We start from the raw sequence: 121,896 nt of genomic DNA on the forward strand, positions 1-121,896 counted from the left end.
GGGACACAGAGGAAAGTAAACAAACATATCTTGCTGAGTTCCTCTTAGTTTGGCACACCTAGCTTGTACTCTGTAGATATTTCTGGTGGTACCTCTCTTCCAGGACCAAACATCCTCTGAATTCTCAGAGACAAATAAGGGGGAGAGGAAAGTTTTTTGAATCAGTTGGATCTTGATTCCCTTCAGCTCAAAACAGTCCACAGTACAAAGTGACACACTTTGTGGCAGCCTATTCTGATTCCCTTTAATTTCAAAGGTATTTAATATGCATAAGTGAATAAACCATTACATTCAGTCTGTATAAAGGGTGTTATCACTCATCCGCTTTGCATTGGGGAGTTTTCCTCTGAGGGTAAATTCCTCTGAATTATGCTGCCCTATGAAAGGCAACCATGCTTATCACAACATCACTAGTGCTGCTGTATGCTGCCCTATAATATGGCAGAAACACATCCTTTAGAGCAGTGCCAAGGAATCAGATCTCCCCACCAAAATGAGCTTTCCAGATAGTTCTGTGTGCCTTAGACATTGAAGAACAGCATTCAAAAATATAGCCTGCAGAGGATGCCATGACATAATCTATGTGCTTAGAGAATACTTCAACATACTCTGTGTGTGCTTGACTATCAGTTATTGTCTGGGGCTTTAAGAAATTTCTTTGTTACCTCAATCTACTGTTTTAATAAGGATTTCAGTAATTTTTCTGATGTCAGAGCACTTTCTTTTTGGGGATATGTGTTACCCCCACAGAATAGATATTATAAATACATAACACAAGCCCCTTTCTGCAGGCTAAAATTCAGTAGTTTTAGGACTCATTTACTAAAAGTTTTATGATCAGAAACTACGTTTAAAGATTTTATTTACTTATTTGAGAGAGAGAGAGAGTGTGTATGTGCATGAGTGGGGGAGGGGTAGAGAGGTAAAGAGGGAATCTTAAGCAGACTCAGAGCTAAGTGCAGAGCCTGATTTGGGGCTAATCTCAAGACTGAGATTATAATCTAGGCTGAAACCAAGAGTTGGATGCTAAACCTACTGAGCCACCCTGATCAGAAACTCTTTAGCTTAACATATTAAGTTCATAGCTTTTTTTCTAAAATTGCGGATATTATCAGGAGCATAGCCTCCCAAATAGTGGAGGAACTTCATCCTAGCCACATGATGTACCAATTTAGTAATAGAGAATATAGAAGCAGGCAGGGATAGAGGGAGGAAATAATTGAAAGCTATTTGTAGTTTAAAAAAATTCCCAGATTTCATTCTATCATACAATAAGCTTTAAAGAAATTGCTGTTGTATTGAGACCAAACTAATTATAATGAAACAGGACCAGATAATGATAATGTGCTTTGATTTTAGAATGAAATTCAGGACATAGCTCCAGGGTCTGTTTTTAATGACACCTCCATTGATAAAGGATGTAAAATTTTCCAAGTCTATTAGCTAGTCATTTAATAGTAAATTTGACCAAGTGTAATGACACCTACATTTTCTTATTAGAGTGCTTATGGTTATCTACATAGCAAATGGCAAATTGGAGATTTATATGCCATTTAAATTAGGTTACATCTAGGAAAATTCATTCTGGATCATCATGGGAAGACGGCTCTTAAAAGTCTAGTGGAACAGTTTTCAATGGTTTTCTGTAGTACCAAGAGTCATTAATATAACAAGAGATTCCTTTTTAGCAGAAGAGCTATTTAAATAGACAGCTGGGCATTGTAGTGCAAAACAGGCATCAGCTTAGTTTTGCACTTTGGCCTTTACTTATAACATAAAGGAGTCTCATTATGACAAGCCCCATTATGGCAGGAAATCTGTCTAATGTAGCTCATTCTTGCTCTTAGTCCAGGGAGGGTTAATTACCAGAAGAATTAATCTCACCAATAATAATATTTGTAAGGACTTTGAAGTTTACAAAGGATTTTCACATATAGTTCCTGCCCTTATATCATTGCCTATACTTCCTAACTGTTCTTCCTGACACCAGTTTCAACTCCTTCCAGTACATTCTCTGTATTTATGATCAAAACACAAATTTCATCACATTATTTTCCTAATTATACATTTGCAGTGTTTCCTTATTGCCTCTAGGTCATTAGCAAATCATATGGTGTAGTAAATATTGCTTGTGTGGAATCAGATTTACCATAACACACACACACACACACACAAATATACCAAAATGTATTAAAAAGGTAGTGACAATATAGGGAGGAGTAGATGCTGCAGATCTTTGCTAGCCTTGTTTCCTAACATTTTCCATAGTAAAGAGTTCACAGCTTCCAGTGGCATAGATAATACAGGTCAGGGACCAGATAGATCTCAGACAAATTTTTAAATATCTCATATATATTAAACATTTTATACAATCATGGCATAGTACTTAATACATAATAACCACTCAACAATATTTTTCTAAACTTTATTTCAATGTGGCAAGTACTGTAGTATAGCACATCCTCTACTGTGGAATTTCCACAGACTGAGGATGTTGTTATGGTAAGGTTCCAGTGTACAAATTATGTGAAAATACTGGGCAAAAGGAAAGGAAATATTTTGCCAAATGATAATATAATGTTGCAAAAGTTCTATTCAGAGAGACTTTTAAAAATCTGAGTTTACAAGTGTATATTTCACAGTTGAAAATAAACTCTGGCCCATTAGATTTTTACCTACACATCGGGGACAACATCTTGTTAAAACAAGATTGTGAAGTTTATAAGAAAGTAATAAAATCTGCCTTTTGATATAGACTTATATTTTCGTTCTTCCTGTTTCTTCTGGAATCTGCATTTTTCTGTGAATGATGAGTATTTCTCTGTCACCAAATCCTCTCTTAGCCTACGTTCATTTGGTAGTACACTGGAGAGCTGAATAAAAGTAATTAAAGACCAGGAATGTCAATGTTTTTGGCATGGAAATGGATATTTGACTTTTTCAAACATATGCTCTTGAAAATTTGCCATTCATATGTACAGACATGATTTAAATTTCTAAATATAATAAACCATGTAAAAGGAGATATGATTTGAGGAAATGAGTATAGTAATGGTAATTATGGGAAGGACCAGTGCAAAATTACCAGTTCAAGAACACTTTATGGAACATAATGAATTGTCATAGTTTTTTTAGAGTTAGAAAGATTTCTTTGACTAAATGTTAGAACATCTTGGTTTAACAGCATTCATTCTAAGAAAGACATACAAATACATTGATATAGTTTCACTGATCTCTCTTATATACGAATCATTTAAATTACAAAGAACAAACATTCCCTTCACAAAATCTGAATATACCCTTCCTTAGCTTGAACCTTAATTGAACTTGATAAATGTAATTTGATTTTCAAGGTTGTTCTTATCATATCTTAATGAATTAAAGAAACATAACAGATTCCTTGTGTGTATGTTTTTTTGTAATAATGAAAAAAATCATAGTTACACATTACCTATAAAGAAAAAGAAGGAATATTATGTAGGTTGAATTTATTTATATATTACATCATTTAATTCCTACAAGTCTTTTGTTTTGTTTTGTTTAATTTTTTTAATTCCTATAACAGTCTTTTGAAAGAGGAATTATAATCTTCACTTTAGATGTAAAGTACCAGTGCAAACTATCTTTTATAGAATAAAATTACAATTGTTTAGAATGAATTGAAGATTATTGTTTCACAGTGTATTTAACATTTTCTAGATGATGCTGTTTTTAAAGAAAAGTAGTGTAAATGTAAAAATTCAATATATTGGGATCAATAATTATGATCACATTCAATATTTATAAATTCATTTTCTCTCTAAATTGAAAAGGACTGCAATTAAAGAAGAAACCAGAATTATTTGTATCATTAACTTTATTATTTTCAGTTTTCAGAATAAAAGTTAATATCAACTTGTGTAATAACAACAGTCTTTTGCAAAAAGTCTATCTGCCACAACTATTTTTAATAAAAGCAAAGATAATAGGAAAAAAGTGTTCCAGTTATCTAGATATCTAATTATTTATAGATATCTATGTTATCTAGTTTTGTGAAAACACATAATACTGAGAATGTCAGAATTTTTTGTTTAGGAACATGATCTCTAAGTGTGATGAAAATGATAGATCATCTTCTCAGAAGAAGATCTACATATGCATACACACTAATCCTCCAAACCTCAATCAATTAAAATCACTTTTATATATGCAGTAGTATGAAATATAGAACCCACAGATTTATGACCCAAGATCCTATAATTATTTACTCCCTGAAATCTTCATGCTTACCCCCAAGGACTTCAAACCCCTATTACCCTCCACTGTTTGTTTTCCCTAGCATTTTCACCATCCAACATATTATATAATTTACTCGTGCATTGAGTGTTCATTGCCTGTTCCACTTTCCATAATGCAGCTTCCACTAGGGCAATGATTTTTGTCTGTTATAGTCACAGTGCACCTAGAACAGTTTCTGACACAAACCAGTCCCTCATTATTTCCTGAACTAATAAATAGATTTATAGTGACTGGATATATTGCATTAAGAATACAAGCCTCAAATTTAAATTCAAGAACCTTTCATTGAATTGTTGATCTGCATATTCCTAACTTCATCCTTTTAAAAGTAATAGATCATGGATGTTTTTGTAGTGTTTTTAAGATGAAATAACAAATATATAATCTTATAATAAACATATATTACTTATAGGACTTCACAGATTGTTCCCTGAATTAGCCATAGAGTGTGGAGGCCAAAGCCACCACTTCTTATAGGATTATCAAATGTCCATATTAAGTGTCAGTTTTGATTGAAAGTTTCTTTAAGGGTAAATTGATTGTTTACAATGTCATAATGACCAGAAAAATTTTATCAAAAATAGTGTAATTCAAACATTATTATAGCAAGTAAATTATTAAATTTGGAATTACACCCATACCAACACCCCTCCCCCCCAATTAGATATTTTTCCCCAGTGTATTTACCTTAGATAATACCTATGCTTTTTCTTTGTTTTGTTGATTGGTTTTCATTATTTTATTTTATTTTCCAGCATTGTGTCCTTACTCTCATATTTTTGGGCCATTCTTCAAATAGAATATCCAGGTTTCATTACCAATGGTAAGATGAAACCATGAACTTCAAAAGTCACCTTAATAACCAAATGTATCATGAAATGTACAAGTAGAAAAAAAGTCTATGGCATCGCTAGCCAATATATCTTTATCACAGCTACTATTGAGAAGACAGACTGATAAAATGTGGGAAGATAATTCAGATTTTGTGAGGAAGGAAGAAGTGTTCTTACACTTAGGGACTATTCATTAAATTTTAGTACAAAGGAAATTTTTTATATAGCTGAGTTATCAGCCAGTGAATGAAAACAGAAGGATGAACAGTTCTCTATAATTGTTGTAGAATACTAGCCAAGTCTTGTGAGATTCAGCCTGAGGATAAGTGGGGAAGAAATAATAGTTAAAGGGAGCTCATCGAACAGTTGATATTCTTTGTAGAGAGAGCCTCTTGGTTGTTGGATAGGAGGAATCAGGCAGATGTCAAAAATATGTTCATAGCTCCTTCCTCTACAATGACACAGGTCCTGTTAGACACTTCTCACACTGAAATAAATGACTCTATGCACACACCAGTGTGCTAGATTGTAATATTTATTCTCCATGATATGACTACTCCTTAAAACCCAGGCTGTCTGGCAAACTATGAGTGAATGAATGAATGAATGAATGAGATCTATGAGTCACATGCCACAGAGAATGAGAGTTTATTGTTTTTGTCTAGATAAGGAACATACTGGGGTGTGAGTTTTGTTGTTATTGTTGTTTTACCTAAACTTGTCAATTATACTCCTTCTTACCATTATTAAGCTAAATTTCATTATTATTTTCTTAAATAATTTGTGTTATAAACAGCCAGCAAGTCCCCTTGTTCCTGTGTTTTCTCATTCTTCTGTGATATCATTTTTTTTGTTTGTTCAATTATTCTGTGTATGCCACACACATAAGAACACAGCAATTGAGATATTAACAATGTTAAATAATTTCATTAATAGAATATATCTCTCTATTTCTTCCGGTCTTCTTTAGTATCCCTTCATTGAGTTTCACAATTTGCTACATAAAATCTGTAAATATTCTGCACTCAACAACTATATATTTTGTAGCATTTTCTTTATTGTGAATGGTAGCATATATTCTGCTATATTTTCTAATTTGTTATTGCTATGTAGAGAAATGTGCTGATGATTTTTAGTTTACAGAAGGTCTAGAAATGCTGATAATAACAATTGGAACTTTAGAAATATGGATTAAAACATAGAGAAAAATAGTAAATTAGATAATTAATTTGATGAAATTACTCAGATGAAGTGCAGAGAAAGAAATAAAGATAAGAATATAAGAAGAAGAGAGGTGCCTGGGTGGCTCAGTCAAATAAGAGTAAGTGTCTGCCTTCAGCTCAGATCATGACCCCAGGGTCCTGGGATGGAGCCCTTCATTGAGCTCCATGCTCAGAGGAGAGCCTGCTTCTCCCTCTCCTCCCCATTTGTGCTCTCTGTTGCTATCTCTCTCTCAAATGAATAAATAAAATCTTAAAAAGAAGAGAGAGAGAGAATATAAGAAGAAGAGATTGAGATAACTGAAGGAGAAAGTGAGGAGACCCAGTCTATAGTAACAAGTTCTAGAAGGGGATACTGTAGATATTGGAGAGAACTATATCAAAACCTAACTCGGGGAAAGGAACTAGGGGTGGTGGAAGGGGAGGGGGCGGGAGGTGGAGGTGAAAGGGTGATGGGCCCTGAGGGGGGCACTTGACAGGATGAGCACTGGGTGTTATTCTGTATGTTGGTAAATTGAACACCAATAAAAAATTAATTTATTAAAAAAAAACAACAACAACAAACAACCTGGCCCAGGAAAGCCCAGGACTGGTCTGGTGGCCTTAGAGAAGCCTACTAGGGCATGACGCATTATGGTTAATGACATGGACTTTAGGTTTAAATTAGTATCAGTTAAAGTCACAATTCCAACATTTACTAAAAGTGTGAGGGGCCTTGTATAAAACATCTGTTTTTTTTTTTTTCTAAAGCTCAATTTCCTCATTATCCTAATGGGCATCATGTGAGCTCCTGATTTATCATATTGTCAGTGAGATAATACAAGGGCACTGTTCAGTATTGTACCTGGCACATAACACTCAGAGAATGTTACCTATTAAAGGATTCTAAAAGTGTAATGCTACTTATATTAATAGAATAAACTAATGTATAATAAATTAATGTGTTAATATATTGTATAGAATTATTTGATTATTAATATATCAATAATAATGTAATGATTGATATGTTATATATTGCTATATTATATTAATATTAATTATATGGAAGTGTAGAGGTGCTAAGTAATATCTTTAAGACCTAACTATCATGGGATTAAATACATTGTTCCTTGGAGATGAAAACACTTGTCATGCATATCTAGCACTGCTATTATCCCAATAGTAGTATAATCTTATTCTCATTTGTCAGCTCAAAAGATTCCAGTTTGGGGGGCTTAGGAATTAAGAATTGTGGGGAACTAAATTTCGGGCAAGGGGGCACTTTAGATAAAAAAAATACTAAAGCTTGGATCATTTGTCAAAATGACACACCTGAGTAGTGATAAAGCCAGGATTCAAACTCATGTGCACCCCTGTGCAAATTTCTTTCTAATAAGCCACTATGAGAGGAACTGAGTCATTGAAATGCAGAATAAGTGATAGGAGAAGCATTAAAATTATGTTTACCAATAATGTAGGAAGGAAGGAAGGAAGGAAGGAAGGAAGGAAGGAAGGAAGGAAGGAAGGATATACTATGAATACATTTTAAATAGGATATGAATTTGTACAGAGCTTGTAACAAAAAAAATAAGGCCCTTTTTTAATAGAAGTCTAAAAAGTTCTAGGAAGGAGTTAATCAAAAGATTTGTATTAGTTACCTCTAAAAAAACTCCTATTGCTTTCCATACTTTTCTACCAAGAAAATTTTATTTCCTTTTAATAATTTTATTTGAAAATATAGTCTCAAGAAAGGTAAGAAACCACACTTGGAGTTAGGATTTCGAAGGGAAGCAATAGTTTCTAATTATAACGAATTCAGAATACAAAAAAGTAGTGAAGGACAGGCTTCCACCTCCTTTCCTTCTTCTCCTCCCTCTCATACTCCCCTCACTAATTTTCCCTTTGATTTTTCCTACAGATATGGTAGTTCAGGGTGCATATGCACAAGGGATCCAGTCTAACAGGATGAAGGAGGGCTTTAGTCCAGTGCTAAGATACCACTACATCCACAAGAAGAGATTTTCTTAGATCACTAAAATCCTGAAGTTCTGAGTATATAATCGTTTTCAGGAAAAACATCTTTAATCTTGATATATGGTTTTTGTGCACAAACTTTATACGAATAGGAGGGATGATGAAAAATATAAGATGATGGGATCCCTGCGGGGCTCAGCGGTTTAGCTCCTGCCTTTGGCCCAGGGCGTGATCCTGGAGTCCCAGAATCGAGTCCCACATCGGGCTCTCTGTGTGGAGCCTGCTTCTCCCTCTGCCTGTGTCTCTGCCTCTCTCTCTCTCTCTCTGTGTGTGTCTCTCATGAATGGAAAAATAAAATCTTTAATTAAAAAATATATATATTATCATCATATATATCATATATATATATATATGATATATATGATATATATGATGCTGACAGGGGTTCCTGAGTGGCTCAATAGGTTAAGCGACCAGCTCTTGATTTCAGCTTGGGTCAGGGTCTCTGTCTCAGAGATCTTGACCAAGCCCTGCCTCTCTCCTCAGAGAATCTGCTGGAAATTCTCTCTCTCTCTTTCTCCCTTTCCCTCTGCCTCTCCTCCTGCTCATATGCACTCTCTCTGTCAAATAAATCTTTTTTTAAAGAAAAATATAGAAGATATTTAAAAAATATTAGTTATGGTAACAAGGAAAATTAGAACAAGGTTGTTCTTTTATCAACACTGCAAATTTAGTATTTGGCATATTATATTCTATTTAACATTCTGATAGTTCCCTATTTTACTGCCAATTCTTTCCACATATCTTTATATCTTCCCATCTATTTCTTGTCCACTTGCCTCTTCCTGTCCGCTTATACTACTGAACTGAAACTACTTTCTCCACTTTCATCTATGACACATCATTCTGTTTTCTATTTTTCACAAATCATTGCGCTTTTTATTTTTCCTATTTCTTGACTTTCTGTACTGTTGAATTTCTCTGGTTTTATAAGATTCTTTCACACGCTAATTTTTGCACCTCTACAGTATTTTTGTTTTTCAATAATTCTTTAAGGATGCATATTTCTGTAATTATCAGGGCGAACAATATAAAATGTTGTTAAAACAGTACAATTAATATGCCATTATCAACTAGTGATAAGCATTTTTAGTTTTGTTTAAGGTTATGTTTTTTTTTTTCCTTTCTTACTATAAAGGCTGGAAGCCTGCAATGGGGGTGGTTACATGTGTTTGCCTTTGTCCACTTCTTTGCTTTTTACTATGATTTTGATTCTCCTCCTTGTGCTCCTCCCCTCTCCATGTTAGAGTTCCAGAGATGTTTAAGGGCCTAATCCCTCTCTCTCATTATTTCTCTTAGTTTCTCAGACACTGGGAGTTTCCCACCTAGTTTCTTTGACACAAGTCAATGTATCTTCATTTCTGCTCATTACTTCTTTCTCAGTCTCAAAGCCTTCTTTCTCTGACCCATCTGGTTTCTTCATAATGGAATAGTCTTGCCAAAACAATAGATCTCAATTTTATTAATGATAAAGTTTATATACTTACTTCTGTGATTTGTAAATTAAATCATATGTATAATTTGTACTTCTGAAAGACATTTTAAATTAAGGCCAGGTTGTCTTTTAGATTTCTTTGTACTCAAATATTTAGAATGAATTTGAGCTAATAATAATTCAATGTATTATCTAATTCATATATGTAATCCTATTAGGCTATTTAGATACTGGTTTAAAGAATATGAACTGGTACATACAGTATAGTCTTTAGTATTTAACCACATTCTAGACCACATTATTTCAGCTTTTTATTGATGTATCATATGAAAGAAAACTTGCAATCAATCATTTCTTCAACATTTTGCTAGTCTTAGAAAAATGAGGCTACTATCACAAATGATATATGAGGTGATGTTTTAAAAATATTTCTGTGTATTAACAATAACAGCTAACCCTTCTAAAATAAAAAATGAGGTTCTTTATAAAGTGAACAATGGAAAAATATAGTATCATCCTTCCAAGGGCCACTAAGGAAATACAAAAGGTACCTCTGAATACTGTATTGAATATATAAAGGTATTTACATATAATACATTTGTACCATGTAGAACACTCAGATAAGAATTATTCTATTGGCATACTGCTTATTTTATGTAGCCTCTCTCTCAAAAAATATTCACAAAAGAAGTATTTAATATTTCCTATTTTTAACTCATCATTTGGACTCAAACATTGGAATAAACACCATCTAACTTAATACCTATTTAACTTAAGTGTAATGATAAACAGTGTTCACATACATCTTCCTTTGCCCATGAATAAATACATGGGCAAATACAATAAATAAATAAATAAATAAATAACCATAAGTACTATGGTTATTCTTAACTAATTATATATATAATAATTTTATACATATATATATTTTTTTTTCCTAAAACACAAACTTTTCCAAAGGAAAAAAAAAGTTCATGGGATAATGAAACTCCAAAGAGAAAAATTATTTGCCCTGAATGGTAATAGGAATAGTGTTTTGCATTAATTCCATTATATAGCCCATCTGAGAACTGACAAAACACTTTAACACTGGTATCTAGGGAAATTTCATTTATCTTTGAATGCTTGTCTTTTATCATTTTGCTCTATTTTATTAAATTCCTCCTTTGTGTTCTAAAATAATCTGTACTAAACTGACAGTTCTAATGCAACAGGGATACTATAGAATTGTAATAACTGCATCAGTAACTACTATCCATTGCTCATATACAGATACTACAGTGCTATCCTGCACTACTATGCCAATAGATAGCCAAGACTTCAAACACCTTTGCTAAGGCTGCAGGAGTCTTAAGCAGTAGATATTTTCCTTGGGTAATAAAAAGGGTACTGTAGTCATGACGGATGTCACTTCTCCTGCACAGTCAGGTGGGGTGGGGAGGTTGCTGTGCTGTGTTGAGGAAGAGATAAATTGTTTTGGTGATAACTGCATGCCTTCAATAAAGGCTAATGATCAGGTGGAAAAATGACTAAACTTCCTCAAAAAAAAATTAAAAAATAAAAAATAAATTTAAAAAACTTCCTCAATGACCTTAACTTTGGCTCTCCCCTAGTTTTAGTTTCAAGACAGAGGGTCCTCTAACTTCTTAGGACAATTATCTCAGCTTTTGGGAATGCTCTCTGGGAATGTCCTATGCTCAGTCTCTTGGTATTTGTCCTCTACTTTCTTGTGATCTGTAATGACTCCCTCCCACATTCTCAACATTTCCCTCAGAGGTACTCCCTCTTGCCTCAAAACCCACTCATCATATTCTCTCACAGGAGTCTTTAATAGACTATTAAAATCCAAGCAAGAACAACAAAATCATGTTTCTCTTTCCTTACAAAGAAGATTATTCAATATTCAAACCTTTGCAGAAGTGAATACATATATAACACTAGACACACATGCATGTGTATATATGCATATTTGTATTCCTTGCCCCTTCTGCAGTGGAGAAAAGGAAGCTAATATTTCTCCGTAGTCATATAAACATCATTGTCACAGCTGATATTTGGTGAATACTTACTATGAGCCAGAACTTTTCTGCACACTTTGCATACATTTTATCAGTTAATCCTTGTAATCAAGTATAAACTCTTTGTATCTCTATTTAGAGAAACTGAGTCTTAAAATAATTTTATTATTTTGCAAGATACATATATTCATTTTTGAGGCAAAAATTTATTCAATTTTAATTTTTAGACATTATTAGTAAAGTTGACTATCTTATGATGCTAATTGGTCATTGGAAGCAATCCATACTATTTCATCTTTCTTACTTCTAGGTCATTGGAGTTATATTTACTCCTAATGATTTAAAGTATTGAAAATCATGTAATAGTGAGAAAAAATACAATAGTTTTATCTGTTATGTGATTTGTTTTTAATATTTGAGAGTAAAAACAGCACACAATGAAAGCATATGGCAGATAAACTTTGACATGTTATTCCATAGAAAAATGAGGAGTTTTTGATTATAGATATATTCATTTTTTCACTTATTTCCTAATATATGTTTTCTTTCATATTTTTTTTTGTTAATTTAAACTTGGTGACATATTCTCCATTTCTATTATCTCTTTCAAATATAGGACAAGCAACACTGATTTATAGTAATTAAGACAGGTCATCTGTTTCTGATTCATCAGGAAGCCCACGGAAAAATAGAATATTTCTTAGGTAGTTAATCAGAGCTCTATGACAACATCCAGCACACAGTGTTTTCAGTGATATTTCAAAATGTTTAACAGTGTTAGATAGCTTTTGAAGTAATTATGACTAGTATTCACAAATACAGTACTAAGATTTATGTGTCACTGGAGTTTTCTTTTTTGAATCTAGAATGCCATGAGCTGTAAGAGAAATTATTATTTTTATAGAGCTCTACAAAGGGGAAAAAAGCTAAATTATCCCATTGGGCATGCATCTTGATTTTAGAGATGTTAAAATTTGAAAAACAACATATGGTAAACACATGTAGCAGTAATTGTTACTATTGGCAGATATATGAAGTAGTATTTATAAGCAATGGAAATAGGCAGAAGCACACAGAGCTGGTGGGAGTAGAAGGTGGTACATTATTTCTGGAGGTCATTTTGGTAATACCAATCCAGAGCTGTAAAACCATTCATATCTTTTGATTCTATAATTCTTCTTAACCAAAAGAATTAGTGATTGATGTGCAGATATTTAGCAGCAGCTTTGACACGTTAGGTTCTGCTCTGAGAATTTGGGATATGTTAAATGAGGGAAGAAAGATCCTTGCCCTTCCTTATGCAAATCACATTCTAATAGAATATATTCAAATGATCATGATATACTGTACCTTGAATAACCTATACATATATAATATAATGCATATTATGTGTATAATACTTATATATACATAATATAGATGCTTAATAGAACAGTATTTGCTGTATGATTTTAATTTGTAAATGCATTTTAGCAAATAAAAACATTGCAAATACCCCACAGTAGGTGATTGGCATAATGTATTTAGCCAACTGAGCTTTATTTCCATTTGGGTTTTATTTTATAAATCTTAACCAGATTTTATTATTAAAAATGTAAATAACTAACATGGTTATGCTTTTGCTTTACTAATCAATCTATGTGTATTCTATTTTTATTCTGTGTTAATCTTAAAGTCTCAAAACAAGGTCTTAATGAGATTGTGAGCCTTGAGAGGCCAAGACTACATTAGTGCAATTCCCTTTATTTAATAAGCACTGATTCAGTGATTCTTAAAGTAGGGTGCATCATCAACAGCCATTAAGAACTTGTTAGAAATACAAATCTGGGGACTCCACTCCTCACCTAATGAATCAGAAGTTCTGGGGGCATGGCCCAGATAACTGGATAATCAAACCATTCTGATGAGCTCTCAAGTTTGAGAGGTACTATAGTAACTCCTACTAAATTGGAAGAAGTAAACTGATGTTTATTGGGCAGCTACCAAGAATCAGTCACCACAGTGACACTTCAACTAAATTACCTCATATGCATTCTGATAGCATACAAGAATGTATCATTAGCAGAGTCCACACCTAACTAGATCTATGCCCTTGGGCAAGTTATTTAGCTGCTGTGTTCCTCAGTTAATTTATATATAGAATAGATATAATAGAAGTGCCCTACTACTTAGGGTTTCTAAGAGGATTATTTAAATTGACCAGTGTATGAAAAATTCTAAGACATCTATAATTCTTATGTATTTGTGATCATTATTATTGTCAATTATAATCATTATTATTATTACAGCCTCGGTAAGTTAAATAACTTGCCAGATGCCATACAACTAAAATTTAATATTTTAAGTAAATATTTTCCTTCCATTTTTGTTGCACATATATCAGGACAGCCTATATGTGTAAACAAGGTCATAAACTTACATGGTATCTCACTAATCCCTTTCATTTATCAATGTTCAACCTATCTAGTAGAAGTGATAGCTAAATATGCAAAGGTCCGTGTGTTTTTCTATTTAAAAAAAGAATAAAGAAAGAAACCATGTATTAAGTAGTTGAAAGACGGGTGTTTTGCTTCATAGAATTGAAGGAAATAATGTTGGACTATCTTTAATATAGTTTGTATATGTTTCACACAGGCTATTGACAACTAGAAGAATAAGAATGTTTAATGAAATATTTTCAACATTAAAATAACATGCTATGGTACACAAAACTCAACCCATAAAATTGTAATTTTACTGCATATTCATAACCACAGAATAATTCCCACTATGCCATTATATTATATTTTTATTGTATAAAATATTAATTGAACCTATATACTTCTCAAATATTATATTCTTCTTTGATAATGAGAGGGTTAGACAATTTGCCCTCAACGCCATAAAATGCAGCATAAAATGTAACTAGTGGCTGAGTTGAGAGATGCTTCTGTAATTAAAGGGGGAAAATGAAGAATAAGATATGTGAAACTAATAAACAAATGGACAACAGCCAGACCACATATAATAATAGAATCCTGACCAACAAGCCTAAGAAGACAAATCATAACTTCTACAGCAATCGTGTCAGCATGGTCGGGAAAGTCCAGGAAATTTGGGACATTTTCAGGAGAATGACAGCCAATTTCCTTTAATTTTGAATCCCCACCCTTCACTTCACACTTCCAAGTCCTAACAAACTGAAGAAAGCCAAAATGCTTCCCAAACCAATCACATAGGATATTCTTCTTGTAATTAGCCCACTCCAGTTTTTCTACGCTAATAACCTCCATTCAGAGCATACCTGAAGCTTTCCCTTTTACTCACTACAAAGCTCTTTGACCTTGGTCTTGGCAAGTGTTTTTTGGTTAATGACACTGAAAGCAAAAGCCGCAAAGGCAAAAAATAAACAAATGGGACTATATCAAACTAAAAAGCTTCTGCATAGCAAAGGAAGTCATTAGCAAAATGAAAAGGCAACCTACATAATGGGAAAACTATTTGCAAACCATTTATTTGATCTCCATATATATAAAGAATTCACATAACTCAATAACCATAACTTTAAAATATATTTTAAAAATAAGCAGAGGAACTGAATAGACATTTTTTTCCAAAGAAGATCTATAAATGGCCAATAGGTACATGAAAAGATGCTCAACATCACTAATGAAAACCAAGCTATGCCGAAATATCACCTCATATCTGTTAGAATGGCTATATTAGTAAGACTAGAGATAATATGAGTTGGCAAAGATGTGGAGGAAAGGGAATACTTGTGTACTGTAGGTGGGAATGAAAATTGATACAGTCACTATGAAAAATAATATGAAACTTTCTAAAAAATGAAAATGGAATAACCATATGATTCATCATTCCAACTTGAGTATATATCCAATGAATATAAAACTGAATGAAGCTCCAAAGCTTATTTGAGCTTCTGCAATAGTTGAAGTGAGATGAAAATTAATGTTGCTATAGTAACCAATTAATTCACATAAAGGTTAAGTCAGTCCTGTGAACTTTTACACATTCTTACAGATTTTCCAGTATAATCATCTCCAGTAACTTAAGAATCATTATATTTTGCTCAGCGTTACAATTAATTTACATTTCTCCTCAAATGTAAAGGTATCTATAGCATGGCAATAGTTTTTCCTTTTTTTGAATTTAATTTTATTTTGAATTCCAGTATAATTAATATACACTGTTATATTAGTTTCAGGTGTGCAATACAGTGAATGCATGACAACTTTTATGGTGACATTGTTATTTTTTGAAGCTTCGTAAATTAGTGTGGGTGAATGTTAACTTAGGAAAATTATAATGGTGCCATTTGTGAAAAGTTTGAAGATCTGTTATGTTCTCATTTATAGTTTGAGGTTATTGTTGCCAATCATCTCCACAAAATAGGAAACTGTTTTTTTTTTAGAGTTTTATTTAAATAAGTAATCTCTATGCCCCACATGGGGCCCTAACTCCCATTCCTGAGATCAAGAGTCACATGCTCTTCAGACTGAGTCAGCCAAGTGCCCCAAAAGGAAACATGTTTAATAAAGTTTCAGTCTTTTGAATTCTATAGAGAGGCATTTTTCAGAATAGTGTTTTCTGAGTCAGACTATCACACATAAGCATATACACATTTTAGATTAAAAGATTTAAATCCACACCACCAAAATGGATTGTATAATGTTGCTTCTTTATTTGACACCAAAAATATTTGTAATAATTACTTTTTTTCACTAGGGTAAAACTTTATTTAGTGGTTTTTAACATTTTGATTTTTTGTAAGCACAATTTCGAAACAGATATTCATTTAGTTACCAAGTTATTAAAGGTATCACTACCAACAGGCTAATACACAAATTACAGCCTATAATGTTTATTAGCAACTTTTTGGTTTTCTATTCATGAATTTTTTTATTTAGTAGTTTTCAAATGGCTTCCCATATATAATAAAATCCTCTCAAAAGCCCTGGATGATTAATATTTGGTATTGATGTTAGTTAATTCACAAATAGCCTCTTTCTTCAGTAGACTGTAGATTATGGAAGACAGACTGTTTTTTGTTGTTGTTATTTTTATTTCCCTTAATTGCTACAGACATGTTAATACATAGTAGGAAGTTAATAAATTCAAACAAATTTGAGTTCTGAAAGAATATGCTACCCAATTTTCTAACACATTAAAATGTATCCAAGTTATTTAAGATCAAATTAAACTAATAGAGTGATATGAGGCACATGTGTTTTTAATAGAAGCCTTATTAAGATATAATTCACATGCCATAAAATTCATTTTTGTATTATTTTTAAAGTGTATACTTTAGTGGATTTATTATATTTTGTATTGTACAAACACTAACTGATTTTAGAATGTTTTTATTATCCAAAAAGAAGTTCTGTACCCAATTAGCAGTCATTCCTATCCTCCTCACTCCTCAGTCCCTAAAAGCCTCTAACCTATTTTCTGTCTCTATAGAATTTCTTTCTTGCCCATACTCAAAAGCTAACCCTTCCAAGCCTGAGATAACACTCACTGTTGATCAAGATCTAGTCTCCTCCTATTTTAGTACTCTGCTTGGGGGTTTAACAGAGCGAGGCAGTGAGGGCAGTCTGTCCTGATACAAAGTGACTGCTGGAGCCCTAGGCGTTTATTCTGCATTTCTGTGAGAAATGAATGGGAGAAAGGGACGAGGATACTCTCCACATACTTTCTACATTCAGTGACACTTTCTAGAAGTCACTCACTCCACTTCCACATACATGTTTGCCAGAACCCATCTTAGGACACCAAGTCTAAGGATCATAGTCTTGTTCCAAATGCCCACAAGCCTAGCTAAAATCAGAGGTTCTCTTATTAAAAACATATGGATGGGGAATAACTAGAATGGTCTGCCATAATGTTAAACCCTCTTGAACCTAATAAAGCTTATTATGCTGGAACATGAAGCATCTAGAGAGCAATCCTTACAAAAACATTTAGACTTATGGCAGAATATCTAGTGGGTTTTGATAGTGGCAACAAAATATGACATCGTTAAATACAGTATCAGTAACCAGGCTGTAACATCTATGAGAATAGGCCTTATTTGTATTGTTCTTTACTGTAACCTCACGTTCTGCTATAGTAGTGGCTGACACATTGTTCTCAGTAAATATCTGTTGGAAAAATGCATGCACTGCTAAACCAATATTGCAGTTATATATGTTATACATAGTTATAGTTACACAACAGATTTGCATAGATCTTAATCATGAGATGTATTGATTGTCCTAAAATCCATCACTACGGGTCACTCCAACTTTCCTAGGGTTTAAAATCTGCTTTGGGAAAAAAAAAATGACCCAGGTATTGAAAAAGACATTGAGAAAGTATGGGTACTGAGCTAAAGTAAAATGTAGCACCTAACTGCAAGACAGCTTTCTTCCTTTGGTCCTATCCATCAATCATTTATTTATTGGTGTATTTGGGTTTTCATTATTTATTTATTTATTGAGAGTTTAATATAGGACAGGTTTCACTGAAACAATCTATTTTTTCCCCAAACATTTTGCCTATAATTATAAGAATGTGCTTCTGGGATGATAAGCTTGGTAGTCTTGAAAATAGATAGTTCAAAGTTGTTTTTTTTTAAACATTATTTGCATTTTTCTAAATGAATAGAAGGCTAGCTGATTTTCTAAGTGTTTCTGATAACTATACTAAATTGTGCATATATTACATGAAATCTACATATTTTGAAAAATCTTATGTATTCTCAAATTTATTGGCAGAAAATTCTAGAAATTGGCATGTCTGATAAATAATGTATAATTTCAGTTTAACATTTAATGAGCTAGACACTGAGGGGCTGTCACTATCTAAAATTAATCCTAATATATTGACATTGTAGGACTGGAAGGATTTTTAACTTATTTGCTGTTCTTCTATATTTGTTTTTTTAGAAATTAGGGTGTAGTCAAAGCCCTGCTTTAAGAAGTTGAAGTTATAAGTTTCTTTTTAAATAAACTACAATGGGAGCCTCTAACTTCTTTCAGACTTCCTTCCCATTAGAAAAATCAGCATCTTTATGCTGTGTCAAACTAATAGGGTGAGAGAGTTTGTGTCTGAAACTCAGCTGTGCCTTTTACTTTGTGATCTTGGGCACATTTATTAACTTTCTAGTTAGTTTTCTTATGTACGCGATAAGGGTGACCAGAATACCTGTTAGGACTGCTCTAGGGATTAAATGAGATGAATTTACAGCATTTAGCATACTTCCTGGGATGCCTGGGTAGCTCAGCTGTTGAGCGTCTGCCTTGGGCTCAGGGAGTGATCCTGGGGTCCTGGGATCCAGTCCCACATCAGGATCTCCCAGAGGAGCCTGTTTTTCACTCTGCCTATGTCTCTGCCTCTCTCCCTCATGAATAAATAAATAAAATCTTGAAAAAAAAACAACATACTTCCTGACACAGTATATATTCAATAAATGCTATCATTATTTTTACCTAGGACCAACCAACCAAGATGATAGTAGACACATAATGAATGTGTAATTACATGTACATGATGCCCCCCAAAATGTAAATATGTGCATTGTAATGCCAATTGCAAGAATACTCATAATGATTAAATATCATGTAGAAACTGTAATGTAATGTTTCATATGGCACAGCCTCTGAAGCCAGGACCTGTGTTTAAAAAATAAATAAAGTATTGTAAAGAACCGCTCAGTTCATCTCTAAAGATACAGTTGTAAGAACCAAATGAGTTAATAATACAAAATACCTGGCCCAGTACCTGACATATGGTATGTATTCAATAAATGTTATCTCTTAATATTATCCTACCCTGGTACTATAAATTAATTGGATTCTGAATGTAATTAAGCTTGGGTTGAATTCTGACTCTACAAGTCACTAGCAGTAAGACATTTTGGGGTTTATTCAATCAACTGTTAGCTTCCAGTGCCTTTTCTGAAAATGTGGAAAATAATCACTAATACAAGAACTTTTGTGAGTATCAATGTAGAACACACAATGTAGAGTTTAGAAATCTTAGCACTGTGCTATTTATTATCCATTGCTGACTAACTATGATTTTCCTAAAGCCACCAAACTGTGTTTAAATTTATCTATTATTATTTAACATTTTCTATAATTATTTAAAATGATTTCACAACCTTTAGGTTACCAAATCATTTCAAAATTCTGATTCCTTCCACTTCCTCCAAAATATTGAACTCCCTTGCAAAAGTGAGCCGCGAAGAGATAACACAGTCAAATTCCTTTTAGCATCACAGAAAAATCAACATCTGAAATGCTGATTCCATGAATTTCTCCAAATGCCGAGTCACATATCTGATAAATGCATTCATTAATAGCATTAGTTAATTTATAGAAATACTAATTCAAGTACAACTTCTCAAGACTTCTGCAGTACTTTGGCAGCCTTGTAGACTTATAAAAGGTGTAGGATATTAGAATTTCAGAATTACCAAAATTGCAATTTTGCTGAGGTATGCTTACTTTGCTCAGCATAAATTCTTTCTGAATTGCTATCCCCGCATAGACAAGTAGTACAAATGAAAGGAGTATATCTGATCAAATCTATTTACTAGAATCTTATCTATGAAATAAAATTTCTTGAAATGCATCAATGAAAAAATTCTAACATAGTACCAGTGTCAAGGACAGTTTAATGACTGATGCTTCACTACAAATCTCTTCCCTAAAAATAGTTATCTTATCTACATCATGTTAAAATTTATTTTCTCTCCTTTGTGTCCCAATACTCAGTATTCTTGCCTGAGTCAGGCCATGTAAATGATTTGTTAAAAGTAGGTTAAAGTTAGGGAAGCCATTTTTCTGCTTTGGCTTTCTAATAGGCCTACAATCCCCTCTCTGGCTTGGCTTTCCCTTTGAAGACCAACTAGCCAAGTGTGTCGAATATCACTTCTGGAATTCCTGAATTTATTCACAGGTCATGACTTACTGTCTGAGGGTCTAACTTATCTACTCACTATAACAATGCCCAAAATACAAATAAGAATGGTCTTTGGATTTACTGTTATTATTTAAATATTCACATTCAGATATAGATAAGCATTTTAGATATAACTAGAAATTTCTTTGTGCACTTTTTATGTTAAAATTCTGTTATTTAGGTAAAATTGTCAGTTTAATATTGCAAATATGCAACATAGTGTCTGTTGGAGCAATCTAGCATCTGATAGTGCTACAAGAAACTATTGTTCCTGCTTTATAATGTCAAACCTTAAAGCTTGACTTTAAATCTTTAATAATAAAATGATAATAACAATGAAAAAATTTAATATATGTATCTAAGGAGTTCATTCTACAATGATGATACTTTGCTTCAGCCAAATGTAGATTCTAACACTTAACCCTTTAACATCTACCCCAAATTTATTTTGATGCATCTCTTGATAAGAAAGGAGGGACCAGATCATATATAATTTCTTTTTTTTTTCATATATAATTTCTTGATTGACTTGTTGAAGTAGAAGTATTTAGATCACAGTAGATTATTGAGGAGGGCTTCTTCTTTAGCGAGCATTAGCATAAAGTAGATCTTTTGAAGTCAATTTCTCAATCCTGGTTCCTGCAGGGAAAATAAAAGCAGAACACAATAGAGAATAAATAGCAGGTCCACAAGGTTAATCCATGTGCACTGGAATTTGTAAAAACAATGCACAGGAGAGAAATCTGTGAAAGTCTAAGGAACAGTATCTACCAACTCAGGAACAAGGAGACCTGGACTAGTGGTCAATAACTGGAGTGAAATACAATGGATTGAGAATCAAAGACTCAGAAAGCAGTCAGATTAGCTCAGGGACTTTGATCAAGAAGATCTGAGCATTAATTGTTGAAGATTTTACTCCACACACGGATTTCAATGGGCAGAATAAGAATAATAAATTTTAATGTGAACATTCAGCCCTCAGAGATTGTGATATTTTGCCCTCCGCTAACATTTCACCAGAAGGATATTAGAAACATTTTATTTCACTCCTCAAGTGGTTCTTTTAGTATCAGAATCACTTTTACATGTGATAATTCCTCCTAAGAGTTAAATATCATTTCTTTGGCAGATAGGCTACGTTAACATAACTTTTCTTTCAATTATATTAGAAAACAGAATAATTTAATACATAGACCTTTGAGAAAAACATATCCTTAAAAACAACACCACTCATTAAGGCATTGACATAATAGTTTCAATCTATTATGGTTTGTCTTTTCTATTAACTTAAATTGTAATACATTACACGTGGAACACCTGCCTATATACCAGTGATTCATAGTTTTCAAAAGGGTTTATAAAGGTTACTAATGTCTTCACTGATGTGAAAGATTAAATCTTCAGTTTATTCTTTTGTTCATATAGAGAAGAATCTACCTAGAAGTAAACAAATTCAAGGGCTTAAAAAATATGTGTTAATTAGTTACCACTGCATCAAAATATTAAAACTTGCAAAGCTATTAAATATGATCACATGATGCTAACTAAATGGCACAATTTAAAGATGATAATATTAACCAATATCATATATTATTACTATTAGATCAAATATCTTAATTTAAGGTGTATAACAAACTATGGAGTATTATACAGCCTTTAAAATCATGATAGATAATATTTATATCGATGGAAAGTTATATATGCTCCATTGATTTAAACAGATAAGACAAAGATAAATATAGGATTGTAGTATGATAACCACGTTTGCATATGCGTGCGTGCACACCCACTTGTGTAGCATGTGCGTGTGCATATGGGTGTGCATATATTTGAAACTGTTAAATGTTTCTCCACAAGAAACAAAGGAGACAATAAAAATTCTCTACTTGTCATCGCTGCTTTAAAGAGTTCAACTTGGAGTAATTAATCTTAAATCACAATAGTTTGATGTGAGCTGAGTAATGATAACGTTATTTCAGAGGGATGTTGTAGTCAAAATTGTTTGTCAAATTATGTGTATGAGGGATCCCTGGGTGGCGCAGCGGTTTGGCGCCTACCTTTGGCCCAGGGCCCGATCCTGGAGACCCGGGATCGAGTCCCACATCGGGCTCCCGGTGCATGGAGCCTGCTTCTCCCTCTGCCTGTGTCTCTGCCTCTCTCTCTCTCTCTCTGTGACTATCATAAAAAAAAAATTATGTGTATGATAATTACTCGTACAATGAAGATTTTTCATAATATTGAATCACTATTTGACATTTTGTGATTCTTGAATTAAAATGCGATGCCAGTAGTGACAAAATATTTTTGTTTATGCTTTTCTAGGTGTCAGCGTGGTGAACTTTTTCTCTGAATTCCTAACCTGTGAGCTTATGGTAAGATTATAATTAATACGGTCAATTTTAGAGTTTTTTCCCCTTTACTATCCTTGCTTGATTATATCCAATAAATATAAAGGTAATTTGCACAGTTCCCTTGATACTTTACCATACTTTTACATAAATGTTGAAGAAACTGTGTGATGTTTTCTATCAAATGTTCATGTTCTTGGGTGGATTATAATAATAGAGTTATTTGAAAGTCTTTGATAGTTTCTAAGTGAATTTGGAGGCGTCGTTCAGAACGGTAAGATTTATACCACTGAAAAAAGTTCTTTGGACATGAATGACAATTTTATATATTAAAAATTTTTGTAGTGAGGTCCATTTGATGGCAATGAATAGAGCCGATGAGTTATTGAAAGGAAAACTTACTTTATCACCTGTCAAGATTTATCAAAATTGGATTCCTCTAAGAAAGCTCGATATTGGATCTTTTAGAAAGGTGAAGGTAAAATATGTAACTATGGAAATAGAAATGATAAGAAGTAATCAGTGACTTCTAAGGTGATCTTATGGGCCCTATTAATTTGTCAATTTCTTTGGTTCATGTATGCAATAACATTTGTTAAAAATGTGAATCTGGATTCCACTTATAATTGATTAGTACAGAATGTAAATAAACAATTTCATTTGTGTTATTTTAGTAAGATAATTTTTAGTTTATCTCTTCTTTAATAGTAGGCATAATAAAGATTTAGCTTGTAACTGGTATATAAAATGCAGATAACATGGATATTTGTGTTATACAATTTCTATTTTTGGGTAAATGATTTCTTAAGAAACACAAAGATGATCAAGTAAACTTGTTGGTTTGGTGATATAGCATTATTGAAAGGTATCTTGAAAAAAAAATTTTAAGTGACTATAGGAAGGAACCACCTCTGGGCATTATAAGATGTATGCCTTGATTACATATTTTGAGACACTCAATATGTTGGACCCTGGCTCACGGGTGCCAACGTGGCCCGGTGGACGCCCCAGAGACCCAGACCCCAGACAGGCAGATGCAATTAGCAAGAGGGTTTATTGAACGTTTGCGGAAACGGGCTCTCCGCCTCCGAGGAGGAAAAGAGCCCCGATTAGCAATTACAGGGATCTTTTAAAAGGCAAAAGGAAAGAAACTGCCTAAAGACAAAAGAACCGCGGGAGTCACATGGCATCCAGGTTGATTTTGGGGAGGGTCAACATGAACCTATTCAGGGACATTCCAATCAGGGTGTGGGGGGGGAAACGGTTTTCTTATTGTAAACAGAATGCTTTTAGTTGCTACAATTTCAGGAAGACGCCTGGATGGGCTGCCTCTGGATTAGGGCTGGCCCTACTTACAAGGGGGGAGGTTTCTTCAAATATATGGTCGTTAAAGACAAGTGTCACATAGAAACAAGGGGAAATTCCACTGCTCTACCAACCAGACTCTGTTGATAATGGAAGAAATTTTTTATGAAACACATTATTTGAATATGCATAGAGCAACAATTTTATTCCCAATAAGCATTGTTAAGTTGTAACTTATATTTTACAAATATATGTAAATGAAGTTTTCTCACAAGTTGATTCAACTTCTAAAGTATGCCAAAATATTTTTTTAATTACATTTATCATTATTTATCAACTCATATCCTGCCATACCTTTTAGGTATATAGGCTCAATGATTTGTAACAAAATGAACACACCCATATAACCAGCTCTCACACTAAAAAAATAATAATAATTTATATATATATATATATATATATATATATATATATATATGACATTACAGTACCAATAACCCATTGCGTAGTGCTCTTCTGGTAATATAAGCACTATGGAACATAAGCACTATATTGACTTCCAGAAGGATAAATTACTTTCCGTTTTACATTCTATAAATGAAATTATATAGAATTACTACTTTGCCTCTTTTGCTCAGCATTACATTTGTAAGATTATATGCAATGAAAAATCACTCATTTTCATTGTTGTGTAGTATTTAACTGTGTGGATGTACCAAATTATGATCCTTTATCCCATTTATATGCATTTAAGTAGTTCTAGACTTTGATTTGTATGAATGGTAGTTATATGGACATCTGGAACATGTCTTTTAGGAAACCCATGCATGTATTCTGTTAGATATTTGGGCTATGCATATGTTCTCCTTTAGTAGATACTGATAGTTTGCCAAAGTGGTTCTATCGATTCTTGAAAGCAGGATGTGAGAGTTCAGTTGGTCCATATTCTCACTAACATTTAAAATTTTTTATCCTTCTATTTTAGCCATTCTGGTGTGTTTATAAAAATATTTTAATTTGAATATCTTGAAGTTTGATGGCATTAAACACTTTTTGATGATTATTTGTCATATTTGTGATGATTATTTGTCATATGAATATTCTCCTTTTTGAAGTGTTAAGACTTGCCCTTTTTCTACTGTACTATGTGTCCTTTTTCATTTTATATATACAATGAGTATCAAATCCTCTGTGATGGAGCTGGCTGATTCACAAGAGCCAACTGTTAAAGTGTCAGGAATTTTGAGAGCTGCTTGGTAGTTTGAAAATCTGCCTTGGTAGAAGGTTTTACACCACATACACACTGGGAAACACTAAAACAAACAAAGAGAAAAATAAAAAAACAGGAAAGTTAGTTGCTAAACATTTTCTGGCATACCACTGGATATTTATGCTAGATACTAAAACATTTGTTGGATTTTTCTTTAGTACTCTCCTAGAGGTGTCTTTGGATGGATATTCAGATTCTCAATTAGGTTTATTTCTTGTCTGATTAGGGCTTCTTGTGTCCTATTCCTATTTAAGAAATATTTTAAAAAGACAGAAATCTTTGCCTTTGCCATGGTTGCTAAGATCTTTTCCTATGGTTTCTCTAAAAGCTTTGTTGCTTAACCTTTTATACTTATTCTTCTTCAGGTTTTAAGGATATCGTTCTATTGTTAAATTGTAAGGATATTGTTATTACCTTGTATTTAAGATAGTTTGCTGGATAGCTTTTCATTAGAATAGTAATTTAATTACTCTGTGTATGTTTTAACTGTTATCGTAAAATTCATAAATAAATATGAAGAGACTGATGTTTGTTTAATAGTTTAACGTGGTTACTTATAAGCAATTTGTAGGATTTTATAAAATTTAGATACATATTTATGTATTGTCTACTCTGTGTCACACAGCACAATCAGTTATGTGGCCATCAGTTACAATTTTGTTTTGTTTTGTTTTTATCAGTTACAATTTTGAAATGAACATTCAGCAGCATAACAAGATCAAAATTTGACTTTAACTCTTAATGTATTATGATAATTTATTTCCAGCATATATTAAGTGAAGCCTGTAAAATAAATAATCTACAGAATCATTTTAAAAAACTCAGAATTTAGTCTTAGTATTCAAATAAAATTAATAAAATGTACTTAGTTGTCTCCAAAATATCACGTTTAATAAATTGCATAAACACATAACAGCCATGATAAATATAGTCTAAAGGATTAACTACAGAATATTATGTACTACATTGAGATTTTATTTGCCTTGAGATTTATGTATAGACATGTATATGTATAAAGTTTTCCATGACACAGAAGTTCATCGCATACCTGTTTTGTGCTTGATAGGAATAATAATGTAAAAATCAGTATTAAGTCTTCCTTAAGATTCGGAGTCAATTATGCAAATATGTATATGCTTGCCACGGACTGTTTTGTTCTATTGTGCATGGTTTGAATTGCATGTGAAGAAGTATTCATCTTGATTTAAATACCTTCAACTGTCTCCAGAATAGTTGAAATACTTAAGAAACGTAATGAAACATAATTGGATAATCACTTAAAATGCAGAGTTCGATAATTTCATATTCACGTACCCAATTTTGACCATTTAAAAAAAAAAATCTCTGGTTCCGTAATACAAGCCATCATTAACTTCGGAGTAACTCCTAAGCAATGAAAGTATGAAAGAAACCATATATATAATAGGTTGTTTTTAATAATTAGCAATCATTTAAAAATCTTTATAATAGTGAAAAATCTGGGAACCCTGGGTGGCACAGTGGTTTAGCACCTGCCTTTGGCCCAGGGCGCGATCCTGGAGACCCAGGATCGAATCCCACGTCGGGCTCCCAGTGCATGGGGCCTGCTTCTCCCTCTGCCTATGTCTCTGCCTCTCTCTCTCTCTGTGTGACTATTATAAATAAATAAAAATTTTTAAAAAAAGAAAAAAACTTTAAAAAAATAGTGAAAAATCTGATGAGAAAAATATAGGGCTTATTGATTAAAATCCTTAAGGCTAAAAATGGTATTTTATTTACTTTCATATATTTGGAGAGTGTGGTGTTTGTATCTGTTTTTTTAAAAAAGAGCTTTTTTTTTCTTCTTTTAGATCTGCTTGTCTATTTTAGATAGCCAAAGATGATGAAATATGGAGTGTGTGCTAATTAAAAGCTAATTAGGTGATTTTCACTTTTACTAAGTTACTGATCTATGTGGGGTAATTAGAGCAGAGGGAGCAGTGGTGAAACCAGAAAGGTATCTTGATGATTGGTACAAAGACTGTATGTAGCATTGATAGGTTTGATCCTCCACTAGCCATTTCAAATAGTTAAATAACAAGTTTATTAATGTTTACCTGTGAAATACAGCATGGTTTACACAAATACTTCAGGATTTGATTTATGAAGGTATCCCTGAAGGTAAATGATAGTTAAAGGGAACAATGTGGTTGAGACATATCACAGATACAAGTAATTGATGCCAGTTAAATACTGGCACTTGACTTGATTTTCACAGAGATTTCAGCGCTTAGGGGCAAAAGAGTTCAAAGATGTGTAATTAACATGCTACATGAAGGAAAGTGGTATAAACTAAAGAATTATACACATGTACATTGTTTTATTATGCATAGTCTGAACTCAAAATTAAAAGATTGAATAATACAATAAAATTATAATATGAGAGCACGAACACCCTTTAAAAAGACCAAAAAGAGATAAAGTCTGAAAAAATATATAACAAAAAAGCTTTGGTACATAAATGAAGAATGAACGTCAGGATAAAATGATTGGACACACGAAATAGTCTATTTTTTCTTTTATTTCTGCTTACCTATTCAGTGGTATATTTATTTCACTGAACTCTTAAAGTAACGTTAGAGTTCCCCTATGAAAAACAGAAATATTTTCTAGTTCCTGGCACAACATCTGGCAGTAGCAGATACCCTGTAAATTTTTGCTATCTAGAAAAACAGTTGTATATGAGCTAGACAGATTACTGGGTTTCTTTTGCTAAATCAAACATTTGTTTCTCAAACACATTCCTTTTCCAACCATCTCTCTCTCCACTCTTTCTTTTCTCTCTCTTTCCTTCTTTCCATTAACAAATTTAGGAAGAATTCACTCTGTGCTAAGAAAATGTCGAACTTATCTCACAATGGCAGAGCTGACAAAGTTTTTATCTTATTTCACAGTTTAATGGGGAAAAAAGAATTAAACGTGCAAAATAAATCTCACCTTTGATAAATGTCATGAAGGAAAATATTCTCAAATGTAGAATAATGAACACAGAAATTGATAATCTAATAACTTTACATGAGAGATGAGTTCACTACATGAAGAAATGGAGATAGAAAGACAGTATAATGGGACTTCTAGATTCTGAATTAAGGAGGAGCTTGGAATGTCCAAAGAAATAAAAGAATGTTAGTGTAGCAGGAGCATAGTACGTAAAAAGGAGAGGGGCTTGAAATGAAGTAAGCTTTGTAGTCCATAACAAGTGTATTGGATTTCATTGTAAATGCCATTGGAAGCCACTGGATGCTTTTAAGCAAAAGTGTGTGGTAATTGCATTTATGTTTTAATATAAGTACTTTATGGAGAATGAATTAATGGGAAGTAAGACTAGAAGTGGAAAGAGCATTTAGGAGGAGACACTTGAAGATTTCCAAGAGAGAAAGATATGATGTCCTAGACCAGGATGGGACCACTGACATGGATTTGCAATCTATTGGAGGCAGAATCAAAAGGACTTAATAATTGATTGAATGTAGAGGGTGAGAGAAAAAGAGACAACAAGCATGAGTCCTAGATTAGAGCAATTGATTATAGAGCAAAAACATTCACAACTGAGTTGGTCAAGATGAAATTGGGAGACAGGTGCTAGTAAAAGAATCAATAACTCAGGACGCTTGGCTGGCTCAGCTCAAGGCATAATCCCAGGACTAGGCCTGGGATTACGTAGTTGGCATAAACCCAAACTGCTGGTGGATCAGCAGTTTGGCACCTGCCTTTGGCCCAGGGCGCGATCCTGGAGTCCCGGGATCGAGTCCCACGTCGGGCTCTCTGCATGGAGCCTGCTTCTCCCTCTGCCTGTGTCCCTGCCTCTCTCTCTCTCTGTCTCTCATGAATAAATGAATGAATGAATTAAAATTTTTTAGATTTTTTAGATTTATTTATTTATTCATTCATTCATTCATTTATGAGAGACAGAGAGAGAGAGAGGCAGGGACACAGGCCGAGGGAGAAGCAGGCTCCATGCAGAGAGCCCGACGTGGGACTCGATCCCGGGACTCCAGGATCGCGCCCTGGGCCAAAGGCAGGTGCCAAACTGCTGATCCACCCAGGGATCCCCTAAATAAAATATTTTTTAAAAAAGAATCAATAATTGCATTTGGGATTGAGAATGTATTGTTTTACTTTCTTCTACTCAGGGTATGGATTTGGAGTTATTACTTTAGATAGAAACCAAATTAGAAGTGGGGAAGAAAGATTAAATACTAGACATTCCAGGGATTCATTCAAGCCAATGATCTAGCAACCCAATTGTAGCTAATTGTTCTAGGTTGATATGTGTAAATATATGTATGAATTGACACTGCAAAGACATATGGTAACCATCGAGACCTCTGCATTCTACGGGTTGAAACTAAATCTATTTTTAATACAACAGACTTCAACAGTATTTGGGATTATAAAATGAGTCTACAGTGTGATCAGGGCAGTGATAAATGGAAAGGAGTAGCAATGGCTGGTATTCTTAAAGAAACAATTGGGGGAAAAAAAAAGAAACAATTGGGGAAAAATAGGAAAAGTTTATTTTATTGAGCAAAGAATTTCTAACCTTGACATGACCTTTCACAGTTGAACATAAGCACAAGTAAGAACAATATAGAAGGAGGAATTTACTAGAATAAGTGAAAATTGAAAGAGCACTATAAACTTCTGTCATTACCATCATCGTCTCTAGAAAACCACATCTCAAAACGAGAGAATCTGATAGAAGAGAAATGAAAATGGACCATTTTTCCTCATTAACTTGCAAGGAAGTTTCTATACATTTGTATCTTCCTTTTTTGGCAAGGTTGAAAACATCGGCAATCAAAAATTTCCTGTCATTCCTCAAATCTGTTTGTGAAGGTGGGACAGCTGATTGCCTTGCAGTTGTGTTTGTAGCATGTCGTCCCTGATGCCTCATTTATTTAATAGCATAATTATATCATCATTTATATCTATCTGCACTATCATAAACTGACGTGTATTCTCACACATTCTATCTGAAATTTTGCCCATAAGAATTGTTTGCATTTACTTCAGACCATCCCACTCCATTTTTGTCCAGTATATCCCTAATTATAATCTTGAGAATAGCATATGAGATTAGCCATGATTAATAAATACAGAAGAACTTGGAATTTAATCAAATGGCTTCTCATTCAAAGATCTCCTTTTTTTTTTACCCATAATAACCATAATTTATGTCTGCAACAGAAGAATATGGTAATATTAAAACCCTAATTATCTCAGAATTCATTATATGCATATGATACCCTACTTGCAATCGTGTGAACGCTATACACATTGAATAAAAACCGTACTTCAAATTTTGAATTTGAATCTTTCCCCAGGCTGATAATATGTAGCACAGTCCTCTCCCCCAATGCCAGGGAGTAGCAGTGAGCCACAGCTCCTGGTCCGTAATGCCATCACAAGAGTAAACAAGTGATACACTGACAACCATTCTTAAGTCGCATGGCCAATCTATTTCACTTTCAGTACAGTATTCAATAAATTACATGAGACAATCAACATTATTAAAGGATTTTATCCGACTATAGACTAACGTAAGTGGTCTGGGCACATTTAAGTTGGGCTAAAACTAAGCTATAGTGGTCAGTAGGTTAGGTGTACAAGTGCGTTTCAACTTATGACATTTTTAATTTATGATGGGTTAATCAGGATATAACCCCATCATAAATCAAGGAAGTCTGTCTCGAAATTTTGATTCCAGAGTCAAATAAATAAGCTAAGCATGCTTATTTGAAATGTATTGTTACTTGTTATAATCATTCACTGATTAGTGAGTTTATTTCAATGTATAATTATTACAAAATTCAAATATACTATATTTAATAGAATGCATTCCAGAATATGAATTCATTTCAACTACGTCATCTTATTCCAATCTGGTGGGCTACAAAGAAAGATAATGTCATTATGAATACCTTGTTATCTCAAAATAAACTTAAGAGTAAGAGGTGCTTTATTTCTTTTGCTGTATCAAAGAGGTCAATCTATTTTTAAGTTAAATCAAGAAGTCTCCATTGTGTGCTTAGAGTAAGACCACGAGCATTTAGCTCATAAGTAAAGTGTCAAAAGAAACCACAATATTATCATTAAGAATTTGACTTAGAAATTCTTCTGGTTTCCTAACATTCTTGCTAAGTACTCTGGAACGGACAATAATCTGCACTATTGTAAAATGAATGGAACAGGATGGAGGATGGTGAAAGTCTGAGAAGACTGAGGAAAACCTATTATTATTCCAAAATATATAGCAACTTTAAAAGATACGGTAATTATTATTCTGTTGATACTTCTATTGTGCTGGATATTTATACTTATAGGAGATAATTGTGTGTGTGTGTGTGTGTGTGTGTGTGTCTGTGAGAGAGAGAGAAAGGGGGGGAGAGAAATTACAAATGCTCTAAATATTTTGAAGCAGCATAAATGAGATCCACCTTCCCGTTACCCTTTCTGCCAACTTGAAAACGCCATTTCATAATAGCTGAATCAATGAAGAAATCACAAGCTATGAACATCTATAATTTAGGGGTAATGCTAATTTTCTTTTTTGAGTGTAGATCTTTAAAATGAGCTTTTTTGCCCCTGCTGTAAAATCTGTAAAATGCATTTACCTAAGGTAGACTATCCCTGAAAGTATTCTATGAAAAATTTTAGCTAAGAGGGGCTTTTTATTTTGATAAGTCTCTGAAGCCAAGAAGTTGAATTTCCTCTATTATAAGTGATAACATTTATAATCAATTAATATCTAATTCAAACAAAAATCTTTGTGAGGTTTGTTTCTAACCTGAAGAGGTTCTAACGTCTCTTTTTTTTATTTTTTTAAATTTTTATTTATTTATGATAGTCACACAGAGGGGGGGGGGCAGAGACACAGGCAGAGACACAAGCAGGCTCCATGCACCGGGAGCCCGACGTGGGACTCGATCCCGGGTCTCCAGGATCGCGCCCTGGGCCAAAGGCAGGCGCTAAACCGCTGTGCCACCCAGGGATCCCCCTAATGTGTCTCTTATTGATACTATTGGGTTCCTGCGTTCATAGGATCTGTATGACTACCCAGATAGAAGTCTGTGATAGAGATGGGTTTCCTATGGCATCATAATTTTACAGTAAGTCTTTTCCAATAACAGAGTAAACATGTTTATCCTTGTGAATATGGATTTTTTTCACATCATAGATTATTTTCAAAATTGATAATTATAACAGCATGTTTTATTATATTTAAGCATGCGTTTATCTATTAACTGAATCATTAAAGTAAGATTCTTTACTTCAAATTATTCTAAAATAGAATTTTATTCATGAATTTTCATAGTTCCTTAAAGATATCATTAAGTAAGGAAGTCAATTATTCTTCTAATGTAAATTTCAAGCATGACAGGTAAAATGTTCTAGAAAAAGCTTGCCATGCAAAATTGTTTTGAATACTATGGCTAGAGCATTTGCCCACGCATGAAATAGAGATATAACTTCAATACTTTCAGGTCAAACCACAGCATCAGGAAAAGGTTGAATATAAATTAAGGATACAATCCAATATATTTGGGTGGGACTACATTTTCTTCTTGAGAAATCATAGACGGACACATTAATTATACTTGGTATGAAATTTCTCAAGTAAAACAGAAAATCCTGACTTTGCTAAGGACACACATAACCAAAGCACTGGCTTGTTCTATGTTTTATTTTAAACTTTTGGAAATAATTTTGATTAAGGGATTAAATGGCATTGTGCCTATTCTGAAGGGTATATGACGGAGAAAGGATTTTACGAGGGACCAGGCATGTAAGAATATTCATTCTTAAAAAAAAACAAACAAACAAACAAAAAAGCAAAACAAAACAAAAAAAAATTCATTCTTTAACATGTTCAATGCAGACTTCTTGAAGGTAAAGTGTGCACCACCCAGTGCCAATCACTGGGCTACTGACCAAATAAGAGCTCATTTTGGAACTCCCCAATTAGTGAAAGGGAAGGACATGTGGATACGTAAATTAGCCCGACAACACTAAGATTTGTTGAGCATGCATGATGTACCAGGAAATGTGCTAAATCCTTTACAATGATTATTTCTTTTAATCCTTACAGTATCCCCGAGAGAGGGACTGTTGCTTATTGCAGTAAAATTGAGATTAAGATATGAAACTTGCTCAAGGTTTCACAGCCAGAGAGGTGTACCAGAGATGATAGATCGTATTAGAAGGATATGAAACAAATGTTATAGGAGAGGCCAGGGTAATAATAAGTGCCTATAAGTCAATGAAAGTGTCCTACCTCACAGATATAAAATTTGAGCTAGATCTTAAAGAGAGAATACAAGGTTTGCTAGTAATGAAGGCAGATAAGGGGAATGTTTCCATCTAACAAGATTTTCTAGAAGTATAGCCTTCTGGTCTTCATTTTATCATTTATAATATGTGATAGTGGAATAATCTGATTTCTAAGTTTTTTTGAGTTCTGGAATTTTAGGATGATGTTTTGTTTACATAAAAATAAAAGAGCCTTCTGAGTAAATGTAAAAAGTAAAAATGTAAAAAGTAAAAAAATGGAAAAAGTAACTCTGAGACTTTTGACAATATATCACTGACTCTCCAGAAAGAAGAAAGATTTCTTTTATCCTGCACATGGATAAAACATCATCTGTTTTCTTCAAAGATAGCTAGTTACATGTGGAACTTCTCCTACCTTAAAAGAGATGGGAGAAAGTATGATATGACATATGGGGGGACAGCCTAGCCAGTCTGTAGTAGCTGATAATTAGGGTTCTGTATTCCATAAACCCAATTGCTTCTGGTTAGGGCTCTCTTATCTTTTTTTTCTAGTTACTTTGGGAAAACTTAATGTTTTAGACCTCAAAGGATTTCCTTTTGTTGTATGAGAAAAGCCAGGATATTCATAGCCTCTAGAGAGGTGTTGCACAGTGCTGGGGGATGACAGCCACTTAAACTCCCAGGAAAAGCCAGTGGAAATGGGAAGATAGCAAAGGAAACACATACAAAATGGCCTTGATTGTACATAGTTTCTGAGAAGGGGAAACTGGACAGTCAAAAGGTAATACTTCTTTTTTTCATAGTCAGCATCAGTGACTTTAACTGAAACAAAAATGATTTTAAAATATTGCTAGCCAAGTGTGTTTCACTCATTCATTTGAAGCCCTGTGATCTTCCTACAGAAGATAATCATGTAACTGAAGACACACACAATATTCTGATATAATTTTTAAAAGTTATCCTATGGAACTATACTCAACATACCCATGTGTTTTCATACACCAATAATTGAATTTGTGGTTTGAAATGACAAACCACATGTCATGCTGTCTTACTTCTACTATATTAAGCAGTTTTATTTCATCTATAAAAAACAAGCAGTGAGAGATATTCAGGAAGCTCTTTTACAAATTTAAAGAAATAAAAATATTTATTATATTGTCGCGTTGTCATTTAAATGCTCAAATTTTCAGAGAAGAGTGACAAAATTGTCTTCTTACCCATAAATGCTGTCCTTTATGATTTCTGTACTATATTATGATATTTTTCTTCTAAAATTAGGATATAGGAGGGAAAGAAAAGATGAATAAGCAATACATTTATTAGTATTTAGTAACATGTAATACAAGGAATCCAGAATGACGATCAAAAATCACAAAAGGAAGAGTCAGCCACAGGTTTCTGGTGAGTTATTCAAGTGAGTGCAGTACTCCCACAATCATCTCCGTCCAGGTTGAACTGTTGTGAAGGGCAATTAATTCCATTTCCCACTTTTAGTTTTTCTTATGTTAAATTTAGAAGGCAGCCTGCCAGCTATGATTAAGATTTTCTCAGAAAATAGTTTCTAGAACCTAATACAAGACTGTTAAAACCACTGTGTAAGCATAATGGTCTAGATCAGTTGTATGCAACTTCCGTGTGCACATTTCCCAAAGCAAGCTTATGAAAGCACACATTTCCAGGTACCCATACCATCCAAGGTGTCTGATTTGGTAAGATCTAGAGTAAAGCCTCGGAAGTGAAATTTTCATCAAGCGTCCCAAGAGGATTCTGACACAGATTTGTTTTTAGAACACCGTTTGGGAAATTGTTTTGGAGCGGAATGAAGAACAAAGTATATTTTTATATGTAAGCACAATGGGAAGGAAACAAGGAATTTAAAACGTGGAGGAGGAAAAGGGGACTCTCGTATTGTACATAGTTAAAAGTCTGTGATTCTCAGATAATCATAACTTTTCCATATGTTACCAGCATGATAGCCTCCAAAGCTTATGCTGCCTTCACTATACCAAATGAAGCTTAAGGAGTGAGTGAGACAGGGAAAAAAGAAATTATTTAAGCAATAGCTCAGGGAGAAGCTAACGAGTTTTTGTTAGCTTCCAAAAAGGCAAGTGCCATAGTATGGTCAGGAATAAGAAACGGGGAGTGGGGGGGGGGGAGAATAGACAAGAAAAAAGAAAAAGAATGTAATTGTTCGTGTAACCCATTGTGTGCATGTGTACACACACGTACCACAACATGCCACTACCACAACATACCACTTACCACAGCACACTACAACCCTTCACCACCTGGAAGCTGATGGCAACAGTACAGTCTTCATTATGTCACGCTCCCGGAGGTTTTCCTAAATCCAATGTTATGTACTTTCTCTTTAACACTCTGCACACATAATGCCAACAAATCCAGCTCCTTAGGAAGTGCTCACCTTGATCTTCTGAATATTTTATACAAAAAACACTTTTATTTATTTTTTTAAGACACTTTTATTTTGACCAAAGTTTCCATTTATATTCACATGGTGAGTTACATGTTGAGCTACTTAGCCAATGATCATGAGTCAATTATGGTTTATGGAAATTCACTTGGAATTGTCTATCTGAGAATTATGAAGCTTTAAAAATTGTCACTTCCAATTGCCTGAATTTAGAATGGGGAAAACTGAGGCTTCTACTATTCTACTTCTCTTCCACTCTTCTTTTGAACTTGTAAACCTCTTCTTTGTAGAAATGTATTAACAAGTACCGTTATATAATGTTTTCTCCAATAAATGAGAAATACACACACAAACACTCACACACACCTTTTCATTTCTATTATCCATGGCAAAATTTTATCTTGGGTAGTATACTTACTTCCTGGCATCCTCTTTCCCCACATCCTCCTCTCTGCACTCTTATCTAGTAGTAGGTGTTAGAATATTGCTACTTGATGATTAATATTTTCAATGAAAGAGATTAAAGTTGGCAATCTCGCAGAGCATTTGTATTTATATTTCTATTCTGAGATTTTGGAAATAGACACAAATTCTCAAGTTTCATTTGAAAACCATTTTAATCATGGAATAAAGACAAGTGTATCTGAGATTATGGTCTTACTATTCAGTAATAAGAATACTCTTAACTATCTGATGGATGAAAACTAGTATTCTAACTCAACATATTTATAGTACAGAGTTTTACTTATTTCTTTACTGATCGCTATGCCAAATCCTGAACTCTGTTCCAGTTGTTTTACTCTGTAATGACTCTTAATCTTTCTACTAATTGGATTGGCTCAGATGCCTTTTAGCCTGTCTTCCCTCAGATCCTCATAGCACACTTTTGGAAGCCTGACACTAACAGAGGTCATGTAAAATATGTTAGGTAACTGGTGGTGATATAATCCTGCATAGCCAAATTGAACAATATGTAGAAAAAATGGAATTTAACTTCAATTACCATTTATGAAAATCTGGTTCATTGATGTTTACTTATAAAATACCTCCTCCAAATCCTTTAGTCTGAATATGGACAATCACCTTTTTACACCCTTAAATAGATTCTTCCTATCTGGATAGCTCACACCTAATTCTGATTAAATAAATTATCCATCTGTGAATTCTACGGGCTCAACTTTTAATACTTACCCTATATTATTTCCAGCAGTCTCCTCCCTACTCCCAACATGTCAGAAACAAGTAATTTAGTTGCTATGACTTTTCCATTTGTCTAAAGGCAAACCTATCAACTTCTATAAACATGTGTGTTTTATCTTGCTCCCTGTTTGGTATACCATGGATATGTGGGAGAATCTAGATTAGACTTTTGTTGATCTGGCTTCTTGATAATAAGGTGTTAGGAAAGCAATAAATGTATTGGAAAAAAGAGCTTTAAATCATATTTAAGCTTACTAAAGCCTTTCAACAGAACATATTTAATTCTGGTAGTAATAAAATGGATGGGATTTCATTGTAAAGCAGAGCAGAATTCAGCATATACTATGTCAGCTTTACATGATAGATTATTAATAAACTGCCACTGTTACCACTTGATGCCAGTCTTTGGTGTTGGCATTTTTTTAAAACTTGAAACTCAAATGTATTTTTTTAAAGTAATCTTATTTTGTGAACCAGTTTCTTCTTTTCAATACATTTTTTTCTCTTCTCTGTAGAATTATTGTGTGATTCAATTAATGGTTCCAATTTCATTATACTTATATGTTCTAAAAAACCCTAAGGCATTGTATGACTTCACATAGATCAACTTTGGTTATTTGTTTGTTTGTTTGTTTGTTTTCATTTGATGAAGGTGAAGACAAGCCAGAGTAAGAATTAAGAAAGAGGATGTACTTTCAACTTGGTACCTAACAAAAATGAGCCATTTGGTAGAATTCATTTTCTCAACTAACTTTCCCCAGTATGTTTGCCTTTTTCTCTCTTTTCTTCTCCTATCCCTGTTCTAGATACGCTTTTTTTAAAAGATTTTATTCATTTATTCATGAGAGACACACAGAGAGAGAGGCAGAGACACAGGCAGAGGGAGAAGCAGGCTCCATGCAGAGAGCCCGACGCGGGACTCTATCCCGGGTCTCCAGGATCACGCCCAGGGCTGAAGGCGGAGCTAAACCGCTGAACCACCCAGGGATCCCCGATACACATTTTATATTGTCCATTAATTCAACAAAACACTTAAATATCTGTATGAAATAGTCATTTTGCTAGTGTTGGAAAAATAATAAGTAGTGGGCAAAGCCTACAGGAAATAGACAGTTCAAGAGAGCTTATAGGGTCTAAGGTTATCCTTTAGATACAAAAGGGCCATTACCTGGAAAATTTTTTATGCTTTACAACTCCTTGTCACGCCATCAAAACTTAAGCTATCTATCAGAGAGAAGTTAAGAGTTACTTTAAAATAAGTTGCAATCAGTGGGTTAAAGGACATAGCATCTGATGATGGGGTAAAAAGTGTGTATAATGTCATAGAGAAGGCAAAATGAATAGCAAAACATGCAGGTGATGCACTGAGTTTTATCTAAGTAGTATATATTATCCTCATTGTCTTAACTGGACGGTTAATGTCAAACCTTTGGACAAAGCTGAAAATAAAGATTCATACCTAGTAAGGTACACACTGGTATTTACTAGAAATAAAAGAAATAGAGACCAGAAGAACAATAAAAAATGATCAATCAATGAAACTAAGAGCTGGTTTTTCAAAAAGATAAAACCGGCGTGTCTGGCTGGCTCCATCAGTAAAGCATATGACTATTAATCTTGGGGTCATGAGTTTGAGTCCCACATTGGTCATACAGATTACATAAATAAATAAATAAATAAATAAATAAATAAATAAATATAATATATATATATATATATATATATATATATATATATATATATATATATATATATCAGGGCACCTGGGTAGTATAGTCAGTTAAGCCTTTGACTCTTGGTTTCAGCTCAGGTCATGATCTCAAGGTCATGAGTGCAGAGCTTGCTTGAGATTCTCTCTCCTCCCACCTGTGTGCTCTCTCTCTCTCTCTTTCTCTCTCAAAACAAATCTTTAAAATGTACGTGTATTGTTGAAAGATAAAACTCTCAAACCTTTAGCTACACTAAACAAGACAAAAAGATTTCAATAAATAAAATTAGAAACTAAAGGAGCCATTACAACTGACACTACAGGAACGCATGTGATCAGAAAATAACTGCCATATACAATTATATGCCACTAAATTGGATAACCTAGAAGAAATGAATACATTTCTAGAAGCATAAAACCTACCAAGAATGAATCAAAAAGAATAAATAATATGAATAGGCACCAGTGTGTTACACATTAATACTCCATAATGAACAGTGGGCACTGGCTCAAACTTCCCATACTGGTTTTTGCCTTTGAGTCATTCTACATGGTGTTCCTTCTGCCTTATAGGGTTTACCACTTCCCAGCAGTAGGTCCTGGGCAAGTTTCTCAGGCTCATTGACCTCAACTATCTCCCAGAGAGAATGGGAAACACATTGGTTGTGATGCTTACCTCATAAGGACATCACAAGGATCAGATGATGTGTGAAAGCATTTTACAAACTGCCAAGTCCTCTGCCCATATGAGCTAATAGAATATAAAACAATGGATGCCAAGGAGTTAAGACAGGGAGGGAACTTATAAGATAGAAATAACTGCTGTGTGGAAATGGTAGACGTGATTTTTGCTCAACATTCTGGCAAGAGAAGCTTTATAAAAGTACAAATTAATTAATAGAGCAAATTGGGGTAAGGGATAGGGAAGAAGATAATTGAGAAGGGGAGGCCTGGATGTGTTTGGATCCTCTGAAGTCTAGAGAGAGGAAAGTGTTTGTTTGTTATCCAGCAGACAATTCCTGCAAGCAAGCTGGAGCAATTTTTGCCTGACCCAGACAGATTCAAATCTGGCCTGTGCCATTTTGACATTAAGATTCAGTTTCCTCACCTGTAAAGTGGACATAATAATGGTACCAACCTCAGAGCATTGTGGAGATACTTTAATTCATTTATTTTTTTTTTGTCACTCAAAAAGATTTCTTAATAATACGGCATTGGACTATAACCAAAATATGAAATAAATATACACAAGTTTATATTGATATAAACAAATGAACAAATAGGGGAGAAAAGGCTAATTTTGCTTTAATAGAATTCCAGATAGGGGCACCTGGGTGGCTCAGTGGTTGAGTAACTGCCTTTGGCTCAGGTCGTGATCCTGGGGTCCTGGGATTGAGTTCTGCATCAGGCTCCCCACGGGGAACTTGCTTCTCCCTCTGCATATGTTTCTGTCTCTCTCATGAATGAATAAATAAAATCTTAAAAAAGAAAAAACAAAAGAATTCCTAAGAATAGACTCCTCACTTCAGGAGGTGAAGGAAAATCCTCCCCACCCCCTACCCCAAAGGTGGGGTAGATTTAGAGCACACTTCCAAACAACAGAGTGTAGAGAGGGAAACAGTGACTTGGGGCAGCAGACTGGCACACACAACTTTAACTGAGTGACAAAAGTCACTCAGTGATCAAAGTCAGCAGTAATGCTGTGTGAATCTCATGCACCCCCAACTGAGATGGGATGGGAAGGCACAGAAGCACTTCGCCGCTGTGGTATTCTTTCCAAAATTCCATATTCCCAGCCTACTCATGACAAGAATATCAGACAAACCCAAATTGAGGCTCCTGCAACAAAATAGCTGACCAGCACATTCCTTCAAAACTGTCTATCGAGGTCACGGAAAACAAGAATGAGAAGCTGTCCCAGACGAGAGGACATTGGGTAAGCAGGACAACTAAATGCAACATGGTGTCCTAGGTTGGATCCTGCACAGGGAAAGGACATTAAAGGGGAAACTGGCAAAATCAAGTCTGGGGTTTAGCTAACGGAACTAAAACGACATTGTCTTCTTCATAACCAGTCACGTGAGGTGATCACAATAGAACCTAGGTAGGGGGTATTACTGGAGCTGCCTGTGCCACCCCTGCAACTCTTCTGCAATTTTAAATTTATTTCAAAACAGTTTATTTGAAAGAAAATAAAAATAATCTTTCTTGGGAGCATCTGTTTATGGCTGTGATGGTACCGGGACTGGGGATCCAACAATGAGACAGATATGGTCCCTCATCTTGAATCTACAATGAGTAACGATCCAGAAACAGAAAAGAAAGTGATATATTAAAAGGAATATTGGGGAGTCTAGGTGACTCATTCAGTTAAGCACCTGACTTTGGCTCAGGTCATGATCTCAGGGTCCTGGGATTAAGCCCCATATTGGGCTCCCTGCTCAGTGGGGAATCTGGTGCTCCCTCTCCTTCTGCTCCTCCCCCCTACTCATTCTCTCTCTCTCTCTCTCTCTCTCTCTCTCAAATAAATAAATCTTTTTAAAAAATAAAATAGACTATTACTCAGCCATATGAGAAAAGGAAATCCTACCATTTGCAACAACATGCATCAAGCTCAAAGACATTATGCTAAGTGACAAAAGTCAGAGAAAGACAAATACCGTGTGATCTCATTTACATGTGGAATCATAAACAAAACAACAACAAAAAAGAACTCCTTGAAACAGAGTGCATTGGTGTACTAGGAGTGGGGGGTGTACCAGGAGTACTAAGGGTGGGGGGAAGGGGGATGGGTGAAGGTAGTCAAAGAGTACAAACTTCTAGTTATAAGATGAATGGACTCTGGAAATCTCAAGTACAGCATGATGACTGTTGTTAACAATACAGCTGACCCTTGAACAACATGGGTTTTGGACTGCAAGCATCCACCTATATGCAGGGTTTTTTTCTTAATAAATACAGTACAAGACTGTAAGTGTATTTTCTCTTCCTTATGATTTTCTTAGTAACATTTCTTTTCTCTAGCTTACTTTATTGTAAGGATACAGTATGTAATATACAAAATGTGTGTTTGGTTGACAGTTTATGTCATCAGTAAGGCTTCAGATCAATAGTAGATTGTTAGTGGTTTCCAAAGAGTCAAAAGTTTTAACTAACCTTACTAGAATAATCATTCTACAATAAGTAGGTAGATCAAATCGTTGCTTTGTACATCTTAAACTTATGCACTGTTATATGTCAATTATATTTTAATAAAGCTAGGAGAAGATAGACTGGAAGACAACCTCCAAAGAAAAGAAAATATACAGATGGTGAGTAAGCATCTGTAAAGAGGCTCACCATCACATCCTGGTGGGAATACAAAATGGTGCACTTTAAAGACATTGTGGCAGTTTGTTACAAGACTAAACATTCTCTTACTGTATGATTCAGCAGTCATGCTCCTTTGTATCTATCCAAGTGAGCTGAAAACTTATGTCCACACCAAACCTGTACAGGAATGTTTACCGCAGCTTTATATTCACGATTGCCAAAACATGGAAGCAACCAAGATGTCCTTTAATAGGTGAATGGATAAACAAACCCTGGGATACCCATACAATGGAATATTATTCAGCAAGATATGAAGCCATGAAAAGACATGGGGGGAAACTCAAATACATACTGCTAAGTGAAAGAAGCCAGTCTGAATAGACTTCTTCAACTGTATGATTCCAATTATGGGACATTCTGGAAAAGGAAACCTATGGAGACAGTAGAAGGATTAGTGGTTGCCAGGGGTTTAGGGAGAGGGAGGAAGGGATGAGCAACTGGAGCACAGGGAATTTTTAAGGCAGAGAGACTATCCCGTCTGATATTGTAATGGTGGATACCTGTCACCATGCCTTCCGCAAAACCCACAGACCGTACAGTGCATTGAGTGAATCCTAATGTAAATTATGAACTTTAGTTAATAATAGTGCTTCAATATCAATTCACCAATTATAACAAGTGCAAGTGTGCCACACAAATGAAAATATTAATTATAGGTCTGTCTGTGTGTGGGAAGTGAGGAAGATGAGGTACATGGGAACTCCATTTATTTAACAATTTTTCTATAAGCCTAAACTGCTCTTAAAGAGTCTATTAATTTAAAAAATTCAAAGATGAGAAAAAGATATACCATGAAAACAGAAAAAAAAATGAACATAAGAAAAAAAAATAACTAGGGAATACTCTGATGCTCTGAGAGAAGCAAGACAGGCAAACACTATCCCTGTCTTCATGTATCATTCATTCATCACCACTGTCTGCTCCAGGAACTGGACCTGAACTTGAGCTTACTGCCTGCAGGGATGAGGAAGGTTTCATGGAGGATCCCAAAGGACAAGTGGGATTCAGCAGATTAGGGGGTAGGTGCGTAGTAGTAAATTCATCACAAGAAGGTCTGAAGGCTGGGAAGTTTCAGGAAGTGAGAACAGGAGGGAGTGTAGTGAGAGATGAGGCCGCTGAAATCAGAGACACCTTGATCTACAACCACATGAAGAAGCCTGAAATTTAACCACAGACAGGAGGAAGGAAGCCACCACAGGATTTCAAAAGAAGAATGATGTGTCCGTGATGAACTTTTTTTTTTTTTTAAGATTTTATTTCCAAGTAATCTCTATACCCAGTTTGGGGCTCAAACTCACAATCCCAAAATCAAGAGTCTCATGCTCTAAAAGTTGAGCCAGCCAAGTGCCCCCTAAGGTGCTTTTTTTGATCTAGAACTAATTTATATCTTTCCCTAACCCTTTCACAGTTGACTTTTAATTTATAGGACTGAAATATTGATGAGGATGTGACTTAAGGTCTAAATAACTTTCAACTCGTAAGACTCCATCATGCATAAATTGGACATAGCAAAATTAAAAGTTTTTGTGATTCAAAGGGCATGATTTAAAAAGTAAAAAAGATAACCCACAATGTAGAGAAAAAATTAGAAAATCATGTATCTGATAAGAAACATGTATCTAGAATATATAAAGAACTACTACAACTCAATTATAGAAAAGACTTCAATTAAAAAAAAAATCACAATCCAAGCTAGCAAAGATGATGACAACAAAGTGATCTGTAAATAAGAAAAGACATTTCAAGTTCAGACCCAGCATGATGACACAAGGAATGTAGGAAAGTGAGTAAACGGATTGAGGAGGATAAATAAGGGAAATGGGAGGAGTTCTATGTAAAAGGCATCTTTGGAAAACAAATAAAACCCAGTGTTTCTGAAGGGGCAAATGAACTGTTCTATTTTCTCAAAGATGCAATAATAGACCTCAAGGGACACCTGGGTTTCTTAGTGGTTAAGCGTCTGCCTTTGGGTCAGGGTGTGATCCCCGGGTTCCAGAATCGAATTCCACATGGCGCTCCCAATGCGAGGAGCCTACTTCTTTTTTTTTTTTTTTTAAGATTTTATTTATTTATTCATAGACACAGAGAGAGAGGCAGAGACACAGAGACACAGGCAGAGGGAGAAGCAGAGTCCATGCAGGGAGCCCGACGTGGGACTCGATCCCGGGGTCTCCAGGATCACACCCCAGGCTGCAGGCGGCGCCAGACCGCTGCGCCACCGGGGCTGCCCCGCGAAGAGCCTACTTCTCCCTCTGCCTACGTCTCTGCCTCTCTCTGTGGAGTCTCATGAATAAATAAATTTAAAAAAAGAAAAGAAAGAGCTCAGTTCATCCTGGGCCTGGCCCCAGGACCTCTCAGGCTCAGCCCAAGCCCCGCCCCCCCCCACCCAGGCGTCAGCACCTCCTGACCCCCCGGGTAGACACAATCCTGCTCCCGCGGCGGGGGCGGGGGTGGAGGTGGGGGTGAGGGTGGGGGTGGGGGCGGGGGCGAGGTCTCCTCTCCAGGCTGCAGGAGGTGGGCGTGGAGGCGGGGAGGCCGGCTCCGGGACGCCGGGAAACGATCGCCCTGAGATTCCGTGGGTGACCTCCAGAGGGCGCTTGGCTCCACGCTGAGCTGCTCCCCCCCAAGCCCCCACAGTCTAAACCCGGAACCGAGATTACAGTTTCGGTTTCCAAATGACGGCAGCCGCAACGACTCCCTGAAAAAAGCAGATTTGAGGACCAAAGGCAGCATGCGGAGACCTAGAAAGTGCGCCCCGGCCCCTGGAGCAAGGCTAGTCTAGCCGCCTTAAAAGGCAGGGACAGACGCCGAGAGAGTTCTTGCTGAGGGCGGCGGGCAGGGGGAGATGGCCCTCCTGCAGGGGTTGTATGAAACCCCCGCAGACCAGCTGCTTGCCTTCGTGGAGCAGAGCCTCCAGCCCGAGGGGGACTGGAAGGAGGAAGTGAAGGATGCCTGGCAGAGAATCGAGCGTTTCTTCCGGGAACAGTGCTTCCGTGATGAGCTGGTTCTAGACCAGGAAGTGAGGGTGCTGAAGGTGGTGAAGGTGAGCAGGGACGGGGTGGGGGTGGGGGTGGGGGTGCACCCCAGCCCTGTGGCCTAGAGAGCATGTGACCCCGGAGGACAGGTCATTTCATCTCTGGATCCCCCTCTATCACCCAGACTCGGGGTTTTTTGGTTTATTTTTATTTTTTTGTATTGAAGTTCAATTTGCCACCAGCATATAGCGTAACACCCAGTGCTCATCCCGCCAAGTGCCCCCATCAGTGCCCATCACCCGGTCGCCCCAGCCGCCCGCCCACCTCCCCTTGCGCTACCTCTTGTTCAGTTCCCAGAGTTCGGTGTGTGTCCTGTTTTGTCGCCCTCACTGATATTTCCCCTCATTTTCTCCATCCCCTTTGTTCCCTTTCAGTAGTTTTTATATTCCCCAAAGGAATGAGACCATATCAAGTGTGTCCTTTTCCGGTGGACTTATTTCACTCAGCATAGTCCCTCCAGGTCCGTCCACGTCGGAGCAAATGGTGGGTATTTGTCGTTTCTCGTGGCTGAGTGATATTCCATTGTAGCCGTGGACCACATCGTCTTTATCCATTCATCTCTCGATGGACCCCGAGGCTCCCGCCACAGTTTGGCTATTGTGGACATTGCTGCCATAAAGATCGGGGTGCAGGTGTCCCCGCATTTCACTGCATCTGTATCTTACCCAGACTCGTTTTAAGGAATAAATGAGATAAACTGTGGGAAGGTGCTTTTATTTTTTTCTCAAAGATTTTTTTATTTATTTATGCAAGTTAATCTTTTTTTTTATCTATGATTATTTTTTTTTAAGATTTTACTTATTTATTCATGAGAGACAGAGAGAGAGAGAGAGAGAGGCAGAGACACAGGCAGAGGGAGAAGCAGCCTCCACGCAGGGAGCTGCGCCCCAGGCCTCTGGCGGTGCTAAACCGCTGCGCCACCCAGGCTGCCCGGGAAGGTGCTTTTAAACTGTAACTTATCCTACCAATCCGAAGGAGGAGGATGATCAGGATGATGATAATTTGGGATCCAGCTGATCGCCAGGGTGGCAGATGGAATATTTATAACAGGCTTCTCCAAAATGTATGCTTTTGTTCCTTTTTTTAAGAAAACCGGTAAGGGCACCTGGGTATCTTATTTGGTTAAGCATGGGACGCTTTGTTTCCACTCAGGTCATGATCTCAGGGTCGGGAGGTGAAGAGATAGAGCCCTACTGGGGCTCTAGGCTCGGCTCCAAGTCCTCCATCTCCCTACCTCTCTGCCCCTCACTCCACTTGTGCTCTTTCTCATGCCTCTTGCTCTCGCTCTAAAAAAATCTTTAAAAAAAGAAAACCTGGGCATCTGAGTGGCTCAGTCAGTTAGGCGTCCACCTTGGGCTCAGGTCATGATCCCAGGGTCCTGGGATCAAGTCTGGCATCGGACTCCATGCTCAGTGGGAAGCCTGTTTCTCCCTCTCCTGCTCCCCCTGCTTGTGCTCCCTCTCTGTCAGGTAATTAAAATATTTTTTAAAAGAAAAAAGAAAACTGGGACACCTGGGTGGCCCAGCGATTGGGCATTTGCCTTCATCTCAGGGTGTGATCCTTGGGTCCCAGGTTCGAGTTCTGCACCAGGCTCCCTGCATGGAGCCTGCTTCTCCCTCTGCCTGTGTCTCTGCCTTTCTCTCTCTGAGTCTCTTATGAATAAGTAAGTAAAATCTTAAAAAAAGAAAAAAAAAGAAAGAAAGAAAAAGAAAAGAAAAAAGAAAACCTACTGCACCCTCATAGTCATAATCTATATTTTTCTTTCTAAAATGGCACTATATTTAGTTGTATTAGAATGTACCTAGCAATTATGAGTATTTCATGGGTTAATGGATTTTTAGGGGCTGACCATGTAATTCAACACTCACTTATAGCCTTAGAACTAGGACAGCTAAGGCAAAACCACGATCTGTTTTACACCTTAGCACCACAATAGCATCCTGTCTAGCAGTCTCTGCGGGGATTTTTCCTGGAAAGTACTACATTGTAACTCAACTTTTAACATATCACCCTAAATCAGGTGTCTTGATCATCATCGGTCTAGGTGTTGCCAATTTTTGCTAGATGAAAGATATCTGTTAACCAAAAAAAAAAAAAAAAAAAAAAAAACCCCAGCCAGTTATTTTACCGGCAAAATGAGTTTAATAGGAATAACAAAGAATGGTAACTCAGCACAGGCCAGCTATGGCCAGACCATAGGGAAGTCCAACACACAAAAGAGGAATTTAGGAAGAAGGAAGAGGAAGTTGGAGAGATTATTTTGAAGGGAAGCCTATTCAGAGTGATGAGACTTTCTCATTGGCTGAATTGCTGGGGTAGTCAATTTCTTATAGAAAATGCAATGTACATCTTTTCATGTTAGGGCCTGCATTTTTTTTTAAGATTTTATTTATTCATGAGAGACACAGAGAAAGAAGCAGAGACATAGGCAGAGGGAGAAACGAGCTCCACATGGGGAGCCCAATGTGGGACTCCATCCTGGGACCCCTGGATCATGACCTGAGCCAAAGGCAGATGCTCAACCACTGAGCCACCCAGGCACCCTGGAGCCTATAATTGAGGTTTCTTTCCTATTTACAGTTCTGTTGGGGAGTCTGTAATTGATGGTTCCTTTATTTGGCATTCAGTTCCACTACTCTTCCTGAGGGCCTCGCCCTCTGGCCTCAGACTTTGTTTTGTGAGGCTTCCCTTAATTTTCATACATCTAATTATTAAATAAATCAAGCCTAATGGAGGGGGGTGGTATTGTTAGGAACTAATTGGACATTTAGGTAGTCAGCGCCAGGGTACCCCACAAGAAAACAGGGAACCAGGACAGCTAACACAAAACCACACTAGCATCCTGTTTTACATCTTAGCACCACAGTAGCATCCCGTCTAGCAGTCTCTGCAGGAGTGACTTTTACAAAACATCCTGAAACAAAACAACCATAAACCATTGGTCGTTATCACAAGTTGAGACAGTTGGTGTCCAAATGTCCAAAAGACAATCAGCACGTGAACAGTAACCCAATAGGTATACAGGTGCATGATCAAAGCCCTGAGTGGCACACGTGAGTGGCCAATCCACAAAGGGCCCACACTCAGGATGCTCAAGATTGTTCTGCAAAAGAGCTTATAAAAATCTGTGGATTTGAATGCCAAAATGGCAACCTCTTGGGTCCCCTCCCTCTCCATGAGCTTTGCACTATTGCTCAATAAACTTTGCTTTGCTGCCCACCATTCTTTGTCTGGTCTACCTCTTCATTCTTCAAAATGGTGTGACCAAGAACCCCAGGCCTGAGGGGACACAAATTCTGTAACATTGTGGCTGCCAAAGAAAGGATATGCAGCTTTAAAGAATTGCAAGAGAAAAAAAAAGAATTGCAAGAGAATACCAAGCAAATACCTTTTTGAGCGCAGAGCCCAACACAGGGCTCGATCCCATGACCCCGAGATCATGCTCTGAACCAAAATCAACAGTTGGTCACCCAACTGACTGAGCCACCCAGGCACCCCAAAGAATCTTTAAATAAAAGATTCAGGTGTCATCAGCAAAGCATGAGCTTCCAAATGGAATTTCAAGAAATACAAACTATTGTAGTTGCTTAAAAAGATACAAACTCTGTGCTTCTGGGCTCTGGCTTTTCCACATATCTGAACTTCCTGGAGTAATTGAAATGTATGCTACTATAGAGCTCCATGAGTATCTTTGCTTTCAGGACCTAAAACCAAATAAGGAAGTCCCCATCAGACTCGGAAATGGGATGCATAGTCTCTAAAGGATGAGTTTGAAAGTGTTCAAGTATTTTAACATATGTTCCAAATAAAGCTCTTCTATGGATTTGAAGATGCTGTGTTTCCATTGGAGACCTGCCATTTATGTTACTTCAAATACTCATGTCTTGAAGTTCCCATTCTCACCTTTATGGGTATATGTCAAGTGGTGACTATTTGGAGAAGGGAAAAAAATCACTTTCCTTTTCCTCTTGTTCTTTCAATGATCTTTATTTCTAGAAGTTTAAATACTCCTACAATAACTATGTCCAACTATTATCAAAAATGCCTAGAGCCAGCACTGGATGTTATACTATGTGCTGGCAGATTGAATTTAAATTTTTAAAAAATGCCTAGAGCCAAATATTTATGGAGTTAAACACCCTATAAACATTGGTAAACCAGCAATAGCCAAAAGGACACATGTTTGTAACAAATGTTTCTGTTTCTATATGAAGAGGAAGGAAGAGGTTACATAATTCAACAGTTCTTTGTCTTTCTGGAAATGGTTGAGCACTAGACTTTCTTAATTGCATCTACTATTTCAGGTTTCATCTCTATTGTGGTGAGGGTGCTGTAATTTTCTTGAGTTTGATGTACTGATTTCATTGGATTTCCTACTATGAGTGGCCTGGAGAGTCTTCTAGGACCAGAAGTAACTTTTTCAAAGATGTCTCTTGCTGGGCCTGATCACTGCCACCCACTAACATCCATATTCTTCCTTATTTTTCCTGCTATTCTGTTTCATCGGGTGAAGGAAGCTGGTGCCAAAATTAAGGTTGCATAGGAATCTGAAGTCAAAAATCCCTCATGATTTTCAAAAATTAATGCTAGTAATTTCTGGTGCCAGCCAAGATGAAGTAAGGAGTACAAACTCTCTCACACACAAATTGCAGCTAAAACTCTGGACAGACACCAAAAAGCAAGAATCTGAGAACTCTGAAAAGTAAACAGTAAGCAGACAAATTGGGGACTGAAGTCAAAACTCGAGAGACAACCTATAAGAAAGGTGATTACAGCAGAGCAAACTAGTAATTTGTGGAACTGCATGGATGTCGAAAGCACTGTACTAGGGGCGCCTGGGTGGCCCATCAGTTTAGTTAACTGCCTTTTGATCTCAGCTCAGGTCCTGATCTCAGGGTTGTGAGTTCAAGCCCTTTGTTGGGCTCCACTTAAAAAAAGGGGGGGTGGGGTGGGGTGGGCGCTGTGCTAAATGAAAATAGACAAGCCAGCTTCAAAACGTCACATACATGGGGATCCCTTGGTGGCTCAGCAGTTTAGTGCCAGCCTTCGACCCAGGACGTGATCCTAGAGTCCCAGGATCGAGTCCCCCATCGGGCTCCCAGCATGAAGCCTGCTTCTCCCTCTGCCTGTGTCTCTGCCTCTGTGTGTGTGTGTTTCTCATGAATAAATAAATAAAATCTTTTTTTTTATTTATTTATGATAGTCACACAGAGAGAGAGAGAGAGAGAGGCAGAGACATAGGCAGAGGGAGAAGCAGGCTCCATGCACCGGGAGCCCAACGTGGGATTCAATCCCGGGCCTCCAGGATTGCGCCCCGGGCCAAAGGCAGGCGCTAAACCGCTGCGCCACCCAGGGATCCCGAATTGTTCTGTATCTTGATTTCAGTGGCGATTACAGGAATCTACACATGTGATAAAATGTCTTAGCACTACGTGCAGTGTATTGGTGTTGATTTGCTGGCTATATTTACATAAGACATGACCATTGGGAGGAAACTGGGTGAAGAGCACAGCCGACCTCTCTAAACTATCTTTCTGCAAATCTATAATTATTTCCAAATAAAATCAACTTATTGTATGTGGGACAGAGAAGGGCCACCCCCCTTCTTTGCCTACTGAAGGAGCCCTCCAGGTCTCCTTCCTCAGAGGACATGTTCATTTCAGGTTGTTTAGACAAGGAGCAGAGACCACCCCTCAGAACTGCCAGGATTTAGAGGTTGAAGGTGCTATGGCAGGCAGAGCAACAACCACTGAAATGTGGGTGAGAGTCTTTAAAAAAGCACTCCCCAGGACATTGGTTACCTTTCTTTTTTTCTTTTAAAGATTTTATGTATTTATTTGAGAGAAAGAGATTGAGAGCGCCAGCAGGGGGAGGAAAAGGGGGAGAAGCAGGGTCCCCAGTGAGCAGAGAGCCCGATGTGGAACTCGATCCCAGGACCCCGGGGTCATGTCCTGAGCTGAAGGCAGATGCCCAACCGACTGAGCCACCCAGACACCCCCAGTGGTTGCCTTTCTACACTTCAATCTCTGCTTTTCTTGTTGAGATTTCTTTTGACCAAATACTAGGCACATGTGGTTTTCTGGTTCATCCTCTGCCAAGTGCATCAGCACTAAGTGGCAGAAAGGACCTGGCAAGAGGACAATGGCTTGCAAATGAATTAAGGGCAGGTAGGACTTTCCATCCTCTGTCCTCCTCTGGTGGGGGATCCCCATCATCGCCTTGTGCCTGGATTTGTATGCTTGTCCATAACATTCAGATTCCTTTTCCTGCTTGTTTCTTTTTTCTTTTTTTTTTTTAATTTTTATTTATTTATGATAGTCAGAGAGAGAGAGAGAGAGAGAGAGAGGCAGAGACATAGGCAGAGGGAGAAGCAGGCTCCATGCACCGGGAGCCCGACGTGGGATTCGATCCCGGGTCTCCAGGAACGCGCCCTGGGCCAAAGGCAGGCGCTAAACCACTGTGCCACCCAGGGATCCCTCCTGCTTGTTTCTTATTCAAGAGGAAAGATTTATGATGCACCTTTCAAGGCTACACCTGGGACTCATTCTCTGAACATGCCTGCTGCCGATGCACTAGGGTTTCCAGCATCCCTGCATAAACACACATGCGCACACATGAAGTCTGAAAAATATATTTGTGCATACACACTAAATGTATGTACAAAATTTGTATGTAAAAATATGCTTGCCAGAGCTGCCCAGTAGAACTTTCCTAGTGATGGAAATGTTCTATACATGCTCTTCCCATCACTCTCTGTGGGTGGCTGTTGAGCAGTTGAAGTGAGTCTAGTATGGCTGAAAAACTGAATTTTTATTTTTTTATTGTTTTATATAAAGGTTTTTTTTTAAGATTTCATTTATTTATTCATGAGAGACACAGAGAGAGAGAGAAAGAGAGGCAGAGACACAGGCAGAGCGAGAAGCAGGCTCCATGCAGGGAGCCTGATGTGGGACTCGATCCCGGGTCTCCAGGATCAGGCCCTGGGTTCAAGGCGGCGCTAAACTGCTGAGCCACCTGGGCTGCCCAAAACTGAATTTTTAAATTTCATTCCACTTAAATGGAAATAGCCACATGTAGCTCTTGGCTACCATATTGGATACCATGTGTTTAGGCATCAAGCATCTCTGGGATGATCTATAAGAAGCTGGTAACTATGGGTGCCTGAGGTGCCCATGGCACTTTACATTTCATTTATATCCTTTGAATAGTTTATTATGTACTTAATTTTTCTAACTCAACTAAAAGATGTGGTCAGCAAAGTCCCCACCAGTAGGGAGGAGGAGACCAAAGGCTCCTTTTGGCATCCGTGTAAACAGCCTAACATGGGTGCTGCTGGCTTCACCCCGACCTCAAAGCTCCAGGCCCTGAGGGAGGTGGAGCTTCAACATCAATGTCCTCCACAGGGTGGCTCTTCTGGGAAGGGGACAACGTTGAACTACAGCTCTGATGTGGACTTGGTTTTATTCCTGAGCTGCTTCTCTAGCTTCCAAGACCAAGCAGCACACCGCAGATCAATCATCAGCTTCATCAAGAAAAGACTGATTCAGCATAGCAAGAACCTGGCCTACAGCATCACCATCGTCCCTCAGAAAGAGACAACCAGGGTCCCCCGCTCCCTGTCCTTCCAGGTCCAGGCCAGAAAGACCAGTGAAGTCATTGGAGTGGATGTGCTCCCAGCTTATGATGCTCTGGGTAAAGACAATGATGGTTTGAGGCCAGGGAAGCTAGTCAGGGACCCTTCACTGATCTGGACTTGGGGAGGTTTAGAAAAGTAGAAACCAGGGGGGAGAAAGTAGAGTTTGCTTTTTTTCTAGGGGGCTGCAACTAGAGCTGTACCTGGGAGTTCAGTCCTTCCATAAATGCATGCGCTACCATGTCCCATGTTGGGGAGAGAGGGGACATCTGGATTCCCACCCAACCCAAGGAGGAGTCTCTTCTCTGACCCTCTGGGAAACACCAGGACAAGTGAGCACGTCAAGGTCTTTGGAGTTAGATGGCAATCATTTTAAAAAACAGGACCCTTAATATTTTTAAATTTTGGCTTGATTCACTAACTGTGATCTTGGACAAGATCTAACACCTCCAAGATTCAATGTACCAACCTGTTAAGTGGGATAATATTAGGCTGAACCATAGGAAATTGACAATATTTGACCGTGTTTGATCCACAAACACTGGCACTCCCTGTAGTTCCTCTTAATTTTACCTACTTCATGGAGCTGTTCTAAGGATTCCATGAGTTTAGCCCAGTGTCTGACACATGGTAAGTCTTTGGCCACTGTGAATTATTTAAAATCTCTGTGACTTCTGAGGGCGTTCCCAAACCCTGTAAGCTTCCACTTGTTTTATGGTAAAGTGGGGAAAAGAATGCGGTAGTAAGGACTGTGTGAGATAATTTATGAACACTCTATACCTAGCAGGTTTTTTTCCCCATATTCCTCTCCTCAAAGGATGGATTTTCTTGAACCAGGTCCTTTTCTCTCCCAGGACATTTTTCCTCCGACTTTAAACCATCACCAGAAATCTATGAAGATTTAATAACCAGTGGAGGCCCCCCAGGGGAGTTCTCGCCAAGCTTCACAGAGTTGCAGAGGCACTTTGTGAAAAGTTGCCCTGTTAAGCTGAAGAACCTCCTACGGATGGTGAAGCACTGGTATCTGCAGGTACAGGGCTGGGTGCAGGGGCAAGAGGGAGGGCGTGCACATACTAACATTTTTTTTAAGAGAAAAAGATGGGGGCCTCCAGGTGGCTCAAACGATTAAATGTCTGCCTTTGGCTCGGGTCATGATCCTGGGACCCGGTCCCTTGTGGGGCTCCCTGCTAGGTGGGGGGTCTGCTTCTCCCACTGCCCCTCCCCCTCTCCCTGCTTGTGTGCTCTCTCCCTTGCTCTCTCAAGTAAATAAATCTTTGAAAATAAAAAAAAACCCACATAGGTTGATGAGGCCCAGAAGGTCCATGAGAGGCTCCAATTTTCTCTTTCATTGAAATTTTGATGGCTGCAGGATGTAATCCATCTAGAAACCAGGACATAATCTATCTAGAGACCAGGCTGCTGGGCCCATTTCAAATTTCATGGATGTGGTATATAATCCAAATGTAAAATAGAGTTGACAAAGTAGTTCTTTTCTTTACTATTTTTGTTTGTTTTTATGCAAGCTCTACACCTAACGTGGGGCTTGAACTCACAACCCTGAGATCAAGAGTCCCATGTTCTATCACCTGAGCCAGCCAGATGTTCCTGAAATTGACAAAGTATTACTGGGACCTGGAAATAGAGAGACATGTAAATTCTCAATTCCCAGGGTAGCATCTCATATTCATTCTCTCTCCCTCCCTCCTTCTTTCCTTCTCTCCCTCTCTCCCCAACCTTGAAGTGCTTGAAACCTAAATATCGAAACGCAGCATTGCCCCCAAAATATGCATTTGAGCTATTGACTATCTACGCCTGGGAAATAGGTACAGACAAAAGCGACAACTTCAACCTGGACGAAGGGTTTAGAGCTGTGATGGAACTCCTCCTAGATTATGAAGACATCTGCATATATTGGACCAAGTACTATGATTTCCAAAATGAGACTGTCAGAATCCATATCAAACAACAGTTGAAAGAATGCAGGTGAGTGTGTTGGTTGCATTAATTTCAGCTGCCAGGAATGGAAAAACCCAACTCATATAGTTTTTAAATTAAGGAGAATTTATTGGCTTTTGTAACTGAGAAGTCCAAGGATAAATGAAGCTTCAGGTATAGTGTGATACAAATGGTCACTATTTCATCAGGGTCCCATTCTGTGAAATCACTCAGCCTGTCCCTCCCCTGGGTTTTGCCTTTGAATTCAGGCTAACATAACGACATCAGTTCCAGTCTTGTCATCTGGACTCCTCCTTTGCACTCCAAAGGAGGGAAAGCACCTTTCCCCTAGAATTCTTTTTTCTTCTTTTTAAGATTTTATTTATTCATGAGAGACTGTGAGAGAGGCAGAGATACAGGTAGAGGGAGAAGCAGGCTCCCTATAGGGAGCCCACAATGTGGGACTGGGGATCAGGACCTGAGCCAAAGATGAGTCACTCAGGCGCCCCTGCCCTAGCATTCTAAGCAGAATCCATGAGATTCACTCTGATTGGGCCAACTTAGCTTACACTTCTAATCATGAACCAAGAGCTTTAGCTGCAGGAAGTCCCAGATACTTGAGTTACAGAGGCCAGAGTCCTAAGTGTGATGGAGATCCACTCCTTTTCTTTCTCCCAGACCAGTTATCTTGGACCCAGCCGATCCTACCAACAACCTGGGAAGTAAAAAGAGATGGGATCTGGTGGCCAAAGAGGCTGCTCGCTGCCTGAGACAGGCCTGCTGCAGGACTGAAGACCCCAGCCAGGGCTGGCACGTACAGGTACCATCACCCCCACCCCTCAGTCATGACTCAGTGATGACCTCCCTTCAGCCCCTCCCCCCATGAATCCCCTCAACTTCTGCCATAGTGCCTCTAAGACCTCAGGACAGGTCACCGCCCCCCCTCCGCCCATGGAGATGTCCCAGCCAACCAGCTGTGCAAGTTTTCCCCTTCTGTTCCAAGTCCCTGGGCCTCAGTTCTTTCATCTGTGAAATGGGCAGCCAGTTTCTGCCCTGCTCTATAGCCATTTGAGAGATAACCAAAAGAATTTATCACATACATACATACCCCTGTGGGGTAACATATTCCCTATTATGGGTTGTTGAAAGCTCAACTTCTTGCTGTCAAAAAAAGAGATTTAAGAGGTGCCAAGCTGGCTCAGTCAAAGAGCATGTGACTCTTGATCTCAGAGTTGTGTTCAAGCTCAATGTTGGGTGTAGAGATTACTAAAAAATAAATAAACTTATTTAAAAAGAGAGAGAGAGGGATCCCTGGGTGGTGTAGCAGTTTAGCGCCTGCCTTTGGCCCAGGGCGCGATCCTGGAGACCCAGGATCGAATCCCACGTCGGGCTCCCGGTGCATGGAACCTGCTTCTCCCTCTGCCTGTGTCTCTGCCTCTCTCTTTCTCTCTGTGTGACTACCATAAATAAATAAAAATTAAAAAATAAAAATAAAAATATTAAAAAAAAAAGAGAGAGAGATTTGGGGCACGTGGTTTGGGCATCTTCTGCCTTTGGCTCTGGTCATGATCTCAGGATCCTGCTCAGTGGGGATCTGCTTCTCCCTCTGCCCTTCTCCCCTGGTTGTGTGCATTTTCTATCTCTCTCTCCCTCCCCCCCCTTTGTCTCTCTCTCTCTCTCTCTCTGTCTCTCTCTCAAATGAATAAATAAAATCTTTATTTAAAAAAGAGAGAGGGAAAAAATAATAAAAAAAAAAGAGAGGAATGCCTGGGTGGCTCAGTGGTTGAGCGCTCATCTGCCTTCGGCCTAGACCATCATCATCCCAAGGTCCTGGGATTGAGTTAAGCAATGGCTCCCTGCAGGGAGCCTGCTTCTCCCTCTGCCTGTGTCTCTGCCTCTCTTTGTGTATCTCTCATGAATAAACAAATAAAACCTTAAAAGAGAGAGAGAGAGAGATTTAATGATGTATCCAGAAGCAATCAGGAAGGAGCATAGGATTCCACTGCAGACAGCAATGCCAGTCCCGCAGCTACCTTGTGCATGGCTTTTCCCACACTGTCACAGCAGTCCTGGGTCTGAACACCACATAGGAATCCAGGGTTCAGAGACCAGGACATTGCTATCAGCTCAAATCGTTACCAGTCCCACATTTCATAGCCTGCAGGGAAATTCTGAAGCTGGCCTCAAGGCAAATCAAAGGCAAATCTGTAGCAGCTCCCTCATGGTGGATGAGAAGGACCCACCACCCAGCCCAGGCCCATTGGCTGTCATGTCCAACAGACTGGGAGCTCCACTCCCCCCAATCCCACCTCTTTCCCCACTCTGCCCCACTGTGAGGCAAGATTCATGAACAGTCTTCCAACTCTTTTTTTTTTTCCCCATGAATCTAGAGAAGCATTTATTCACTAGTAAATTTTATTATTTTGATTGATTTAAAAACTTTTCATCTTGATTTTTTTTCTGAAACTAAACAAGAAATGTATAGTTTTTCTACAAAAAAAAAAAGCAATGATGTTTTATAAATTGCCCTTTTGGATTTTCTTGTCAGCCTGTTTCAAGGAAATCCATGTGTTCAATATACTTGCTCAAAGTTTAGCCCATACCAAATGGTTGTTTAATCCAAATATCTGAGCAGCAAACTGAGCTGATCCTTCTGGGGAAAGTATGGTCGAACAGCCAAGACCGCTGGGTAGTCGAAGAGAAGACCACACATCCTGAGCTCCCCAGTCTGGAGTGAGTGGAGGGCAGCTGATAACTGAGTATGCAGTGTTGCCAGACATCACTGGTCCCAAACCATTGCTTCTGCCTGCCACTGCCACAAATACAGTAGGAATGCCATCCCCTTCATACTCTGCTTTAATCCTCAGAGTTTCATCTGGTCCTTTATGGGCAGATGTTACCCGAAGTTCACATGGAATGCCAAAATCTTTTAAATATTGTTTTGTGAAAAAGTAGCACACATTTTTAGGAAAGGAAATATCAAACCCTCAAAAAGAACACACAAAGTCAGTTTCTGGGATGCCTGGGTGGCTCAGTCAGTTAAATGTCTGCCTTCGGCTCTGGTCATGGTCCCAGGGTCCTGGAATGGAGCCCCACATCAGGCTCCCTGCTCAGCAGCAAGGCTGCTTCTCCCTCTTCCTCTACCTCTGTGATATCTCACACTCTCTCTCAAATAAATAAATCAAATCTTTTAAAATAAATCAATGAAGTAAGCAAGTGAGTAAATAAGTTTCCCTCCCATCTCAAGCCTCTCCCCAACATCCACTGATCAATGTCTTGCGTCTCTTCCCATGGATAGATACGCCACCTGCACACTAGCACATTCTAACTGTAATCTTACCTTTTTTTTTTTTTTGCCTTTTTACTTTTATTTACTTAAACTATTAGGTGATTTGGTTCCTCAATTATCAGAAAGACAATTCTGTATCCACACCTATAGAACTAAAAGGGTATGACCATATAACAGAAAGTCCAAACCAGGATATTTTTGAGCATGAAATGTTGTGATGCTACTTATGCCAGAACAAGGGACACACACCTGGACTGCCCTAGACCAGTGGGAACATCGGGTCACCCTGGATTAATAGCTATATTGTGATCCAATAGAGGAAAGTAGGAAAATACCTTCTCTTTTATGACCATTGCCCCACTGAAAGAATTTTAGACTGCTCCAGACTTTGGACCTTACAATGAATATCCTTGACCATATATCCCAGTGCCTGACATCCTTATCTGCTTCTCCTTCCCTACTAGCCAGCAAGAAATGTCCAGGTGCTAGTGAAAAAGGCAGGAGAGGAGCCCCAGACATTCTCAGTGGACCCTCACAGTCCCATCTGGAAGATGAAAGCAGAGATCAAGAGGACGTTTGGCTTCTACGGGCAGCAGCGTCTCTCTTTCCAGGAGCCAGGAGGGGAACGGCAGCTGCTCAGCAGCCAGCAGACACTTGCACATTATGGGATCTTCTCTAAAGTGAACATCCGGGTATTAGAGACCTTCCCTTCTGAGATCCAGGTCTTCGTGAAGGACTCTAGTGGCCAGAGCAAACCTTATGCCATCTACCCTGAGGACTCTATCCGTGACTTGAAAGAGAAGATTGAGGAAGCCGGAGGACCTCACGTGGAGGATCAGATACTAAAGTTCCAGAATCGGAGACTGTGGAATCACCGCAGCCTCTCAGACCTACAGATCAAAGACTGTGACACAATCACACTCATTAGGAGAAGCCACAGGTCCCCAGGACTACCCATGATCAGACTTTTACATGATGTAGACTTCTATGGCGCTGTTCTCTCACCTACCCCTTTCTACCCAGACAACTGTGATTTTTAGAAGCATAAATAGGAATCTATCCTTCCCTGCATGATGTCCTCCAATGGCTCCTATTACCTATAGAATAAAGTTCCAGTTCTTTTGCTGGGCATTCAAGGTCCTTGACAATTTTGCCCTTGCTTGCTTCTCAGTCTCTCCTCTTCACAAAACACACCAGAGGTGCCCATACTCATGCAGCTCCAGAGTACTAAATGCCTGATCATGACACGGTGACCGACTCAACCATCCCTTTCTCTTGTGCTTCTATCTTTCAAAACTCAAAGCTCTAAGTCATCATTCTCCAAGCATGAACCCCAGACCAGCAGAATCAGCATATCACCTGGGGACATCTTAGAAATGAAAATTCTCAGCAACTATCCCAGATTCACCTGAGTGAATCAGCAATCTGATTCACTGATCAGCAATCTTAACAAGCCTTCCAAGTAATTCTAGTGCATGCTCAAGTTTGAGAACCATTGCTAGAAGCCCCATATAGCCAACTGCATCACTTCCTGCTTCTACACCCGATTCGGACTTCTGTGAAAGCACTTGGGACCCTCATTGTGTTCCTTTGTTGGGTCATCAGTCTACCTGGTCTAATGAGGCTTGACAAGTACCTTATTCCTATGTCCCCATAGTCTAGAATGCTGCTTGCCTGGTGCACATGTTCAGCACATGCTAACTGAATAAATGAACGAACCAAAGAATGACTTTGAATTCTTCCCTATTGTCTTTGTGAGGGTCTCAGTCCAATGCCATTTTGGAGACCACATGGTCTGGGATACTCCCTCCTATGTCTCATTCTTTGAAATTGCCCACGTTCGCCGGGGTCCTCCTACCCAATAGCTTCATTCATGTGTCCAAACCTAAATGGACCGAGAGTGATCAGCTGACCTAGCATAGAATCCATCTCCTGGTTTTACTTGGCCTCTCAGATTGTGAGCCCTGGGTGGTGGGATCAAGTACAGCAGTTCCTGGTATAGTTATGAGAGTGAATGTCTGAGAAGAAATGCAGTCAGAGCAGAGCAGCCAAAGCTTAAGTCTGCATATGAGTGAAAAGCCCCCCACACAGAGAATGAAGCCATGCATAGCAAGAGAGAATCAAAAGTGCTCACACAGCCCCAGGGCAAAATACTGCCTGGGTGCTGTTAGACCTAACCCCCTTTTTTAAAAAGATTTATTTGAAAAAAAAATAAAAAAGACTTATTTGAGAGATAGCGTGAGCAAGAGAAAAGAGAGAGAAAGAGAGAGAGGAGGAGGAGGAGGAATAGGGAGAGGAATAAAAGGAGAGGGAGAAGCAGCTTCCCCCTGCCTTGGACATGGGGCTTGATCCCAGGACCCTGGGATCACAACCTGAGCTGAAGACAGACACCTAATGGACTGAGCCACCCAGGCACCCCAACCTGCCTGTTTTTTTTTTTTTTTAAGATTTTATTTATTCATGAGAGACAGAGAGAGGGAGGCAGAGACACAGGCAGAGGGAGAAGCAGGCTCCATGCAGGGAGCCCGACCCGGGACTCGGTCCCGGATCTCCAGGATCACACCCTGGGCCGAAGGCAGTGCTAAACCACTGAGCCACCCGGGCTGCCCTGGTTGTTGTTGTTTTCTTTTTAATCAAATTCTTCCATAACTTTTCATCAGCCTAAATGGAATGAACAGCTACTCACTGAGTGAGGTTGGGTATCCAAAAGCGTTGACTAAGATCTGTTTTCGCAGCTCAATAAAATTCTTTTTTTCTATGCCTCAGTAAATTAAGAATTCCGTGCATCAACAAGGTGTTGACACCAAGCGTGTCTATTGACATAATGTCATTTGATTCCTATCCTCACAGCCGCCCCAGAAGTTAGGTGGAGTAGGATTAATGCTGCCTCCCCTTTTACGGATGAGAATACGAGGCTTAGAGGTTTCTACACTGCGCCCTTCCCAGTCTTTCCTGTCTCAGGTAAGGACAATTCCATCTTTCCAGCTGTCAAGGTCAAAGCCTCTGTGTTGTCCTTGAATCCAGTCTTTGTCTCACATCACCTTCTATCCATTAGCAGGACCTGTTTATATTCAAGGTAGACACAGGGAAATGGTGTGAAATCTAGGATTCACGTTTAAATTACACCGGAGAGGAGATGTGGATGCGAATTGAAAGATTGTCTGCAGTTCTGTTGCAGGATTGCAGGGATCTTGTCTCACAGAGTCGAAGAATGGACCTCGCGGGCACAGAAGGGGGAGGTGCAGTGAAAGTTTATTAGGGTGAGAACAGCAAGAAAAGAAAAAGCTCTCTAGATTGAGAGGGGTCCCGAATGGGTTGCCACTGAAGGTTTTTAAGGCCAGTCTTTTATTGCAAACTTGGCTAGGAAGCTTATGCCCTCTTGAGATTCTTGTTACCCTCTTGGTCTGAGCAAGGACCATGACAAAACCCTTGATGACTTCCTTCTTTAAGGTCTGGTCATTTTCTGTGATTACAATGTAGCCTCCAAAGAAAAACAGTCCCTAACATCCGGGGCCAGGTGGTCTGATCTATTCCCTTATCTCTTGTTCACTCTGTCTTAGAGATTTTGCCTGCCAGGAATAGTTTCAGAGCCTAGTCAGGGGCCCCCTATCTCTCCCTGCCTATACCTTAACCCTTTCCTTACTCTCCTTACTCGGTTGGATAGTTGTTGAAGCTGTGTGATGGTACACAGAGGTTCCTTTTGTTACTCCACTTTTGTTTATGTTTGAAATTTTCCGTAATAAAAAAGTTAAATCATACTACTTCTCCCTACCCTCACCACCACCGTCCTGATCCAAGCTGCCAGATCTCCTGGTAGGACTTTTTTTTTTTTTTTTAAGATTTTATTTAATTATTTGAGAGAGAGCATGAGCAGGAAGGGGTGGGGGCAGAGGGAGATGCAGACTCCCCGCTGAGCCGGGAGTCCAATGTGGGGCTCCTTCCCAAGACTCCGAGAACATGACCTGAGCCGAAGGCAGATGCCTAACGGACTGAGCACCCAGATGCCCTCCTGTTGGGACTATTGCAGTAGCTTCCTAACTGAGCTCCTGCTTCCCCTCTCACCTCCACCACCACTCTCTGCTTTTAATCTAACCTCTCCCCACCGCCATCCTCCCAACCGGCCCACAGCCAGTATGATCTCATTAAAATGAAAGTCAGACCATGTCACTCCTCTGCTTGAAACTCTCCAAGGATCCCCATTTCATTCAGAGTGAAAGTCAGTCTTAATCATCTTCAAGATCCTACACTATTTGCTCCCCAGCCCTTTATCACTTAAACCTTATCTCCTTGCAGTCTCTCCCTTTGATCATTCCATTCCAGTCATGCTGTTTTTCCTCAAACCTATGAGGCACACTGACACCACAGGACCTTTGCACTTACTGCTCCTTCTGCAGTGAATTATCCTCTTCCCTTGGGCATACACATGACTCACTTCGCCTCCTTCATGTCTTTGCTCAAATATCTCTTTTTCAGGCCTTTCCAATCACCTTATTTGAGACTGAACATCTAATCAACCATACACACACACACACACACACACACACATACACACACGCACAGGCACACATATATACATCTTAACCTCTTGCCTTGCTTTATTTCTTCTGCTTAGCACCTTATTTACTATAGTTTGACTTATTTATCCTGTTTATGGTTTGTCTCCACCATCAGAATGTAAGTCCTCTGCAGGCAGGGATTTTTGTCTATTCACTGCTCTACCCCCAGCACATAGTAGCTACCCAATAAATACTCATTGAATGAATGGATGAATGATGGCACTCCGATATACAACCCCTGCCCACCTGTCCAGGCACATCTCCCACCTCCTGCCTCCTCTCCTTCCGTGCCAATGAATATTTGACAACTGAATCCCTGACACTCATCAGGGTCATTTAGACTGCTACTTTGCCTGCAGGATGCCCTCCTCTTCCTTCCTGGCCAGATCCCCAGTCTTTTAAGGCTCACACTGGACCCTCTCTCCTACCACTCTTGGAGCCCCTTGGGACAGGAATGACATCTTTTTCTTAAGATTTATTTATTTATTCATGAGAGACGCACAGAGAGGCTGAGACATAGGCAGAGGGAGGAGCAGGCTCCTTGTGGGGAGCCCAATGTGGGACCTGATCCCGGATCCCGGGATCACGCCCTGAGCCGAAGGCAGACGCTCAACTGCTGAGCCACACAGATGTCCCAGGAACGACGTATTGTCTATTTAACACATTGGGACCTAGCAGGTGCTCAAAAGGTATCTAGTGAACAAATAATAATATTTGCATTTACTGAATGCTTTCCATGCTCAGCGCTCTCATTCATGATCTGGACAACAACCTATGGGGTAGGGTGTCATTAGTAAACCCATTTTCATGGATAAATTACGGGAGGGTCAGAGAAGTTAAGAGTGTGGCAAAGGGCAGACTGGAGGGGATCCCTGAATGGCTCGGCGGTTTTGCACCTACCTTTGGCCCAGGGTGTGATCCTGGGGTCCCGGGACCGAGTCCCATGTCGGGCTCCCTGCATGGAGCCTGCTTCTCCCTCTGCCTCTCTCTCTTTCTCTTTCTCTCTCTCTCTCTCTCATGAATAAATAAATAAAATCTTTTAAAAAGTGGGGGCAGACTGGAATTGAAAGTCTGTTCTGCTGGACTCTCGGGGGTTCCTGCTGCTCAACCCAAAACTGTGAGCAAGTCCCTTTCCTTTCTGAGCCTGCTCAGGTTCCTATAACACAGTGGAGATGACTGGATTGTTGGATACCAACCCACCCTGGCCTCCTGGGAGAGTTGCCTCCTCGAGGGCCAAACCCAAGCCAATTTCAGTTTCTAAACATCATAAATGGAAACTGAAAGCTGAGAATAGAAACTAATAGCAAAAGAGATGAAGCTGGAAGCCAAGCTTGTTAAGGTGGCCCCAGAACTCCCAGCTGGACAGTCCCTCAGTGCCCCTGCTGCAGCAGAGGGATTCCAAGGAGAAGACCCCAGGTCAGCCCAGTCACCCCTGGTTGCCTCTCCACTCTGGTCCCTTTTCCCCACGGGGTGCTGGGAGTAGGCTGAGAGGGAGCTCCCTTGAAGAAGTGGGCGTATACAGGGAACTGGGTAGGTGTGTGGCTATATATCTGTGCAGACGGGGTACTCTGGCTCAGAGATGGCACAGGCCATGGAGCTGTATGACACCCCTGCCTCCAAGCTGGACTCCTTTGTGGCTCAGTGGCTGCAGCCCCACCGGGGCTGGAAAGAAGAGATCCTGGAGGCTGTGAAGACTGTGCAACAATTCCTGAGGGAAGAGCACTTTGAGGGGGATTATGGGCCGGACCAGGAGGTGCGGGTGCTAAAAGTGGTCAAGGTGAGACCGGTCCCCTCCACCGACAAACCAGGGTGGAGCAAAATGCAGCATGAATGTCCTCATCCCAGAGGGTGCCGGGGGCCTCCTGTCTGATTATCCTTAGCTCAAGCTTCTCCCATGTCAGGGCAACCCATGGAGCAGCCTGCCCCCTACCCTACCGTACTGCCTTGAGCAGAACAAGTCTGGTAAGGAAACTAATGGGAATAGTTCAGTTCTCTAGGATGCACTAGCCTAACCCCTTACCATATGCTAACTCTAATTAATGCATACCTTACAGGGTATGCACTATTCTTTTCCCATTTTCCAGATGAGCAAAATGGAAGTTCAGAGCCTTAAGATTCATAATGACCAATAGCAATATAAGGTCTCTGACTGGGTGAAAAGATCATCCATAAAATACGCTTTGGGGATAAGTAGGGAAATTTTAATATGGCCTGGATATTAGATAATATAAGGCAGTCATTGTTGATTTTGTTAGGTGTAATCCTTTTGTGGTTATAGGGGGTGGGGAATGCTCTCTTTGATTGGATACAAATGCTGAAGGATTCAGAGACAAAGTTCCTCGGTATCTGTAATTGCTCTAAAGTGGTTTTGATGAAGCAAATGTGGCAAGGAGTTTAAACTTGTTGAATTTAGCTGGCTGGGTATTGAGTGCTCATTGGATTCCCTTCCTATTTTTTCCTATGTTTGAAGTTTTTGATTAGAAAAAGTTTTCTTGGGTGCATGAGTGGCTCAGCGGTTGAGTGTCTGTCTTTGGCTCAGGGTGTGATTTCAGTCAGGGGATTGAGTGCTGCATCGGGCTCCCTGCATGGAGCCTGCTTCTCCCTCTGCCTGTGTCTCTGCCTCTCTCTCTGTGTCTCTCGTGAACAAAAAATAAAATCTTAAAAAGAAAAAAAAGAAAGGAGGGAAGGAAGAAGAAGTTTTCTTTATTTTTTATTTTTTTAAGAAGTTTTCTTTAAAAGAAGTTCAGAGAGGTAAGGTGACTTGCCGAAGTTCACACAGCTAGCTGCAATTTGAACCAGGATCTGATTCCACAGCCAGGGCTCTAGGTTGCTAACAGTGATTTTTTCCCCCCATGCCCTTCCTTCAGCTGCTTCCTGTCCTACCTGCAGTCAATTTTCTGTAGTCAAAGTTAGAAAGTCCCTGGAGAATCAGACAGTCTCAGCCAAGCCTTTGTTTAAACATTAAAGAAACTCTAGCACAGAGAAGGTGAGAGATGTCTCAAGTTCACACAGTGAACTAGTAGCAAAAGCAAGACTAGAATTAGGGTGTCTGACTCCCAGCCCAGTGCTCAGTTCTCAGCCACCTCAGGAAGAGCTTTAGAAATCTCAGGCCTCCAGCCCTTCCTTCCACCCACCCCAGCACCTAGAACCTGAGGCCATATGATTTAGACGGAGCAGGGTTTGACTCTTGGCTTCTTTCCTTTCCAGCTATATGATCTTAGACTCCTCTTGTCTCTCAATCCCTCTGTCTCCTCCTCCTCATCATCATCTCCTCCTTGCCCAGCAAAAGCCTCATCAATGTAGGCTAAAAGATGGACCAGAGATATGTATATATGGCTGACTTCGTGTATGCCAGGCACGGGTCAAGTCCCCGACACACTTTATCTTACTGAATCCTCCCAAGAACCAAATGACTTGTATTCCATGGTTACTCTCATTTCGCGGACAAGGAATTAGGCTTTGTAGATCACACAACTGAGAAACAAGGGCAGGAGTCAGGCAGGGCCAAAGCCAGGCTGCTCCATGGCTCTTATCTACCAGGCAATCCTGCTCCCCACTTTTCAATGTCATGAAATTACTCAGATGCCCAGAATGCTCAGAATACTCTGTGGAGTGGGCATCAGCTTTAGCGGTCCCGGAGAAGGCATCACTCTGCAGGTGAGACCACCCCATCTCAGAAGCACTACAATGTCATAAATAAGAAGCTGGGCCTCTGGAGTCAGGCTGCCTGGGTTCAAACCCAGGCTCTGCTGTGTACTATGTGACCCTGGGTGAGAGATTTATTCCCTTGAAAACTCAGTTTTCTCACCTGTAAAGAGAGGATGTTAGTACCACCCACCCATCCTTCTGGGTTGTGGGGAACATCAAATGGATATTTCAGGTGAAGAACCTCAGGGATGGCCTGGCAGAGGCAGTGGCAGGTGACAGGGCTCTGTGTTCTGCAGGTAGGCTCCTTTGGGAATGGCACAGTTCTCAGGAACACTTTGGAGGTGGAACTGGTGGTGTTCCTGAGCTGTTTCCACAGCTTCCAGCAAGAGGCCAAGCACCACCAAGCCATCCTGAGTCTGATAGAAGAAAAGCTATGGTGTTGCCGTGATCTGCTGGCGCTTGGGCTTGAGGACGTGGAGATCATCCAGGGAGTCCCCGACGCTCTTGTCTTCACCATCCAGACCAGGGGGACCGCAGAGATCATCACTGTCACCATCGTGCCTGCCTACAGGGCCTTGGGTAAGAGGAGGGGAAGCCCATCGGACTCACATGCTCACCATCCCACAGAGACCTGAACTCCCTCGCTTCTTGTTCATGCCCACATGCAGACCTTGCATTCATCTGCTCAACCCACATCCTGAGCTGGGGGCTTAGCAACTACAGGACATGAGACTGGCCCAACTTGGGCCATTGTGTCACTCAACTTGGGAAATATTTATCAAAGAATCACGTGGATAAATATATGATTACAAGAGGAGATGAGACCAGCAGAGGGGAATGTTTTAGAAGCAGAACCTGGTGTGCTTCTGTGGCATTTATCACAGATGCCAGGGCCTGTCATTGTTTGGGCTTTTCCAGAAGCAAACCCCAAGACAAGGGTGTAAGGATAAGCAGTCCCAGGAAATGCTGATAGGGAAGTAGGGGAGAGGGACAAGGAGGGGAGGAGGCATCACAAGGTTACCACCATGAGCCCCTGAGCTTTGTGCCCCTGGAGAACTCTAGGTAGCAGCACAGAGGACCCCTCAACTGAATCCCAAGTGGGATCTTAGATTGGGTTGTTTATTCCTATCACCCTTGGCTGAGGGCTGCTTCCTGGGATCATTAGCTCCCCAGCACTTCTGGTTTGTCCTCAGGCAAAGAGTCCTCAATGTTTGAAGTAAACAGTATCAACTAAGACTCCGGACCACCAGGTTTCATCTTGCAGTGGCTGCCACCATTTGCTTTGTAGAGAAGATGTCAGCAATGGGATCCCACCTAGGCAAGACAGAGAGTGCCAGGATGCATTAGTGATGCGTACCGCCAAAGCACACCCTCCAGCCAACGTGCTTGAGCAGTCCAGCTTTCTTATCTGGGATGGTTCTCTGCTTCTGGTATCAGGAGGTTAGAATAAATCACTGAGAAAGAAATCCCAAACAGCCATTAAGGGAAACTGGGGTGTTGGGGACCTCGAGGGAATACAACAGTCCTTGAGTGCCCCGAGGAATTGAAAATCGACTTCTGGTTCTCCAGAAGGACAATCAAGGGACACCTAGGTGGCTCAGTCAGTTAAGCATCTGCCTTCAGCTCAGGTTGTGATCCCGGGGTCCTGGGATAAAGCCCCATACCAGGCTCCCTGCTTGGGATGGGGGGGGAGCCTACTTCTTCCTCTCCCTCTGCTGCTCCCCCAGTTTAATTCTCTTAGGCTGAGGTATCAGATTTCCCCGGAGAGACACCCCCAGTGATTTAGTAGACTCCCCACCACAGACCACTTATCAATCTGGGGCTTCCTAAATCCCTGCTCTGCCTCCCACCCCAGGGCCTTCTGCTTCCAACTCTCAGCCACATCCTGAGGTCTATGAGAGTCTGATTGAGGCCCACGGTTTCCCTGGAAATTTCTCCCCATCCTTCAGCGAGCTGCAGAGAAACTTCGTGAAACATCGGCCAACCAAGCTGAAGAGCCTCCTACGGCTAGTAAAACACTGGTATCTGCAGGTGAGGGGGCTGCCAGGATGGAGCCCCTCACGGGTGCTGGAAGAAGGCCTGATTTGCCATTCCAGGGAACTGCATCAAAGGGGGGCATGGGAGTGGGGGGATGGGAGTGGGGGGTGGGGGGAAATGCTAACCTTTTATACTGTAGAGTGAAATAGTGGAGAAGGTAGAGGAGGAAGAGGAAGGGGAACAGAGGCAAAAGGAGAAAAGTAAGGAACATACAATATTTCCCAGGACACAAGTGTTTCTAACACCCCAGTTGCGGTCTACACTGGCTAGTGTCGACTTCACTGAGTTCTCCAGACGTTAGTTAATCTCAGCTGGTTAAGGACTAACAAGAGGGAAGTTTCAGTTATTGCACCTCTACCAGTTTCCCCTACAGATCACCGTGTTCCTATCATGATCATTACCAAGTGAACATATCCCTAACAGCTACTTTTTAGATTTCATGTGGGATGGCTCGCATGGTACCAAGTATATGTCAAAATAGCTAAATGAGAGGTGCCTGGGTGGCTCAGTGGGTTAAGCCTCTGCTTTCAGCTCAGGCTGGGGTCCTGCGTCAAGCTCCCTGCTCAGTGGGGAGCCTGCTTCTCCCTCTGCCTCTGCTGTGCCCCTAACTTGTGCTCTCTGGTTTTCACTCTCTCTCTCTCTGTCAAGTAAATAAATAAAATCTTTAAAAAAATCCAAATGAACAAAGTCATCTAAGCTTATGAAAAGCAGACACAGAAACAAACCAAAAAATTAGAAAGTGGGGGAGAAAAGATACTTTCTTATTAAAAAAAAAAAAATCAGGGAGACCTGAGTGGCTCAGTCAGTGAAGTGTCCAACTCTTGGTATCAGCTCAGGTCATGATCTTGGGGTCCTGGGGTTGAGCTGTGGGATGGAGCCCAGCAGTCAGTCAGCAGGGAGTCTGCTTAAGGATTTTCTCACACACTCTCCCTCTGCTCCTCCACCCACCCTTACTGTCTCATTCTCTCTCTCTCTCAAATAAATAAATATTTAAAAAACAAAATCAGAAAATTTTCAAGGTTAGTAGGTTTACAGTCACTCTGTTTACAGTCGGAAAACAGCCATTTTCTTATATGACTATTACATCAACCAACATTGTGATATATCCTCAGACATCAGTATTGCCAAAGCCAAGAGTAAAACGGGTTTTGTTGCTAAATGAATTACTTACAGGAAATGATGCAAGGTTTTTTGGCTTCAGAGAACTAGAACTCCATAGAATGATTCATTTGCTTGCTTTGTCTGTTTGAGAGGGCAAAGTGTTTTCTCTTCCTACATATGATATACACAGTTGTGGTTTTGGTTTTTTTTTTTTTTTTTTTTGTAATTTCCACGGGACATCATACATCAGCTTTGCTTTTAGAATCTTCCCTTCTGTTTTTGTTCAAGCCTCCTCCTTAAAAAAAGACTTTGATCACATATGGTTTCTCTCTCTTTTTTTTAAAGATTTATCTGAAAGAGGGTGTGCATGCGAGCAAGGGGTGGAGGGGCAGAGGAGAGGGAGAAGCAGACTCTCCACTGAGCATGGAGCCTGCTGTGGGGCTCAATCTCATGACCCTAAGATCACTACCTGAGCTAAAATCGAGAGAGTCGACCACTTAACCAACTAAGCTACACAGGCTCCTCTATAAAGACTCTTTAGACAAGAAGTTACTGGTATCAATTAAGATGCTTTCTTTTGTAAGAGAAAAACCAATTCAAACTGATCTAAATAATAAGGACAATTTTCAGCTCCTTTGTGAAAACCCATACCAGTGGGAAGGGGGCTTCAGGCACTGTTTGTTGGGGTCTTCAGACCTGTCTCTCTATACTACCTCTCAGGCTGTCTTTCTGTGTCACCTTGGACTTCAGGCTGGTTTAACCTCATGATGGCAAAATGACCACAGCTATTCCTGCCCTCATGTCCACACACAGTAGATTTTTCTTCAAACAAAAGAACTGGGCTTCAATCAAATTGAGGCCAGCTTACATCACAAGCTTCTCCTGAACCAATCACTTAGCAAGGAGAATAGGTTTATGCTGAGGACCCCGTTGGGTCAGGATTCACCCTGGATTTGAGTGTGGTGGTAATTGCAACCAAACAGTGCAGCTACCATACAATGGAGAAGAAAGAAATGCTTTCTAGAGCATTCTTTGCTCCCCACAGAATCTCAGCATTGCCAACTTCTATGGAAACCTCCAACCTCCCTTTTTTTCTATCAGCAAAGAAGACTTTTCTTTAAAGGAAAACTTTCAGAAGCCCAGTATAGTAAAATAGAAATGGAGCTGCTTAAGCTGGGATCTAGTGGCAGAGGCCCAACCCACTCACTCTTTGGGACACCTCCTAAGTCCATTCCAGGAGTTATGTCAAGCATACTTTGTGGGGCACCTGGCTGGCTCAGTCAGTGTAGCATGAAACTCTTTATCTCATGGTTGTGGGTTCAAGCCCCATGTTGGACATAGACATTGCTTAAATATAAAATCTTAAAAAAAAAAGGAGAAAAGAAAGAAAGAAAGAAAAAGAAAGAAGAAAGAAAGAAAGAAAGAAAGAAAGAAAGAAAGAAAGAAAGAAAGAAAGAAAGAAAGAAGAGGAGTGCCTGGATGACTCAGTAGGTTAAGCATCTGCCTTAGGCTCAGGTCATGATCCCAGAGTCCCAGGATCAGGCCCCACATCTGGCTCCCTGCTCAGTGGGGAGCCTGCTTCTCCCTCTCCCTGCCCTCCACATCTGCTCTCTCTATCTCTCTCTCTCAAATAAATAAATAAAATCTTTTTTAAAAATGTAGTCTGAAACCCACTGGACCAACTGTGCCCCTTAATTTTAAAATGGGGAAACCATTTAGAACCAGAGGGGGAAGTGACTGGCTGATATTACACAGCTGGTAGGTGGCAGAGCTGAGACAAAAAGTTGGATTTTACAGTTTCTGGTCCATCCAGAGCCAACCTGACACAGTATCTTGGGGCCCCTCCTGTCTCTTTCAACAGTATGTGAAAGCCAAGTGCCCCAGGGCTGCGCTGCCCCCTGACTATGCCCTGGAGCTGCTGACTATCTACGCCTGGGAGATGGGCACTCAAGAGGATGAGAGTTTCAGGCTGGATGAAGGCTTTACCACTGTGATGGAACTGTTCCAAGAGTATGAGTTCCTCTGCATCTACTGGACCAAGTATTACACATTCCAGAACCCAGTCATTGAGGGTTTTGTCAGGAAACAGCTCAAAAGAGACAGGTACTGAGCTCCCGCTTGTCTGCCACATCTCTCAGGGAACAGAATGAACTGAGGCAAAGGCGGTATCACATCTCAAAATGGGTGGGCTTTATCAAGCAGTAAGACTGCACTGGGATCCCAAGACCATCTTTGAAAATCACCAGGGGTTGGGGAGCCGTAAGCCATCTCCTTGTTCCTCAAGGAACCCCACCCTACTTAGTTCCCTTGCTTCCAAAAGGCCATTTCAGTGCATTCTAGCAACAACATGGAAAAGTGGAAAGAATCACATAGAGCCCTGTTTCATCCCAGCTCTGCCTTTTTCGCACCTCTGTGAGTCTCAGCTCCTCATCTGTGAAATAGGAGTAAGTGGCACCTACACTGCAGGCTGCTGTAAGGGTCAGAGAAAATAAATATAGTCTACAGGGTCTAGTTTATGGTAGATGCCAGAGACATGTTCACTATTGTAGCGCATGTAGCTCTATGTAGAACTAGCACCCATCCCCAATCTCCAGATCGCCACCATTTCAGTGAAGGCTGGCTCAACCTCCAGCACTCAGCACTTGTGTCCTTTGGCCCGAGGGCTTTCAGCCTTCCCCAGTGACCGGTGGAAGCTGGTGGATAAATACCCCAGCTCCCTCCCATCTCAGATGGAAAGACTCTCTGGATCACATGTGCTACGTTGTTGCCCAGAGTTCCTGCAGTGGGACTAACCTTCAGTTGCCCACAGTGGTAATCACCTCAATACAAACCCTTCCTGTCTCACTCTCCCACTCCCTTACTGGTGCTTCCTGGCATGTCCTTCCCAATACACCACTGCACTCAAATCCATCCCTCGGGATCTGCTCTAGGTCAGCGCAAGCAATATCCCAATAATGTTTACGGTTCCCTTATATGAGTCTTGGACCTCTTTTATATATAGAGAGAGAAGAAAAGAATTCATCTCCTGATGCAAAGAAGGTTTATTATGAGACATCCAAAAATTTAAGGTTAGAAAGCCATCAGGACCTGAAGCAAACCTGTAGACACCGCCTTTCTCTGCCACTCTCTTTCATGCGTCCACATGCCTTCTTTCCTCTCACGGCCTCTGCTTCACTCCCCACACCTGCCCTGCTCTCCTCCTACTTCCATGTGATGAGGGACCTCCACCATCCCTGGTCTGAAACCCAAAGGGAACTAGTCTACTCACTGGGCCCAGGCCCTACATGTTGGGTCTCCTGGTGGGTCACTTTGGGTCAGGGGATCTCACAATATAGGACACCCTGGCACTGCTCCCTATTTTAAGCAGACTGTTTCAAGGATGCAGGGATGTTGGGAATAGCAAGCACAGAGCCTACGTGTCCAGCACACTCCCATAGCGTACTGTCACATTCTGTCATAGATAAAGTCATAGCTCCTTCCCAAGCCAAAAGCTTCTAGAAGGCAAGAACCAGGTCTTATTCATAGGCTTGGCATCCAACACATGTGATCACCCCAAGCAACCTAGGGAGGCTGTTAGACCCACTTCAAGCCAATATGCTTTAAGTACTCTTTCATCATTTATAGAGAAGAGAGATACTTGGTGGCAGCTGAACCTCTTCTCCATGAAAGCAGAGCAGATGGGTAAGAACACCCATTTGCTGGCTGTACGAACTTAGAGAAGTCTATGCCTCGGTTTCCTTATCTGTGAAATGCGGTTGACAGCAGCAGCAATAATAATAGTTTCTCCTGGGGCACTTGAGTGGCTCAGTTGGTTAAGCATTCAACTCTTGATTTCAGCTCAGGTCATGATCTGAGAGCTGGGATCCAGCCCCACCTTAGGCTCCCACTAAGCAAGAGTCTGCTTGTCTCCCTCTCTCTCTGCCCCTTCCCCCACTTGCACTCCTTCTCTCTCTCTCTCTCAAATAAATTAATCTTTAAAAAAAGAAAGAAACTAATAGTCTCTCCCTCTTAGAATTGTTACAAGGATTAAAATAAGTAAATTCACATAGGGCTTGACCCAGTGCCTCAATAAATATCAGGAGTTGGTAGTGGTGGTGTTTCTATTATCCAAAGCAATGCAGCAGCCCTAGCCTCAAACTTATGTATGTAGCCTGCTCAGCAGACCAAAAGCCCTGACCTTATGATGCTCACCTGCCTGAGCTGGCATCTGTTATAGCTACCTTTGGGAATCATAACCATTCCACACCCCCAAAAGGAATTCTTGGAAACATCATCATCCCCATCCTATTCCTCTCCAGCAATGTTCTCAGGCCCTCCTGGACTGATGGGCCTGGGGCTCTGGACACAGCATGTGTTCAGTGATTTGATTCGCTGATTGCTTGAGCAGGCTTCTTTTTGGCTTGCTGGCCCCCAGAAAGAGCCTGGGCACCCTCTCCTTGTGTTGCAGGCCCATCATCCTGGATCCAGCTGACCCCACCCACAATGTGGCAGAAGGGTACAGATGGGACATAGTTGCTCAGAGGGCCCGCCAGTGCCTGAAACAGAACTGTTGCTATGACAACAAGGAGAAACCAGTCCCCAGCTGGAATGTGAAGGTAATGACTCATCTTGGGGCTTTCAGGGGCTCAAAGCTCAGAAGGAGGTAACTGCATAGAATTTACTTATTTACCTTCTGTGTCAATGGAGCTTACAGGGCTTTAGAGCCAGGACAGGTGGCTCTCTGAACTTGGGGACAGTTTTCAACCCTCTGGTTCAAGCCTCAGGTGGCTGCCTTTCAAATTCATGTTCTCCTTCTCTTTCTCTTTCCCATAACCTCCTGGAGAATCAGTCATACTCTCAATCATTGGTACGTGAGCTGAGGCCAGGAAAGTGGATTCATCAGCTGTTTTGTGCCAGTACTTAGGGCTGGTGGGGGGCAACAGCAATGCAGAAATAAAACATGGCCCCTACCCCCAGAGGGCTCACTGGATTTTGGTAGGAAGCAAGCCCATGAAACAAGTTTGCACAAAACTGCTAGAAAGAAAAGAATTGCCGGAAAAGCTACTCAGGGAATAAAAAATGCTAAATAATATTATCGTGTAATGGCAAACCTACCGTACAGGCAAAGATCATAATAATCAATTTTATTCTATTCCTACTGTACTTAATAATTTGCCAAGCGCTTGTCTGGGGACAAGTCTGTAAAATAGAGGGGTTAAGTATTATTATCATCATCATCATCATCATCATCACTATCTTGAACATTATCATCTACATTTTACAGATGAATAAACCGAAGTTCAGAGAGGTTAAGTGAATTAACCAAGATCACACTTATAAGAGCAAGGTCAGGATTTGTACACCCAGGTCTTCGTGGGGCCCACCAGCCAAATGAGGCCCACAAACAGACTGAAAAGTATATGCCTCTGGATTTTTCCTGAATGTAAAAATCATTGTGCAAAGAGTTTTATCTTGAAAAAATCAGAAGAGTTGGGAATTCTGGGCCTATATTCCTTCTTGTAAAGATCAGCTAGGGATCCAGCCCTGCCCAGCACCTTACAGGTACTGTTTTCAGCCATCAGAGACTCCCAGGCTCTGGAGCATGACCTCTGGTGGTGGCGAAGAACAGACTTTAGAGTCTTTTTTTTTTTTTTTTTTTTTTTTTTTATTTATTTATTTATGATAGTCACACAGTGAGAGAGAGAGGCAGAGACACAGGCAGAGGGAGAAGCAGGCTCCATGCACCGGGAGCCTGACGTGGGATTCGATCCCGGGTCTCCAGGATCGCGCCCTGGGCCAAAGGCAAGCGCCAAACCGCTGCGCCACCCAGGGATCCCCAGACTTTAGAGTCTTGACTGACCTTGGTCAAATACCTGCTGCTGTGCTCCTCACTATCTTTGTGATGGTCAGTACATCACTTACCTCTGCTCGACCACAATGTCCTCATCTGTACATTAGGCTAACAGGAACCAACCTCATAGGGCTACTGTGAGAATAAAATACATTCAGAGGAGTGTGACAGGTGCCCAGCACGCGGCCTGAAAGGTAGTTGGCACAACTGAAATGTTTGCTGCTGCTGTTAGAGATACGAGGACAGGTAAGGAGAGCTTTTGCACGTCAGGCAGAGGAGTGTGGAATTAACCCCCTCTCCCTCTTCTCTTCCTTTCCAGAAGGCACGAGACATCCAAGTGACAGTGGAACAATGGGGTTATTCAGATTTGATCCTTAGGGTGAACCCTTATGAGCCCATAAAGAAGATTCAAGAGAAGATGTGGCGAAGCCGGTGCTGCTCAGGCTTGCAGCATCTGTACCTCCAGGAGCTGGGTGCCAAGCAACAGCTCCTCAGCAGCCAGTGCTCCTTGGCCGATTACGGTGTCTTCTCCAATTCTCGCATCTGTCTGGTGGAGACCAACTCCCACGAGATCCAGGTCTTTGTAAAGAATCCTGATGGTGGGAGCGACGCCTACACCACTGACCCCAAAGGCTTCGTCCTGGGCCTGAAACAGCAGATTGAATACAAGCAAGGGCTACCCAGAAAGCAGCAGCAGTTGGAGTTCCAAGGTCAAGTCCTGAAAGATTGGTTGCCTTTGAGGAACTATGGGATCCAGCACCACGACACCCTTATCCTCTCCAAGAAGAAAGCTGAAAGGTTTCCATTTCTGCCCAGATAATACAGGACTCAGCCTGTCAACCACTTCTACCAGCCCTCGCCTGGGGAGGTCTGGTGTCTTCACCAGCTTTGGAAACAGCCTAGCCCTGCCAGTGGGGGAACAAGGAGGGATGTGAGACACTTGGTATATAATAGACAATGGCCAGACCACATATGAGAATAGGATTCTTTTTTTTTTTTTTTTTTTTTTTTTTTTGAGAATAGGATTCTGACCCACACAACCTCCACAGTCCCCAGCCCGGCAAGCCAAACCACCATCTCTGCCGCAATCAACCCCAAATTGTCAGGACTTGGTCAATAATCACCAGCTTCCCTAATTCCACCTCATTTCCAGCTTAGAGCCAACCAGAAAAAGCCAAATAAGCTCCCTAGCCAATCACACAGGGAGGCCCTGCTTCTAGTTAGCCAGGATCCTGGGATGGAGTCCCCAGTCAGGCTCCGTGCTCTGGTGGTGGTGGGGGGGGGGGGGTTTGCTTCTCCCTCTGCCCCTCTGCACTGCTCATGCTCTCTCTGAAATGAATAAAATCTTTTAAAAAAAATAAAATAAAATGCTTTTTATAACTGGTTTTCAACAGCCTCTGGGCAATTTATCAATACTATTCCCTATCAAATCTATTTTCCACCTCTCTTTGCTTCAGGGGCAGAAAAGTGCCTCTTTTCCATAGGGTGGACAAGCTGGTCCACCCCCTATCTTTTATCCTTTATAATGTCCCAGTGCCCACATTTATAGGTAGTGGGAAAATTCTTCTTTAAAAAAAAGGGAGGGGTGGGCAGCCCCGGTGGTGCAGCTGATTGGTGCTGCCTGAAGCCGGGGCATGATCCTACAGACCCTGGATCAAGTCCCACATGGGGCTCCCTGCATGGAGCCCGCTTCTCCCTCTGCCTGTGTCTCTGCCTCTCTCTCTCTCTGTCTGTCTCTCTGTGTTGCTCATGAATAAATAAGTAAAATCTTAAAAAAATAATAAAAATAAAAAAAGGGAGGGGCGCCTGGATGGCTCAGTGGTTAAGTGTCTGTCTTCAGCTCAGGTTATGATCTCAGGGTCCTAGGATCCACCCTGAGTCCTGAGTCTTGCTCCCTGCTCAGGGGAAAGCCTGCTTCTCCCTCTCCCTCTGCTTGCTGGTGCTCTCTCTCTCAAATAAATCTTCTCAAAAAATATTTTTTAATTAAAAAAAAAAAAGGTATAAGTCACCTTCCTCTCTTTCATAATGGAAAAGCCCAAGGCCAAAGAGGGTTTTTTAAGATTTTTTTTTTTTTAAGTAATCTCTACACCCAGCATGGGGCTCAAACTTACAACCCCAAGATCAAGAGTTGCATGCTCTCATTTGGTTAATTTTTGTTAGACACAATAACTTCTACCAAGTTCCCTACGGTGTTTCTCTTGCCTAGATGAATCTGGGGATTAGTGGAACAAACATAACACTGAACTGAAACTACATTGGATCAAAGCCTGGGAACCAATGTTCGTTTTGTCATTAACTCCCTGAATGACAGTAGGCAATTCCTTCTCCTCTGTAGGTTTCATTTTCCTCATCAAGAAAAGCATGGAGGGATCCCTGGGTGGCGCAGCGGTTTGGCGCCTGCCTTTGGCCCAGGGCGCGATCCTGGAGACCCCAGATCGAATCCCACGTCAGGCTCCCAGGGCATGGAGCCTGCTTCTCTCTCTGCCTGTGTCTGCCTCTCTCTCTCTGTGTGTGTGACTATCATAAATTAAAAAAAAAAATTTTTTTTAAAGAAAAGCATGGAAAAAAAAGAGAGAAAAGCATGGAAAAGTTCACTTCTGGACCCTTCTAGATCTCAAGTTGGAGGAAACCCTCAGGGGGTAGTTCGTGGCCGAGGAAGGCCGGAGTCTGAGAACTACAATCCCCACAATACCCTGCGCTTCTCCGCCCTCAGTGCGGCTGTGAAGAAAGTTCGCTAGCAGAAGCGCTCCCCACAATCCTCTGCGGTGGTTCAAGATGGCGGCGCCCAATGGCGCCCTGAGCGATTTGGAAAGCAGCAGCAGCAGCAGCAGCGGCAGCGATGCGGAGGAGTTGGCACGGTGCCGCGAGGCAGCGATGCCGGCCTGGGGCTTGGAGCAGTGCCCGAGAGGGCCAGAGAAGCCAAGAGCCGGTAGGAGGCTGTGTTCAGGGCGTCTGGCCGAAAGGCGTAGGATCTTCCCCTGGGGTCTGAGAGGATGGAGGGTGAGGAGGGCGTGACGCGGGCTCGACTTCTCTCGCTGAGAAAGCTCCAGGGACGGGGTGGGACTCAGGATCAAAGAGCGGGCAGGGGGAACAGGGAGGGTTGTCTCATTGTCCCAGTCAGGGAAACTGAGGCCCCGCATGTCGCTGGACCCTGTTTCCTTCGGCCCACCGTCACCGTCACACTCCGGCAGCCTGCCGCCTCCCTGAGATGACTGCGACACCCCCCTTCCTGGATCCCGGCCTCCAGCACGTTTTCACACCTTGGGGCTGCGAACGAGCGGAGCCCTCCTGCGTCCGACCGGGACGCTCTCGCACCCTAGGAATCCGTCCAAAACCCTTCAGCACGGGGTAGAGTCCACAGGATCTGTGAATTTGGAATCGGAAAAGTATTTCACCTTGACCTTCGCTAACCTGCATTTGAAATTTAGCAGCGCTTCCTGTCCTACACGTGAGCAAAAAACCACAGTACTTCGAGCAATACCTGTTACTTTATCCTAACAAAGTCACAGATTTTCATATCCCATTACCGTCTTTGCATATGTATTAAACTATCATTTATTCACAGTAAAATGTTGGGGGAATATAATTTACACTCATCCCTGTTATAAAATTGCAGTCATTTTTAGGCTTATCAGTAGATCTTGCTTAATGTATTAAAAAATGTATTAATATAGAAGCACATAGAGTCACGTTGCAGGGTTCTTGTCTCACAGAGTCCAAGAACGAAATCTTGCAGACAAAACGGTGAAATGAAGTGAAAGGTTGTTTTTTTGTTTGCTTAAGATTTTATTTATTTATTCATGAAAGACAGAGGCAGAGACACAGGCAGAGGGAGAAGCAGGCTCCATGCAGGGAGCCTGCCGGCGACTCGATCCCAGCACCCCGGGATCACGCCCTGGGTCGAAGGCAGGAGCCAAACCGCTGAGCCATCCGGGGATCCCTGAAGAGAAAGTTTATTAAGGGAAAATGAGAACAGAGAGAAAAGCTCTCTAGAGTGAGAGCGGTTGTGAATGTGTTCCCTCTAAGGGCTTTTATGGTCAGTCTTTTATAGAAAACTGACCAAGGAACTGGGTAAATATCTTGTCTATAACATTTAAACAAGGTAGATTTGTAAACATGAAAATATCTCGTCTATATTTAAAACAAACAAGGTGGATTTGTTTTGTTCTCTGCTCTCTGGTTAATATCTTGTCTATAACATTTCTCCACATCTGGAATTTCTGTGAGCCTGCTTACATAGCCCCCTCCCTACCTGTCTCTTTCTACCTTGCCTTCCCTGTCCTTTACTAAGTAATGTGCCAAATTTATTTATTTATTTTTCACTATTGCTGATAACTGGATTTCTGTATCATTGGTTTTCTTTGTAATCGTATGTGTTGTGTTTTATGCATTTAAAACATTATTCTAAAAAAAATAAAAAATAAAAATAAAACATTATTCTGAGGAAGGAGCTAGGCTTTACCAGATTGCCAGAGCAGGCATAGCAAGGCAAAGAATCCCTGCTTTTGTTTGAAAAGATTTACAAGCCCTTTGGGAATCCATTCCCTGCCTGCCTGCCTCTCCCTTCCTGCTTTGCTGTCTTGCTACTTTGCATTTCCCATAGGTAGACTACAAACCAAATTACATCCTCTCATCTCTGGACACCATAACTCCGCATTTCTCTCTTGAACTTCTATATACAGGTCTGCCTTTCCAGCTCCATCACTCGCTAGCAATGAGAATTTGGGCAAGGTACTCGTACAGTAGGGTAATGGCAGCCTCCCTCCCCTCCCCAAGATTGAGAAAGAACTGAGATGGTACATCTACAATGTTTGGCACTTATTAAAGGCCCAATAAATGGCAATAGTTATGTGATTGGTCTATGTGGACTACTTGCTCTCTCCTGCTTAATTCATGCTTACCCTTTGACACAGCTGAGATACCACCGTTTCAGAAAAGCTGGTTACATGTCTTCACAGTGCTACCATCATACCTCTTGTGATTCCCTTCATAGATAGTGCTTCCTCTTCCCCTATGGTTGCCTCTTATCTTTTTTCTTTTCATCCCTGCATCCCTAGCCGGTAGGAGTCAACCCTGGCCTGACTTACTCCACAGATATTTTAGTGAGAGGATATGTGATGTGACTTTAATGAAGGCTGGGTTCTGGCCTGTCCCTTCACCATGGTATCCCCGGGGCCTAGCACGGTGCTCAGGAAAATAGTTCTTAAATGAATGAACTTGCCAGAAAGGCACTTCTCTGACGAATGAGGGAATGAGACTCCACAACCAGACTTCCAGTCCAGTTGCTTCTGTCTTGACAGAATGGACTTCTCTGTAGCAGTAGAGGGAGGACTTGATATCAAGTGCCAGCGCTGAAGGATAGTCCCAGGCAAGTAAAGTAATTTAAAAGTAAAATAATTTCTTAGAGCCACAATTTCCTCATGTGTAAAATGCCTAAGTCCTGGGATTGTTGGGAGTTTCAAACATGAACAACTTTGACCAACAAATGAAGAGATGAGGGACACCTGGGTGGCTCAGTGGTTTAGCACCTGCCTTCAGCCCAGGGCATAATCCTGGAGTCCCAGGATCGAGTCCCACATTGGGCTCCGAGTGTGGAGCCTGCTTCTCCTTCTGCCTGTGTCTCTCCTGTGTGTGTATGTGTGTCTCTCATGAATAAATAAATAAAATCTTTAACAAGAAAAAAAAAAGATGCACATGTCAGAAGTGGCATCCAAGATATCAGCTTTACAACTCATTGTTTTTGTGAAATTGTAAACCTTCTGCTGATCAAAGTAGATGTAGCTGCTGCTGATAAACCCTACTATTAATTGAGCACTTACTGTGTGCCAGGAAAAAATACTGAACACTTGACATACATGCCTGGGCCATTCTAATGATAATAGCCACTATGAGTTGAGTGTTTACTGTGTGCCTGTTCTTTTTTTTTTTTTCCTTAGATTTTGTTTACTTAGCGGTGGAGGCAGAGAGAGAGAAAAACTCAGGCAGATTCCACACTGAGCACAGAGCCTGACGCAGGCCTCAATCTCATGACCCTGAGATTATGACCTGAGCTGAAATCAGGAGTAACACTTAACCGACTGAGCCACCCAGGTGCCACTGTGTGTCCTGTTCTAAACACTTTGTATTTGTTATTTAACTTTTCCAGCAATTATTAGCCCCATTTTACAGATGAGAAAGTGGATGCTCAGAAAGGTCCAGCTTGTAGTTAGTGGAGCCAGGCATAAATCCAGGTCCGACTCGGAGCTCGTGCTATTAACTACTATACTGCCACTCCCTGCCACAGACAAAGGCCTATTGTGGGCAAAACTCCCACCCTTTGGTCCACGAACATGTGGAAATGTAGATCACTATATTATTAAGATCTTTTTTTTTTTTTTTTTTTTTTTTGAGAAAGAGCATGCTCACGTGGGGTGGGTGGGCAGAGGGAGAGGGAGAATCTTAAGTCAGCTCTGCACCCAGCGCAGAGCCTGATACAGGGCTCCATCTCACAACCCTGAGATTGTGACTTGAGCTGAAATCAAGAGTTTAACAGACTGTGCCACCCAGGTGCCCCTTGGTGACTCTATTATTACTGTAACCCCTCATACAGCTCTGTAATCATCTGTACCTCCAATCACTTACATTGTAGAGCAACATACACTTTGATTACTTCATGCAACATTTCTTCCACACCAAGGCACTATGTCAGGAGCTGGAGGTGTAAAGATAACAAGAGGCAGACCATGTACTCCAGCCCCTTACAATCCAGAAAGGAAACAGGCATGCCAACAAAGTGTCTAAAATATTGCAAAACTTCACTATGTCCTCACACTAACTCTGGGAAGTTAGTGGTCTTATCCCCATTTTGTAGATGACAAAACAACGAAGGCCCGGGGAGATCTGGTGACTTGCCCAGAGTCACAGTGGAAGAACTGGAACTTAACCCTGTCTTCCAGGGTTTGGGGTCTAATACTGTTGCCATTCCATGACATTATGTCACCGCCCTTGCTCTGTAGTCATGACAGAGGAAATACTCCTCCTCCTTGGGATTATGTGCTCAGAAAGAAGGACTGGGTCCATCCCAGATTCCCATATTCCCCAAACCCAGGAGCATCGGGCACCCTGCATTCTGTGTTGTCCTCCAAAGCACACTTGACACAGACCGCAACGTGAACTGCGTGCCCTGGAGTTGTTCAAGACCGTGTGGCCTTGCTTGGGGCCCAGAGTTACCAAGTGATCATTTTGTCCAATTTGCTCCTTAAACACACGAGCATATTTTGTCCCATTACTCGAGTCAAAAACCTGAGAACCATCTCTCCTTCATCTCTCACACATCTCTCCTTCATGTCTCGTCCATCAGCAGAATCCTGTTGACTCCTTCAAAATACATGGATCCAGAGTCCACTACTTCTCATCTCCACCATTACTGTGGCCCCCTCCTGCCCTCGCCCCAGTGTGGTCTTGTGTCTACCCTGCAGCCAGGGTTTTACAGTTGGGTGTCAAATCCCAAGTCCATTTATGTCTCTCCTCTGCAGAGTCCTCCAGTGGCTTCTCCCTCCCTCAAGGCCCAAGTCCTCATGTTGGCTCATCAGGCCTTTCATGATCTGGCCCCCATAAGGCCCCCATTTCTGCTGCTCCCCAACTCACTGGGCCACAGCCACAGCAGTCTCCTTGCTAGTTGTAAACTGCCTCAAGGCCTTTGCAGGTGCTCTTCCCTCTACCTGGAAGACTCTTCCCCAGGGAGCCACTTGGCTCACTCCCTTGCCTCTCTGAAATCTCTGTTCACATGTTACCTATCAGTGAAGTCCTCCCTGCCCACCTTTATAAAATTTTCCTCCACTTATATCCTCCCCCACTTCCCCAAAGCCCCTGCTTTGTTTGCTCCCCCTATATTTATCATGATCTTATTTTATATTCTAATTGTGTGGGTTTTGTCTTCCATATCCACCAACTAGAATGTAAGCACCATGACAGCTGGGATCTATGTCTAAATTGATCAGCAACTGGCACACCGCCGAATAATAATAGAGCTTCAGTATTTGGTTGAGTGAACAACCACCAGGCCAGGCATCCCCAGTGTCTTGGCTTGAAAACCGTAACCTGCGTAAATGAGCCACGTTCACTCTCCACAGCACTTAGCACACAGCCAGGCAAACAGTATGTACACAATAAGTGCCGAAATCAAGTACACTTAGACTTTCTTATTCAGCGTGGAGGTTCAGAGGGGGCTCTGGAGCCAGATGACCTGGATCTTGCCCCAGCTCTGTCACACTGAGTAGCTGCATGACTCTGGCCAAGTTAGTTTACATCTCCGTCCTCAACTTCCTCTTCTGCAGAATGGATAATGACTCCTTTAACAGGGTTGTTGGGATCATTCAGTGTGTTATACATGTAAATCACATCCAACCGTTGCTGTCATTTCCCCTATAAATGCCTCAATTTTTCTTATTTCTACAGATGCTGCAAATAATCAGCAGCCATCCATCCAGCCAAGCCTCAGGTACTGTGCACTTTGGGTTCAAGTTTAATCTGTCCTTTCAACAAATAGCCATCCCCTGCCATTAGCCAGACACGCAATGTTAGAGCCTTGGGATGTCAGGGTCAAGGAGACCCCATGTAGTCCCTGCCTTTATGGGGGTGGGGATGGGGAGCAGCTGCTGAGCTGGCAGGAAGGGAGGTCCTTTCATGTGTGTTGTAGGCGTAAAGTGGATGAACACGAACAGGACGGCAATGAGCTTCAGACCACCCCCGAATTCCGAGCCCACGTAGCCAAGAAGCTAGGAGCCCTGCTGGACAGGTAACCAACAATGTACCTTCTCTCCTCCTGCCTCTATTTAAGATGAACAGGGATGGCTCACACTGGCTGGGAGCTCAGGCTGTAAGGCAGGCACTGTGATAAGCATGTGCTGGATGTCACCTGATGGCATTCATAATCAGCCCGTGATATAGGTCCTGTAGTTGTCCTCATTCTGTAGATGAGGAAACGCTGCCTGGGAAATGGAGCATTTGCTTGAAGCCTCAGGGTGTGAGGAGCAGGGCTGGGACTCAAACCCATGTCACTCTTAGCCACTATATGATCCTGCTGCCGTGAAAGTGAGAGGAACCCAAGAAGCAGGAGCTCGTTCCTACCACAGGAGGGCTAGAAGTGCCAAAATTACTATTTCTTGAGTGTCAATCCCTAATTACCTCACATTTTTAAAAAAAACTTAAAAATTAAGAGAAGAAGCAAACAAAAAAACAGGTCTGCCCTGCTCTAGAAGCTGACCTCCAAACCAGTTCTCCAGATTGGTCTTATTTCCCTTTTCATACTTGCTGCCAGGAAGCTCAAAGCAAAACATGCAGCCCTCTCTCCAGCCATTTCCCTCCCTCCTGGCCCATCTTCTGTTTGCTCTGTTTTAGATTACATTCATTTTATTGTACTGTGGATATCTTTAAAACTTCTTCAACACTGTCTGGAATAAAGTGAGGTTCCAAGAACTGAAGTACTGCAATTTGAGCTGCCAAGGGCTGTTCAGTATGTTATGGCTATTGGTGTTACCATCCTTAATCAGGCCAGTGTGCTTCCTGCTGTAGTATTTCACATCACATGCCCCTGTTCCTGCCACTTTTAAAAAATATTGTTTTAATTTTTTTTTTGTTACCCCAAATCTCATCCTAAAAATCATTTCTTGGGACGCCTGGATGGCTCAGCAGTTGGGCGCCTGCCTGCCTTTGGCTCAGGGCGTGATCCCGGATTCCCGGGTTTGAGTCCCTTGCATGGAGCCTGCTTCTCCCTCTGCCTGTGTCTCTGCCTCTCTCTGTGTGTCTCTCATGAAAAAATAAATAAAAATTTTAAAAAAGAAAAACCTTTCTTCCATAGCTCAATTACCATCTCAGAAGTAGTGAAGGAGCTGAGAAAGGCTGAGGTACAGAAAGTCTCCACAGAGGATGATGGTAAGCAGTCATACTATTAATGCCAGCTGTTGTTTCTTTACCCACCTGCTGTGTGTCTGGGGCAGGCAAACAGTTTGGGTATGCTCTTTGATCCACACAGCCCTCTCTGAGGCAGGTGTGATGATGATCCCCCCGTTTACAAGGGGAGCCGTGGGGGAAGCTGAGGCTCTGAGAAATGAAATCACTTCCCTTCCCCCAGAGAAGCCGAGGTTGGCACCAGACTGGCCTTACTCCACTTCCCTGGAGTACCTTTGTGTGTCGAAGCCAGAGTGGGAGTGTCGTACCACCACCACCCATAGCCGCTCCTACCCTCAGCCACTCCGGCTGAGTCTCTGTCCCCTGCCCAGTTCCCTTGCCACTGTGGAAGCGGCCTGAGGCAGAAGGTTCACCTGCTGGCTTCCGCTTCCTCTTAGGGCTTGCTGACCTGATGGGGCAGCTGGCCTCCCCTCAGTACCCCGTCCCTGGCTCCAGCAGGCACCATGTGTGCCTCTCAACGTACAGGGCACCTTTTTGTAGTCAGCCAACAATGATTCCTGGGTCTTTGCCTCTGGGTGTGGAGCTCCTTGAGGGCAGGGGCAGGGCAGCCCTGGCATCTGGGAGGAGGGGCCAGTCCCTGGCAGGGCTTACTTGGCCCCTTTGGATTTTAGGTTTCCGTCTCTTTTTCACATCCATCCCTGGAGGCTCTGAGAAGAAAGAGGCTCCCCAGCCTGGTCGAAAGCGATTACCTTCCAGCTCCAGGTGAGGTCTCACTCTCTTGTCTCCTGTCCACTCCTTTTTGCCCGTTGTCTGTATTTGTCAGTCCCCTGGAATAGCCGAGCAGAATCTGACAAGATCCAGACCAAGAAGGAGCCCTGTCAGGTAGCTCGAGAAGTAGTGCCCTTGGTTGGAGGGGGAAGAGGTTCTGCTGCATGTTGGCTTTAGATTTTTACTGCTTTTTGAGCACCATCTTATGCCAGACACCTCACTCCTGGGGCATCCCCATGAGACCAGGGCTCTGCTAAGATCCTCATTTTGTAGATGACCCTGAGGGTCAGAGAGGAGACATCACTTAATGAGGTCACACAGCTGGGAAGCAGAGAAGCAAAGGTTGGCGCCCAGACTGGCCTTATTCCCAAGCCAGAGCTCTCTAGCCGCCTCCCCCTGGGTCCTCTTCTGGGTGGCTGATACTGAGGGCAGTGAGAGGCAGCTCTGGGACCCTGTGCCCACTCTATGCCCTCCCCTTGCAGCAGCGAGGACAGTGAGGAGGAGTGGCAGCGATGCCGGGAGGCAGCTGTGTCGGCCTCCGACATCCTCCAGGAATCTGCCATCCACAGTCCCATCAAAGTGGGAGGAGAGGCAAAGAAGAAGAAAAAGAAGTTGAAAAAGAAGGCCAGGAAGGAGGCCAGTGCCGACCTGGTCGCTGCCACCACCACCACGTATGGGACTACAGGTGGGAAGCAGGAACAGCAGTCCCCCAAGCTCAGTGGAGACCAGGCATCACTTGGGACCAAAAAGAAAAGAAGGAAGAAAAAAGCCAAGAAGGCCAATGAGGCTTCCCCATTCTCACCAACAAAGAGTGCAATGGCTGCTCCTGCACACTGACCCCTGCCCATGGGCACAGGGCTCTACTAGCCCGAGGACAAAGGCACTTCCAAGCCCCACCTCCCTCTCCAAGTCCGAGAACTTGGATGGCAAGGCCATACTCTGCCTGTGACTGGGGCTTGCCCAAGAGTTGGGACAAAGAGGGCTGTAGGGTGAGAAGTCTAATCAAGGCCTGCCCATCTGTGCTCCCACTGGGGCTGGGGCAGACCTGTGGTTCCAGAACACTCCATGGCCTTCCAGTTTTTCAAGACTGTTGATGATCAAGTGGTGAAGCTTCCATCTTCCCGGTCCTGTCTGAGGAGAGCATGTGAAGAGAGAGCTTTGCCTTCCCTCCCACCTCTTCAGCCTGGTGGGGGAGACCACCTTAAGAGATGGAGGAAAGGGGTCAGCCCAGAAAGAGTATTGTACTTCTCCCTCCAGGCCACATAGATTTGATGTAACATTGTCTGAAAAAGGAGAGATTCGTCCCCCACTCCAGATTTCCAGAAGTTTTTTCCATTTGTGAATGTACCATGTACAATCATGTCTCTGAGCCAGCCAGATTATTGAAAATAAATTGTCGAGAGACCCCAAACTTAAAGTGATTGGGGTGCTGCCTCCATATCAATGCTGAACCTTGATGAGACATTTTAAGTAAACATTACTTAGGTGGTGTCCTGCTGCCTGCAGCCCAGTGGGTGTTCCCGCACCCCAGCCTCAAGACTGGAAAGTATCGCAGCACTTGTGGATGGGGTTTTACACACCAGGAGTGTTCTGCAGGGAAGAGGAGCAGCTCAGAGTTAAGGGGAAATTCTGGCTTCGTGGCCTTGCCTCCGGAGTTCAACCGAGTAACAAAGACAGGTGGGACCTGAGAGTCTGTGCACTGAGCCATCTCTCCTCAGGCCCCAGCCCCCATCCTCCCCCACCCCCCAACCCCCGCCTCCCTCTGCCTGCCCAGCCCCACCTGGGCAGTGTGTGGACAAGCAAGAAGTTTCCACTACTCATTTCCACTCTTCTGTTCCTCCTTTCCTTTACTAAAAGTTAAATAAATGTACAGGTTTGCCTTTAGCTGGCTGCAAGCTGCAGGGGTCGCTGGTTCTTCCCTGGCCCCTTCCTCAGTCCCAGGATGGGAGCAGTCTGCAAGCCAGGTTATCTGCAGCAGCCCCAGGAAGAGGAGGTCACAGAGCCCCAGGTTTACACAGCTGGCTTGTCTCTCTTGGTGGCACTCGGGACCTCAGGGGCCTGGGTGTGGCTGGGAACTGCCCGGACCTCTCCCCATCCCTCAGCCAGCCCAGTGACAATCCTGTCCATGCAAGTGGCTTCTCTCCACTGGTTCCTTTCCTTTCTCTCGGCCCCTCGGATCTACCACCTGCTCAGGCCTTGGTGCCTTCCAAGCTCAGCAGCTTCTTCCCCAAACCAGGGAGGGGCTGCAGGGCCCCACAGGCCAGAGGAGCTGTTGTTCAGAATCCTGACAGCACCAGGCGCAGTCGCAAGGCTCCTATGGGGCAGGGATGATTTCCTAGCCCGGAGTGGGTCTTTCCCACAGAGGCAAGATGCCAGACTGGCATTAGAAGGTGTGATACCCAGGAGAACGGACGGCCAAGAGGCTGCAGAGAGGGATGGCTCAGCACGAGAAAAGCTGGAGAGCCCTGCATGCTTTTTGCTGCTAGCTCGAGCTCTCCCAGGGGGTTGCATCCAAGCCCCAGGCCCCAGCACAGAGGAACCACTTGGGGAATGTTCATGCGATTGGGGGCAGGGTAGGTACAAACAGGCATGTGGGACTATAGCTAGAAGGGGAGCAGGGTGGAGGGGCCTGATCGGGACACAGGTGACAGGATGGGGCTGTGTTGATCCTGGGCCTCTTGGAGCTCAGTGAGTCACAGCTCCACAGCCTCATGTCTTGAGAAGTGCAACTGCCAGAGTATCCTTGAGGGTTCTGGGGTTCTCCACAGGCATGGGCTGGGGGCACCAGGGTCCCCAAGTCCAAAGCCCGGCCCTTGTGTTCCAAATGACAAGATTGACCCTGAGCACCAGGAACAGTCCCTCCTGTGTCTTGCTCTGCTTCCCAGCTCTCCACAGTCCCCTCTTGGGCACTGAAGCAGCCCCCCTGAGGTCGGGGAGCCTTGGAACTCTTTCTGACGCTGACAGAGCAGGCTGGGAACCAAGGCACAGTTTTCAGGCTGCACTCCGGTGGCAGTGAAAGTGTCACAGGCTCAGATGTCCCAGTCACCCCCCAAGTAGGCCAGGCAGGCTCCAGGCAGGGCCCAGCCCCTGGGAGGCGTTGCCATGGTTACTGGGAGGATGAAGCCATCTGCGTGGAAATGAAGGTCTCGATGACGCTGTGGTTGGATGGCAACAGGTGGCTGTGGCCGTTGTTGGAGTCGGAGCTCTGGTACAACACCAGGCTGCTGGAGGACACTGCAGGGGCGAGTGAGACAGCTGGCTGCCGGCCGAGCCCTTCCTGACCCCACCTCGCCCACCTATCCCAAGGGGTTCTTGGCACCGAGGACACGAGGCCTTGCCATCCCCTGAACTGCAGCAGATAACCAGAACTCCAAAACCAAACCTCTATGCTTGGGTCTCATCAACGCCCCCAGCCAGGCTCTGGGGCCGCACAGTGAGTGGCCTCCTCAGAACATTTTAGTGGAAACATTTGAGAAGCCCTGGTGAGATGGTGTGGTTAGTTTTATGCGTCAGCGTTGCTAGGCTATAGTACAGGCATTGAACCAAACATTTAAGTGTCACAGTGGAGGTATTTTGTAGATGTGGTTAACACCTATAATCAGTTGGCTGGAAACAGTGAGAGATTTCTCTTGAAGACATGAGGGAGTCTCATCTAATCATTTGAAGGCTTTAGGAACAAAAGCTGTGGTTCCCTAGAGAAAAAGGAATCCTACCTCTGTTGCCAGCCTGCTGGTCTGCCCTACAGCTTTCAGACTTGCCATCCCACAGGCACCTGAGCCAGTTTCTTACATATACTTGTGTATATACAGTTGGCCCTTTAACAGTGTGGGGGTTGGGGGCACTGACCCCCTGCACAGTCAAAAATCTGCATATTACTTTTGACTCCCCAAAAACTTAACTACTAATAGCCTACTAGTAGCCAGAAGCCGTACCAGTAACATATACAGTCAGCACATATTTTGCGTGTTCTAGGTATTATACGTGGTATTCGTACAACAAAGTAAGCTAGAGAAATGTTACTAAGAACATCCTAAGGAGAGGCGCCTGGGTGGCTCAGTGGTTGAGCATCTGCCTTTGGCTCAGGTCGTGATCCCAGGGTCCTGGGATCAAGTCCCACATCAGGCTCCCCAAAGGGAGCCTGCTTTTACCTCTACCTGTGTCTCTGCCTCTCTGTGTGTCTCTCATGAATAAATAAATAAAATCTTTAAGAAAAAAAAAAAGAACATCCTAAGGAAAAGAAAGTACTTTTAACAGTCCTGTGCTCTACAAAAAAAAATCAGCATACAAGTGGACCCAGGCTGTTCAAAACCCGTGTTATTCAGGGGTCAACACTGTATTCCTGTTGGCTTGTGTCTCAAACAGAACCCTGGCTGACTCCAGTGGCTAAAAGAATGGGCTCTGAGTTTGGACCTGGGTTCAAGTCCTGGCCCTGCCACCTGGTCACTGTCAGAGGCAAGGTCAAGTCCCTCACCTCCTGAGTGTGCAAATTCTCATTTGTAAAATGGGGACGATGACATGTGTCCCTTGGATGAAGCATGGAGCCTGGCCCATGGATCCCTCAGCAATTGTCACTGCAGCCACTAGCACTGGAGGAAGGAATCTGAGGCTCCGGGAGGGGAGTGGGGAGCAGGGTAGTGGCCTAAAGTCACGTACTTAGCAAGTGATTCCCTGCGGCCTCAGAGCCCAGCAGCCTGACTTCCAGGGGCCTGCTCTTCATCATTGCAGATGCAGGGCATCAGGGACTTGAACCGAATGGGTCAAGTGGGATGTGGTGACCCAGAGAGCCCACACTCTGTTGTCACTACATGGGAACATGAGTCTCCACAATTTTCCAAGAAAAGCCAGAAACCATGATTTCTTTGTGAAAGCTAACTTTTAAATGTGGGCAACATACTCAAACAGGGCTAAGCCCTGAGCCACACCAACACGCCTGTGCGCCGCTTCTGGCCCCACGGGCAGCCCCGCGTACTCCTCATCAGTACCCTCTGCCTCTTTCAATTAATCTTTTTCCTCAACAGAGTCAACGAGACATTCCTGTAAGATAGGCCCATTTTCCTGTGGTTTCGTACCCCTCTTGGCTGACTTCAGGGGAGCACAGGGTGCCCTCCCGCTTGTGGCACACACCTTCCTCCCCAGCTGAGGGAGCAGGGAAAGGCTGCTCACCGGTGGGGCTGGCGCTGAGCCGGTGGGCAGGCTGCAGGTGCTGGATGCCAACAGGATCCTGGCTGGGGATGTGGATGGTGGTGGTCTGAGATGCCGGTGTATGAAGCCCGGACTCACTGGAGGCCTCGGCGTCTGAGGTGAAGACCTGGGGGGACAGAGCAGCCTCCTGAGTTCCCCATGGGAGCACTTTGCAGAGGGGCCTGATCAAGGGGGGGCCGGCCTGGGCCTTACCTGCTTGGTGGGCGTGAGGCTGGCCAGGGCGCTCAGGTTGGTAGTGTCGGTGATGAGCATGGTCTGCGGAAGCAGGCCCGTGTGGGTGTACTGGGCCACCTCGGGCTTGTGGCTGTAGAGGGCTGGCCACGAGGGAGGAGAGAGAGGGATATAAAGACATGGCATCCTGGGCCAGGCTGGACCCCTCCCAAGAAGGCCTCAAAGCTGGGTGCTCTGGGGGAAGTGGGGCAGTGGAGCAGTGGTTAGGGACTCAGGACAGATTTCCAGAACTGGGAGCTCCAGCTAGAGGGGTTAGATCCTCTCCCCAACTACAAGACCCTGCTCAGGCTGGCTTGGTGGAGGCCCAGGAACCCACACCCATCACCTGGGAACCACAGGTATGACAGGTGCTGGGAGGCACGGTGCTATTGTACTAAGTACAGGCCATGGAGGGAAAGGCTGGCAACCCCCATTAGTGGGTGCACAGAGCAGAGGACAGCGTAGCTCCACCCCCAGGACACCTCTCCAAAATGTAATCCAAAGTTTCACCTACAGCCCAGACCCTCCAAAATGCACTCAGGCGCCAGGAGAAAAGTACATAAACCACATATTCTCACGTGACTCCGATAAAACCATACACACGGAAGTACAGGCACTCAACCAAACCCACACAGACAGGTCCACAGTCCCTTACTCTCAATGCCAAGTTCCAGAAAGGTCTGAAAACCAACAGATTTTCGTAAACTCAGTAGCACTAGAGCTCATTTGGTGGCAAACTCTGACCCGACCCTGATGTGAAGTTACGCAAAGTCTTTATTAACCCACCTCGTGGCATTCTACCTTCGGCCACAGAAATCCCAGGGCTTTGATGACAAGATGCTGCCCCAACCCTGTGCGGAGTGTGATAGAATATATGGTGGATGCACCCTACCACCTTTCTAAATTCTGAGAAGTGGGACTTCTGAGACACACGTGGCCCCGTGCATTTCAGAGAAAGGACTATGACCTCTCCTCCCACACGTGGCTTGTGCACCTGCAAACACCGATGAACATCCACTTGCACCTCCACTCACGGAAACTCGTGTGTGTGCACGACCACACACATTCACACGCTGGAACATGTTCTCGCCCACAGATACGAATCTGAGCCCCTGCAGACCCCCTCAGCACAGAGGTGCTCACATGTGTGCCCTGAGCGCATGCACACACACACACACAGACCACAAGAGCTGCTAAGCTTCCCTATCTCCCCCCAACCTCCCCTCCCCCCATGCTCGCAGACCCTCAGCCCCTCCCACTCACTCCCCCAGCATGAGGCTAGGAGTACTCACCATGGGGGCTCTGAATCTGGGCCATGGTGGCCATGAAGGGGCTCTGGGCCACATGGCTCTGCATGGGAGACATGAGTGGCTGCTGGTAGGAAGGGTGCAGCGGCTGGGAGAACTGGACTGGCTGCAGGGTGGTCAGGCTGCTGCCCATGCTGTTGATGACTGGCACGCTCTGGGCCTGAGTGGAGGCCAGGCCTGGAGAGGGAGGAACAGGAATCAGCCAGGCCTCCTGTTGGGAAGGGGACAGGGAACCAGGAGACCCCTTCGCCCTAGGACTTGTCACTAACTTACGTGGTCTTGGCAAGTCACTCCACCACTCTGAGCCTCTAACACATCATATGGGCAGGGGCTGTCAAACTAGGATCCCATGGCCCTGGGGTTCCACAGCAGTGCAAAGGCCCTGCAGCTTAACTCTGGGCTCCTCTCCCAGCAGCTCCCTGTCTTATATATTCAGCCTCTGCATAATGGTACCCCCAAATAAAGTCTTCTTGGGCTTAAAAAAATAAAACAAAAAACCGTATAATCTACAAAATTTTGACTCCCTCTTTTCCCACTTGGTTTTCCCATAGACATTTTGCTTTCCAAGATATTATCTAATGTCTATATTATGTTTTCTGTCTACCTCCCCACTTGAGTCATTGAGATTTTGGTGTGTTTGGTTCACTTGTGTATCGCTGATGTAGCATAGTGCCTGGCACAGTGCAAGCACTCAATAAGTATATGAATAAATGAGTGAATGAATGAGTCCCAGTGGCTCCTCCAGCTTCTGGATTCTGTGGAAGCCTCATGAGCCCTCCCACCCAGGTGTCCCCCCATGCCCACCAACTTACCAATGACCAGGGTGGAGGCACCCGTGTTGGTGAACGTGGGGCCCAGGGAGGCAGGCTCACCAGGCCCAATGGCCATGACCCCGGGAAGTGAGGCCATGATGAGATTCTGGGGCTGTTGGTTGAGGCCTGGGGAGGTCTGCTCCAAGCTGTGCAGTGCTGTCAGGGTGCTGACAGGGGGCAAGGGGCCACCAGTTGCTGAGACCTTGGAGGGGAAACCAAGCTGAGTGTGGGTGGGGGTCCCACACTGTCTCCCTGGGGACCACTCCAGGATCTCCCAGCCAAGGGAAGGTGGAAGGTCAGGTTGGAAGGGTCTTCCCTGCCTGCGGGGTGTGGTGACACTCACCAGCTTGGCTTCGGTGCTCAGCAGACTGTGACTGGGCTCCAGGCCTGTGGGGGACACTTGGTGCAGGGGCGCAGACACCGTCACCAAGGGACCACCGCTGCTCGAAGGCACTTCCGCCCCCTCGCTAGTTGCTTGCTGTCCATAGCGCACACCTGGAATGAGAGCAGCGTCCAGCCTCAGCAACCCCCCCCCCCACTTCTCTGCCCTCTGTGGCTCCCATCACTCCAGACCGCATCAGTTTGCTTAGACCACTTGCCCCAGCTTTCCATGTGCAGCCAGCAAACCACTTGAGCATCCTCCTGCCTGGTCCTGGGCTGGCTGCTTCTGACGCCTTGAAGGCAAGACCTGCATTTTGTTAGCTCCATGGCCCCCACTGGCCAGTGCTATATGTGGTAGGCGATAGGTGTGCAATGAAAGACATCTGGGTCAAAGTGAACTGAAGTTGTTGAAATGAAACTGCAGAGAACAGAGTTGAATAGAAACAATGGCAATTAGTCAAACAAAATGAAATCTAGTCGAATTGAAACCGAAATTAATTGAACTAGATTGAGCATGATGGAGTTGAACTGAATGGAACCAAATCGAATTGGATTGAATTGGATTGAATTGAATTGAATCGGATTGGATTGGATTGGATTGAACTGAGTCATACAAAATGAAAGTAATTTCCTTGGGTTATGTTTAGTTGAACTGAGTGGAATTTAAAGCAACTCTATTGGATTGTAATGAGGTAAACAGAATGGAATTGAATTGAATTGAACTGAAAGGAATTGAATTGAGTTGCTCTTAAATGAGTGACTTAAGGGGACGTGACCTGAGTCAAGTTAGGCTGGATTGGTTGGAAGGTCACGGAGTGGTTGCTGGGGTGGAGATGAAAGGACTGGACAGAGGAGTGTAACGAGTGGAGGGGAGTGATAAGGAACCAAGCTGTAATGCTAAGAGGTTTGGGTGGTTACTGCCGCTGGCGTGATGCTCCCCAGCTCCCCAGACTACCCTCATGTCCCCTCTACCCACTATTTCAACCCTCCCTCCACCACAGCACTCACCGTGGACCTTACTAGGGGAGAGGGCAGGTGGGGGCAAGCCCGGAGAGCTGTGGGCAGGCAGTGTGGGGCCCGGGCCTGGCCCAGGTGGTGGCCCGCTGTATGTGTCCATGGCCAGCTTATGACGAAAGGCTTCTTCCTTGCGGCGATTGGCAAACCAGTTGTAGACACGCACCTCTGTGACAAGGTTGGAGCCCAGCCCCTGTGCCTGCGATGGTGACACCCCCCTCTGGATGCATTCCGCCCTGCAGAAATGGCCAGTCATGAGCATCCAGGCCAGGCTCAGAGGAACCCTCTCCTGGGGCTGGAGGTAGGGGAGAGAGTTCTGAGAAGTAGGCTTCTACCTTAGGGTTTAAAGCCAGCAGATCAGATCTGGGTTCCAATCCCAGTTATGCTGGGTGACCTTGAGCAAGTGTCTGAGCCTCTTTTAGTCTCTCCATTCATAGAGTGAGCAAAATAGCCAAAGGGTAGTAATGAGGGGGAACAGAGATGAGCAGCCACTCAAGGATTGCTTGGGCAGGTGAGGAGTGGATACTAGGAATGGGACTAGGTTCCAGACATTGAGCAGGATTTGAGTGCCCCTGGGCCAACAGCAGGAGCTCTCAAGGACTGCGGAGCCTCCTCAGAACTCTGAGCCACCTTTCTCCAGCCTTGCCCCGGCCCAGACCAAACCAGCCCTGCTAACCCACCAACCGTTCTACCTATTGCACTCCTCCACCAATGCCTCTCGCTCCTCCTTGCTGGGGTTCTTCTGCCTCTCATAGGCCTGGAACAGGATCTGCTGGGAGGCTGGGCCCCACTTGAAACGATTTCTCCGCCCCTTCTTGGTTGGCAGCTCATCACCTGTGGGCTCTTCAATCAGCCCACCTTGCCCTGCGTGGGTGAACTCTGTAGGCACAGAGAGCCATGAGGAGGATGCTGGTCACTCCCACCTCCCCACTTCAGTTCATCTGACCATGCGCCTGATTCTTTCTCATTTTCAGGGTGTTGAGCCAAAGAAGCTTATGGCTAGAACTTAGAAATCCTCTAATCCAGTGATGACACACAGCACAAATACCACCACTGTCTTAACCTGTGTCCCAGGCAGACATTGCTAATCAACTCCTGCACAGTTTTCTACTGCCCCAAGATACAAGCTCATAATCCTTCTCAATACAAGGCTCCAGGAAAGTATTAGCATTTGTTTAGACTTAACACGTTTGCTATCTTATTTTACAGATGAAGAGCTAAGGCTTTGAGAGGCCAAATATCTTTCCAGGGCTGCACAGTAGAACCAAGCCACATCTCCTGAGTACATGCAGAACTATTTTAAACTTTTTGGACCTATAAATCATAGTTAAAATACAAGGATTAGCCAGGAGAGGAGAGACCCAATCAGCCCTTCTCAGGTGGTTCCACTTTAATGGAAACCATTTGATGATCTCTGAGCAAGCAATCAAAAGACTAGAACAGATAAATGGAAAGACATTTTTTATGGGAGGGGAGGCAAGAAAGATGAGCCAGGGATGATGCAGAAGCAGTGCCTTCATCATCTGAGTGCCAACAGGCAGAAGCCAGCGTCAGTGCTCTGGGGAGAGATGGGATTAGACTCACCAAAAGCCAACCAACCCTAGAAGCCCCTAGAAGCCTGCTTGACATCAGGTTCCAACATCCTCAGCAGCAGAGGTTCGGGTGCCCACTCACACTGACTCGGTTGGCCATCTTGCCTGGCAGCAGGCCGGACCAAGATCTGGAGTACCAGACACTGTGACTTGGCCCAGAAAACTAAAACATTTCAGCTTAAAAAAAAAATTATACTGTCAAGGCTATCAAAACCAAGGAAGGAATCTGAGGAACTGTCATAAGCCAGAGAAACCAAAGGCAACATGACTATGAAATGTAGTATGTCCACAACTGGATGGGATCCTGGACCAGAAAAAAGGACATTAGGGGAAAACAGAGGAAATCTGAATAATAAAGTATGGACTGACTGGTTGTGTGACAGTGTTGGTTTGTTGATCGTGACAAATGTCCCATACTTGTGTTAATAATAGGGAGAACTGGGTCTGGGATAAACCGGATTTCTCTGTACTATCTGCCTGGAAGCTCTGAAAGTCTACACTTACTCTAAAATGAAGAGTTTGTTACGTGTTATTTAAGTTTTACCTGCTAAGAAGCATACATTAAAGCCATGCCAGTTTTCTAAAAACACTTTAGTGAGAGTGCCTTCAAAGTATGTCATACACAGTCCCAGCCACCTGAGACCCAAAGGATTCCTTTGGCAGGTACAGGTGGTGAAGACACAGTTTCCTCAGGCCTCAGTGTGTGTCGCTATTTCTGCATGAATAAGCAATCCATGGTCATCTTTTATTGTTGTTGTTAAAGATTTTATTTTTTTATTTATTCATGAGAGATACAGTGAGAGAGGCAGAGACACAGGCAGAGGGAGAAGCAGGCTCCATGCAGGGAGCCCGATGTGGGACTCGATCCCCGGTCTCCAGGATCACACCCTGGGCTGCACTAAAGGCAGCACTAAACCACTGAGCCACCCAGGCCGCCCCATGATCATCTTTGTAAGAAAATATTAACACTTCACCATGGTGGCTTCTCAGTAAATATTAATTAACCTAAATGAATTTTTGGTTTTTTTTTTTTAAGATTTTATTCATTTATTTATCTTAGAGAAGGAGAGAGGGCACACAAGCAGGGGGAGAGGCAGAGGGAATCTCAAGCAGACTCTGCATCAAGCATGAAGCCTGACACAGGGCTCCATATCAGGACCCTGAGATCAGGACCTGAGCTGCAAGCAGGAGTTGGACACTTAAACAACTGAGTCGCTCAGGCTCCCCAATTAACTTAATGTTGTAATCAGCCCCTTGATAATACTAATATCATAGTTGGGGAAGGACAGATGGAGAGACAGAGAGAGAATGTTATTAAGCAGGTTCCACACCCAGCGCAGAGCCTAACTCAGGGCTCAATCTCATGACCTGGAGATCATTACCTGAACCAAAATCAAGAGTTGGCTGCTTAACCAACTGAGCCAACCAGGTGCCCCTACCTATATCATAGTTTTAAAAAATAAATTATATAAACGATCATCACAGCTTTTAAAAGTTGCTTTTTGCATTCAGTAGAAAATGGTAAGTAGCAGATGCTCAACAGATATAAAATGAGGTGGAGCACCTGGCTGCCTCAGTCAGTGGAGCTTGTGATTCTTGATCTCAGGATTGTGAGTTGGAGCCCCTCATTGGGTATGGAGATGACTTAAAAATAAAATCTTTAAAAATTAGGGACACATAAAAAAATTAGGGACACATGCTCGCTTCAGCTGCACATATACTAAAAAGGGTGGGGGGCACCTGGGTGGCTCAGTGGTTGAGCGTCTGCCTTTGGCTCAGATGGTGATCCTGGAGCACTGGGATCGAATTCTGCATCGGGTTCCCTGCGTGGAGGCTGCTTCTCCCTCTGCCTGTGTCTCTGCCTCTGTGTGTGTGTGTGTGTGTGTGTGTGTGTGTGTCTCATGAATAAATAAATAAAATCTTTTTAAAAAGTCTTTTAAAAATAATAAATAGGGGCCCCTAGGTGGCATAGTCAGTTAAGTGACTAACTTTGGTTTCAGCTCAGGTCATGATCTCAGGATCCTAAGATCCAGCTCCTCATCAGCTCTGCGCTCAGTGTGGAATCTGCTTCAGACTCTCTCCCTCTCCCTCTGCCCCTCTCACTTGTACTCTGTCTCTCAAATAAATAAATAAATCTTTAAAACAATATATTTAGGAGTGCCTGGGTGGTTCAGTCAGTTAAGTGTCTGCCTTTGGCTCAGGTCATGATCCCAGGGTCCTAGGATTAAGCCCCGAGTCAGGCTCCTTACTCAGTGGGGATCCTGCTTCTCCCTCTCCCTCTGCCTGCACTCCCTCTGCTCGTGCTCTCTCTCTCTGTCAAATAAATAAATTATTTTAAAATTAATTAATAAAAAAATAAAATTAAATAAAATTAATAAAATTAATTAATTAGGGCAGTCTGGGTGACTCAGCGGTTTAGCACCGCCTTCACCCCAGGGCGTGATCCTGGATACCCGGGCTCCCTGCATGGAGCCTGCTTCTCCCTCTGTGTCTCTGCCTCTCTCTGTCTCTCTCTCTGTCTCTATGAATAAATAAATAAAGTCTTTTAAAAATATTTTTTTAAATTAAAAATTAAAAATTAAATTAATTACTTAATAAATATTAAATGAGGTGTAGCTTGCTCTTTTTCTCAAGCTCACCTGCTCTCATATCTCAATAGTGTACTTTTCACTTTATTTTTTAAAAAAGATTTTATTTATTTATTCATGAGAGACACACACAGAAAGAAAAGCAGAGACATAGGCAGAGGGAGAAGCAGGCTCCATGCAGGGAGCCCATCGTGGGACTCGATCCCAGTTCTCCAGGATCACACCCTGAGCTGAAGGCAGCACTAAATCGCTGAGCCACCAGGACTACCCACTTTTCACTTTAATAAACTTTCCAACTTGAAAAAAAAAGACCCAGAAAACTTTCCAGCTTATAAAAATAAATAATAAGTAAATAAATGAATATTAATGAGTGTGCAAACCAATATGTTAATTTGAGAACTTTAATATTTTAGTAAATGTTTAGGAAGCACGGGGAGAAAAGCTTATTTTTTTAATTACTGAACATGCAAATTGTGACCATGTCTTCATAAAGGACTACAGGAATATCTAGCAAAGATTTTAAAGTACCTACTCTCTTACCCAGAATTCCACATCTAGGAACTACTCTACAGACACTGTCTCATGAGAACACAAATATATACAAAGAAGGATGTTCCCTGAAGCAGTTGGTTATAACAGCACATTGGAAAAACCCTAAAAGTACTTTGGTAGGGAGCCAGTTAAACAAATATGGTACCTCCAAATAGCGGAATAGCTAGCAGCCCTTCAAAGAGCAGAGAAAAAAAATATATTATTTATTGCTAGTATATGCATAAAATATCTCTGGAAGGATACATAAGACTGGGAATGTCCTTTAGGAGGACACCTGATTTTTATTGTAAACTCTATTTTCTCCTATTTTTTGAAACTTTGTTACCTTTTTTTAAGATTTTATTTATTTATTCATGAGAGACACAGAGAGGGAGAGGCAAAGAGACAGGCAGAGGGAGAAGCAGCCTTCCTGTGGGGAGCCTGATGTGGGACTCGATCCCAGGACCCCAGGATCATTACCTGAGCCAAAAGCAGATGCTCAACCACTGAGCTACCCAAGTGCCCCTGTGTTACCTTTTTAAAAAATAACTTGGATAATTAAAAAGAAATTTAAAAACTTTTTTTTACACATAGGCTCAAAAATGTGAAAGTGCACTTGGGATTTTGTGGGGTGTGAAGTCTCAGTAAGAAAACCCTCCCTTGTCGCTGAGCCTCTACTTGGGCCACTCCTTCTGCCCAAAACGCCCTTCCCTGCATCTCCATAGGCCAAAACTCCACTCAGACTTTAAGACTTAGTCTGAAAGCTCTCCTTCTGTGTGGTCCCTCCTGATGCCCCTGCCTCCCTGTGGAAGAACAGATTACTCTCTGGTCCTCTGCTGGCTCAGTATTTTGAAATATTTTATGTAGTACTACTGTGCACTGGGCCTGGCACGTGGTGAATGTTCCACAAACACCAGCTGTTACTGTTGTTTCTGTCATATTATAATACTTGTCTCACTGTATCATAATGATCTATTCGGCTTCCCCTCTACGCAGAGTTCCCAGAAGACAGAGATCTAATTCATCCACCTCCAAATACCGAGGACCAACCTACTCCCTCCCCAGAGTGCCTTGCACAGAATAGGTAAGAAGTGCCCATTGAATCCCTCTGACTTCCCCCCAAGCACCCAGTCTGGTAATGTGGTGGAGAAGCTCTCAGTCCCCACCCCCGAGCTGCAGAGAGTCCGGGGCCCTGCCAGGGAGGACGGGGCTGTGGTCATTACTTACGCTGGGCCACCTCTCGCTGCTTGCGGACGTACCAGGTGTACAGGGCAGCTCGCTTCTGTGTCTTCATGGGGGTGCCCTTGTTGAGATGCTGGGACAAGTGTGACTGGTTGAGGCCAGTGGTGTCGACTACCTCCCGCTGTGGGATGTTGTGCTGCTGCAGGTAGGATTTGACCATCTTGGCCACGCGCCACGGGTCCTCCCTAAGAGGACAAAGACAGAGCCTACTCAGCAAGGGGGGTGCGGGAGTGGTGCAGGCACGGCTGGGGGGCCCGTGAGCCCTGGGAGTGGGGGTTGTCCTCACCTTTGTACCTCCTTTAAGGATCCTCCCCTCACCCTACCTGGAAGTGTTATTTGTGACTATGTCTTATCCACTGGGAGAGGCTGTAAACACTGTGGGGGCAGGAACGGTTCTCAGCACCCAAAATGGATTTGACATAATGTATGTCCATGGTGAATGCATGAATGAATGGTTGGATGGGTGGATGGGTAGGTAGATGGGATGGTGGATGGGTGGATGGGTGGATAGATGAATGGATAGATGGATTAATAGACAGTAGATGGATGGATGGAAGGGGTAGATGGATATGGGGATAAGGGCATGGCTGTATGAATGGATGGGTGAGGGAGATCTATTGGGGAAAAAATGGGTCTGAAAACAAGGAGAGAAACGTGATTCTCTAACTAATGCCGAGTGCTTGTATCTTTTGCCCAAGGTCACAAAGCCAGCCCAGCAGTCCCTTTCCACCTGAAGGGATTCCATTTTAAGTCAATCTATGGGGTAAAAATCACCTAGAGTCAAGACACCTCCTGAAAATCTGCACTAAACCCCAGCCTGTACGGCCTGGCCAGTTTCCCTACAGCACAGGGGCAGCCAGGTCCAGGTGACGGAGTTACGGGGCTGGTCTTCAGAGGCTTCATACAAAAAACATGTGTGTTTGAGAACCCGAATCTCATTCTGTGGGCTGAGAGCCTCTCACTGGAGAAACTCAAGGGATCTGCAGCCATCTACGATCACACTCCTGTCCTCTGCTCACTGTGGGGAATGGCGGGGGGACAGGCTTGACTGCCTACACTACACGAATTCTCTCTCTCCGTCTCCTGTTCTGGCTCGACCCTCCTCTCCTGCCCTGGTCCTCTCCTGAGCCCGATTACAAATATGATGAAAGCAGCTCCGTACAACAGTGCTGAAACAGGCAGGGCTGGGGCTTGATGCCAGCTCTGTGTGGCTCCAAGCATGAGGTTCTCACCCCTTTGAGCAATCTGCTTCTAGGATTGGGACCTCCCAAACATTTGCACGTGTGACAAAGGGCATGTGTCAGAGGCAGTTCATCACCATGTTGCTTGCCACAGCAAAATATCGGAAGCAACCTAAGTGTACAGCAGAAGGGTACTGTGTGCGGTGCCTCCAGGCACTGCAACCATTAAAACGCGCTGAGGAAGCTCAGCCTGCACCCAGGCAGAACGGTCTGGTAGGTCTGCTGTGCTGTTTGGGTAAAATCTGAAGTGGCGCCCAAGATTTCTACATATTTGCTTCCATTTGGGTGAAATACCAGAACCCAGAAGAGGCTAGCGACACTGATTGTCTCAAGATGGGAATGGGGTACTGGGGACACGGAGAGAGGGACACTGTCTGCAGTTGCTTTCCTGTAATTTTAAAATATGCAGGCAGCCCGGTGGCCCAGGAGTTTAGCGCCACCTTCGGCCCAGGGCGTGATCCTGGAGACCAGGGATCGAGTCCCATATGGGGCTCCCTGCATGGAGCCTGCTTCTCCCTCTGCTTGTGTCTTTGCCTGCCTCTCTCTCTCTCTCTCTCATGAATACATAAATAAAATCTTTAAAATATGCGACATACTATAATGTTATATAATATGCTATACATGCATATAGAGCATTTAAAACTTAACTGTAAGGAAACAAACAGTAAACAAATCCCCAGTACTTTGAAGCTCACCCCGTACTGCCTTCTCCCCTTCTCTCCTTCCCAAAGAGCCAGCCTGGCCTTGCCCCCTTGACGATGCCCTTCTCAGGGGTGAGGGCACAGCACTGGGCCCCATGACTCCCTCCTTTTTATCAGCAGCAGTTCCCAGGCGCGTGGGGAGGAGAGGGAGGCGGGGATGGTCCCACTTGCATTGGGCAGCAGCCTTACGGCCAAGCCCCAGCGGCGTCCATATGACAGATGGGAGGATCATGCTCCTTGAGTATTTACCGTGAACCAGGCACCGTGCTAAGGGCTGGTCATGTTAGTCTTACCATAACCCTAGGAAGTAGGTGCTACTTGTATGCCCATTTCGCAGATGGGAAAAACTGAACCTCAGAAAGGTGAGCACTGGTCCAGTGACCCAGCCGGGACTCCAGAATATTTCGCTTTGCCTGGACCCCTCAGAACTCCCCCCAAGCTCTTCTTCCTCCCCACATTCAGGGGCTCCTAGGATCCTCCTTCTCCACCCCTCCCCGGCTCCTGGGTGCCAGTCAGAGGCAGGAGGGAAGGGCAGTACAAAGTCCAGCATTGTGCTTCGTGGCAAACATGTTTATCTGATTCTGGAGCCAGGCTGCCTGATGGCCTCCCTCCTCCCCCCGCTGCAGGCTGAGCAAGAACCCCCCCCCCCCCCCGCCTTCTCCCTTCCTGGGGAGAATGAGCTCGGCTTCCTCTCAGCCGGGCCTCCCTGGCTCCAACTGAAGATGTACTGTCCCGTCACTGCCCATTTGACTCCATGTGTGTGTGTCTCTATCTCTTAGTTTCTCTCTACCTGCCTCTCTTCTCTCTCTGTGTGTGTGTCTCTGCATGTGTCTCTGTTGTTCACTCTGTCTCTTTCCCCCACCACACACATTCACTCACCCCCAGTCTCCAGGGACCTGACTCTTCCCAGGACAGTTTCCCCAACCCAGAACTAATGCGTCATGTCTCCAGGTATCTCCTGCTTTCTCTCCAGTGGGTTTAAGGGTCAAGCCAACCTGGGTTCACCTCCCACCGTGGTGCCCTAGCACCTCCCGCGTGTATGCCACATGCCTCCTCAGGATGGTGCCATAAGCCCACGCCTGCCTCACAGTGCCCCTGGGAGGAGCGAGGCTTGATACATGGTAAGTGCTCAGTAAGTACAACAATTTGTCACCATCATCGTCGTCATCAGGGATGATGTGGTCATGGGCCTCCCAGCCCTGATCAGAGGGAAGCGGGCCCAGGAGACGTGAAGATCTGCCCTCATCTCCTCCTCCCACCTCTTATGGGTTCTGGGAGGGATCAATCAGAAGTTCAAGACTTTGGGCCTTTGGCTCGCTGGCCCCTGGGACTTCAGAGGGTCCAAGGGCTATGGAGCTCGGAAACCAGTGGGAAGGGCCACGAGTCTGGAGGGGGAGTGGAGTTCTCAGTGCATGGAGGTTGGGGGAGCTCAGAGAAGCTTCCCAGCTTGGGTCAAATCCCGGCTCTGCCACTCACTACCAGGTGGCCTTGGGACACTCTGTGTGCCTCAGTTTCCCCAACCGTGATACACGGCCAAAAGAATTTCATAAGTTGCCAGGAGGAGAAAACAAGTTTAACGCATTTGTAAGTGGTCGGGAGCTCTCGAGCACCACGTGGAAGTGAGTGGATGTGAGGTTAACAGCAGAATGACGGGAGGATAAAAAGAGAACTAGAGGATAAAAATAGAAATATAAGGACAGCGTGGTCAGCATGCAACCTCAAGGATGCTGTGCAGAGCGTGGGATTAGGGGGGCCTGGGTCCAAGTCCTGGCCTTACTGCTTCATAAATTACCTTGGGCATGTCACTTTGCCTCTCTGAGGCTTAGTTTGCTTATCTGTAAAATGGGACTATTACTCCTAGCAACCGTTCACTGCGCCTGCATGCAGCTTGACCCTGTGGGTAAGTGCTATTGTCATCCCTGCCTTGCGGAGGGCACAGGGCTCAGGGACGTGAAATCACCTGCCTGAGTCAGGGTCGGGCTGAGTTGGGATTTGAACCCGGGCAGGTCGGCCTCAGTCAGGGATATCAGATTGTCCCACCGTGGCCACTGTCTTCCTGGGTCTCAAAGACCTGGTGCTGCCTGATGGAGGGGACCCAGGACATCATCCCTCAGGTTGAGGTTCAGGCGGCTCAGGGACAGGGAGGACCCAAGAGGACACCCAGGAAGGAGCCCTGGGTACAGGTTCCTCCCTTGGCCATAACAGCAGATGTCCCCAGGGCTTCAGGGAATCCTCGCCACTCATTCATTCATTCATGCTGTATTTTAGCCACTGGGCTGCATATCGGGGGTACGAGTGGTGAACAAGACCCCACAGATCTTGTCCTTGAACAGCTTCTATTTTCATGGCAGGAGTTAGAAACCAGACAAAAACAATCGTACGGAAAGTTAAGGGACAAGAGAAAGTAACAGAAGGTAGTGAAAGAGAGAGTGACTCTGGTGGGACCTGCTTTTAGATGGGGGCAGTGAGGGAGAGCCTCCCTGAGGAGATGACCCTTGAGCAAAAGGAGGAGAGGGCATTGGTCATGGGAAGATCTAGAAAGAAGTGTCCAGGCGAAGGAGCAGCACATGCAAAGACCCTGGGGTGGGAATCAGCAAAGTCTGTGTAACTGGAGGGATGTGAGGGAGGCACGGAGGCCCCTTGAGAAGAGGTCAGGGAACCAGGACAGGGAATTTGAGTTTTATTCACTGGCCAATTAGGGAAAATGAGGCAGGAGATGATACTTGCCCAAGGTCACACAGTGAACTAAGAGGGGTGGGGGTCTGAGAAGAGCTCAGGCTCCTGCTGTGGCCTCAGGCACGAGGTACCGGGGTGGGGGGCAGGACCCACCCTGCCTCTTCCCACACGCCGTCCTCTCCAGAGAAATGGTGTCCACTGGCAACCCTGCCTCTGCACCATCCTTTCCAGCCTTAAGCTCCTCCACCCCTGCTGTCCAGGCTTTCATGGGGGTGCCCACCCCACTCCCTCCTGGGTCCTGAGGGTAGAGGCCCCACTTTTTTCCCTTGGGGCGTTTTCAGATCCCTTTTGTTACCTGAACAATAAGTAACCCAGGTAGTTAGTTATAAACTCTGCAGGAACAAGGAGCTGGTTGATAATTTATAGCAACATCTCAAATTTAAATGGAAAGTAAATAGCATGCTGTTAGCATTAAAGAAAACCCAATCGGGTCAGGCGGGAAGCACTCCAGCCTTCTCTGCAGCTTGGGGTGTCTCACTCTCTCCCCAGCCCCTTCTCCCAGCTGGGTGGGAGCCCCTCGGCCCTCCCGGCTCTTCTGCTCTCCTCTGCTTCTCCAGGCCTCTCCATCTCCCCCCCCACCCCACGCCCTCCCTCTTCCTCCACAGCTCCCCGCTCTCCCTCAGCTTCCAGGTCTCTGCTGGCTCCCAGGGAGCACTTTGACCCCTGCTCCCCCCTCGGGTGCTATGGATGAAGCCTCCCCCCTACTCACCATGCCACCAAAGGGGCTGCTGATCAAGAGGCCCCACCCAGCCAGGTAAGAAAGGCCCTTGGCACCCCCTGCCCCCACTCCCACCCGAAAGCCCCCAGTGCTATCTGGGCCCCGGAGCAGGTCTGGCCCGGCCCCACCCTGTCCCCTGTCACCCTCGCCCTGGGTCTGGCAATGCCTGACTCTTTGCCCCTCCCCTGCAGCGCAGCAGGGCCCTTTGCCCTCTTCTTCCTGCCAAGTCAGGGGGCCCTGGCTGCTCCCTTGCCCCCTGCCCAGGCCCTCACAAGGCCCGGCAGACCCTGAGGGCTCCCCCCACCCCAAGCTGGGATCAGGACCTTGGACAGAAAAGGTCCCATAGAGAGTCTGTTTGGGACTCTTTCTCCCACTGCCCAGCCGCGGCAATTGAGAGCACCAAGCAGAGCAGCTGTGGAGCGCCAGTGGGTGGCCTTAGTCAAGCTACTTCCCCTCGCTGGGCCTCAGTTTCCTCAGCTGTGAAGCAGTTATCCCTAGCTAACTAGTCATCCGGCGTTCATCCCAACATTATCCGACCATATGCACCTGAAACCTCAGCTTGGGGCCTGGCTGTTAGGATTGGAGCTTAGGAGCCTTGGGGAGGGCAGTCCCCACAGCCCCTAGACCCCTTTCCCCCGCCCCTTTGGGTAGGAGGGTTGGTTGGCCCAGGCCTCCCCAGGCCACCATCTTTACAAGTTAATGATCACAGGCCTTATCAGAGCCTTTTACCGTTTATAAATTTATAAAACAAAAGAGAAATAATAAAGCTCATGGGTAATTAGTAACCAGGTCAGCTCTGCTGAGGAGAGGGGAGGCATCGGGCTCAGACCCACCCAGTTCTCTGGGACTTGGGGAACCAGGCAGCGGATGGGGGTGCACAACAGGGAGACCTCTCAGGGTGCCTGCCGGTGAGGCGGAGGGGCTGAGGCTGTGCAGGAAAGGGGAGCAGGTCCTGCCCCTAGGCTCCATCTCCCTCAGGTAAGACCTGGGCTTTCCTAGCTTAATGCTTGAGTCCCTAGGTGGCCGAGGGAGCCCCTAAAACCCCAGCCTCGGCCCCCCTCTCACTAACAGTGCTTCCGGGCCCCAGAGCCTGCAACTGGAATGCCTAGCAGGGAGGGGAGGGTTGGGGGAGTAGAAAGGGCCATGGTGACTGACCATTGCCACCACCCTCCGGTTCTCCAGGCACATGAATTACAGACGTGCCTGCTCTGTCCCCATCTCAGAGCTCCCCTGGGCCACGGGCCTGCTTCCTGGCTCTGGGCTGAAAGCCTTGGCTCCTGGGGACTTGCAGAGGGCCTGGTTAGGGGCTCATAGGCTCCCGCCACCGGGGAGCAAGGACGCCCGGAGCTCTGACGGGCCCTGTGGCCCTTCCCGGCAGCCAGGCTAAAATCTAGAGCTCGTGGAAAGCTGGACTCAGAGGAAGGTCCAGTCAGGAGTTGGGGGGGGGGGGGTCCCTGGGCTCCTTGGATGCCGGGGATGGGGAAGGGGTCCTTACTGCAGCAAGGTCTCCACCACGGCTTTCTGGTGGGCCGCCTCCTCGGGGCTGAGGTTCTCCAGCTCCTTGAGGATGGGCGGTGTGAAGTCTTCCCCATCGTCGTCCGTCTCGTCCTCGGAGCCCCTCGCCTCCCCCAGCCCGTTGGGCAGCTCGGCCAGCTCCCCCCGACCGCCGCCGCAGGACTCCCCCTTGTCCAGGGGGCCATCTCCAGCCAGCAGGTAGGGCCCCGGCTCACCCAACGCCTGGATCAGTGCCTCTTTGCTCAGGCCCGAGTGGAGCAGGGCCGCCAGGAGCTCCGTCTGCAGCTGGCTCAGTTTAGAAACCATGGCTCTGCCACCACTAGGCCACGCGGCCCGGGGCCACCAAACCGGCCGCCTCCCCCACCCAGCGGGCTGTCTACCTGCTGGCCGACCGGCAGGCAGCCACAAACCAGGCTCCTTGCACCTACTGCCCCCCCAAACCCCACTAACCAAGCCCCGTGGGCACCCCCAACCCCCAACCCTGGCCCCAGCCGGCCAGTGAATCAGGGCCCCTGCCCGCTCTGTTTACATTGGAGCTGGGGAAATTCTCCAAGGTTCATATTTATCCGTGTGCTTAGCAAAAGGACTGAACTTTGGACTTCAGCCCTGCAAAGTGCAGGCCTCATGGCAGTGCAGAGGGATGGGGGAGCCGAGGCCTTCAACGGGAGTGGGGGGGGAGCAGGGGGGAGGGGGTGAAGGGCAGCCGGGATGGAAGGGTTGGGGGGCCACAGAGGCCTTTTGGTAACAGCTTGGGGTCCCGCCCCGGATGACTTCGATGGGGGGCTCAGGCTGAGGCAGGAGAGGGAAGGAAAAAAAAAAAAAAGAGCAGCTTTCCCTTGGGAACTGGAGCAAGAAGAGGTTCGAGGCAGGTGGGCCAGCTCTCTTCAAGGTCAATGCTAGGTCACAGCCATGTTGGGACCCACCTCTCCAGGCCCAACACCAGGCCTCCCTGTAGGAAAGACACATTGACTTAAGTTGACTGCGTGCTGGTCTGGGAAATGTGACATTGCCTCATTGTAGCCCCCTAATAGCTGTGAGTGGGTATAGGGATCATCTCTGTTTTACAGACCAGAAAACCAAGACTCTGAAAGGCTGAACAGCTTGCCCAAAACCACACTGCTAGCAAAGGACAAGCCTTGTAAGGTGGGAACCAGAGGAGGCCAGGCAGGCACTTGCCTCAAGTATAAATTGTTTAAGGGGGCATCCAAAAACTCAGTCATTGAGAAAACCTTTTTCTACAATATATTAAAAATCAAAATTAATGCCAACCCCCAAAGAATTAAAAACATGTCCTTGCAAAAGCTTGCATGTGAATGTTCACAGCAGCATCATTCATGATAGCCAAAAAGGGGAAGAAGCATAAATATCCAGCAATGGACAAACATAAGTAAAATGTGGTGTATCCATGCAACTGTGTATTATTTGGCCATAAAAAGGAATGAGACGCAGACACTTGCTACAGCGTGAGTGACCCCCTGAAGGTACTATGTAAAGTGAAAGAAGCCTGTCACCAAAGGCCACACGTGATTCCATTTATAGGAAATATCCCGGGCAGCCCCGGTGGCGCAGCGGTTTAGCGCCGCCTGCAGCCCAGGGCATGATCCTGGAGACCTGGGATCGAGTCCCACGTCGGGCTCCCTGCATGGAGCCTGCTTCTCCCTCTGCCTGTGTCTCTGCCTCTCTCTCTCTCTCTCTCTCTCTCTGCATCTCTATGAATAAGTAAAATCTTAAAAAAAAAAAAAGGAAATATCCACAAGAGGCAAATCCATACCACACAGAAGTAGATTAGTGGTTGAGGGTGGGGTAGGGTGTTGAGGGGAGGGGAAGAGGGAGGGACTGCTTAATGGGTATAGGGATTTCTTGCAGGATGATGAAAATGTTCTAAAATTGGGCAGCCCGGGTGGCTGAGTGGTTTAGTGCCGCCTTGGGCCCAGGGCCTGATCCTGGAGACCTGGGATCGAGTCCCACATCGGGCTCCTTGCATGGAGTCTGCTTCTCCCTCTGCCTGTGTCTCTGCTTGTCTCTCTCTCTCTCTCTCTCTCTCCTCTCTGTGTATTCTCATGAATAAATAAAATCTTTTTAAAATTTTTTTTAAAAATAAAATCTTCTAAATTAAAAATTAGAGAAATGAAGTTCACCCGTTTCTTTTTACTTTTGTAACAGTATTACTGGAAAAATCTAAGTTACATATGGGGCTCGATCTCTCTTTCCTCGGGACAGTGCTGCTCTGGCGTTGCCTTGGGTGTTCCGTGTATTATTTATGCTCTGTGTCCCTCTGCTACAGTGCAAGCTCCCTGAAGGCAGGGCTGTTTCGTCGGTCTTCTCGTTGCTAGAGTCCCAGAGCTTAGAGCATTGCCTCATGGTACAGTAGGTGCTCAATAGTTATTTGCTGAAGATGCACAGGCGGCTAAATTTCACTGCACAAGGACCATGTATACGGAGCGCTCCACTAAGTATAGGCTTCAGTGACGGATTAAATTCTCAGAAGTCCACCTAGTAGGCCCTGCATTCCCCTCTGCAGGGCGAGGGGTGGGAGGACAGAGGCTCAGAGGCATTAAATGACTGGCTCAGCATCCCCCAGAGCCCACAGCCTGCCTGTGCGCCGGACGCTGGCCGCGGCCCCTTGGGGAGGGGGACCGCCCCTGCCCGCAGTGCTTTTCCTCCCTGCGGCCACGCGGCTGCTGCTGCCCACCGCTGCCCCCTGCTGACTTTCACCTGGAATAGGGACCCGGAGGGAGGGCACCGGCGGTGCCTGGATCCTTGCCCGCGCTTGAGTGCTAACTGCTGAGTCCTCCCGCAGCCTGGTGGCTGAGCCTGGGACTCCTGATGGATTTGGTGGTGGTGGGAGGAGGGGAAGTGCAGAGCCTCAGGGAGCTTCTGCCCCCAGCAGCCGCGACGCTGCCGTCCGGGTCCCCGGGAGAGGGCCCTCTGGGATGAACAAGAAGGGACGCATCAGGAACATGACCCTGCTTCTCCGCAAACAGAAAGGGGTGCCCTTCCCCACAATCCGCAGACAAATCTAAATGGAGAAACTGTTTGCATCCTAGAGGACACCAGACCTCGTTTGAATGTTCACTGTTCCCACATTCGACCCCCAGCCCACCCCCGGGGGCTTCAGGCACGTGAGTTAGCCTTTCTAGACTCATCTGTATAAAACACAGGTATGTCTCCTAGGGCTGCTTAAGACAACGTTTGGTAAAGAGCATGATGCAGGGATCCCAAACTTTCTTGATTCAAGGCACCCTCAGTGTCTCCGAAATTATTTTATTACTCCCACTCGTGTGCTAAACAAATAAACACCCCCCCCCAAAATAAAACCTAACTGGTTTTGTAAGTATTTGGGTCAAAACAACTCTTAAATATTTATGTCCCAAAAACTTAGAGGCCACTTGAAAAATACACATAAGTTGAAAGAAAAAATATTATTTTAGTTCCTTCTGGAATAGTCCTAAATACATATTAATGGAATGAGAACTTGCTGGAGTCTGCGCAATTCGACCCTTGGAATTATGTTGGGCATTTCCGCCCTTATTTTCTGTGCCACAGTAATTTCTGTAGGATACTTGCTTTTATTTTTTTTTTAAGATTTTATTTATTTATTCATAAGGGACACACAAAGAGAGAGAGAGGCAGAGACACAGGCAGAGGGAGATGCAGGTTCCATGCAGGGAGCCTGACATGGGGCTTGATTCTGGGTCTCCAGGATCAGGCCCTGGGCTGAAGGTGGCGCTAAACCACTGAGCCACCCGGGCTGCCCCAGGATACTTGCTTTAAATCGGAACCGCCCCTAACCCAGCTTTAGCGAGTTTCCCCATCCTCCAAAGGAACGAAGTTCCAACGGTCAAACGAGAAACTACCTGGAGCTAGCAGTTTGCACGATGTCCAGCAGGTGTCGCTGTGGACCACCTAAAAATCCTCTAAAGTCGTCTGGGGCACCTGTGCACACCCGAGAGCGGCCCGCCTAGTCAAGGAGCAACGGGGACACGGACACGGCAGGTACTCAGTAAGTGGTAGCCCTGAGCTTTATCGCCATCCTCTCCTACTGGGCAAGCAACGATTTGCAAAGCCAGAGTTCAGGTAAGGCATAAGGCTGTCTCCCTTGGCCATAGGAGGCAGCGCAAGAGGGGTGCCCTTTCAACCAGTTTCAGGGCTCTCTTGGAATTCAGTTACCACCCTAAATCCCAACTCAGGCCCCACTGTATTCAAACTCGTACATTCTTCCTCCTGACCCCAGCACCCTTTCACCTTTATCCAACATGGGCTGGTCTATGCACTGTTGGTTTGTTTTCTCATTTAACTCCCTAAGTAAGAGTAGGTAAGTAGGTACTATTATCCCATTTTACAGCTGAGAAAACTGAGGCTCTAAGAGACTATGTAACCTGTCCAGCTGGTGCAGGGCAGAGCTAGGATTTGTGCCCAAATCCCCTGAGGGCAAAATCCAAGCCCTGATCACTATTCCACACTACTGCTTTTGTTGAAGCAGTTTGTTCTCACTAAATATTTGTTACTATTACTTTGGTGAAGGTGATGGTGGTTCTGGGTAATTCTGCCTATTGGCCTTGTCACTTTCAAACGGGTTTTGCAGATTAAGAGGTTACGGTGCCAAGGATGAAACAATGGCCAAGAGCACAGACTCTGGCCACCGCTGCCTGAGTTTGAGTCTACCTCTGCCACTTACCAGCGGTGTGGCCTTGGGCAACTTGAGTAACATCTCTGCACCTCCGTTTCCTCTTTGCTGAAATAGACATGAAAACACTATCTGCCCTGTGAGTTTTTAGGAGGATAAAGGAGGTAATACACAGGAAGCACCATGCCTGGCGTAACGTAAGCACATCGCCCTACTGAATGATTGTCTTTACATGGCTATTAACATGAGTGTTCCACTCCCCTTGGCCAGGCTGAGTTCTCTTTTTTTGCAAAAGTTCTTCCCATAAGAAGAACTTTTGCAAAATCCCATTTGACTTATAAGCCCTGATTCTGGCATTCAAGGCCATCAACACCCCAGCTCCACTCTCTAATCAGCCACACTATCGGCCATCTTCCAGGGCACACCTGGAACACTCTCACATCTATGCTTTTGCATGAGTTGTTTTCTCTACCTGGACACCTCTACCTGTTAACCTGTCCTGAAGATCTTCCTGGGTCTCCTTCTGATCCCTTCTATTACCAACAGCCACAGGAGCCTTCACAAGCCAGCCTTCCCTACCTCCCTAGAACAGGACCAGCAGTACCAGGAAGCTGGTCAACATCAGTTACCTTGGATGGGACAGTATGTACAAACAAAAACAGGGACACCCTGGGTGGCTCAGCGGTTTACACCTGCCTTTGGCCCAGGGTGTGATCCTGGAGCCCTGGGACTGAGTCCCACATTGGGCTCCCTGCATGGAGCCTGCTTCTCCCTCTGCCTGTGTCTCTGCCTCCCTCTCTCTCTCTGTGTCTCTCATGAATAAATAAATAAAATCTTAAAAAAAAAAAAACAACAGCAGTGTTGGGGAAAGAAAGAAAAGAAACATCAAAAAAAGGGGGAAAATATAACTAGGTGAGGAATGGATGTTAGCTAAGACTATTAATGGTGATCGTTTAGCAATATATACATATACCAAATCACGTACGCCTTAACCTAATACAATGCTGTATGTCAATTATAGCTCTACAAAACTGAGAAGGGATTAGATTGTAGGTGATAATTGCACAACTGTGTACAATGTCCTAAAACCATTGAACTGATGCCTGAAATGAGTGAGTTTTATGGTATATGCAATATATCTCAGTAAAGCTCTTTTTAAAAAAGATTTTATTTATTTATTCATGAGAGACAAGAGAGAGAGAGAGGCAGAGACACAGGCAGAGGGAGAAGCAGGCTCCATGCAGGGAGCGCCACGTGGGACTCAATCCCTGGTCTCCGGGATCTGGCCCTGGGCTGAAGGCGGCACCTAACTGCTGAGCTACCGGGCTGCCCAGTAAAGCTCTTTATAAGAAAGAGAGAAAGAAAAAATAAATAAATAAATAAATAAATAAAAAATAAAAAAAAGAAAGAGAGAAAGAATGAAGAAAAGAAAGAAAAAGAAGAAAGAGAGAAAGAGAAAGAAAGAAAGAAAGAAAGAAAGAAAGAAAGAAAGAAAGAAAGAAAGAAGAAAGAAAAAGGAAGGAAGGAAGGAAGGAAGGGAGGAAGGGAGGAAGGGAGGAAGGGAGGGAGGGAGGGAGGGAGTCTCATACCCTGCATGTATAATGCAGTGAAATGTATAATAAAGCAATTTGGTGTGTGTGCACGTGTCAGAATAAACCACAGTGAGCAATATGGAAAGATGGTCTCCAAAGATCTAACGGCAGTTATTTCTAGATAGTGGGATTTCAGGTAATTTTTACTTTCATGCTTGTTCTTTTCTGTATGATTTGAATAGTTTAATATGAATATTTAATTTTTATGTCAAAAAACTAAGTTTTTTTTTTTTTTAAGTAATCTCTATGCCCAATGTTGACCTCAAACTCAGGACACCACAGATCAAGAGTCCCATGCTCCCCCGACTGAGCCAGATAGGCACCCTAAGGTAAAGCTATTTCTATTTGAGTGGTAGCTCCTCTATGCCCCCACCCAAAAAGCCAGGCTCCCCAGGCTATGCTGGCACCCACAGTCCTACTCCTCAACTCCGGTGTTCATCTCTGGATCCCCACCTATTGGCAAAACCCATGGTATGTCTGTCCTGGGTACAGAGTTCATAAATGCTGATCCTACACTCCTGGGGTCCGTCCACAGCAAATGCCCAGGAAATACTTTAGCATGGAGCCCAATCCACACTTTCTGAACCTGTTACGATTTTCTGAGGATATTGTGTCAGTACAATTAGATCGTAAACTCCGTGGGAGCAGAAGAAATCTGCCTTCTTTTTACTCCCCTTACCCCTGCCCAGTTCTTAAAGATTTTGATTATTATTGATTTGACAGAAAGAGAGAACCAGAGAGCACAAGGTAGGGGGAACAGCAGAGGGAGAAGGAGAAGCAGGCTCCCCACTGAGCAGGGAGCCCTATGCGGGGCTCACTCCCAGGACCCTGAGATCATGGCCTGAGCCGAAGGCAGACGCTTAACAACTGAGCCACCCGAGGTGCTCCACCCTGCCCAGTTCTAATATGGGCACGTAGTGACTCTCAAGGGTAAACAAGACAGAGGGCAGAAAAACACCAGCAAGGAGAGGGACCAGCGCCCGGAGCGCCTTCCTCCGCCTTGATTCATCCTCCTTGACAGCAGAGGACGCTCGACTTCCACGCAGCAAAAATTTCCAACTCCGCCTTAGCCTAAGAACCCCAGACACAGGGGGAAAAACTTTCCCATTCCACTGCCCCGCCCTCGTTGTTCCTGAATTGGACTCCGGCAGAAAGGACAGAGAATCTCTTCTTTGAACGAGACCTTCGGCAATTTTCTCAGGATCAAGCAAGTTGCAGAAACGCTGTCTCACGCAGCACGTTGGGTGTCTCAGATGTGGCTTATAAACACACAGTGTGTTTATAGGCAAAAGCCAAAGCCCAGAGACATGGACTATTATACTTACTATATTACTATACTATGGTACTTATTGTAATACAAGGACCAGCAATCGGAGCAAACAAATGCATGCACTAGGCAGGACTTCACACTTCAGCCCCAGAGCTGGGCAGTGGTGCTGCCCACAGAGCAAACTTCCCTGCTCTGCTACGTGCAAGTGGGGCCCTGAACAAGTCCCAGAAGGATTTTGAGCCTCAGTTCCCCCATCTGCAAAGTAGGGATATTGTAGGCCTCACAGAGTGGCTGTGATAATCCAATGAGATGAATTACTGTTGTCTCTACAGCAAGCAGCCATCAATGAAACGTCCGTTTTCAACCTAATAAAAATAGCTGATGTTGTAAGCATGTACTATGTGCCAAGCCTCGCAGTAAGTGCTTTACGTCATTTGCTCCTTCAACCCTCACAATAACCCTATGGGGTAGCAGGGTTGTTCTCCCCATTTCCCAGGTGAGGAAACAGGCAGAGAGGTCAAGCAACTTGCCCAACATGTCTCAGCGAGGGAGCCGCAGAACTGGGAATTGGAGCCCAGGGAGCCTGGCTCCAAGCCCCAGGATGAACTAGCCTCAGAGGAATGAAACTAGAAAGTCCTGCAAGAATCATGAAAATTGGCCCTCGGCTTCTTTGGAGAGAAGTAGACCAATCAGCTGAACAAGTCCAAAAAGCAGCTGAGGGGTCAAATGCAACTCCAGGCTGCCAGCCAGCGGGAGTCCTAGCCCTGCAAGTTTTCCCAGATTGACTTCTGCACATCTGAACTGTGGGAGCAAAGGTGCTGCTGCTCTGGTCTTGCTGAAGCTGGTATCGCTTGCAGGTGTCACACTGATGGACAAATGTCAATTAGTCACAGCCTCCATATAGGACATCACCAATTCCAGAAAGCCACTGCTCCTGGACTCCACCCACTGAAAGCAGGTCGGAAGGGACCGGCCCTTCTGCCAGTCGGAAGGGAAAAGGGGGCAATCAAGATGAACTGGCTGTCCTGGATTGGGGGGGGGGGGTTGGAGTCCCATCCATTCACAGGCCTCAGTGAACCTCGAGATTCACAAATTCTTGATAATCCAAAACCAATCAACAAACAAAAACCAGGTGATGGTGTTTCTGGATGGGCAGGTACCAAAGAGCCTGGGGACACTGGCTGTTTCTGGGGAGGGAGACCCCAAGCCTGGAGGCTGCTCTTTTGTGCTACTTCATTTGTGCAGGGTCCTGGCAGGATACAGCTGGCACCCTCAAATTCGATGATGCGGGGAGGCCTTCCATAAAGGGGCTCTCTGCCTAAGTGGGAGGAGACATCGGAAAACCCAAGGGATGGAGTGCCGGCGGGGGGGGGGGGGGGGGGCTCCAGGGCTGCCGAGCGGGCGGTGCTGAGGGGCCGCACCACGTGGCTCCACCCCGCGGCTGGCAGCGCGGGAAACCGCTCCACGTCCACCGCGCTCGCACCTGCCCCCCGACCTGCTGCTGGAGGAGGGTGGAGCCCGGAGATGCCCACTGCGGGGCGGACCCGACTACCCCACGCCGGGGTTGCCGTGATACCCAGGAGCCCAGAAAGATTTATTTCGACTTTGGCCCTGGATCTTGGCACGCAGCCCCCTAAATCCCTGTAAAATGGAGTGACTGGGGTGATGGAGCTTGTCTTGGGACACTGTTTGATCTTAGTCCCCAGCTCTAGACTAAGACTTTCCAAGAGGGGCGCCTGGGTGGCTCAGTAGTTGAGCGTCTCTGGGCTCAGGGTGCGATCCCGGGGTCCTGGGATCGAGTACCGCGTCGGGCTCCCCGCATGGAGCCTGCTTCTCCCTCTGCCTGTGTCTCTGCCTCTCTCTGTGCCTCTCAGGAATAAATGAATAAAATCTTTAAAAAAAAAAAAAAAAGGCTTCCAGGATCTTTGGAACCTCCAGACTATTAAAATTATGTTTTAGCATGTTAATGAGGTGACTGATGGCTGATGGGCGGGGGCGCTGTGGGGTGGGCTCACCGGCGGAAGGACCCGGTGGAGAATAGAGAATTGGGAATTTCAGCCCCTCCCACCCACCCCCACCCCGTTTCTAAGAAGCGGGGAGGGGCTGCCCACCGAGTTAATCTTCAATCGTCTACCATACCTACCGAATGAAACCTCCGTTAAAATCCTAAATGAGAGAGCGGGGAGAGCTTGCAGGTTGGTGAACACATCCTTTGTGCGGGGAGGGTGGCGCCCCCCCCCAACTCCACAGAGACAGAAGCTCCTGTGCTAGGGACCCTTTCGAATCCCACCCTAAGTACCTCTTCCCCTGGCTGGCCGTTTGCATCCTGTATAATATCCTCTCTAATAAACCGATAATAGTGAGTCAAGTGTGTCCCTGAATCCTCTGAGCTGTTATAACAGATTTATTGAAACTGAGGACAGGGTCCTGGGAGCTTATGATGTGAAGCCAAGTCAGATAAAGTGTGGGTGCCCTGGGAGCCCAATACCAATGACTGGCATCTGAGGTGGGCTCAGTCCCTAACCTATAGGGTCTGCATTAAGCCTGGGTAGTTAAGTGTCAGAATTGAATTAAAAGCTGAGGCTCCTAAAGTCTTTTATTATTATTTTTTTCTTTTTTTGAGAGAAAGAGAGAGAGCCCCTTCAAGGCAGGAGGAGCCCAGCAGACTCCCTAAGGCAGGGCTCAATCCCAGGACCCTGAGATCAGGATCTGAGCTGAAATCAAAAGTGAGATGCCTGACTGACTGAGCCACCCAGGCACCCCAAGACTCCTAGAATCATACAGTATCTCCACCTACGGTGCGATGAACAAAATGCAGTCACATGGCCACACCTAGTTGCAAGAGAAGCAGGGAAATATCGTTATTCTAGACAAGATCAGGATTCTGTTACTAAGGAAAAAAGGGAAGAATGTATATTAGATGTGTAACTGGCTACAAACGATAATAGCACCTCCAGTTATTCGGCACTTACTACGTGCGGGACACAGTGCCAAGCTCTTCATTAGGGTGGCCCTGGTCAAAAAAGATTGACCTCTGCCCCTTCTGTAGCCAGGGACACACACACACACACACACACACACACACACACACACACAAAGAGGAAAAGAGGAGCCATTTGGGGAGTTGCCCCTTCACTGTGAGCTGCTCCTGTGAGAAGTCTTTGTAATGTGACCCCAAGCAGGGAGGGGTAATCTTCCCGTAGCATAAGGTCAGGATTACTGGTTCTCACGAAATTAAATCAAAATGCTGTGACTTGGAGAAATATTAATTTTCCATGCAGATGGGGGGGCATGTTTTCAGAAGGAAATTGATCTTTGTGGTTTGAGATACATTTGATTTTACACACACTGAGCGAAGACCAGCCACTCTCTGGCATGGAAACCCCCACTGTTCCAGCCAACCCCATCCTCCCTGCTCCTGCCCCCAGAGGAGTCAACAAATGGTGAGACCAAAGTCCCTCTGTTCCCCTCTGCGAGTCAGCAGAAACTCCGAGAAGAAAGGCTTTTGATAGTCAGCAGACTCTGGGAACTGTGTACTTAGCAATTTACAAAAAGGGGCTTCGGTGGGGGTGCTGACATTTTTACAGAGATGGGTGATGGCTGGAGTGGCAGGAGGGAGGGAGGGCATAGGTTGCCCAAAGGTAGGCGAGAGAAGTAGGCGGTGCAGAGAGGAAGGGAACATCACAGGGCTGCCATTTTGCACAACTCCGGTGTCATGCCCACCTACAGAGAAGAGAGACAAGCACTGTTTGTAAAGGCCCTGTGGAAAGGAGATAAGACCGGACCCTCCGGGAGGGCTGGTGGAGGAAGGAGCTTGGAGAGGTGGAGGCTGAGGCAGAGCCCATCCTCTAGGAAGTGGAAGCTGTCCCAAGAGTGGAGACATGGTTTGGGGTTCCTGCAGATTGGTGATGTAGGCCAAACTCAGGGAGGCTGGATCCTGGGGTCTGAACAAAGCCAGTCTGAACAAAGACATCTGCACCAAAGCTTGGTACAGAAAATAGTGGTCTAGGGGCACCTGGTGGCTCAGTGGTTGAACATCTGCCTTTGGCTCAGGGAATGATCCCGGGATCCTGGAATCAAGTCCCGCATCAGGCTCCCTGCAGGGAGCCCGCTTCTCCCTCTGCCTGTGTCTCTGCCTCTCTCTGTGTGTCTCTCATGAGTAAAGAAATAAAATCTTAAAAAGAAAGAAAGAAAGAAAGAAAGAAAGAAAATAAATAAATAAATAAATAAATAAATAAATAAATAAATAGCAGTCTTGCAAGTCATGGGGTTTCCACAGGCTTGGACTAAAGGTGTATCAGGGTAAGCAGTGTAGACAACAGGCCAAAGCCCCCCCAACCAGAAAAAAAAAACAAACATTTTTGCCTGTAGAGGAATCCCACAACTTTCATACAAGACTAAAAATAGGAAGCCAAGTTATGACAGAGCATGAATGCTACTCTCCCTGAACATGTGGAAGTTTTGGGTCAGGAATAATTGGATATTCAGATGAATAAAGCGCTGTTCCCCAGCATCGGTGGTGAAGAGGCATACCTCTCCCCACCCCACCACCCCCAAACTGCAAGGAAATGGCAGTGTTATTTTAAGCAGATGGCCGGACACTTCTGCAATGAGTTGGCAAGACTCAATAGAGGGATGTGATGTTCCACAAGACTGCCCTCACCTCAGACACCAGTTGTAAATTTAGGGGGTCTCCAGGCCACTTTTGCTTTGCCCTTTTTGTATTTCAGGAATGAGTGAGGGAATGGAAAAAAGGAAAGGCCAGGGCTGGTCAAAAGTGTAGTTCTTCAAACAAGGAAAGCAAATGAAAGCTATAAAGAATGGGTGATTTTTGGCCTTGATGAAAATTCTCCATCATCTCCCCAGAAACTTTCTCCACCTACAGCCTTCCCCAGGGCAGCCAAAGACAACTCCGTGGCGTCATTAGGAGCCCAGGTTCTCCCCATCTTCCTTCTCAGCAGTCCAGTGGTGGCTCCCCTCGGGGTCACAAAGTGACTGCCACCTCTCTCTGAGGCATCTTGGCCTCCTGGGGGAGGAAGCAGAGAGAGGAGCTGCTCACACTCATTAGCTTTGAATCAACCAAGGGCAAAAAAAGAAGGAATTACCACACTGACTTAGGCTAATGGTGATTCTAGAAGGCAATCCCAGGACCAGCAGCATCAACCTCCCCTGAGAATCTGGTAGAAATGCAAATCCTCCCCCAGACCCAGTGAGCTAACATTTCCTAAGCCCTGCAGAGGATTTTGATGTTCACTGGAGTTGGAGAACCATAGCCTTAAGTAAAAGGCACCTTTGTAAACCACCCTCCTCAAAGTCCAGGCATGAGGGCGACTTTGGAGGAGGGTTGGTGAGGTGGCAGGAGGACAGGTAGGGAAAGAATGCCCTTCTCAGTGGGCACTACAGGTCATGCTGTGCATAATGAGATGACAAGGACAATGTGGACCTAGAAGTCCCCACCTGCAGTAAGGAGACAGTAAGACTGAAGCCTCTTCTGCTACAACCCCCGAAGGAAAGGGATCAACCCAATGGACAGAGCAAGCATCTTCACATACAGTATGTCATTGAATCTCACAGCTATCCTTTAAAAGAGATGTTGTAGGGATCCCTGGGTGGCGCAGCGGTTTAGCGCCTGACTTTAGCCCAGGGCGCGATCCTGGAGACCCGGGATCGAATCCCACGTCCGGCTCCCGGTGCATGGAGCCTGCTTCTCCCTCTGCCTGTGTCTCTGCCTCTCTCTCTCTCTCTCTCTCTCTCTCTCTCTCTCTCTCTCTCTATCATAAATAAATAAAAATTAAAAAAAATAAAAGAGATGTAAAAAATAAATAAATAATAAATAATAAATAAGATGTGAAATTCTCATTATAGCCATGATGAAATTGAGGTTCAGAAAAGTCAAAGCTACACAGCTATACACAGCCACCCATCTGGGTCCTACCCTCTATGCCACATGAGACGGTCAATCTCCCATCCATGTGGCCAGTGATGTACCAATGGTGGGGCAACTGGCAACAAAGGGAAACATTTCATGTAGAGAATTTGAACATAGTGATAAAACCAGCTAAGTTAGTTTTTATGCAAAATGCAATAGTAGGGTAGCCCCGGTGGCTCAGTGGTTCAGCGCCTGCCTTTGGCCCAGGGTGTGATCCTGGAGACCCGGGATCAAGTCCCAAGTCGGGCTCCCTGCATGGAGCCTGCTTCTCCCTCTGCCTGTGTCTCTGCCTC

The 121,896-nt window shown here is 43.5% G+C and overlaps 4 protein-coding genes across 10 annotated transcripts; 3 read left to right on the forward strand and 1 right to left on the reverse strand.

Annotated features, from left to right (window-relative positions):
* The first annotated feature begins 45,170 nt into the window (after positions 1 to 45,170).
* Positions 45,171 to 60,287, forward strand: LOC129507891 (2'-5'-oligoadenylate synthase-like protein 2). 4 transcript variants are annotated; one of them, XM_055322669.1, is made up of 7 exons: positions 45,584 to 45,718; positions 46,085 to 46,193; positions 53,114 to 53,402; positions 54,198 to 54,373; positions 55,085 to 55,326; positions 55,957 to 56,098; positions 59,032 to 60,287. In XM_055322669.1, exons 2-7 carry the CDS (start codon positions 46,191 to 46,193, stop codon positions 59,605 to 59,607), a joined length of 1,428 nt encoding a protein of 475 aa, XP_055178644.1. In that variant the 5' UTR covers positions 45,584 to 45,718; positions 46,085 to 46,190; the 3' UTR covers positions 59,608 to 60,287. The 4 variants fall into 4 exon arrangements, with proteins under 4 accessions (XP_055178642.1, XP_055178644.1, XP_055178645.1 ...); XM_055322670.1 differs by having other exon boundaries at positions 45,647 to 45,718; positions 46,088 to 46,193; XM_055322668.1 differs by having other exon boundaries at positions 45,665 to 45,718; positions 46,106 to 46,193.
* A 4,415-nt stretch (positions 60,288 to 64,702) lies between these two features.
* On the forward strand, positions 64,703 to 77,029 carry OASL (2'-5'-oligoadenylate synthetase like). The gene is made up of 6 exons (XM_055322821.1): positions 64,703 to 64,900; positions 67,068 to 67,350; positions 68,627 to 68,802; positions 71,771 to 72,012; positions 74,357 to 74,504; positions 76,059 to 77,029. The coding sequence occupies exons 1-6, from the start codon at positions 64,703 to 64,705 to the stop codon at positions 76,557 to 76,559; spliced, it is 1,548 nt and encodes a 515-aa protein (XP_055178796.1). The 3' UTR covers positions 76,560 to 77,029.
* Positions 77,030 to 78,507: 1,478 nt separating this feature from the next.
* CUNH12orf43 (chromosome unknown C12orf43 homolog) lies at positions 78,508 to 87,878 on the forward strand. 2 transcript variants are annotated; one of them, XM_055323031.1, is made up of 6 exons: positions 78,508 to 78,668; positions 84,176 to 84,218; positions 84,417 to 84,515; positions 85,578 to 85,651; positions 86,299 to 86,389; positions 86,878 to 87,878. In XM_055323031.1, exons 1-6 carry the CDS (start codon positions 78,515 to 78,517, stop codon positions 87,230 to 87,232), a joined length of 816 nt encoding a protein of 271 aa, XP_055179006.1. In that variant the 5' UTR covers positions 78,508 to 78,514; the 3' UTR covers positions 87,233 to 87,878. The 2 variants fall into 2 exon arrangements, with proteins under 2 accessions (XP_055179006.1, XP_055179007.1); XM_055323032.1 differs by having other exon boundaries at positions 86,881 to 87,878.
* Positions 78,862 to 108,842, reverse strand: HNF1A (HNF1 homeobox A). 3 transcript variants are annotated; one of them, XM_055323029.1, is made up of 10 exons: positions 108,166 to 108,842; positions 101,260 to 101,459; positions 96,014 to 96,200; positions 95,316 to 95,557; positions 94,270 to 94,421; positions 93,927 to 94,128; positions 93,100 to 93,291; positions 91,790 to 91,911; positions 91,559 to 91,703; positions 78,862 to 79,679 (listed from the first exon to the last, which is right to left on the reverse strand). In XM_055323029.1, the coding sequence occupies exons 1-10, from the start codon at positions 108,489 to 108,491 to the stop codon at positions 79,534 to 79,536; spliced, it is 1,914 nt and encodes a 637-aa protein (XP_055179004.1). In that variant the 5' UTR covers positions 108,492 to 108,842; the 3' UTR covers positions 78,862 to 79,533. The 3 variants fall into 3 exon arrangements, with proteins under 3 accessions (XP_055179004.1, XP_055179005.1, XP_055179003.1); XM_055323030.1 differs by lacking the exon at positions 78,862 to 79,679 and adding an exon at positions 88,216 to 89,629; XM_055323028.1 differs by lacking the exon at positions 78,862 to 79,679 and adding an exon at positions 88,216 to 89,629 and having other exon boundaries at positions 91,520 to 91,703.
* Between the last annotated feature and the right edge of the window lie 13,054 nt (positions 108,843 to 121,896).

This window comes from Nyctereutes procyonoides, unplaced genomic scaffold, assembly GCF_905146905.1.
Source record: "Nyctereutes procyonoides isolate TBG_1078 unplaced genomic scaffold, NYPRO_anot_genome, whole genome shotgun sequence".
Lineage (NCBI taxonomy): Eukaryota > Metazoa > Chordata > Mammalia > Carnivora > Canidae > Nyctereutes > Nyctereutes procyonoides.

Excerpts from the sequence above, each read along its gene's own strand:
- LOC129507891 (XM_055322667.1), top strand. The coding sequence starts at position 45,521 with ATGGCCCTCCTGCAGGGGTTGTATGAAACCCCCGCAGACCAGCTGCTT. Across the intron at positions 45,719-53,113 it reads GGGTGCTGAAGGTGGTGAAG|GGTGGCTCTTCTGGGAAGGG; the intron begins GTGAGCAGGGAC and ends TGTCCTCCACAG. Across the intron at positions 56,099-59,031 it reads GCCAGGGCTGGCACGTACAG|CCAGCAAGAAATGTCCAGGT; the intron begins GTACCATCACCC and ends CTTCCCTACTAG.
- OASL (XM_055322821.1), top strand. The coding sequence starts at position 64,703 with ATGGCACAGGCCATGGAGCTGTATGACACCCCTGCCTCCAAGCTGGAC. Across the intron at positions 64,901-67,067 it reads GGGTGCTAAAAGTGGTCAAG|GTAGGCTCCTTTGGGAATGG; the intron begins GTGAGACCGGTC and ends TGTGTTCTGCAG. Across the intron at positions 68,803-71,770 it reads TAAAACACTGGTATCTGCAG|TATGTGAAAGCCAAGTGCCC; the intron begins GTGAGGGGGCTG and ends CTCTTTCAACAG.
- CUNH12orf43 (XM_055323031.1), top strand. The coding sequence starts at position 78,515 with ATGGCGGCGCCCAATGGCGCCCTGAGCGATTTGGAAAGCAGCAGCAGC. Across the intron at positions 84,219-84,416 it reads TCCATCCAGCCAAGCCTCAG|GCGTAAAGTGGATGAACACG; the intron begins GTACTGTGCACT and ends TGTGTGTTGTAG. Across the intron at positions 86,390-86,877 it reads CGATTACCTTCCAGCTCCAG|CAGCGAGGACAGTGAGGAGG; the intron begins GTGAGGTCTCAC and ends CTCCCCTTGCAG.
- HNF1A (XM_055323028.1), bottom strand. The coding sequence starts at position 108,491 with ATGGTTTCTAAACTGAGCCAGCTGCAGACGGAGCTCCTGGCGGCCCTG. Across the intron at positions 94,422-95,315 it reads CTCCCCTAGTAAGGTCCACG|GTGTGCGCTATGGACAGCAA; the intron begins GTGAGTGCTGTG and ends CTCTCATTCCAG. Across the intron at positions 94,129-94,269 it reads TGAGCACCGAAGCCAAGCTG|GTCTCAGCAACTGGTGGCCC; the intron begins GTGAGTGTCACC and ends TTCCCCTCCAAG.